A 120,864-nucleotide genomic window follows, 5' to 3' on the forward strand; every position below is an offset into this window, starting at 1 on the left:
TATTTTATTACTGTTATTTTATTTTGTAGTTAAGTCCATATATTATATAAAACTTAACAGGAAAAATGAACAAATTTATAAAATAAACTGAGGTGTCTGGATGAAAAAAACACAAGAGCTTTGCCTTCGTGTCTATAGATCTCTCGATATGTTGTTGGTCTTGCACTTTAGGTATCAAATAAAGATATCTAGCTTTAAACAAAAGTTGATATGCTGCAAGGTTAAGCAATAGTCTGACAATGGGCCATGACAGGTTTTCTAAATCTTATCCTGAAATATTGGCTATAACAAATGCTAATGTAACAAAATGCAAGCTTTTATCATCAGACAGCAAGAGGGAAGCTTCAATGAATGAATGCAACTTACCTCTAAGTCCTTTGAAAGGAGGTGAAAAAATAAATACTGTGTTTTACCAGTGTCCCCCCAAAGCATTACTCTAAGCATGCAGGAGGATGCTGTGACCAGCCACAATAGTAAGACCCAATCCAGAGGTAGGTTCAAGGCCAAGAGTAGGAGAGTGGTTGAAGAAATCCTCCTGGCACCAGTACCATTTCCTAGAATGCCCATTTGTGCTGGGGAATGAGTCTATCTATGGCCTATTTTTTTCTGAATGAAAAGAACATTCCCAATTTCAACCTTGCTGCAAAAGAGGCATTTTTGTACTTGCTATTAATAACAGCTAGGATACAGGATAAGGCTGACATAAAATTATTTAGCAAGCACATGCTAGCTATTCCAGTTGAAATCTACCGAACTGTAAAATCAAAGGAATAAAAGTTGAAGATGGAACTTGTTGTTCCTCAAGATGCAGGAACAGTCTTACAAAAAGAGGGATTAGGCACTCACTTAACTCTATATGGAGAACATCCTTCTCAGGCTAGATGGAAGATGAGGAAGAGCATTACCAAGGATCTGATCAGGCCATTTGGAGATTAAAAGGAGAGAGAAAACAGCATTTAGGAAGAAAGCTAATAGAAGAAATTCTTCTGGGTCTGGCTAGGTATGTGAATCTAAGGCAACTGCACCAAAGATACGCTACCCATTATGCCAGCATGAAGGTGGTGGCAAAATATCTCAAGACATGTTGAACCCAGGAAAATATATGAAAAATATGTTAAACAAGCAAATTAAAACCAAACCTCCAAGGGTAAAATCTCCTCAGATTTGAAATCCAAGATACTCACTTGCATCATTGATACTCTATGCATCATTAGAAAAAAATAAAAAGTAACAAATGTAAAGATTTGTTTTATTTCTACTGGGGTAAGGAGGAGGATAAATAGAACTGTTTTCCAATTTGCTCTCCACTGAATACACACATACCCACACGCATACATACACATACACACACCAAAAATACCCAAACAAAAAACAAAACAAAAAAAACAAGAATCAAAAACCAAAACACCCTCAAACCACCAATACTTCGTATTTTGACCAAAAGAATAGATCCTGGGAGGAAGTGCAAAATGCAAAATCAAATGACCGAAAAATGCTGAACAAACAGCATTATTAATATACAAAATATTTATATTACTGAACTAGTAACAGTTGATGTTCTCCATGTCTGTAAAACTTTGGAACCACATAGCTGATTTGTTAAATCTAGTCCATGCCAGCTTCCAAAAATCAGAAAAGATTTTAGTTAGCTTCATTCTTTGATGCCTCATCAAAATTTTCTACAAGATCTGGAAAAAAAAAAAAAGTAAATGAATTAAAGATTAAAAGTAAATAAATGAAAGAAAATAAGAGGTAAATGCAATTCCTAACTTCTAACCCCAATAAAAACAAAATTGTTGCTACTAGAATTAGCCTGAAAATACACAGGACAAGAGGGAAATAAGCTCGTGGCATTTCACTAATAATACTTCATTTATCTGGGGGAGGGTATAACTCAAGTGATAGAGTGCATGCTTAGCAATGCATGAGGTCCTGGGTTCAATCCCGACAACCTCCTCTAAAAATAAATAAATAAACCTAATTACCTCCTCCCAACAAAAAAGAAAACAAACAAAAAACTAAAAACCGAAACAAAACTTCATTTATCTATTTAAAACAGAAACCCTAAGGAAATATTAGTCCTTTTTTGCCTATGTAATCTACTAAGGTGAATAGCATTTTCCTATGTCAATCATAATTCTCACAGAAATGTTATAACAGTAACTGCAAATTTATAGTCACAGTGATTCCAATTTAATAAATGCAGACAGCAGAGCTTTGTGAGACAATTTCTGATTCTAAGTTCTAAATGGGAAGGCTTTTATTCTTTCATTAGATCATATCCACATCATTGTGAATCAACTTAAATTTACAAGCTCACCATCAACAAAAAACTGAAAAATCATCATGCAATAAATTAGAGAAAACAGTATGCTAAAAATCTTAAAACTAAAGAAATGTCACTTACCTGGAACATCATCATCCTCCTCATCAATGTCTTCTGGTTTTGGTGCTTTGCTATCCAACACTACAAAAAGTTTATGTTAAAATCAGTCATTGAGAATGAAGACCTTTACCAAAACTTACGTTTATCTTTTTTTCCTGTCTTATACATAGTTGTAGAAACAAATCTTACATAGTTGCTCAAGAAAAAGCTAAATATTGTCTAGTCTAATGCCATATGTTTATTTAATACTAAAATTAATAAAACTTTAACTTCATTAGATATACACTAAACATGTCTAGCAATTTCAATGGGCAGTGATGGTAAAATTTACATCAAAATGGAAAAATTCAGATGAGCTTAAGTTAAAAAAATTATAGCTAATTTATTCTCTAAATTCTATATTCTCAATATTCAAGATTTTTTCCATCTCTTCTGGTGTAAAGGTATTTAATTATGCAGTATGAGCAGCACTGAAAATAATAGGCTCTGAGTTTTAGAGATGACAAGACATATTTAAAACCAGGACTGCCCTGGACACTCAGAACTTAATGTTGCTGCATCTACTGTACAATCAACAGTATTAAACAAAAACAGAGTTCTGTGAATAACACTACCTTCTTATTGCCATTAGTGAGAAGTGAATACCAAATTAAGTTTATAAAATGTGGCTGCAGATCCTGGCACTTTCCTTTTAGGTAATTACCTCCCAATTCTCTATATTACTACCAAAATATATCCAAATATTTCAGTATTCTACACTGCGTAATTATTAAAGAAACAAACTCACAATTTTATGAAGCATACAAGTAACATGATAAAAAGTAAAATTTACGTATAGGCAAATACTTCCAGTATAAAATAAAACACCATTTAAATCATTAGGTTCTTTAATTAAGGTGGGGAGGGAAAGAGGCAATAAACTGAAATACCTACCTTGCCGAGGGAACTGTTCAGCTAACTTCCTAAGACTTGTTAAGCTGTCAGCACCAAGCTGACTTAATATTCCAGGAAGCATTTCTGTGATTGGTTTGGCTTCTGCATGGCCAGTAATTGCAAAGGTGTTAGCAGAAAGGGAAGCTTGGACTTTGGGATTGTTGAAATGAATAACTGTCCCATCATCTTTAATCATGTTCACCTGTATGATCATGGAAGAAAAATTTATTTCACATGTTTAGTACAACTAAAACAATATCTGTTTAAAAAACATTTTATCCAATTATTTTTTTAAACTTGCAACCCCAATGTAGTAATTATCTAAGCAGTGGATTTGGGTGGAAAAAATTCCAGCGACAAAGTAAAATGGTATAGATGGCACAAATTACTAGAATGGTCAAGAAATAGTCATTTTATTATAGAATCTAGATTTTAAATTCAAAGACTTCTACTATGAGAAAGAAGTTCATGCCCACATTAAAAAAAAAAAGGAATTATCAGCCAAGAATTGGCTTCTTAGTGAAATTACCCATTATCTTTTTCAGTTTACACTATCAAACTAAATCGGTAGGTATCATTTGGTGGGGTTAGCACCTTACTTGTGGGACAGGTTAAAGGGGTAATAATGTATGGTAAAAATAACCACTGAAAACCCATAAAGAACACTCAGAAATTTAATCAAGCAGCTGTTTCACTCCTTTGAATACTTAGTAAATTTACAAAAATTTTAATTTATTCTCATCATGTTAAGGATTTTGTCACTTACTCTAATTCTTACATTATAACTTCTCAACAATCTTTAATAACCCTTGTAAACAACAAAGAAGTTCTCCCACCCACTTGTTTGGCCACCTGGACATTTATCAATTACTAGGAAACCTTTAAAAGCATCCTCATATTCTTTCTCTAGCTTTTACCAATATGAATTGACAATTTCAGATTTAATTTCATCCACTGCCTGGGACTCACTGAAAAGGAAGTTTGAACATGCGAGCACTATTTAAGATGTTATTTTTCTCTCTCATTCTTTCTGTGTTTTAGTAGAGTTGAATTTGCATGTAAGTTAAATATGTAAATAATGTGATTCCACTATATAGTTGATTCCACTGGGTAAGTTACCTTGGTGGTAACATGCTTATTATATAAAAAGGTTAGGAGGGTTAACTCTTGGCTACTTTAGAAGCATTTCATGATCCATCCAAAAACTGCCCTTGTCACAATCAAGTAGAGATGCTGAGTGTTCTTCATGGTCAGTGGAAGTGGGCTTTTCTTCCTCAGAGGTGATCACCACCACTGATAGACAGCACCAGAAAGGAAGGGGAAGAAAGGGGCTTCTAAATTTCAGGCAAGACCTGGAACACAGAGAAAATAAAGGCAAATCCCCTAGAAAATTGTAACTAAACCCCACAAATAATTTTCCAAATTTTCTCTGACAAATACCACTACTTCAATTCTATACCCTTCCCTCTCTCAGTATTGTACTTAAGGTTCTATTAGGTATACTACACAAAGTAAGCATTCAATAATCCAGCTGTTCTGAACAAAAATCATCATAAGTTAAAATAATTTATATAATTTCAGAAAAAGATAAACTATGTAGTTCTGAAGATAATTATTGTTTAGGTAGAAATGTTTAATGGTAAAATGGCTGAAAATCCAGGAGAGGAATGGCTTGAGAGGTGGGGGTGACATAGTGGATATGCAATGGGATGTTGCTCCAGATCTATCATAGAATCACATAATTTTGTATGGGAAAAGAATAAAGATATGGTGGGACTATATTTTCTAAATCAAGACCAAATCACCTAATTTAATAAAGGACTTCTACAAAACTTCCAGGTGTGAAGAGAGTCTCAGATATTGGAATTTGATATATTTTTTATTTACAAACATTAAAGTCACAAGAGATTTGAAATCAATACTGTTCCAAAAAAGGCAGGCCATATATTTGTTGAACTTAGAGGTCTTCTAGTTCAAATCTCGTTAAAGAAATAAATACTAAAGATAAGAGCTCTTACTTGAGCAACATACCCAAGGAAAATAGCTGGTTACACGTGAATCTAGAACTTGAACCTGGGTTTCCCAACTTCATTTAGATTCCTTCCTACGATGTCATTCTCATTCTTTTTTTCAGTTTTTTTTTTCCCCTAATGGAGGGACTGGGGAACCAGGACCTTGTGCACGGTAAGCATGTGCTCCACCACTGAGCTGTACCCACCCCCCTCATTCTAATTCTTACAACACTTATTTGCTTATAGAAATTCAATTCTGTGGCCCCATAAAAGCTGTCAGGGAATTATTTACCTCAAAACATAGGCTAAATGGAGGAAGCAAAAGAAAAACAGCAGATACTATGAACAATATATATCTTACTGGCAACAAAATGAATAAGAGGCTAACACAGGGCCAAAAAGAATAAACAAGTTTATGAATTTTCCTTCTGTTCAAGCTTCTTTTCCAAAGACTAAATGTTAAGTCATATATCACATCCTGATGTAAGTCTTTGTAGTCTGAAATATGTTATTTGAGTTTAGTATGAAAAGCAATATGAATTGTATCTCAGACTGTGAAATAGAAATAAATTTATTAATGGTTGTTTCAAATAGGGTTGTATAAAAGATGTAGCTTCAAGAATAGAAAGGTCTAGAAATGGGTGGAGGGTTTAGTTAATTTTCGAATAGAGAGAATGAAATACTAGAAGTTAAAAAGTCCAGAATATTTTATTTCTATCTAACATTCCTTCCCCTCTACTGAGCAAATGACATGGTTATATAAAGCTCCTAGACACAGGCTATTAGAAACTATCAAAGGATTAATTGTTGGGCTGATCAAGATCAGTCAGACACTTCCCAACCCTTTTAGAGGCAAAAGAAGGGATAAGGAATTCATTAAATTCACATAGAAAACTATGCATTTCATATGAAGACTTCATTTCTTCCAGTAATTATACTGCTGTTTGGTCTACCTAAGTCATATACAATCTATATACAGTATAGAGACAAGGAACAGACAAATAAAGACTATTAAACTAGCTACTACACCAGCACTCAGGTTCCTTTTTCAATTGATCAAATATCCCCTTATCAAAATGTTTTTTCCACTTAACAGGTAGCTGAAGGTAAAGGATGCTTCTTGAGCTACAGAGGACAAGGCAGTCCTCCTGCAGATGCCCCTGTTCTTATTTTTTACTCTAACAATACTGGCATGTCTTGTAGTTACCAGAAAATACTCTGTCCTCTCTCCCATGCATAGTGCATTTACATATGCTGTTTTCACTGTTTAAAAGAACTTTTTTCTGCTTCTCCACATTGCAAGTTCCCATTTATCAAAGACTTGGGTCAGATGCTTCTCTGTTTTAAAACTTAAGGTGGTTTATGCACCTTCTGCACTTCATGGATACTACAATTAAACAGAATTATCTTGCAGTATAATTGTTTCCAATCTTTGACCTTACCATAAGGTGAACTCCTTGAGATCAGAGACCATTGCCTTACTAGACATAGTATTCCCCCAAGTATCAGCACATAATAGTCACTCTAATTTGCTGAATAATAAGACACCTCCTGTATAGTTTATTCTAAAATCATGGATGCTGTCTGACCTCAATTTCCCAAATGCTAGAGGGATCACCTTAAGGTTTAGAAAAAACACTAGCTGTGCCCCTAAGGAAGATGTCCAGAACCTTCTGGGCTATCTCTTTGGCCTGACTTTTCCTATCATTCTTACCTTGCAGAATCAGCCCGACTGCCCTGTAGAATTCAGGGCCACTTTACGTCATTCCTGGCAACTGCTGGGTGGCCGGATTATGCTACTATCAACACCTTAACAACCTCTGCCCTTGCTGGCCTTTGAATAGGGTGCATATCATTAACCACAGCAGCTTTCTATCTGGTAAATCTGATGCTTGCTTTGTTCCTACATAATAAGTTTTCATGGCTACATGAAGCTCACGATGTTACACTTGACTCCATAGCTCTTGTTGGTAACTGTCCTCTCAGTTTCAGAGAGGAGGTTTAAATTCTTCTGCTATGTGATTTTTTTTGTATCTAAGTCCCCACTAAGCCAGTCAGCTGAAGTTCATAATTGACAGTTGTCTTAAAATCAAGTTTAATTGCCACTCCTTCCTGTATGTAGTGGCACTTAAAATGTTCATCAGAAATTAATCTTTTATTGCCTTCTGCCTATATTTTAATGGGACTAAATAATAGACATGTTAAGAATAAAGCACATAAGTGTCTGGGTTTTGTGAGGCTAAGGGATGTCACATTTTGAGGCTTGTGGCCTTTGCACAGTCAGTATCTTTCACATTCAATCCTTCTAAGCTCAGCACCTGCTTATTTCTAAAGGCTAGTATGAAGCATAACTTACTATTGTTGATGTGAGTGAAAGCTAACAGCTGTCATTAGACTATCTGATATGCTGGAATTATTTTCTCTTGTGCTATGGTGGCAAGGGTCTGATGAGATGGATTCTCTACAGCTATGCTGTAGATACTGTAAAATGGCATACCCTCTCTGAAAAGCAATTTGGCAATATGGATGAAGAGTTCTAAAAATGTTCATGATCTTCCAGCCAGTAACTCCATTTCCAAGAATCTATCTGAAGGAAATCAGAGATGAAGATAAATATTTATGTATATAAAAGTCCAACATGTGACTCTTTTAGTATCAAAGCATTATAATGTATAATACATAAAATGTTAAATTATAGTATATTCATACTATATTTGGATTGATGATTAAGAAGAGGTTTTTTTAATGATATGAAACAATTTTTATAAAAAAATGCTACTTGGAAAAAGAAGGATTCTAAAAATTGTACATCTAGCTGTAGTCTCAGATACATAAATATATACACATATAAAGATGGGAAAGAAATACAAGACTAATAGTAGTTATTTCTGGATAGTGGAATTGAATGTTAATACCCTTTTCATGTTTTCGGTATACTCCTAACTTTCTATGATGGCAATGTATTTTTATGTTGGAGGGAAAGCTATTTTTAAAACAAAAGATGTTTATCAATAGACAAATGGATAAAACGCGCAATTACCTTTACAATGAAATATTATTTAGCTATAAAAGGAATGCCGTTCTGATACATGCTAAGTAAACATGGATGAACCTTGAAAACACCATGCTAAGTAAAGTAAGCCAGACATGAAAAGACAACTATTACATGATTCCACTTATATGAAATATTTACAACAGGCAAATCCAGAGAGACAGAAAGTAGGTTAGAGAGTATCAAGGGCTGGGGGAGAGGGAGATGGGGAATTATTGCTTAATGGGTATAGAGTTTCTATTTGGGATGATGAAAAATTTTGGAAATAATGGTAGTGGTTGCACAACACTGTGAGTGTAATTAATACCACTGAACTGTATAATTAAAAATGTGTAAAATGGTAAGTTTTATGTTTATTTTACTACAATTAAAAAATAGCAAAAAAAAAAAAAGCCAAAAAAGCATGAAATTAAAAGAAAGTAAGACTGCTGTGTAATAATAAGGTGAATGGGACATAGTGCTTCCCTTTTACTCTTTTGTACTCAGGAGTTGTCCACCCATTGGCATCTGAGGCTCTAGCTTAGCTGAAGGAAGAAGGTATCATGGTAAAGGTCAACCAATAACTTTAGGTTCTCCCTCTACACAAGTGGTTCAGGAAAAATAAGAACCAAGAAGAGGAAAATATAAACAGTAAAACTTATATGTACAATTACAAAATTTAAATTCCCAGCCCCTAGCTTTCTCCTGAGCTACAGCTCCCTATAGCTGACTTCTTTGCAGAACAATTACACCTAGAATAATCAATATCTCCTAAATGTAACAGGTTCCAAACATTCATCATGGGAGTCAGCATGCTGCAGACTATAAATGATGAATTAACATAGTTCTGCTGTCAAGATTCTTATAATCTGCTGCAGACAGACTACTTGGTTAAAACGTAATCATATCCCACAATATGAGGTTGTAATAATAAATGTATTATAGCAGAACAATTTAAGCTAAGAGCAGTGGAAATACAGAGAAAGCATTGATTAACGACCCCTGAAAAGACAGGGAAGGTTTCACATGGACAGAATTATACCTTAGTCAAGACAGAAGCTGTCCTCTGAATATAATACTAAAACTCAACAAAGCAACTAGACCAACTGAATCAGAGATTCAGATTTCTAGTGCCATTTCTTAGCAAATAAATCTGATACATCAATTGTCTCTGAGAAATAAAACAAATCCTATTACTGATAGATTTATGTTATCAGGAGAAGAAAGGTGACAACATGGTCACCATATTCAATGAGATTACCAAATAAGAAGCACATCCAAATATCTTTAAATGTCACAGAACGTAAGACATTTTCAGAAATTTAGTTCTGGATTACACTGTCAAAGTTCACTTACAAATTCATTCCTAAAACTTGGTTATTTACTTGGATTTTTTTTTTTTTTTTGTATGAAACAGTCTCTGACAGTCCTTGGCCCCTTGCTTTTTGATAGCTTTGGACTTCTACATTTTTGGTAACATGTAAAAGAAATCTATGTATGATTAAATTTATTACACCAAATCAACAAACTAATGAATACAGGAAAGATGAGAGAAGCCTGTTTTAATCCAAACAGTCCTTTAGTTTTTAAAGTTTCTGAAGAGGATGTAAATTAAACTTTAGGAGGGGGAAAAAAATCACCAATATTGACAACCTAGAAAGCAAGATTTGAATTTTACTTGACAAAAATGCATTCAATGAGTTTTTGAAACCCACCATTGATCTCCCTGCTCCAGCCCACTAAACCGAATACTTTCTACTGGTTTGATATTTTGAAGGTCAAAGTACAGAAAACATGGTAATATTATTTTTGTTTTACAACAATGTTGTAATGGTATCTTCTCTTCTCGAAAGTTTCTATCTGCTTTCCTCACACTGCCAAAAAACAAAAAAACAGTATGTTCCACAGATTAAGAACTTTGAAAAATGTTTAAAACATTCCAAATTAAAAATAACAAAATTGTAATGAATGTGTTTCTTCTATTTTAAGATATGTGTTTTCATATCAATGTTTCTGAAACTGCACACTTTCATGTATACATTTAATGCAGTAGTTTTTTTCCTCCAAGAAGTGGTTCTTAAACCAAGTGTGTCTCATCATTTTCTTTAAAAAAAAATTAATTTTAATTACAGTAACAAAAAACATGTTTGAGGCAAGCCAGATTATACATAGTATAGTAGATATCCCTAAACAAATTTTAGCCCTGCAAAGTGTTATATAAAGTACAAATATCTTGGTTCTCAAAAAACCAATTTTAGAAAAAGGGAAAAAAGAAAAAGAGTAAAATATTCAGAAATTTTACAGCTATTACTTTACATTGTTAATTCTCTTTATGCATATTTCTTCTGTACAACTAGCCTATGAGGGTTGGTAGATAACAAACACAGATACATATACACACACACAGACAAGCGGGTAGGGATGCAACAAGAGTGTGTACATGTCTATTATGGACTACTAATTTTCTGTGTGATGTTTTGGAGTTATGACTCCTCAAACAGAAATGCACTGGCAATAACAACAAAAAGGAATTAACAATATAGTTTAATAAAGACAATAATAAAAATTAAATACGCAGCATAATGGAGGCATATAGGAAAGGCATCTAACCCTTCTTTGCACAAATGTGTATGTGTGCTACCAGGAAGGCTTCTGCATTAAAACCTGAACCAGCAATGTGCTTGGAAATACTGATGGGATTTTTTTTATCCATAATGGTGTAATCATTGGTAGGTGCTCAATAATGCAGGATATAAGGCAGGAATTGTTCCTTTCTTTGGTGGGAGTTTGAGGGACTGGAGAGGAAGGAGGGGGCAGAAGGAGAGAAAAAGGTCAAGAGTGGGTATAAGTAAGTATGACTGAAAAAGATGAAAGCAGGATAAATTAATGAATAAAATGAACTCTGGTTTTAACACACCTTAATTCAAATCTGGAATCCAGCTCTCACTATGTGGTGATCTCGGGCAGGTACCTAACTCTCTAAGTCTCAGCTTTCTTACTGATAACCAACAACAACCAACTCAAAGGGATATTGTGAAGCTGAAATGTAATGATACATATTTGTTTATCTGTCTAGCTGTCTAATTAGTTTCCCTACTAGACTGTAAGCTCCAAAGAACAGAGACTATGAATAATATCTTATGCCTAGCAAAATGCTTGACACATAGTAGATGTTCACTACCATTAAATACTTATGACAATTTCAACTATAAAAATATCATCTCAGCACAGCATTATAACAAGTTTGATTATATTCTGAAGAGATCAAAGACTGCTAACTGAGTGGTTCCCTATTTCATTATAAACATTTGTAAATGTTTTATACCCTACCATTAAAAGCTACCCTACCATAGAGTTTATGAATTATATGAACCATAGAGTTTTCCAAATCTGAACAAAAACAAACATTTAGAAAAACATGCCCTTGTAGATATTACACAGTTAAATCTATACTTCAAGGAGGTGTAAATATCTTTTCCTCTCTCTAAAGAAGTGTTTTCAACAAAGGGTGATTTCAACCCAGAGGACATACAACAATGTCTGGAGACATTTTTGGTTGTCATAACTGGGGACCTAGTGGGTAGAATCCAGTGATGCTGTCAAACATCCTACAACGCACAGGACAGTTTCTACCACAAAGAATTATCTGGTTCAAAATGGCAATAATGTTGAGGCGGGGTGGGGAGTGAACCGAGTCAGACATTAGAAAGGCAGGCAAAGATATAAGACTGCCTGAACACTTAAACATAGGTTAGGTTTAATAATATAAGAGTTTATGTCCATTATTGCAACTTATTTTTCTTTAACAAGGTGTAATTTTTAAAGAGAGGCTTAGATTTGTTTTTTTCTCAAATATACCCCAGATGCGAACTTTCTGAAAATTATTTTAGGTCAATGAAAATATATAAAAGCTTTCAGTAGTTTAGGGGAAAAAGGCATTTAAAATGTTTAATTTCAAGACTTGCAAAAGTTCTAATCTTTATCAGAGTAAAAATACAGCTACATTAAGCTGAAAGGAAAAAAGATACATGTAGCTTACATTTCCTACTATTTTATCAGTACACTGATTTTGAAAATGCAAAGCAGATTGAAATGATGTGTTTATTCATTCATATATGCATGGTGGGAGGAACATGTGGCACTTTGCCATTTCATTGTCTTTTCTTTGGTACTCTGCTATTTCTTTATTAGTGATCCACACCTCCACACTGCTTCTGATCTATGTTGTACAGCACTTGTGCATTAATAATCTACTAAAAACTGTGAGGTGGTACCACATATAGTAACGATATAATGAAATCTAACTGATGGCAGTGAAAATTTAAACATTGGTTACTATCAGAATCATCAAGAAGTGGATCTAGATGGTAACAGATCACAAATAGTTGATGTTATTATAATTTTTCTTGAGTATCTTTTGAAATAACATCAATCTTTGGCTTCAGATTTGAGAAAAGTATTATCAAAATACAATAAAATAATTTTAAAATTTAATGAATTATTTTTGAAAGAGGTCTAATAAGATATCCAATTTATGTAAAGCCATTGCTAGAGCTTCTTGGCTGAAGTAATAATTTGAGACTTTGTAGAGTAGAAAAGTGCTCTTATGGGAAAAAAGTTCACTTTATTTTAAGAAATCTTGGGGTTTATTTCTGTATTATTAGATAAAAACTTATTTTACATTAAAATTCAAGAGCAGTTCTATAACTTTATCATATATGCAAATATTTTGAGTATGAAAAGTATAATGAATTCCTTAATTGTATACTAAAATCATTTTTTTGACAATCATCCAATTTCATACAATAAGCAAATTCAATAGCTACAGTCCTACACAAAGACAATACCAGATTCTTCTAAGCTGATATTTTACATTTGAAAGTGCAGATAATTATTTGTGAATGTGCTATTTGCCCACATAACTTAACAATTTACAAAGTGATCATACCTCTTCAATACCAGCTATATTATTCACAGCCAGCTTTTTTAGAGAACTCTGTAGTTTTTTGTCATCAGCTGTAGCTGTTCTATGTACCACCTTCTTCTTTCTGCGAGCTGTACCCTGAAAGGTATCCAAACAGAAGCGTCAGCATGCCATGCATCTAGCAACTGCAATCATGTCTTCCTCTCCACAATATTCTAACTAAAACCCACATAAGAAACTGCTGACTTAATAGTAATGATTAATAAGACTAGTTGTGATCATCAGCCTAACTCAGATTTTTAAGGTCAGTTTCTAGCCAATTTTCCTTATTCTTTCCAATATTCAGCCTTGATCTTTTAAAAAATTATGTTTCAAAAATTTTTTATAATAAAAAATATTTTACAACTTCAAGACAACTTAGTGTACTTTCAAACATTATAAGGCACGCTTTTTTAACAGTACCTGCTACCTTCTGACAAAGTCTACAGATACTCTGTAACTTTGAACACTAGGACATAATTAAGAATCAAATGCCTATTATGTGAGTGTTCTAGAGTCCTAGAACCCAGGAATGAAAAATACCAAGTTCTTACTTCAAGGAGTATACAGGACAGTGGGAAGGAAAAATCAATAAATTACAAACAAATTAGATCATTTCAAATAGGATAAGGGTATTAAGGAAAAACAAAACAAAACAAAACCAGAGTGGTAAGAATATCAGGTAGGGGCAAAGCAACACTTTATTAGAATGTTCAGGGAAGGCGCCTCTGGAGAAGTGACCCATATGAGCTGAGACCCATGGGAAGATCTAGGGTAAGAGTGACCCAAACAGAAACAAGAGTGAATCTGTGGTTTCTAGAGAAAACAGGCAGGATGGCTAGAGCAGAGTAAACAATGCGAAAGGAGGAGGAAAATGAAATCAGAAAGATCAGCAAGGTCCAGATCACATAACCTAAAATGCCACGGGCAGGAGCTGGGCTTCATTCCAATTGCAATAGGAAGCCATTGGACGGTGTTAAGCATGAGAATGACTTGATCTGATTTATGATGTTAAAAGATGACTGAGGTTGCTGTGGAAAATGAACTATAATGCGGTCAATCAGGAAGCTACTGTAGCAGTCCTGATGAGAGATGAGGTTGTGGCAGTGGAGATGGTGAGAGCTCAGACTGTCAGAAGAACCAACAGGACTTGCTGATGGATTGGATGTGAAATATGAGGAAAAAAGGAATCTAGATGTTTACAATTTTGACCTGAGAAAATAGGTTGAAAACTGGACTATTTACTGAGACATGAAAAGCTCATTTCTAAATGGATATTTTTAAACTCTGAAACACATTTTTCCATTTAAAAACTGTTTAAAATACTGGATTAAATTCCTGGGCCAAGTTACAAAAATCTAAACTAGAGCAGAGCTGAAACACTACCAAAAGCAGCCTATGTCTTGAGGGCTAAATCATTCTGAGACCTGGAGGAGTAAGGGGAAAGGAAAGGTTTCAATCTCTGGGTAGCTCTGGCAGTATTACTCAGGGAATCAGCCTTATAGAGGGTAGGCAGGAACCTCAGTCTTCAGCAGCTCTGGTGGGAGTGGAAGAGAGCTCTGTAGTAGCAGCAGAGGTTGTGATGAAATTCAGTTGCTGAAGGATGGACTAAGAGTGACTACTTACATACACGGTCACTTATTTGTGAAGTGTTCCTGACTCAGGGATAGCTCAATTGCTTACTGAATACTTCAACTCAAATGATCCTCAGGTACCTCAAAATAAACTGTTCTTTCTATATTTCCCAAGTTTTGTAGCTGGTGGTACCACCATTTCCCAGACTCTAAGACCAGAAATTTGGGGGTCATCCCAGACTCCTCTCTCTCTCCTTCACCCTCTATATTCTAATAGTCATTAAGTTGTGTCAAATCCAACCCCTAAATTTGTGTCTCACATACTACAGTAGCTTATTGTTTTCCTCTATGCCAAACTTCTCTTTCATTTTCCACAATGCCAGCAGCTACCTTTCTAAAATGACTGTTAACTAAAATGACTCTAAACTCTAGCTGTACCAAATTAAAGTAAGTCTTTCCACTAAGCACCATGTTATCTGAGCATCCTATGTGTCTCTGCATGTGTGCAAATGATAATTCCCCCTTCACCCAACCCACTTATCCTCACCCTTGTTCTTGTTTGTTATTCAAATCTCAGCTCAGTGATGACTTCCGTGTCTCTCCTAAGCAGGAGCACCTTGTACTTCATTTCACTGTTTACTATTCTGTAGTGTAATTGTGGGCATTTCTCTCTTCCAAGCTGAACTGTGTCAAGAGTGGGAAACCTTGACTTATTTACCTAATATGCACTTGGCCCATAGTAAAACTAGTTAAATAAATGAATACGCCAACCATCTGGTTTACGATGTGTAACAGTGAAGTGCTGTATCAAGCTCTTCCAGGTATATTCGATGGTGTTGAAATACCCTAGCTTTTGCACTGGTACATTACATTACACTTGATGCTACAATGTGACTAGTACTTTGGTTACATGAATGTGTTAATATGACTCCAGAGTCATACAACTATATCACTAGGACAGAAGGATAAAGTACTAGTTATTTCTTCTCTTTCCTCTCTCCTGTCCCCATCTCCAGGAGCTGTGGTAAATGAAACAGTGGGGCTGCTACAGTGTCCTCCCTAGCCCCTCCCCAGGTCTGAGGTAAGTACTGTTCTCGCTTTCCTCTTACAAAGATTGTATTGGGCAGAGGTAAGGGTAGACTATTCTCCTTGAACCTTCGGCAGAAGCTGAAGGGAATCAAAGCTTTCCAATTTTCAGAACTAGCTCTTTCTTAGGCTTCAAAGTACACAAAATAAGAATGCTTACGTTCATATTCACCAACACAGAAAAACAGGTAGGAATGTGGGAGGAAAATCTAGCAATGAACAAATGGACCATCAGCTTGAACACCTCCAGTTGTACACAGGAGTAGGGGTATCCCGTCAAGATAAGGCAACCTCACTATCTGGGATGCCCTGCAGGTGAGCCTAACATGATAGCAACTGTCATTTATTAAGTGTCTAGTCTGTTCCAAACACTTGTTAGGTGTTTTATACAAATTACTCTTACCTTTAGAAGCATTTTATGTAGGACCATTTCCATTTTGCAATGGGAAAATCTAAGCGTAACAAGGCTGGTTAACTTGTTCATGTCATATAACTACTAGATGTTAAGAGGCTTCAAGGTGGCTATTTCAATTGCACCATCAGAGAGAGAAGTCTTCTAGTTACCTATTTTTGATCTAGACAAGTTATTTTCAAATTGGAATGTGGTTTGATCTTGATTATTTAAAAAAGATTTTAGATTTTCAACAACCACAAATCCAAAATAGTAATGCTATCTGGTAATAATACATTCTCCTCTATCAATTTTTCTTATGCCACACTCACCTTGCCCCCTATCCGGACCTGAGCCTGAAGTTTGGCTAACTTTTCTTGATTCATGCTGTTGGTAAATCTAGGGGGGAAAAATAAATTTGTTAAAGTCACTGTTTTATTTATCAAAACAAAATAACTGAAAAAAAAACCAAAATAACTGTTTATACAACAGTACCTTCTGGCTCATTGAACCTGTATTATACATCACGACCATGATCATATTGTCTATATTTTTAAAAAATATTAATAACTTGTTCTAGCTTCATAAACCAGATATTAAAAGAACCAAAATTAAACAATACCAAGAGGAAGCTGAATACACAAACAGAAAATAGAAAGGGATTCAAAGTTACCTATTTGAAGATCTCTCCTTAAAAGCATGATTCAGTACTTTGACATTCAATAAAACCTAACCAATTATAAAACTTCTGTAGGCAAGCTGGTGTTTTTCCCCCAAAGATTTTTACCGCAGAGAGTTATTACCAAATTAGCACAACCTTTAAGTATACCTTTTTCTCCCAAATCACATTCTGTATTTCTTATCAACGATAAATAGAAGACAAATTTAAAAAAATAAAGAAAGAAAGAAAAGAAAAAGAAAGGAGAAAAAGCTGGACAAAGAAGAATCACGTCCTCTGTTCAAGGTCAGCTGGTATGTTAATAATAGGAAACGAGAACCAGATTTTCAGACATTCAGAGCTTTTGCAGCACTTTCCATAAACTTCATTCAGTACCTTGCATTGATACAGTATGTCGTACTTGTCAAGATATTCTTGCATACAAGTTTAACACCTCCCTGCACAATTTGACAAAAACCCACCTCTGCTACATTAATACTAAATTTGGGAAGGAGGGGAGGAGACTCTTAAAAATAAATTTTAAAGACAAATCTTGATTCTGAAAACTCTTAAGACCATTAGAAAGTTATGAATCCTAGTCTGGTCAGTGATATTCCTACCAAGGAAAAAAAAGTTCTTAAGTTTACAATGGGTCATAAAATTCCACACTATATAAACAAACAAAAGCCAATGTTAAAAGTCTTGTTTTACTTGTTCTGTGGATCAACAGATCGACAAATGATCAACAGATCACTGGAGAGGGAATAAAGGATAGGCTGTTATCAAAACTGTTTGGCCAATTCTGTAAACTCTTTATCATCATCATTCAGATGAAAAACAAGTGTTCTTCATTTCCGAGATGAAAGAGAATCAAAGATTATATAAGTACTAACCATTGTGTATTCTGACACTGTACTTACACACTAACCTGTATATCTCTCTGCTTTAAGGCCAAAGTCTAGTTCCCAAATAACATTTAGAATTTCTGGTTCCTCAATCTTTACTGAGCACTGTATCACAATGCTCAAGCAGCTAAAACACTTTTATAGGAGGAAGTGTGGTAAGAGTACAAAACCAGGAGGCTTAGGTGTGTGCCAATCTCAGTTCTGCCATAGACTTAAATCTGCTGATGTAAATCCCAATCTCTATACTCAATATCCATGGAAAAGGATCAATATTCACTTTTCTCAATGTAATGGAGCCAACGAAGGTGTTGTGAACTAACAAAGAGCTTAAGGAATTTTTTTTTTTTTTTTACAAAGAAAGGGGATAAGTGAAAATATTAGAACCAGACACACGGTGAAAATTTTGGGACTCCTCTGCATTTCAAAGTACAATTCTCAAGAGAAGAAATGAAAGAGAAGAGATGGAAAACAAGATAAAGAGTCCTGACTTATTTGAAACAAAGCAAGAACAATATTAACTCTATATCAATGCGTAGACAAGAAAGAACAGATTCCATCCCAGGTAATGAGGACAACAGAAAACTTGTTCCCAAGAAGTATCTCAGAAAAAAAGAATTTTAGGGAGGCTGGAAGCTCAACATTGGTAGGAGAGGAAGAAGGATAGTCCTTTGTCTACTAGCAGGTTGGAGTGTGTGGAATTCAAGTAGGAAAGTGGACTGACTCAGTCTATGAGAGAAGAGATGTCAAGCTCAGAATCTGGACTAGACCTCAAAGATCACCTGCTTTAACTCCCTGTTCCTCAATCAACCTTTACTGTATTGTACCCATTATTCCTGTCTTGTATGTGAGGCCATCACAAATACTTGCAAGCAGCAGGGTATAAATCATAAATAAATAGAACAACTCACCTCCCTTCGAATTTAATAGATTAGGAAATAAGGGCCCAAAAGGGAGAAGTAACTTCCTAAGGCCATGTGATTAGAGTTCTTCCTTGGAGATCCTAGGATCTTTTAGCCCTTTCCTCAAGGATTCAAGACAGTGTAAATAATGAGGTTATAATCAATATTTATTGAGTGCCTAAGATCCAAGTATTATGGTAGGCGCTTTCAAATATATCATGTTTACACAGAGATAAAATAATTTCCATCTTTAATCCTGACTTTTTATTATGTGGGGTTACTCTAAGAGAGGCACAGACTTTGGAATCAGAAGGATCAAGGTTCTAACTCTTCGGGCTTCAGAAAGGCATTTTACTTCCCTGAACTTGTATTCCTTCCGTATTAGAAAAAGTAACACTACGTACTTGACAGAGTTGATTTAAGAGTTAAGGATTAAGTTACCAAGCACAGGGTATGGCTCACAGCAGATACTCCAAAACTGGTAACTATTGTTACCACTCCCCAAGGGACAGATACGGGCTAGTGAAAGAACGTGGGAACGGAAGTTGAAACCGCCATTCACTAGGTGTGTAACACTGCCTGTCGGTCAATCAAGTTCCTGACAGCCTACTATGCATCAGGCCGTGGGATGGAGCTATACAGATGGGCAAGACAACGTCTCAGAGAGGGTGGCCGACTTGTAAACACGTACTGTCATTAGAAGGTGCAGAGCGCTGCAAGGGAATACGGTCTCCAGCGCTTGGGGGCGGGACTAACCTCAGTTTCCCTATCTGTAGAGTGGAAGGATCAAATGAGATGACAGCAGAGAGGGTGTATAAAGCTCAAAGCTCACAGCATTATTGTTGTGAATAATGAAGAGTAACAGGACATAGGTGGGGGACCACCTGCCTCCTGGGACTGAATCTGGGCGGCAACAGCGCGGGCCAGCTCGCCCCCACAGAAAGCGCTGGTGCTGGGGACCTTCCCTCAGGTGCCGACCCCCAGCTGCGCCGCCGGTAACCGACAGGCCAAGCCTCCGCCCCCACTCGGTGCGCCACGGCGGAAGTGGCAGCCCGAGCGGTCGGCGGGTGTCGGAAGAAGAGGGCGGGGGGAGACCGTGCGCAGCGGCCTATGGCCGTGGAGTGGCGGGACCGCCGGGGGTCTCACCTGAAGCAGGGAGGGTCCTCCAACACCAGCACGCGGCAAGAGCAAGATGGCTGCCTCAGTCGAGACAGAGAAAGACGAAGGCGGCCGCGGCGGCGGGAGTGGGACCCACGTGACACATCCGGCCCCGCCTCTCTCGCCAAAGCAGCCTATCCGGAGAGCACATAAACGAACTACGAAGCCCAGGCTGCTCTGCGCCTCCCAATAGAAAAGCGGCAGGTGCAGGTGGCCGCGCTGCTTTCTGGAGTTTGCAGTCTTCTGAGCGTTCCATTGTGTCCGTGCTTGCTGTTCGTAGGGACCCTAAGAAAAGGGCGGTGTGTATTTCTGTTTGGGTGTGTACTTTTGTCCGATGTCTTTCACTACGCATTTAAGACGCACTGTCAGACTCAATTAGTGCGGACTCACTAGTGTGGAGATTCAATTAGTCTCCACTCAGGAAAGACGGGAAAATTTGGCCTGTTTGTTATGCATCGGAGAGGAAAATTGAGGAGAAACACTTAACCCACAAAGTTTAAAAACAACAAAAACAGACTTAACCAGAAGAAGCTTTACATTTTAAGTGCCTGCAGTGACTTTTGTCCTGGCGCCCTTCAGGGTCAATTTTGCAATAAGAGATCCTAAGTTTGGTTTTCTCAGAGCTTGCATCAGTTGGTTGCATCATCCCTGAGTGGAATAATTGTGGTTACGAGGAAAAATAAGGTCCAGCGCTTCTTCTCCAGCGGGAAGGGGCATTCTTGCAAGCAGGAGACTATGCACCGCAGAACAGGGTTGCCGGGTCTCCTAGAGACCTGATCAGGAACCTAAGAATGAGATCCGGTTGTCTAGTCTATTTTTAATTTGCGAAGGGGGAAGGAGGGCCCAAAGCCAATGGGCAACTTGCCCAATGTTGGGATCGGCTGACTTCACGGATCAATAATTTGCATAGTGAATATTAAATGCCGTGGTTCTTGGGGGGAGGGGCTATCCTGCAGGCGGACGCAACCAGCAACGGTTCTCCCGAGCCTCCTCCCCACTCCCCATTATCTCGGCTCATCTTTTCCCTCTTGGTCCTCGGACTGAATGTCCAGAACCGAAGCAACTAGCGCTCGACAGCAACTCCTGAAATCTACGTGACCTGCACCTTTAAACTCACTCGGTCCCAAACCGGACCCCGGAGGCACCACCCACATCCGTCTAACATCACTTCCTTCGGGGTTAGGGAAAAAAAAAAAAATCTGGAAACGCGAGGGGTTGGGCTGAACTTCCCTTGGAGAACCGCGCGGACCTTCTGCTAGGACTCGGGCCCTGCTTCGGCTCAGCCCAGTGGCTCGGCGCACCTACCAACATGGAGCCGCGGCCTCGTCTTGGGGCCACCTGTTTGCTGGGCTTCAGTTTCCTGCTCCTCGTCACCTCTTCTGATCGACCTAATGGGCTTGGAAAGGGTCAGACCGCGTTCTTATCGCAATCTTTACTCATCCTGGGCCATATCCCAGTATAACCCTCTTCTTATCTAACAAGATCCCCTTCCCATTCTGTCCCTTTGGCCACCCTAGATTTCTTTTTATCCTCTCCAACTGCTCCTGGAGTTTGAGTAAGATTTCATCGGGTAGAAAGTAGCGAGTATGGGGAATGTTGGGATGGGGAAGTTGTACTTGAGGCCTCCCTAAATTCTTGGGTTGGAGTAAGGAATGGCCCTTATATTAGGAAAAACATGTTTAAGTGCAGCATACTGCTGGCACTTGGTAGATCCTCGGGCATAGTCACTTTCCCTCCTGGGAGAAATAGGGCCTTTGGGGACCTGCGTATTTAGACCTTTCTCTGGGTCTGAAGATTCCCCTCCTCACTTTTTCCTTGAAGAGCTAGTTTATTGCCTTCTTACCCTAGGGAGAACAGCTCCTGCACCCCAGGGAGGGATCACTGGTGCATAAGATAAGGCCTGATGAAGGGTCAAAGTTCTGATGGGTTTAGAGGGTCACCAACAGTTATCTTTGGTGTGGTTCAGTCAGTGTGTCTGAAGAAACTGATTTTTTTTTTTGAAGAGTGAAGGGATAGTGGTTATGAATGGAGAATACGAAGTGTGACCCCCCCCCATCCCATTACCTGTATCTTCATTGGAACTCAGGCTTTATGCTTTTCTAAGTGGGTGAGTGGTAGCATGCATTCCCCTCCCCTTCCATTTTTTGTACTGACTTTACTGTATGGAACGACTCTGCTGCAGTCCTGTTGTTTTTAATTGTATTTTGTCCTCTCCGTTTGCACATTTACTGATGGGTGATGAGATTGGGTAGACAATCAGTGTGCCTGAATGCATTCATTTTTTCATTCAGTAAATAATTTTTGATTACCTACCATATTCTACGTACTGTCCTAGGCACTAGGGATGTAGCAGTGGGCAGGACGGACAAGGTTCCTGCTCTCATGGAGATTATATGCAATTCAGAGAGACAGAGAGTGGAGACATGAACAAATTAATAAGCAAGCCAATTTCAGCTAGGGATGAGTGCGGGGAAGAAAATGAAACTGGTGGAGTAGAAAGGCTGAGGAAGGATGAGGGAGTGGCATTACTTGAACTAGGACGATCAGGGGAGGCTTCTCTGAGAAGGTGATATGTGGGTTTCCATCTTAGTGATGAAACTGCACAGTGAATTCTGGACCAGAATGTTTTAAATGCTGACAATCCCATTTTAAAACAGTGTAAAATTATAAGTACTGAGGGAGACAGAGAAATAAGAATGTTAGGAGTGTGGGTTTAGATTTGAGTTCTAATTTATTCTGCCACTAACCAGCTGAGAGACCAAGCATAAATTGCTAAACTCCTCAAAGCTCAGTTCCTCATCTGCAAAATGGGCATAATAACTACCTCACTCAACAAATAATATACCCTGTTCCAGTTAATGTGTTACATTTAGGCAATATCTTGGAGTCACATATTCAGTGTCTATTCCTTGTGAGACATTAAGCTCTGTGTGGTTGTTCCATTTACCACTGCTGTGAAGTAAACTGCCCTAAACTTTAGCAGTGTAAAGAAATCATTTTATTATGCTCACAGTTCTGTGGGCCAGGACATCAAACAAGGCACAGTGAGAAGGTGTGTCTCTTCATTCAAAGCCTGGGGCCTCAGCTGAGCTGGTTACTTCTCCATGTGGTCCTTGTTCATGGGCTAGTTGTGGGCTTCCTCACCCTGTGATGGCTGAATTCTAAGAGTGAGTGCCCCAAGAGAACAGGTGGAAATGCATTGCATTTTAATCATCTAGTGGTACAAGTCACTAGCATCACTTCCACTGTACTCTGTGGCATGTTTAAGGTAAGGGACATTAACCATCTCCCACAACTTCCCCATGGGAGGAATGTTGTCACACTGTAAAAAAGAGCATGTAAAATTGGCAAGTTGTTGCAACCACCTTTGGAAAGTATAGTCTGCCTCAGTAAGCTAGGACCATTTCTGTCTTATTATTCATATGCAGGAATATTTGTTGAAAGAAGAAAAGAATGGTACACATGATCATTGAGATCCCTGCTTTTTTTCAGCTTATACTCTGAAGACTGTCAAGACAAGTAAGCAGGCAATTACATGGCACTGTGCTAGGTACTGTGAGGAGGGAAATAGCAGGTAACTGTAGGAGCACATAGAAAGGCAACTGGAGACTTAAATGAAAAGACAAAAGGTATTTAATATTGTGTCCCAAATTTAGAAAGTATTTATTTAATGTTTATTATTATGTCCTCCCAAGGAAGAATACTTAATTGTTCCTGAAAGGAATTGCTTTTTCAGACTTTTTTTTTTTTTGTATTTCCTGGGTTTGGATTCTTGGGAAATAGATTACAACCCACCCACCTCACCTCCCAAAAAAGTGCTGCCAGAAGCAGTGATGAGTAAGATTTCTCCCCAGATGTTTAAGTAGCCCTTCTTTCTAGAAGATGGCCTGGTGGTTTGCAGAGAAGAGGGACTGAATAACTCTACTGTTTTCATTAAGAAGAGGAAGGTGTGGTGTGAGCATGGGATAGAAATCACGAGGCCTGGGTTTTAATCCTGGTCAGAATATACAGCCAGCTCTTGTCTTCCCTTGGTACCATTTATTAAGTGAGAGAATTGGACTAGAAATGACTCCTAAGAGTCCTTCCAGCTCTAACATTCTAGAGTTCTAAATTAATTTTGTTGTTCTCTGTGTGCTAAAAATTTGGAATATATCACCTGTGGGATGAAGTGTAATGATGAACCTTTACTGTACATTTGCTATGTTTCAGGAACTGTTCTGTGCCTTTTTCACATATTGACTGGTTAAATCCTCATAGAACCCTCTAAGATGGATAATGTTTTTTATCATCATCCCTATTTCACAGATGAAGAACCTAAAATGGGGCATGGGATTCACACAGCTCGTGAGTGGACAAGCTGAGATACAAATCCCAGGGCTTCTTCTCTCAACCAACATACACTCCTTTGAAGAAACTCCTTTGAAGACTATAAAGGAGAAGTGAGAAATTATCAGTGGGGGTGGTCATGTGCTTTCCTGCCTGAAACAGAAATTGATGACTCTGTCAAGTCTCCAGAATGAATTTTTGGCACTGACACAGGGAATATTTACCTTCCATCCTATGTCTTGTTCACATTTACAACAACCCTATGGGGTGGATATTTTTGTTAGTCGTTTTGCATCCGTGAAAACAGCAGGTGGCTGAACTAGGTCTGTTTGATGCAGATAGACTTTATTTAGCCACTGTGTTATTTTACCTCTCAGGTACAGCGACTTGTTTCAGACTTGGCTGCCAGTTCTGACACTTAACCTTTTGTTTTGTCAGCTGAGAGGGAGTGGATAATACTGTTCTGAAGTCCTTAGCTTACACTCGTGAAAACAATTTTAGCAGGAAAGGCTTGGGAATTCTGATGTAAATGCTGTGTTTGGAAATGGTCACTTTCCTTTCTTTCCCCGTCTTTTAATTAATGTTTTAGGGAAGGAACTGCTGACGTGGGAGCTTTTAGCTCACTTTGCAGATAGCTGGTGTAAATTAAGTGGCTGTGCATGTGACACTTTAGGAAATTGGACTGTCTTCAGATGTTCCACACTGGCTTGGATGTGAGTGTGGGTGGTACTGGGGAGTAAGTAGTAACAAGATAAACACTGTACGCATTTAAGTTATTTTTGAAGGGAAACAAAAGGATCAAGGTTTTCCAGATCTGAAGTCTGTGTTTTCGTTCTGCTTTGGTGAAGCCACATTCATTTATACATTTTTATCTTTGCTAGAGAGGCAGTGAAGTGCAGTGGATACTTAAACTAGAGGCTCTACGACACTTCCTAGGTTCTAATCCTAGCTCTGCTGTTTACTGGCACTGTCTGCTTCCATATCTGTAAAATGAGGACAATTTGAGTTTCTACCTCTTAAGTTTATTGTGAGGATTAAATAAGTTAATACATGTAAAAGAATGAGAAACAGTGCCTGGCATAGAATAAATGCTGTATGAGTGTTAGTCATTATTAATGTTGTTAACATTATTGTAATTATCACATGAATTAAGCAATCAAAAAATGACAATGGTGATTATTACTATTATGAAAAATTCCAATGCACTATTTAATATGAATTTCCAAAGAAATTTTGTACATGTAGTGAATCATTTCAGATTATACCTCTAGACTTACTCTAAGGGATAATGCAGGAGGGTAGCTAGGGAAATGTTGGGGCACTGGAAAAGCATTTTAATTAGGAATCAGAAGACTGAATTCTGGTTGTGGCTTCCTTTGTGGTTTTGAGTAGCCTCTTCCCTTTTCCAGACATTTGTAATATGAGAGAATTGGACTAACCTCCAACTTGGTACTATCCAACAAAGTACCACCGCACATATCACTCTTAAATTTTAAGTTAATTAAATTTAAATAAAGTAAAAAATTTGGCTCCTCTTGTTGCATTAGCCACATTTCAAGTACTCAAGAGCTAGTGGTAGGCTACCATGTTGAACAGTGCAGGTACAGAGCTTTTCCATCATTGGAGAAAGTTCAATTTGACAGCCCTGCCCTAGGGTCTCTCTTAGCAATAACATGGTATGACTGTAAGCTCTGACAACTAGTTTCTGAATAGCCCAGCTTTATGGACAATTTTTATTTTACCTGATATTAATCTAGCTTCCCTGACTTTCTTTTGGCTGACATTTGCCTGGGATATATTTTTCAGTCATTTTACTTTTGACTTTTACAAGTCATTCTCTTTTGGGTGCTCTTGTAAACATCATAGAGGTGGGTTTTTTTTTTTTAACCAAAATACAATAATTTCTATCTTTTAACTTTAACTGGCAAGTTTAGTTCACTTATGGTTGTGGTGATTATTGACAAATATTGAGTATTTGCTGGTTATCATTTTGTTTTATCTCTTTTATTAGTTTGGAAGTTGACCCTCTAGTTCTTTTCTTTTAGTGGTTACTTTTGAAATTTTGCTTGCATATTTATCAAAATCTACCAATGAAATCTTAACCCCCACCATGGTTAGTGAGCCTTAGAACATTTTAACTTCAGTCATTTCCTTTTTTCGTATAAGCAGTTGTTGGCCAGTGCTTTAGTTTTTCTCTTTTTTTTAACTCTACAAATTGAGCACTAAAATTTGTATACAGATAATATTTAGATTTATCTACATGTTTACCAGTTTACTTGCTCACTATTCCTTATTTCTTTTCTTGTTACTCATTTCCATCAGCTTTCAATAGCCTGTACTTTCCTCCATATTGGATAAACTTCCTTCCTTGATTCACAGCTCCCTCTAGCAACTGCCCCCGTACAGCAAAATTCTTGGAAAGAGTTGTTGATACTTGCTCTCTAATTCTTCCCCCAGGCTGTCTTGATCTTGTTCTAATCATATTTTCCTTCTCACTTCTCTATTGAAACTTGTCTTGTCAAGGTCAGCATTATTCTCCACTTGCTAAATCCAATGGTCATTTCTGATTTAATAGGAACTCATCCTTCTTGAAACACCTTGGAAACAACTTGGATTCTAGGATTCCATGCACTGCTGGTTTTCTGCTGATCTCACTGGCAGTTCCTTCTCACATCCTTGACTGATTCTTCTTTATCTCCCCTAACCTGGGGGTACTCCAGGGCTCTTGGACTCCCCTTCCGTCTATACTCACTCCCTTGCTGATCTCACTCTGTCTTAGGCTTTAAATAACATCCGCATGTTAATAACTGTCCCCTGAATTCCAGGCTCAGATATTCAGTTGTTTATTCAGCATCTCTACATGGATGTCTAGTGATCATCTCAAAATGAACATATCCAAATCCAAACTCTTAATGTTCCTTTCCAGAACTCTCTTCACTTACTCTCTTCCCCATCTCTGTTAATGACAACTCCATTCTTCCAGGCCAGAAACTTTAGTGTCATCCTTAACTTCTCTTGCCCTCCATCCAGAGCAAAATCCGTTTGACTTCACCTTCAAAATATGTCCAGAATCTGATAGCGTCTTCTTCCTCTACCACCACAGCTGGTCCAGACCACTATTATCTCATGCCTGGATTATTGCAATAACCATTTTCCTAGTCTCTTTTGCTTTCCCCGCCTCTATTAGTTTGCTAGGGCTGCAGTAACAAAGCTTACTGAGTGGCTTAGAAATTTAGTGTCTTACAGTTCTGAAGACTAGAAGTCTGAAATCAAGGTATTGGCAGTACGGGTTCCTTCTGAAGGCTAAGGGAAGGATCTGTGTCAGACCTCTCTCCTTATAGATGGCTGTGTTCTTTCTCACTGTGCATATGTCCACATTTCCTTCTTTTATATGGACACCAGTCATAACGGGTTAGGTCCCACGCTGATGGACTCATTTTAACTTGACTACCTCTGTAAAGACCTTATTTCCATATAAGGTCACAGATGAGGTACTGGGGTTAGGACTCCAACATATCTTTTTTTGAGGGACACAGTTCAACATAAAACATAGTCTGTTCAGCACAGAAACCAGAGCAATCCTGTTAAAACAAATCACATCATGTTTCTACTTTGTTCAAAACCCTCTAAGAGCCTAGTAAAAGCCAGAGTCTTATGGGGGCCTATCAAGCCCTGCATTGTCTGTGCCCTCCCTTGCTTCTTTGTCTTTTCCTCCTTCTGCATTGAAGGACAGCATTGCTTAGTGCTTAAAAGCAAGGATTCTGCACCTTGAGTGCATAGTTTCAACTTCCAGCTCTGATAATCACTAGCTGTGCGACCTTGGGGAAGTTACTTAAACTTTGTGCCTCAGTTTCCTCACCTGTAAAATGGAATTAGTAAGTACCTACCTCTAGGGTTGTTACAAGGATCAATATTGGTAAAGTATTTAGTATAGTATCTGGCATATTATATTAACAGCAAATACTTGTAGCAATTCTCCAGTCCCAGACACTGTTCTAAGCTCTTTCATTGTTGTTGTTGTTGTTATATTCATTCATTTGTTTTATTCTTTAGATTCCACATATAAGTGAAAACATACAGTATTTGCCTTTCTTTGCCTGACTTACCTCACTAAGCATAATACCCTCCAATGTTGTTGCAAATGGCAAAATTTATTTTTTATGGCTGAGTAATATTTCATTGTATACATATGCCATATCTTCTTTAAATTTTTTTTTAAATTTTAGGTTTATTTATTTCTTTTAATCGCAGTACTAGGGATTGAACCTAGGACCTTATGCATGCTAGGCACATGCTCTACCACTGAGCTATACCTTCCCCCCCATACCATATCTTCCTTATAGGGGGATAACCAACAAGGGCTTACTTATTCATTCATCTGTTGGTGGACACTTAGGTTGCTTGTGTATCTTGGCTATTATAAATAATGCTGCTGTAAACATTAGAGTGCGTATATCTTTTCAAACTAGTGTTTTTATTTTCTTCAGATATATACCCAGGAGTGGAATTGCTTTAGTAGTTTTTAATTTTTTGAGGAACCTCCATACAGTTTTCCATAGCGGCTGCACCAATTTACATTCTCACCAACAGTGTACAGGGTTCCCTTTTCTCCATGTCCTCACCAATATCTATTATTTGTTGTCTTTTTGGTGATAGCCATTCTGAAAGGTGTGAGGTGATATCTCATTGTGGTTTTGACTTATATGTCCCTGATGATTAGTGATACTGAGTATTTTTTCATGTGCCTGTTAGGTATCACCATGTCTTTAGAAAAATGTATGTTCAGATTGTCTGCCCATTTTTTGTTGGGTTATTTAGTTTTTTGATATTGAGCTGTAGGAGCTGATTATATAGTTTGTATGTTAACTCTTTATTGGCCATATCATTTACAAATATTTTTTCCCATTAGTAGGTTGTCTTTTCATTTTGTTGATGGTTTCCTTTGCTGTACAAAACCATTTAAGTTTAATTAGGTCCCAATTGTTTATGTTTGTTTTTGTTTCTTTTGCCTTAAGAGACAGATCCAAAAAAAAATTGCTACAATTTATGTCAAGGAGTGTTCTGCCTATGTTCTTTTTTAGCAGTTTTGTGGTTTCAGGTCTTCTATTTAGGTCTTTAATCCATTTTGAGTTTATTTTTTGTATATGTATGAGAAAGTGTTCTAATTTCATTCTTTTACATGAAGCTGTTCAGTTTTCCCAGCATTGCTTATTGAGGAAACTGCCTTTTCTCCATTCTATATTCTTGCCTCCTGCATCTTAGATTAACTGACCATAAGTGTGTGGGCCCTCTATTCTGTTCAGTTGATCTGTGTGTCTGTTTTTGTGCCAGTACCATACTGTTTTGATGACTGTATGCTTTGTAGTGTAGTCAGAAGCCAGGGGACGTGATACCTCCAGCTTTGTTCTTTTTTTCTCAAGATGGCTTTGGCAATTTGGGGTCTTTTGTGTGTTCTAAGGTCTTTAATGTATTAATTTACTTAATCTTCACAGCAGCCCAGCAAGGTAAGTGCTATTGTTATCCCCGCTTACAACTGAGGAGACTGAGGTTAAGTCAACTTGCCCAAAGTCACACAGCTAGTAAGCTACAGAACTAGAAGTCAAAGCCAGTGTGTCTAGGTCCAGAGTCTATGCTCTTTACCACTACATGATACAGATCAATAAATATTTATTTATTGGAATAATGAGTAGTGAATACCTAATGGTGGAAAAATGCCTCAGTTTATCTAAAAATGTCTATTTTGCTCTTGTTCCTGAAAGATAGTTTTGCTAGGCACATAATTCTGGGTTTCGAGATGTTTTCTTTCCGCATGTTGAAGATAACATTCTGCTGTCTTCTGATTTCTAGTTTGTTCCTATAAGTCTAATTATTGATCTTTTGATGGAAATACGTTATTTCTCTTTGAAATGCTTTTAAGATCTTAATATTTTTGTTGTTCTGCAGTTTCACTACAATTTAAGTGTGTGTGTGTTTTTGTCATTTGCTACAATTGTTGTACATTGTGTTTCTTAATAGCTGCAGATTCATTTTTTATCTCAGTTCTTGAAAATGCTGTCATTATCTCTTTTTTCCTTAAAAAATGAAAATGTATTTTAAGTAGGTATAATACATTAACATGGTTTAATACTTTAAAACGTATATTTTTCCTCCCACTCTTGTTTTTCAGTCACCCAGTGCCCTACCCCACTGATGTTATCTCTTCAAATATGTCCTTTTCCTTCAACTTTTCATTCTGAGATTCCAATTTTATATATACCAGTTTTTCTTATCTACCCGCTATCTCTTGGCCTCTCCTTCACAATTTCTGTCCCCTTGTCTCTCTGTGCTGCCTTCTGGATTACTTCTGATCGGTATTTTCACCTGTCTCTAATTTGCTGTTTTAACCTATCCATTGAATTTTTTTTAATTAGTAGAGTTTATTTTTGAGCAGTTTAAGGTCTGTAGAAAAATTGAGCAGAAAATGCAGAGTCCTCACCTCTTCACCTTCTCCCACCCGTTTCCCCTATTATGAACATCTTGCATTAATGTATTACATTTGTTACCATTGATAAGCCAGTACTGATACATTATTATTAACTAAAGTCCATGGTTTCTGTTAAGGTTCACTCTATGCTGTACATTCTATGGATTTTTTTTTCATTTTATGGATTTTGACAAAATGTATAGTGACATATACATTAGTTTGCTAGGGTTGCCTTAACATATACCACAGACTCAGCTAAACAACAAAGATACTTTCTCTCACAATTCTGGAGGCTAGAAGTCCAAGAGCAAGTAGTTGGCAGCATTGGTTTCTTCTTATAGTTGGCTCTCTTCTTTCTGTATCTTTGCGTGTTCTTTCCTCTATATGTGTCTGTGTCCTAATCTCTTTCAATATGACACCAATCATATTGAATTAGGGCCCACCCTATTGACCTCATTTTAACTCAGTTATCTCGTTATAGACCCTGTCTCCAAATAGAGTCACATTCTGAGGTACTGGGATTGAGACTTCAACCCATGGATTTGGTAAGGGAGACACATTCAGCCCATGACAACATATATCCGCCAGTACAGAATCATACAGAGTAGTTTCACTGGCATAAAAATTCTGTGTTCCACCTGTTTATCCCTCCCACCCCGATGTACCCCAGGTAACCATTGATCATTTTACAATCTCCGTAGTTTTGCCTTTTCCAGAACATCATATGGTTGGAATCCTGCATTATGTAGCCTTTTCAGATTGGCATCTTTCATTTAGCAATATGCATTTGAGGTTCCTCCATATTTTTGTGGTGTAATAGCCCTTTGTATCACTGAATATTCATTGATTTTGTATTTCAAGTTATATTTTAAGAAATTTCTACATGGTGCCTTTACAGATTTGTTCTCTATTTTGTGCATTGTTGCATGCCCATTTTTGTGATGGATGTCATGTGTTATTTCTTTAAATGTTTTTACATAGTTATTTTTGCATCATGTGGCTGATAATTCTAATATCTGAGGTCCTTAGGGGTCTAAATCTATTTGATGCTTCTGCTGACTCTTACTTGTGGTGACTTCTTATGTGTCTGGTGATCGGTGATTGTGAGCTCATAATGGTTTTTCATATCAGCTGTCCTGGAGACCTAAACGCAGGAATGTTTTCCTCTAGACAGGTTTGGCATTTGATTCATCTGGAAACCAAGGGTTACTAACTACTGACCTGGAATCACTTTAGTTTCTTTTGACAGCTGGGTTAAATGATTCTCAGGTTCATCTCCTCCATTTTGCTGCATTGTAATGAACATTTGCTTTTAGGTCAGCCTTGCTTTTGCCTGTTGCTCACGATTCCTCACCTGGTTTTAGCTTGCTTTGTGTTTGTGTCTATTATTTTGAGCCCAGTGAGTTCATTTTGAAAGTCCGTTTTATGTAGGATTTCATTGTTTTGTAGGTGGATATCCCTGCAGACTATCTTGTCAGGCATCCCTCCAAAGGAGGATTCAGTTGCCTGAGTTTAGGTTTTGACAGGTAGAATGATGGTGATCACATTAGGCACCTGTCAGTCCTCCTGGGCATCCTCCCAATTTCACTCTCACTTAATCACACACTCTTCCAGTTTGGACTTTGGGCCTTAGGCAAATGACATATTTTCTCTTGGCCAGTACTCCATGTGGTTGGGAGTGAAAAGTGATGATGGTTAATTTGGATACTGCCTCTGTGTGTAATCCGGGTGAGCTGTTTATTTCCCTGTGGTAATGCTGATGGAAATTTGAGCTTATTTCTGGGAAAGGCCTAGAAGATAGTATAGTAACTGAAAAGTCATAAAATTGAAGTTTAAATTCCAACTTAGCCACTTACCAGCTATGTGACATGGTATAGGTTATGTAACTTTTCTGAGCTTCAGAAGTCTCAGTTATAAAGAATAATAAAAGCTACTATTTACTGATCATTTATAATATGCTAAGCAGTGTGCTCAGTTTAATATATATATATATATCTTATTTAATATTCAGTAACAATTGCATGAGATATAGCTAGTATTATACCTATTTTAATGGAAGTTTAGAGAGGTTAAATAAGAGGGTTGTTGTTAAGGCCAAATTTAAATGAGATAATACATGTAGTGTGCCAGACACATATAAAGTGGTCAGTAAATAACCACATTATTATGATCACTAACATTTTCAAGATATAAAATTAAGTCACGCATGTGATATGGCCTAAATAAGATTCACTTGCTCAATACATACTTTATGGAGCACTTATGGCCACATGCAGTGCTAAATGCTAGGAAAACAGCAGGGAGTAAGACAGATAGGGTCCCAGTGCTTAGGGAAGTCCCTTTAGAGTGAGGGAGACAGAGACACATAAACATTTACAATTCAGCCTGGGAAGTGCTGTGATGGGGTAAGAATAGGGTGCTCTGGGAGTCAGGGAAGATTTACCAGAAGAAATGCCCTCTCAATTCATTCCTGAAAAATGAATTGGAGGCAAGGGTGGAAGAAAAAACAGTGATTATTATGAAAGCTGGAGGGGAGAAATTGCATACTGCAATTAAGAAATGAAAGTTTCGTGTGCAGGATTTTAGGAAAAGTCTGGAAAGTGAGCCTGGAGAGACAGCCAGGTGCTGTGTTCTGAAAGGCTTGGGAAACTCTGCTCTAAGAGTTTGACCTGTCTTTTATGGGTGTTGAAAAGCCTCTGAAAGGTTTTTTACCCAGCAGAGATGTGATTTTAAAAGATCACTCTGGCTAAAGTGTGGGGAACAATAACAAGAATAGCTTTAAATGTATTATCTAAAAATGTGTTATCTTAAAATCCTTACACTACCACTTGGAGGTATTGGTATTATCTTGATTTTATAGATGAAGAAATTGGGACTTGGAGAATTTACTTCATTCACAGAATTCACACATTTAATAGGAAGTGGAGTTACAACCCCTGTCTTTCTGACTCTAAAACTATATTGCTGTATTGTCTCCCAACTAGTAATGATTTGTTATGACCTGCTTTTTATGATTACTCTGTGGAAAATTCTCATTCATTCTTACAGTATTATTTGCATACTCCGTGTTAGTTTGCAAAGCAGTTCATAGACATTATTTAGTTTAATTTCCTTAAAAACTGTGAATTAGGTGATGTTATCTCTATTTTACAGGTATGAAAACAGGCTTGAGGTATGGGACTGTCCGTGCTCCCATACACCTAGAAAGCAGTAGAGTTGGGACTTGAACACTATGCTCTTGACAAAGGAAAGCCTTTTTTTCTGGGTATCTTGTGAACATGCCACTCTTCTTTCTTGGGTCTTTACCCTTTCTTCATGTGTGAATGTTTATAAGGCTCTTTCCTTCCAGGTTTTGGAGATCACATTCATTGGAGGACACTAGAAGATGGAAAGAAAGAAGCAGCTGCCAGGTACAAGATACGGTTTTGGGTTACTTATGATGGTAAAACACTTTCCAGCTATCAACTTAGCATTAATTTCAGGTGAAGGGTTATGCCAAGGCAGAGCAAGAATTGAGTAGTTGCCTGATAACAACAACAACAATAATAATACCAGCTAACACTTATTAAGTGCTTACTATGCACCAGACATTGAATTATGTGAATTAATTCATTTAATTCTCACAACTCTTTTGAGGTGGGTACTGTTGCACCTTCATTTTACAAGTGAGAAAATTAAGGCACAGAGCAGTTAAATAATTTGCCCAAGATTACATAGCTGGTTTAGTGGTGGAGCCAAGATCTAGACCCAGGCACTCTGGCTTCAGAGCCTACACTCAACCAATACACCATATTGCGTAATAGCCTCAAGTCGAATAGTCTTAAGTTCCAAGTGGGTTTAGTCTATGCATGGAAAACTGACACAAAGGAGGAGGAAAAGGCAGAGCAGGGGAGGAAAGGCTGAACATTGATCTAAGTGCTTTACATTCATTAATTTATTTAATCCTCACAACCTGTGATATTGGTTCAGCCCATGAAATAAGAACCATTGTTATTTTACAGGAGAGGAAGTTGACATACACAAGGGTTAAATAACTTGACAATAGTTTACACAGATAGTAAGTGGCAGAGCCAAGACTTGAATATTCTCTACTATACTGTACTAGAGAGATACAAAGACCCAATATATGTGCACTTACACATACTTGCACAGAAACACTCACACTCTGCACTTACCAAACTATAGTACTTGCTTTTGCTGGAACAGATCCTACAGCTTCATGGCTCTGAGTCTCACACCTTCTGCAGGAGTAGAGTTGCCAGATTTAGCAAATGAAAATAAAGGATGCCCAGTTAAATTTGAATTTCAAGTAAACAATAAGTAATTTAAAATATGCTACAAGCAATATGAGACATACTTCTTTTAAAAACATTTTTGTTGATATCTGAAATTCAAATTTAACTAGGCATCCTGTATTTTATCTAGCAACCTTACCCAGAAGAAAAATTCCTATTAGTTTTTCTAAATCAACTAAATCAACTAACTATGCCTAGATAAAGCCTTCAGCAATTTTCATGGGCACTTTGTGTTTCTCTTCTGTACTTGTACAACTCAACCTACCTCCGTCCTTAAAGAGTGTGTATTTTGCTTGTATGTGCTTGACCTTTCCCATTCAGACCCTTGATCTATGAGGGAATTGTTCTACGTTCATCTCTGAATCTCTCCAATCATGAAGATGTTGAATGATTGAAATGGTTATTGAATAGCTACTGAGAGTCACTGACTATAAGGAATGAAGAGGAACTAGCATTTGTGAATTGTCTTCTGTATGCTAAATATAGTGATGATTGTTCTGCAGTATTTAATACTCTTTAATGCCCCGTTGTAAATGGATGGATATAGTGTTTGGCCGTCAGGATATCACATTCTTCTGAGAACTGTTAACATTTGACATGAATAACTGATACCATTCTAAGCTCCATCTCCTTTCGAGAGAGCAGGACCCGGCTCTAGTTGGCTCGGAACTCCTATTTCCATAGCAACGAGAGGCCCTGTAAGAGTCAAGGGAGGCAGGAAGTGCAGCTTGCATTTCCGGTTTGCGTCGGAGACGTCCGTAACCCGGAAGTTGACGCGGCGCGGTTGCACATGGCTGCGCCCTGGGAGGATGCCGCTCGTGGTGTTTTGCGGGCTGCCGTACAGCGGCAAGAGTCGGCGCGCGGAGGAGCTCCGTGGGGCCCTGGCGGCCGAGGGCCGAGTGGTGCACGTGGTGGACGACGCGGCGGTGCTGGGCGCGGAGGACACGACAGTGTACGGCGATTCGGTCCGTGAGAAGGCCTTGCGTGGGGCCCTGCGAGCCGCCGTGGAGCGGCGCCTGAGTCGCCACGACGTGGTCATCCTCGACTCACTTAACTACATCAAGGGCTTCCGCTACGAACTATACTGCCTGGCGCGGGCGGCGCGCACCCCGCTCTGCCTGGTCTACTGCGTACGGCCAGGGGGTCTGAGCGAGGAACCGCGGGTGGCGGGCTCGGAGGAGAATCGGAACCGGAACGTCAGTGTGAGTTGGAGGCCGCGCGCTGAGGAGGGAGGGAGACCTCTGGAGGCAGGCACCGGTGCCTTCAGGGAACCGCGGCTAGTGGACTCCATAGGAAATGGGAGAACTCAGGCAGACGTACCTAAAGAACTGGTGCAGGAAGAAACTAGGGCGCCAGATTTTCCAGCTCTCATGACTCCGGAATTCGAGAAATCTGCAAAGCCTGTGTCGGGTGACTTTTACACTCCCGAACTTCTGGAGGCCCTAGCGCTGCGCTTCGAAGCTCCCGACTCTCGGAACCGCTGGGACCGACCCTTGTTCACCTTGGTGGGCTTAGAGGAGCCATTGCCCTTGGCAGAGATCAGGGCTGCGCTGTTTGAGAACCGGGCTCCTCCACCCCATCAATCTACACAGTCCCAGCCACTTGCCTCCGGCAATTTTCTGCACCAGTTGGACCAGATCACCAGCCAGGTGTTGGCAGGACTGATGGAAGCGCAGAAGAGCGCGGTACCCGGAGACTTGCTTAAGCTTCCTGGCACCACAGAGCACTTGCGGTTTACTCGGCCCTTGACCATGGCAGAACTGAGTCGCCTTCGTCGTCAGTTTATTTCCTACACCAAAATGCATCCCAACAATGAGAACCTGCCTCAACTGGCCAACATGTTTTTGCAGTATCTAAGCCAGAGCCTGCACTAACCAGATAGGTGGGGGAAAGCCATGCTCTTTGTGAAACCATCACACTCTGCTTCTCTGGGAAGAATAATCAGAGGGTCTGCAGAATATTTTGATGTGTGGCACTAGAGCTGTTGTGACTGCTTCACGCATACTTTGCTGAATGCCTCTGAGCCAGGCATTGAGTTTACAGCATAATGAAACTAGAGAGAACAGAGAAGTAGCTTGGAAGATCTTGGTAAATTTCTCCAGAGGATAGAGCTTTTTGAGTACTGTGCCTACTTTTTTTTGCTAGTCTCTATCCTGGGGCCTGGGGTCATAGACAGATCCACTGGTTTCTATCCTTGGGAATCTTTGGTTCTAGTGGAAATGAAAGACAAAAATCACTAGATTATTTCATCTAATAAAATCTTTTAGAAGAAGACAGTCTGCTGGCATCTCTTTCACTTATTGTAACTTTATGTTCTTTATGTAATTTACTTACTGTAACATTCTAGATACACATAAATCCTTGTTATGCATTCATCAAAAGTACTTTGATAGTGCTCAGTGAGAGTCTAGATGTTTTAGTTTTAACCTAGAGTGACTATATTATACTATGACAGCTTACATAATTAATTGTGCTTCATTCTGTTTTTCAAGACAAATAGCACTTTAAGCTTATCTTTTTTCTTTTTTTCATTAATTTCCTTAAACAAATGGTAGGTACCCACCTTACCAGTGCTTGTATTTTCCCAAGATAAATTAGATACAGTCTTTGCCCTTGAGAAATTAGTAGTTTTGATAAGTAAATAGGTGATTAGAGGATGAAAAGTGCTGGTGGTTAGAATGCTTTGAGGAGTAGGACTAACTAGCTGTTGAGAGAAGGTGGTTTGGGGAAGCCTTCACAGAGGAGTTTACATTTGAATTGTCACTCTAGAACAGGGGTCAGTAAAGGCCAAATAGCAAATCTTAGGCTTCGTGGGCCATGCAGTCTCTCTTGCAGCTGATCAGCTGTGCTGTGGTAGCACAGAAGCTGCCATAGACTAAGTATACAAATGAGTGAATGTGTTTTAATAAAACTAGGTACACTGACTGAATTACATGTAATTTTAACATATCACAAGGTACTATTCTTTAGATTTGTTTTCAACCATTTAAAAATGTAAAAAAAAAAAAACCCCAAACCCCCACATTTATGTATCACAGCCCTGTAGAAGCAGGCAGTACACTGGATTAGGCCTGCACACTAGTTTGCTGACCTCTGCTCCAGAAGGATAAATAGGAGATAGGAGGAAGCAATACATTCTAAATAGTGCTGTAAGTGCATGACCCTGTTAAAAGGATGGATTGCCTTGGTTGGTGATGTATTTCATGCTCATCAGTCTATCTGATTTCTGACATACAAGAATGGATTTCTGCATAAAATGGAGATTTGGAATAGGCAACTTCTGAGGCCTTTTCCATTCTTCATTATCTAATTCCAAGTTAGTTGGTTATCAGATTAGTATTATCATTATTATTATTATTATTATTATTATTATTATTATTATTATTATTATTATTATTATTATTATTATTATCATCATCTGATTTTGGAGTCAGACTTACGTGTTAGCTACTAAGTGGTAGAACCTATATTTTATGTGGCCAAATATTTAATCTCTTGAGAGTCAGTTTTCTCATTTTTATTATGAAACCATTAATGGCATCTACCTTCGGATTGTTGTGAGGATTTAAATCAGATTTTGTGTGTAAAGCACGTAGAACAATATAAAAATGTTTTAACACATTTTGGCTATTGTTATGGTTATCTAGATCCCACTTCTTAACCTAAGCTTGCCCTGCTCATCTGGTTTAAAAGCTTTTACAAGTATTAGAGGCACAAATCCATCCCAGATTTGTAGTAGGCCTATGATGAGATAGCTGAATAATTTAACACATATTAAATTAATTAATTTACGTATATTTAGAACAGTGCCTGGTACATAGTAAATGCTATATAAGATTTTGCTACTAATAATATGCTAGGTGTAGGGGATATAGAGACAGCTAAGAGTTCCTTCCTTAGGAACCTCTAAGTTTGGTGAAGAGAGATGGGTAAGTAATAGATACAGTTCAGTGTGATAAACGCTGTGATAGCATTATACAGTGCATGGTGATATGGGGGTTGGGTGATGGAGAAAGCCAATGGCTGCTTACATCAGACCCTTCTACAAGTTGGCATTTGAGCCTTGAGAGCTTAAGAGCTTCAGCTGGCCAAGACTGATTCAGGTGGACTATGTTGCTTATTGTTTTATAAAAGAAAAAGCGTTTTCCTCCCTGATTATAAAAATTACACTTAATTGTACCAAAATTGGAAAATACAGGAAAAGGTATAGTAAAATCCACAGTCCCATTCTCCAGAGATAACTTCAATTATGTTTTCATACATTTCTTTTTAAGCTCTTTTCTCTGTACATATTTGTATAATTAAAATTAAACTGTAGATAATAATCTTATACTCTAGCTTTTAACTTAACATTGTAATGAAAAACTATATTAACATTTCAATGATTATATAACCATAACATTTGGAAATGCTGTAATTTGTTTTCTTCTACAATCTTTTCTCCCTAGCTTTAAAGTCCAAATTTGCAGTATTTACTAGAATATCAGGACTTAGCAATAATTTTGTTATTATAGTCTACTATTATTGAATATTTAGGTTGTCTTAAAAGTTTTCCAATTGAAATTATACTACATGTATGCCTTTGTACAGTAGTCTTTGTCTTCTTGAGTTGGTCATTTTATTAGAATGCATTTCAAGAAGTGGAATTACTAGATTATAATGTCTTTGTTTTGTCTTTAAGTGGATTACCCCTGATGGTGATTATCCATAAGTCCTGGTGTGGAGCTTGCAAAGGTAGGTGCAGATGATCAAACCTCAGATGTGTTCTCAAATATTAACATTTAAACAATATTAGCACTGACTTTGGCTCAGCACTGCTTATTGCTTTAAGGAATACCAAAGAAATATATGATATAAATTCCCTGCCCTCAAATTTGCAATTATATTTGGGGGTTGGAGGGTGAGGCAATTAAAATACAGTTATGTAGAATGTGGAATTAAGTGCTGCAATAGTTGTATGGTCAGTTGTATATACAGTGAGAGACATGAGGCGTGGTAGGAAAGTCTTCCTGGAGGAGGTGGGAGCCAAATTATCTTACTTTGTAGCATGTATTCTCTCTGCTATACCACCCTGCCACTTAACAGTCAGATGTTTTTCTTTTATTTGGTATACAGTACTTAATAAAATCTGTTGGAAGAGGAGTATAAAATTAGTGTAAATCATTAGTGAAATAATATGTATACATTAGTGGTAGAGTATTGTTATTCTTTTGTCTTTATTACATTTATTTTTAAATAGATGTTGAAATATGTAAAAAAGCAAACAGTAATAATTTTTTCATTCATATGCTATTATCCATATTTTATAAATGAGATACCAACTTCAGAGAAATGAAGTCAGTCACTCAAAGATACATAGCTATGCAGGTAAAGTGGCAGAAGCAGGAACAGAATTCAGGTGTCCTGATTTCTGGGTCTTAATGTTAAAAAAAAAAAAAAGATTAGTTATAAGAATCAACTCAGCAAATTAGGGTTTGGATATGACAATGACGTTTTCTTCTGTTCCCAAATCTTTTTCTCCCCTCAGCTTTAAAGCCCAAATTTGCAGAATCTACAGAAATTTCTGAACTGTCCCATAATTTTGTTATGGTAAATCTTGAGGTAAGGCTTCCAGAGTTTCTCCTTTCTGCTATAATTTTAAGTCTGTACTGTTTTAGAATTAGCATCATTGATGGTGTAAAATCTTACTCAGCAGAGCTGGCCACTGGTAGGTATGTGTCTTTCTCTTGAACTCTAATACTAAGGCTTGTATCAGATACAGTAGAACGTCATCCAGCCCCCATTTGTGGGAGGGAGGAAGTAGAGGAAGAGATTAGATAAGATGACTAAACTTTAAGGTTCCTTCATTTTTAGTTTGTGATTATGACGTTTTTACATTTTCACATAGGTGAACTAAAGGTGTAGTTGTATATGCAGGCCACAACTCCATGCAAAATGTGATTCAGTTGAAACTGTACTCTGTGTGAGGCTTATATGTACAGCCTCCTTGTTTCTTCATTAGATATCCTTTATGTACTTCATACAGAGGTCTTGGAATCCCAAGTCAGAATATCAGGTCTTAGAGTTAGAGGGGAGTTTTAGGCCATTGGTACTATCCCTATTTTACAGATTGAGCATCTTAGGCTTAAAGGAGTTAGGTGATTTAGTCAGGATCATAGAGCCTAATAAGTGATAAGAATAGGTACTGCGACCTAGCTGTGCTGCCTTTTAGGCTGTGCTCTTCTAATGTGGGATGCTTGGAAGCTCTGTGATGATACTTCTAGCCCTAAGTTTGTGTAAAATGATGTTTGCTTAAGCACAGGGCTGGAAATCTTCTAAATATATTAACGGTTAACATTGAGGTACCTAAGGGATTGCTCATATAGCTTGTGGATAGTCTGAATGCTGACACACCTCACTGAAGGCAAAGACCTCATTTAACTTCTGAAATGGGAATCACACCATAAGTGACAAAATTACTATTGATTCTTATGTATCTGAACTCCTCACCACTTTCTATGGTAAGTTAGAATCACTACTCAAAGGAAACAGAAATGTGTCCTGTGAGCATTCTCCAACTTGAGAGATTTTTTTTTAAATGAACACTAATTGTGTGGGCATATCTCTTAGGAGGACTGTAACGTCACAATTGTAGCTAAAATGTCAGTCTCATCAATCCATACCTTCAAGAAGAATCGTGCAAATCAGTGATGGAGGCATTGGAAATCAGCAATGAACAAAACAGACAAAATTCTCGGCCCTCATTAAATTACATATGAAGAATTGAATATGGGGAGACAGACAAATAAGTAAAATAAAACATGTCAGATGGTGGTAAATGCTATGGCTAAAAATGAAGGCTGGAAGGGACAGTTTGCAATTTTAAAGAGATGGTTGGAGAAGAAGGTGACATTTGAACAAAGATTTGAAGCAGAAAAGGGAGTGAGCCATGTGGAAAATGGGGGAAGTGTGTCCAGGCAGAGGGTAAGAACAACAAAAGCCCAAGTAGGGAGCATGCCTGGCTGGTTTAATGACAGCAACAGCAAGCAAGTTAGTGGTTGAAAAAGACTGAGCAAGGGGTGGGACATGACGTTAGAGAAGTGCCCAGGGGCAGACCATGTAGGGCCTCTTAGGTCACTGCAAGGACTTGAGTGAGATTTTACCCTAAGTGAGAGGGGAACCGCTGAAAGGTTTTGAGGAGAGAGGGAACGTGATCTGAACTTAAGGTTTATACTTAATAGGATGAAGAGGAGCCCAAAGATGAAGATTTCAGCCCTGATGGGGGTTATATTCCACGAATCCTTTTCCTGGGTAAGGTGAAAGGTCTTAATCCAGGGATCTGTGATATGCAGGGAGAGAGAAATGAATCCAGGCACTGACTCCCCCTAGTGAAATGATACTGGGATGGCTAAAAACAAAAACAAGCAAAAACCAGTTTCAAGAAAGGATGGGGAGTTGTGAAGGTCAGAACTTCTGAACATCTGAACATTCTGAAGGAAAACTTTTCCCATTAATTAACTGCTTTTGTGAGCAACGGGACAATATTCATCCTTTCTCCATTCGGCAGTCATTTATGCATCAGCTTTCTGTCACAGACTGTGCTAGGCACTACAGGGATTGAGATAAGCCGCAGTTCCCACCCTTGACTCTATGGTAAGGCTGAGGCAATGGAATGCTATAAGCAGACAAATGTCTTCACAGAAAAAAATTTATAAAAGATATTTAGTGACCACTCATCTTTGCTCAGCATTCTGCTAGATTCTATAGGGGCTATAAATCAAAAGATAGGATCCCAGTATCATCAAGCAGAAAAGGAACATGCCAGGAAGAGGGAACAGCATATACCAAGGCAAGACGGGGTGTTGGGGGTAAGGGTTGGGTTGTGGTCAGGGAACTGCAAAGAATGACAGCAACATAAAACACAAGGGGTAGGGTGGTGAGATAATGGGCTGCAAAGATGGGCAGGTCTCGTTTTCCAGAAGGCCTATTGTACCACAGTGTTTGAAGCACCTCCCTGTTGTAATTATTGCAACCTCTGTGCTGTTTTGTCTATTACAGATCCCAGTGGCAAAGTACGTCCTGAAATCATCAATGAGAATGGAAACCCCAGCTACAAGTATTTCTACATCAGTGCTGAGCAAGGTATGGCTATGCTGAGAGAGGAGGGAGGGTTGCTGCTAGATTTAACTAGGATGAACCACATGCAAGGACTGTGATGGGAAACTTAATTCAGCATGTTAGCTGAGCATCTCCTGCATGACTAGGTTTTGCCTAGATCCTGGGTAGAATATAGGAAAAAGGTGAGACTGAGCCTCTTTCCTGGCTACTTACAATCCAGTTGGGAGCTAACTGACCCAGAGGAAACTGAAGAACTGAGGCTCACAGAGATAGTCACTTGCCCATTGTCTCACAGTTAATAAGTCACAGAGCCAGGATTTTGGCCCAGAACTTAGTTTTTTCCCACTGCACTAAAGCTATTCTTATAAGACTTCAAAGGAAGGGGAATGCTAACTGTTAGCTGATCAAGTCTAAAATATTTCATAGATAGTAAACTTTAACTGGACCTAGAAGAAGAAGAATTTGTCTCTATGGACAGATATGTGGAGGACATTTCAAGCTATGGAAGCAAGGGGTGTGTGTGTCGGGGGAGGGTAGCCCAACATGGAGAGTCCACAAGGCTGGATTGAGTCCTAAAGAACAAGACCTAGCCAGCAGAACACTCGAAAAATGTGTTCCACCCAGAGGGAACAGTGCCAGTACGAACATGTGAAGGAAGGTTGAAATCTTAAGTGAGTCATGCTTTTTTGTTCTGTAGTCCTTGAGCACAGTCATTCTAGAGGCAGAGGTTGAATTCATGCCACATACTGTCAGTTTTCCTTCTGATGTTCTCCCTGCCATCTATAAAAGAGGGTTGTTCACTAAGTTGCCATGTGTCTGTCCCCCATCGCCTTGCTACCAGGTTGTTGAGCATTTCATGTTTTGAGTCTTTATTTCTCTGAATAGGGAAAGGAGAGTCCTCTTCTTTCCATGGGTAAGGAGAATGTCATCATCTTACCCAAATGCAGATCACTGGAGGTTGGTATTCAAGGGAAATTTTCCACATGGAGAAGGCAGCTGAACTTTAGGTCCCCAACTCTTGACCCTTGAAATTCACCTTTGTTTTAGAATTTCATAAAGTTACCACTGCCATTTTGAACTGGCATCATCCTTTAACACTTTAGTCTAAATGTGGACACAGGACCCTTCCTGAATTCCCCATGGCTCAGCCAACATGAAACTGGGACATTCAAACTTGGCTTTACTAAAGGTTTAGGTAAAATAAAATGAATATAACACACTATACTACCTGCCTCTTATAGGCTTGCTTTCTGAGATCTAGGCTCTGGCTCAGTCTGACTCCTGGGTTGCTGTTGATGGGGAGCCTGTACCAAAACAGCTGCCCTCCCTGATGTCTAAATCCACAAAAGAGACGCCCCAAGACACACAGGAAGTTTCATCTCCCGTCTACCCAGGGCCTGCCTTCCAGGTTCTCCTTTGCCTGAGAACTTACTTCTTCCATATATAGTTGCTACTGCACATGACCACCTCCTTCAGTGAAGACAATCCTCCCTCCAAGCACGTGCACACACTCACATATCAGTGTGACCTGTAACCTCCACGGGTAGTGGAATAAATGCAACATCCATTTGGGGATGATAGGAAGATGTTTTCTATTCCCTTAGTGTCAGGTGAACATCCACAATCTGTGACAGTGGTTCAGCTCTAATCTTGGAGGGTAAGCCAAAGTAACTAACACTTTTGTAGGACTTCATAGTTTATAAAGCATGTGTATTATTCATTCTCGCATTCAATTTTTATAATCTGTGTGAATAAATCTATACCTTATTTATAGATTAGGAAACAAATTCAAGAGACCTTCCAGGGCTAAAATCCAGAACTAGATCTTAAATCCAGATCCTGTGCTCTTCTCATATTTCTCCTAAAATATGAAAATCTGTATTGGTTGTCAGATGTCAACTGTTTAAGACCTGCTTCATGCTTTTCCCCTCAACCTTTATTTCACAGTTGTTCAGGGGATGAAGGAAGCTCAGGAAAGGCTGACGGGTGATGCCTTCAGAGAGAAACATCTGGAAGACGAGTTGTAACATGAGTGTATCCCTTCTTTCATCAAAGTGATTATTCTCGAGGGAAAGCAGTACTGAAGGGAATATTGAGGAATCACTCAGAACAATTTAAACGGATCAGGAAACCTTGCTCCTGCCCACATGGGAAGGGGCCCTCTCACTGTGGAAGAGTTCTGCTGCCAGAAGCTGGTCTCCATGCCTGTGGATCCTGTCCCTTCTCACCTAAACGTCTCTTTGTCATTGAAGGTAAAGAATGACACCTTGTGACACAAAACTTGAGCCATTTGGAGGTGTACTCCTCACACTGCAGTATTTGAATCTTTCCATTTCCTCCTGCTTTACTCACCTTGGTGGTGAAAAGAAACCAGGAGCATCTTTTCTATAATGTTAAAATTGCACAAATAGCTTATCATTAAAAGACAATAAATGCTAAATGTAAATTAGTCATTTTGCCCCACCAAGGAGACCAGCCTATTTCTTCTCTTTTTCTCCTGGGAATAATCCTGGGTTTCTTCGTGAATCCCTGCAACTTCCTTCCTCTTCTCTGGCTTGCCTTCCCTGTTGGCACGCATGCGTGTGCAGCAATGGCTGGAAGCATGCTTTCCCCTGTTACTGTTGGAGAAACTCAAACTTTCAAGCCCTAGGTGGAGCCATTTTTGTCAAGTCGTCAACTGTATTTTTGTACTGGAATTAACAAAAAAGAAAAGAAAAGAAAAAAATATTAATTGTTCCACTAAACTTTAATAAAACTTTAAAAGGAAATGTGTTGTGCTGATCTTTTTGTTATTGGAGAATCAGGGGAGGGATGGAGATCACTTCAGGAAGAAAAGTAACCTTGAGGGCCTAGTCTAGGAGCTCTGTCTAGGACTCCTCCTGCCCCTGCACCTCCCAAGTTCTGACGGACATCAGAGTTCATCTCTTCTACTTTTTAAATATCCGAATTCCCTCCATCCTCACTAGCACTGTTTTGTACGGGCAGGCCTTTTCTATTTCCTAGACTAGTTGTTGCAACGGCCTTGTAGTCTTGCCTACTTGCCTCCATATTCTCTCCTGCAATCCATGCTCCTTCCCCTAGAGTCATCTTCCCAAAATGTAGATGTGACCACTCCCTTGCTTAAATCCTTTCCTGCCACCTTCAAAAAGTAACACTAACATTAAGAAACATTTGGGCCTCAGTATGTGCCAGGCACTCTTCTAAGTGCTTTATGTGTGTTATGCCATTTCATTTGTCTTTAGTCCTAACAGCCTTGTGAGAAAGGTGCTATTATCCCCATTTTATAGAAGAAGAATTTGAAATGTATGAGGAAACAAGGCACAGGATCAAGACAAGATCTTTACCTTTGCCTTTCAGGGAGCTTCTTCAATATCATTTATTCCCATTCATGTCTTTGCATTTTGTGTTGTGGTGACACCAAATTGTTTCAAGTTCCCTTCACAACATGCTTCCTTGTGCTTTTGTGTGTTTGGCTTTCTTCCTCTGCCTAAAACTTTTTACTCATTCTTTACATTTTGAGCCACCTCTTCCAGAGACTTCCCTGACTTTTCTCATGAGGATAAAATGCCCCTCCCCCAACACATCTGTCTTGACTCAGCACCATATTATCTTGTGGTTGCCCGTTTGCACATCTGTGGCGGTCATTGGGTGGCCGTGCTCTGCTAGGGCAGCGGCTGTTCCTCTGTCCTATGTACCAGGGTCACAAAACAATGTACTTTCAAGTGAATTGTGAAGCTCTATGGTAGGTTCTTTTCACTCATTCTCTTCAAGTCCCATTAATGATCCTATTGGGTAGATATTATTAGCCTCATTTTATGGAAAAGGAAACTTCCTAGAGGGAAGTGGTTTGCCCTCCGTACTAAGTACTGGCCACCCCTATCTTACTCCAAACTCATGCTTTTTTTCACCACACATAACATTACCTCTTCTATGTTCTAAAGTATGACTTGAAAAAGGAGTTTTCAATCTGGGGTACATGAAGACTTTACAAGAAATATATGAACACAAAAACTTCAGTGAATTGATATCCAGATCTTCATTCTCCCAAAAATGATTTCCCAGGATTCCTCGAAAAATTAAACAATTACTATATGATCCAGCAACTCTACTTCTGGGTATATATATATATATACCCAAAAGAATTGAATGCAGGGACTTGAATATAGATATTTGCACACCTATGTTCATAGGATGAAGTCTGTCTTAGCCATTTGGTAATATTGAATACTTTTCCCATAAATTGAATGAAAGACAAGTATTTGATTAAAATATACTAAGGGGGAGGATATAACTCTGGTAGAGCACATGCCTAGCATGCACAAGGTCCTGGGTTCAATCCCCAGTACCTCCATTACAAAATAAATAAACCCAATTACCTCCCCCTCAACAAAATTTTAAAAAATAAAAATAACTTTTAAAAAAAATTTAAAGGAAGAAAAATACACTTGAAGCACATGATAAATGCATTTTATCAAAGCATATTGTATTGGCAAAGATTTTCTTAGCCCTTTCTGAGGAATCTGGGTTATGCAATGTACCTCTAAGGCAAGCAAAAATGTCTGAGAGGTGGTTAATAAGTGTTTGATAAGTCTTTGTAGTATACTTTCCAGCAAATGAGAAAATAAATTACTCTAATGAATGGGTAACAAATTTTTCACAAGATAGGCGTTTTCTATATCTTCGCTTTCAACATGACTGAAGGAGGACCTAATTAAATCATTAACTGACATTTGGAAGTTTTGATGTTAGGTCACCTGTGATATTCTGGCATATAACTGAGTAAGAGTTCAAAGAGTTTGATGCTGTTGCAATAACAAAACTCCTTCTAGTCTCTTGTAATCATATAACAATTTCTTAGCACATATGTTTCCAAAAGCAGTAAGTAGTGTTAAGAAAAATTGTTCAAAACTTTTAATGTTACTGTACAGCATTGTTGTAAGAAGCCTGTACTGTTGTAACAAAGCATTACTGACTTTCTAAGAATGCAACTTAGTTTGATTTATTATTTACTATTAATAAATTACAGGCATTCTACAACTCTATGGAGTTAGATGTTAACTTATAGAAAACTAATAAGATGCAAATGATTTCTTTCCCAGGGAGAAGATAATCTCAAAATTTACAGCTTTAATGTCTTTAGGTCATTAGCCAGTTTTGTAGTGGATTTAGTATTCTTATTTCAGGGTCATTTGTCACTGACAATATACATGTATGTTTCTTATAGCCTCCTTTGAATTGGTTTAGTCACCTTGCTGTTTCATTCTAGCCATAAGTAATATTCTTCTCACAGGTACATGAATCACATTTTTAAAAAGTCATGTCACCAAGAGATGGCATTTTCAAGAAAATTTAACTTTTTATGTTTAATAATTATTAGTATTTGTAATGTTTGTTGTTTTGATTGACATGCTAATAATTCTTGTAACAATAACTGAATCTGGAAGAAAAAAATTAACACATGTTTTAGTTGAGGTTCCCCTAAAAGCAGGGCCTGAAATAAGGCCTGTAGGGGTAATACATTTTAGGAAGAGACTCTAGGGGACAGGAATGAGGGACTGGGGAGAGTGGATCACAGAAGGGAGAGCCAAAATAGGGTTTATTATTGACTGGCTACCCTACTGGTCAAGGGTTGCCCCAGAGGAGCTAATTTCCTGGAAGAACATAGACACAGAGGTGACAAAGAGCCATGGATGCAGAAAGCAAGAGATAAGGGAATGCAGTCATCTGGAAGTATCCTCAACCTCCAAATGCAGCTGGTTACCACAGCAACAGCCAAAGTAGGGGAAAGATCAAGAGATTTTTAAAGCAGGGTACACAAATTGTCTAATGTAACTTAGATTCTTATAGTCAAAGGAAATTTTGGCATTTTAATTTCAGTTAAATACATGTTTACTGTAGGGATGTATGGTATGGAGATCAATAGTCTTTTAAGCATATTAATGCATTACATTAGTTTATAAATCTGTGCACAGAGTGAAAGAAATTCAAGCTCAAGGAGAAAGAAGATGGTGTAAAATTTCCAACTGTTAAGAGCCTGTCCATGTATTAGTCTTCAGTGGATACTGTGGGTATAAGATTTCTGTGGTACTTAGGTTCTAGTGGATACACTTTTTACAGTGACATAACACCTTTTTCTAAATGTTATTGTTTACAGTACCCCAGAAACTGTGTCCTTTGCAGTTATTTAAGTGATGAAGCTTCCAGAAATCAACTAAAAGAGTCAAAGTGCATAGTTTTCAGGGGGAATATATTCGTCTTCATCCCTATCATCACCACCATGGTCTAAACCACCAGCATTTATCACCTAGACTTTTGCAGTGTAAGTTCCATCAGGGCAGGGCTTTTATCTATCTTGTTCACTTCTGTACCCTCAGCCTAATATGGAATCTGGCATGCGGTAGGCATTCAATAAATATTAACGAAGTGGCTAAATAAATGAATAGCTGTTTAGGTGATTTTCTTGCATCCATCCTTGCCCCTTCTCTAAATGTTCTCCACAGGGACTGCACTATTTATAATAGAATTCTGGTTATATGATTTCCCTGCTTGAAACTCTTCACAGCCTCTCCTCCATTACTCCCAGGATAAAGTCCAAAATCAATAATGTTGTTTAAATAGATGGTATAATTTGGATCCCATGTCTCTCTCCAGCTTCAGTACATGTTATTTTCTCATTCTATCACAAATTTGTTTTTCTCTCCATTTTCCAAAGTTCCTCATGGTATTTACACATGCTGTTCTCTCTGCTTGGAGTGTCCTTCCCCATTTTTTTGCCTAACTCGTTTTTCAAAAATCTCACCTAAATGATGCTTTGTGAAATCTTCCCTGATCATGGCACCAAAACTGCTTATTCTTTTATATCTCTCACTGCTTTTTTTTCAAGACAATGATCACAATGGTAATTAATTGATGTGGTTATTTGTGTAATGTCTGCCTTCCTCATCAGAGTGTAAGTTTTGTGAGAATGGCAACTGTATCTGTTTTACTTATCATTGTATTTCTAGTGCTCAGTACCTTCAGCCATGCCTGGTATACCATAAATGAATAATTGTTGAATTAAAGCACTGTTAATTTCCTAGGGCTGAACATTTTACTTTCACTATCTTGTACCAACGGCAAACCTAAAGCCCAGAAGTAGTAAAAGGAGGGAGTGATTATTCTCTCTAAGTAAGGATGAGATGGACAGTAGGACGAATAGGAAGGGACCTTCTCAATAAGGAGGAGTATTCAGGAAGGCACTCAATGTAGAAATAAAGGCCTGCCCAAAACCCTGAGGTAAAAACAGTTTCTCAGAACTATGTGTCATTCCATATGGCCAGAGAACAAGGACCAAGGAGATTGGTGGTGGGAAATAAATCTTGAGAGAAAAATATCTGGTTGAGTTTGTTAATGAGGTTGGATTTTATCCTACCACACAATAAACATCACTGAGTTTTCCAGTTCTTTCCTTTGTTTAGGTCTGCTTTTTCTCTTACTATCCATGGATATTTGGAAAAGTCATTTAACTTTGCTGACCTTCAGTTTCCTCTTGTTGATAGTTGATGAGAGACAAGAGATAGTGTATGGAAGGCCCTTCAGAAGATTTCTGGAATATGGTAGGTGCCTACAAAATCTCAGTTCCTTTCAGCCCCTATACTCAGGCTGATTTCAGCACCATGACGACTGGTCAGTTCTGAGAGGATGCAGTTCCCATTTAGAGCACAAGGGGGAGTATGGGACTGAACCTTTACAAAGAGTCGCAAGGCAGCCTTACAGCAGCCCTTTGCAAGCCCTCTAAAAAAGAAGAAATAGCTGTTTTTCCAAAATTAGAGAGCAACCTGACTTTTTTTTATAGATTCTAAGCAATTAGCAACTGTCCTTAAGTTCCCTAGACATGTGTTTGAAGGGAGAACTCATTGGCAAACATGATATACTTAGTTATAAGAGTTGTCAGATCCCTTAAAGCAGCTGTTACTGAATATCCTATCATGCACCCTCCAAAGTGATACATTATTGCTTTTAACTGAACTCTCTTAAGGAGCCAATGAAATATTTATCCTCCCCATTAACAGATGAGCAACCTGTGTGATCAAGAGAAGTTCAATCACATAACTAGCAAATGGTGAAAGTCGGATTGAACTTAGTTAGACCTCTCTGATTCCAAAGCTTATGTCCTTTTGATTACCTCACACTGGCTTACCTTGGAAAGCCTTGGAGTTCATTTTAATTGAAATCCCTTATTTAACAGAAATGGTTCAGAAAGAAAACTGGTCAGTCGTGAGTGATAACTGATGAGACCAAGGAGGGAATTTGTGTCCAGGATGGGCTCGTGGACACAAAGACCACTAGCCACAGACCATAGTTGAGCCCATGCCATGGCTGTGTAAACACTCTGCAAGAGGGGGAGGCTTTAGAGTTGGTCGTTTAGCCATAGTCTCACCCTAGGAGAATCTCCTGTCCTCTTTGCTGCTTAAGTGCCTCATCCCCAAAACGGGCTGACTCCTCCTCTTCCATCAGGTGTTAAATCAAACACCATTTGCTTAGAGAGGCTTTCATTCTCAAATAGCTCATCTCTCCTCGAGTCATTTTCCATCCCATCAACTTGTTGGCCTATTTCCTTAAATGTGCTCATCACCAACTGAAATTATCCTATAGATTTTGCTTCCTTATTTATTGTTTGAATCTCTTCCTAGGATTCATAACCTCCATATGATCAGGGATTCTCCTTGTGTAGTTCACATCTGTGTACTCTCTAGCCCGGAACACTGCTAAGTGTTGACACATAGTAGCAAATATTTGTGAAATGAATAAATGAATGATATAATGATGAAGACCTAGGAGCAGAGGGTGAAGGATACAAACAGGCAGATTTCAGTAAATTAGACGACTTTCCTAACAATAAGGGTTGTCCAAAAACAGAGCAGTCTACCTTCAAGGAGGTAGTCTGTCCTTCCTTGGAAGTGAGCACGGCAAGACTTTAGAAGGGGCTCCCATATTGGATTGGTGGAGAAGGACTGATTTGAGGTTCATTTGGCTCCTCAGTAAAATCTTAACTATGTTTTGAACTAAAACGCTGGCAACAGGATGCTGTCTAGTCATTGTCTGTGTTAAATTATGGACTGAGTATTCTCCATCTATTAACTAGGAAAAGAGAGACCCAGGGGTTGCGGGCGGTAGAGAGGAGGGGATTAATGGTGCTAGATTTGGCTTCTGGGCTCTGTGGGAGAGGCCTGACTGAGATGCTGATGGGCTTGCTTAAAACTGAATAAAATTAATGAAGACAATTATGAATAATCATTTCCATCTCAGTTTTATCACTGGGCTCTTGTTCTCCTTCTTTGGGACATCACACTCCTGTGGCTATTTCTCCTGTTCCCTTTCTCACAGGGAACAGCACCACCCAAGTGGGAAAGCTCTCCTAGTTGCCTCCACTTCCTTTTTCCCCATCTACATCCAATTAGTCACTAAATCTTGTCCTTTTCATCCCTTTAATGTCCCACTGCATCTCCCAGCTCAGGCTAATAATCTCTTTTGAAGTCACTGCACCAGCTTTCTCTCTGGCCTCCCTGTCCCCTGTATCTTGGGACCTCTGATCCGTCTTCCTTTGTACAGGCCGAGATCTTTCTAAAGCATAAATTTGGCCAAGTCTTCCCCCTGGAGAAAGCAGTGTAACAGCTCTACATTGTCCTGATCTATGAATTCATCATCCTCAGCATGGCCCCAGGCCTGGGCTGACCTCTGGCTCTGACTTAGCCTCCCAGCTCACTCATCACCTGCACTGTGCCCATTAGGTCTGTGCTTCTAGAGACTTACAGTCCCTGAAGTTCCCTGAAGCTTTCATATAATTTCATACCTTTGGGCCTTTGCTCCTACTGGTCCTCGCTTCCTTCTTGAGTTGAACTCTTACTTATCCTTGAAGGCTCAGCTTAAGTCTCAACTCTGCATCCCAGGACCTGCATCTCAGCATGGGGCCTTTCTAACTCTGAAGCTCTTCCCCATTGATGCATCCCACAGTGAGAAAACAGCTTTGTCTTGCTATTCACTAATGTGGCTGATTTTTGTCTTGGCTTTCCCTACTTTCAGTAGCTAAGAAATCATAGGCTACTTACTTCTTCCTCATATCCAAGATGAAATGAATCAGTTCCCATTTCATAGGTTTATTGTGAAAGTTATATGAGATAGGGAATGTGAGAAATCCTTTGTGAATATTTTTATGCTTGTTTATTCAGCAAGTGTGCCCTGACCCCTTCTAAGAATGATCCAGGAGGTACCATATTGGGTTGCAGTTCGGTCTATACCTTTGTGAACTCAGACCAGTGGATCTTACAGCCTGCTGTCCTGCAGCAGACACTGAGCGACTTGGGTTGGGTACCATTTGCTATCCACTCTGGTGTATAGCAGGTGCTCAGGAGATATTTACTTTGTGAGTAAGTGAGTGAATGAATGAGTGAGTGAATTGTATTCAAGGTAGAGGAGGAAACTGAGGTAAATGCATGGAGATGTTATGAAGCAAGTCACACTCTGGGAACCAAAAGTAGTTTAACACTGAATCTTAGGGCAAGATGGGGGAGTGTCCAGTAATGATGCTAGAGGGTAGCTGGGGCCAAACAAGAGGCCTTCTATGCATACCAAACAGATTTAAGCTAGGTTGGGAAGAGTCTTGTGCTGCAGTGTGGAGTGTGGATTACAAGAAAAGCGTGGAGGCTATCATGGGAGTAGGACCATGAGAAGGCTATGGCCATGCAGTGGAGAGTAAGGGATGGAATGGAGAGCCCTCGGAGGTAGCATGGACAGGCTTTGGTGAAGGGTTGGTAGGTTGGGCGAGGGAGAGGGAGGGGGGTGGGTGGGACCTGGGTTCTGACTATTCACATGTTGAATGCTTCCCCTGTGTGTGTGTGAGAGAGAGAGTGAGAGAGAGAGAGAGAGAGAGAGAGAGAGAGAGAGAGAGAGAGACAGAGAGAGAGAGACAGAGAGAGAGAAAGATTCTACCCCTGCTGACGGCATTTGGATCTGGAAGTGAAAATAAACCAATATAATTTGATTTGTTTTGTATTCTCTTGGGTGGTCACCTGCTGGTCAATAGGGAGGTAGCTACTGGGGGCACAAATGATACAGCCCAAATGTCAGATGTAGCCTCTTTGCCCCGTTAAGATCTAGATGCAATGAGCTTGAACCTCAAATTTCACATTTTATAACCCTTATAAGTTGGAAGACTTCCCAGAGATTTCTGCAAATTCCATGAGTACTTGTCCTCTCCTAGTCTCTGCCTCTAGTCTCCTTTTTCAACTCAGAAAAACAAAGCCCATTGCTCAATTTCCCTATTCACTCACCCTCACAACTCCCTTCTCTTAGAAAGCATACCTGAGTGTAATGGCCTTTATTGAAGGCTTGAGAGTCACAGAACATGATTACATTGTATGTGCAACAACTTTTCCCATTTAATGCATTCCAGAGCTGAAACACCCTTTGTCCACCTGTCACAGAAGGGTTTCTTCTGACCCTTTACCCATGTAGCACCTACCCTTACCCTGATTTTCTTACTCATCTTTTTCCTTTCCTCCTCCAGCTCTCCTTATCCCATCCACTTTGCCAAGTGAATTCCACATTCTTCTCCTTTTTTTTTCTTTTCTTTTTTTTTGCACAGAGCAAGTTAGTGTCTCCCTTCTCCTCTCACACTATGTATCCACACTCCTCAAGGTCCTCAGCGGGACAAAGGGACCTCTGTACATTAAGGTCTATCCTTCTCGGAGGGCAGCTGTGGTTAAAAATAGCACTTTTTCTATTATAATAACCACCGTGCTTCCTAATTATTGAGGGCTTACTATGTGCCTGACACTCTGTCAAGTGCTTTCTAGTAGCTATCTCATTTTTTTATTTGACCTTCACAACGTTATTGCTGTTTCTACAAATGAGGACGAGATGCATGTGTCAGAAAAATGAAATAATTTATGTATGCTCACACAGGAAGTAGGGGTACAGAACAAGGATTGAAAACCAAATCTGTCTGGCTCTGTGCTCTGTCCACTTAACTACATGGCCTTTCAGGAAAGAAGGAGAAAGTGATCAGAAGACCCGACTGAGGCAATGTAAACGCAATGCCATCTGTTCTCATATTGTTTCACAACTTTAAAAGGATATTATTATTTGTTATCTTATTATTCCTGTGAAGAATGAATAATCATTTTCATCACACCCATTTTGAAATGAGGGAATTAGGGTTTTGTGGAAGAAAGAGGGTGAGGATATTTGATTTCAAGAGCACAGAGGCACTAGTTCTGAGTGATTAAGAAGTTCAAGGTATGACCATGGGAGGTGACATGAGGAGGAGACCAAGAACTGAGGGACCAGGAAACTACATGGCTACTGAAAGCACCAGAAGGACGGCAGGACTGGGCTAATGAGGATGACCATGAGCCGGGAGCTGAAGTCTTCAGTGCATAAGGAACAGTTGGATGTCAGTAATGTCCTTGATGAGGCAGGGCAGAGGGTGGTATGGCTGGAGACCAAAGGAGAAGGAATTTTTGTACCAGGGTGGAAGTGGCATTGCTGACCCCACCTCCTGGTCTTGTGGATGTGCGGGGAGTGGGAAAGTGAGAAGCCTTCCTGCAGAGGGCTACGAGAGGAGTCATGGAGGAGGGTCAAGTTTCAGTAAAGGCAAAGTAACTCGAGTACTTCCTGAAGAGCAGAGGGTATAGGAGAGTTTGTTGACAAAGGAACAGAAATCTAGAGGGCACTGTGGAAAGGGCTACCAGGAGGTGGACAGTGGGAAGGTGAGGGAAAGGGAGGGAGTGGAGAAGCTCAGAATGATGAGCTGAGAGAGAAGTCAGACAACCAGAAGGGCTGTTGATTGGGTGGTTCCCCTGTCCAAAGAGACACACTGTAGATAAGGTCATAGTGGAACATGTGGTAAAAATTATTTTGGTATCTGACTCAGACCTCTAAGATGTGAGGTGGGGGAGGGGCGTGGGGAAGGATGATGATTCTAAACCAAAGCTGACAGCTGGCTCCTGGGACTTTAGGAAGACTTGAAGTCCAGGTCAGCAATGGGAGGGTGGGGTGCTTATTACTTCTTATTTCTGCTTTATCTGGCAGAGCAGGACTTCCGAATGAACGGGCAAGAACATTTTTCTCACTCCAGGCTACTGCTGGTAATGGGGAGCCATTGAAGTATTTTTGTTTTGTTTTGTTTCATCATGATTGATGGTAACATGGTGACGTTTAGAACAATCACTCAGGTTGCTAGTGTAGAGGACTGAGGAATGAAGCAAGGACTGGACTTAGTCCAGTCCAGGCAAGAAGTGATGAACCAGGGTGAGAGCATGGGAGACAGAGAGGAAGGGAAGGGATAGGATGTGTTAAGGAGGCTTTCTTACCAGACTGACAGGATGTAGCGCATGAAGAAGTGCATAGGGTAGGCAACAATGCCCAGGTTTCTGGCTTAGTTTCCACATGTAGACAGTCGTCCAGATTCTGCCTTTCTCCCTGGGCTTTTGTGAGAATGAAACGATACAGTGGACAGGAAAGTGCTTTGGAAATGGAAAAGCTAGAAACCCGTCACATCCACGTTGTCATCAAAGCTCTCTGCCACCCTAGTAAGTTCAGTCTATGGAACGAGACGTGAGAATTAAGATGAACCACGATAGTCACCCAGATATTGGGGAGCTTGTGGCCCCTAAGATACTCCGTATTCCCTATAGAAGATCCAAGCTGGGGGCGGGGCAAATACGGAGCCCGCCCCTGGGCGGGGCATGGGTGGGGCCTGGACGCGACAGTGGCCAAGCCCAGCTGCAGCGAGAACCTCAGCCCTAAGTCGCCGCTGTGGTGACCAGACCCGCCCTGACCCACCCCGCACCGCACCGCCTGGCTCCGCGAACCCGTTGCGCCTTCCGCCGCCCGCCGCCAGGTCCGGCCGTTCCGCGGCGCTTCCAGGGAGCGACCGCGCGTCTTTACCCGGAGTCCCAGGTAAGGGGCGCGTCCCGGCACCCCGCCCGGAGAGGACCTGGGACCGATTCCCGGCGCGGGGCTCTGGGGCCAGTGAGCGGGGGTTGAAAAGGAGCACTGGGCAGCGGAGAGGACGCCGAGGACAAGAAGCCAGGGGAGGCCACTAAGGAGAGGCTCCGCGGCAGTGAAGGGGCGCGTAGCCCGGGGAGGGGGCGCTGAGGGGGGTCTGCCCGGACCGTGAGGGCCGCCAGGCGGGCTTCGAGGGCAGAGGGCGGCGGGAGTGAGGGAGCTAAAAAGAGGGCGCCAGGGTTGGGGGAAAGGGTGAGCGGCCGCTGGAGCGCAGTGAGGGCTCGCTGAGGGGCGAACGCGGGGCGCTGGGGGCGGGGAAGATGGAAGGAGGGAGCTGAGAGGGGCAGTGCGGGAAGAGGCTACCCCGCGGCCGAGGGGCGGTGAACGGGGTGCGCAAGCGGGAGGACTGAGGGGAGCGAGGGCTGCGAAGGCGTGGAAGTGAGGAGCTAAGGGGGGTGGACTGGCCAGCGGGGGTCGTTTTTGAGCTGCCCAGGGGTGAGATGATGAGGGGAAGGGGCGCTGGGCAGGATGCTGGTCGGCGAGAAGGTAAAGTGTGCGTGGAGAGCTGAGAGGGAAAAGGATGGGAGTCGGAGCCCATCTGGGTGTAGGCAAGGGGAGTATCCTGAGTGGGGAAGAGGGGCGGGGCTTGGAGGTGGAAAGCTGGCGAGAAAGGGAAGGTGGGAGGCGGGGCTGGGTCTATCCGGACTGCAGAGAGGTGGGTGGGGAGCTGGTGGAGGGAGAGAGCCGGGGCCTTGGATACGGGCAGTGGACAGCTCAGTTATGTCCAGGGATGGTGGGTGGAGAGGAATAGAGCAGGGGGTCGGCAGCTGGGAGTGGAGTGACTGTCAGGGCACTTAGAGAGTTTGGGCTGGGTCAGGGTGTGGAGGAAGCCAGATGTGGGTGGTGGTGTGTGAGTGGAAAGATGATGGGGGCCCAGAGTGGAGTCCACCGGCATCCATGCACTAGCTGCGTCTGAGCTCCTCAGGAGGCTAAGGAGGGGGCACTGGCACTGGACCTTATTACACTGCCACCTAGGATCAGAGACAAGAAGAGAATCGTGGACAGACTAGTTCATCCCAGGTCGACTCTGTTCTGGAGTCCAAATGAGGGAAGAGACTTTAGGGAGGGCGAGGTGGCAGCCTCTGGAAGCTAATAGAGGTGTGGAGAGGGGTGGGAGAGGGACAGGGCCATTCATCCTAACTTCTTGGAATCTAGATGGAAAAAGGTGGGGGATGGTAAAAGGAGCTGAATGTGTGTGTGCACAGGTGGATGCCCACCTGTTCTGTGTCTGTAAAGAGAAGAAAACAATGGAAGTCCATGAAATGCCTTGTCTATGGTATTGAGAAGCCCTGGAGCTGTGTTGGCCAGAGCAAAAACATTTTACCAGAGGATGGTGGATCAGGGAAGACTTTCTGGTCATGAAGGATTTAGCTAGAAGCAGAGGAAAGTATGTTCCTATCAGAGGAAACAGTATGGAAGAAAGCAAAAATAGAAAATGATCTCCAGTCCAAGAAATAAATCTCCAGTTTCTTAAGGATTATGATATGAAGAGAGGCACCAGTAAACTTTGAGGACGTTTAAAAAGGTTTCCCCTCTAAGCTGGGACTCCTGTGGTTTCTCTTCATCTCCCCAGAGTATAGTACATGGCCTGGCACACAGTAGGCTGCTCAGTAAATGTTGATTGAATGAATAATTGAGCTGTGGTTGTGCTCTTGCCTCAGTGTCCTCATCCAAAGATGAGCAAGAATTGTTGTGAAAATCAAGTATGATAATATGGGTGAAAAGAGCTTCATAAACGGTAAAGCACTGTATAGAAGAGAGAGGCCACTGATGTCATTACACAAGTGTGCCTACAGTATGTCAGTGGTCACACCCACGGCTGTATCTTTCCAAACTGGAGAAGGAAGTGAACATTTATCAAGCATCTGTTGTATGCAAGATAGAGTGCACTGAAAACACCTGGTAGAGTGCCTGGTATTTAGTTGGTGCCAAATGGTATCTATTACAATATTGTTTCTGTGGCTCTAAGAGACCAGGAGAAACAGTGATGAGGCGGGCCAGGCTAGACTGGGCTGGTGGTGATTGATCGGTAGTGGGGAATGTTCTAAGGAAAGGTTGAATTAAAAGAGTTAGTAGAGTATGGCTTTAGGGAGGAGGTTGTATATTGTAGGGTGAGGTTCACATTGCCCAACTCCCTCCTTGTCCTCACTGATAAATGTTCCCAATAGGAAGATAGAATTACATTTATTGAGCACCTGCTATATGTCTATCTAGATGCTTTACCAACATTGACTATAATCTTCCCAACAATGCTTGTTTTACAAATGAGGAAACTGTATCTTAGTCATGTAAAATTTCTTGCAAGTTCTCACAGTTAATAAGTGACAGACCTGGAAATGAATCTAGTCTGTTTGATTTAGAACCCCAAGCTATTTCCACTATCCAGGATGACTTGGTAGAAGAAAATATGAAACACACAGACCAAAAAAATTTGAAAGGGGCTTATAAAGCACTCTCCCATATACTGGTTTTAACTCTTACAATAGTTTGCCTGGAAGTCATTTTATTAACTTATCTTATAGATAAGGAAATTGAGGCCCAGGCGTGATTTAAGATTACACAACTGCTGAGAGATCTGGGGCTCAGCCCAGGTCTCTCTGACTTAATCTTGTGCTCTTTCCATCCATTTACTTCACTACATATATTGAGTTGATCTCTTGCTGGATTTTAGGGCTCTCTTCTCTCCCTTCCTCTTTGCTGGCTAAAGTTGGTGTCTTCTTTAGGTGCTTATCAGACTGAAAGTGTTACTTGTTTTTCACATCAACCCTTGGAGGAGCCCTTTCCTTCTTTCCCCCAGCCTGGGACTAGAGATGACTTCCCTAATGGTCCCTGGGCCTTCATCTGCATTGTTAGTCATGAAGACAGTGAGCTACCCATCTCTATCATTTATGTGACTGTCAAAAAGAAAGGGGAGATTGGATTGATGCTTATCTTACAAATGCAGTTCTGCACACACCACCATGCCTGTCTACTCAGATCTGCCTCAGGCAGCTGCCTGCTGGGATGCTTTTTACCTCTCTTCCTGTCTTTGTGGCCCCTGCTTCTCTTCTGAGAAGATCCCCTTGGGGGCTTCCATCTGACCTGCCTTCCAACTGAACCTCTCGGCTTTCTGACTCCCCCTGTTCTCACACTAATTTCTGGGAAAGCTATGCTGTGTGCACATGAACAGAGGTTGACGGTATCATAATGGCAAGTGCTAGGAAAGAGATCTCAGGGTGCTGGGATGCTTCTTTACTCACCCTAAAATTATTGTAGTTTTATTTTCCCCAAGCCCAGTCCAATCTGGGAGTCATCAGATAACAGAAGTACTACCCATGATGCTCCAACTGACTTGTTGGCGTGACCGCTGACAAATCACTTTTCTTTGTGGAGCCTCAATTTTTGTGCCTGTAAGATGAAGGGGAGTGGGTCAGACCAGGAACTAAAACTATTTTCACTCTTGCCTCACTCCCTACTCTCTCACCTGTGGCAGACATAGCTAATAAAGGCAGGCACTTTCCTCACTAAGTCTACACAAGGCCACAGGTGTATTTTTTTCCACACAGTATTGGTTTGAAGCATACTTATATACATTTTCTTATTTAAAATGGACAGCAGCCTTCTGAGGTAGGTATATGATCATATCATAGATGAGGACACTGAGGTTTAGGTGACTTGTCCAAGTTCAAACATTGAGTTACTGAGAAGCTGGAATCAGGAGCGAGGCTTTTTTTTTTTTTTTTTTAATTTATTTTTAATTTATATTTTTTTGTCTTGAGGTGGTAAGTAAGTTTATTTATTTTTAGAGGGGTTACTGAACCGAGGACCTCATGCATGCTAAGCTTGTGCTCTACTGCTTGTGCTATACGCTCTTCCTATTTATTTGTTTTTAAAATTTTGTTGCGGGGGAGGTAATTAGGTTTCTTTCTTTATTTATTTAATGGAGGTACTGGAGATTGAACCCAGGATCTTGTGCATGCTAGGCATACCCTCCACCACTGAGCTGTACCCTCCCCTCCCCAGGCTTTTTGTTATGATAAATCTGCCTCTTCAAAACCCCTTCTAATTCCAGGAATCTAAGAGTGTAAACAGCTGCATCACAAAAATGAAGACCAATAATACAGCATTTACATGAATAGTCTAGCACATGACATATGCTTAATAAATGCTTATTGAAAGGTTAACATGCCTGTAAGGATTTATTCTAGGTTCACTGTTGACAGGGTGTAAGGATAGATAAAACTCAGCTGAATCCAGAAGGGGAGACAGACAGTTAATTGTAAAACAAGCTCAAATTACGGAGCCCAGATCAGGGAGAGAGGCAGTCGAACAAGGTTTGACTGCAGAAGTGAATTAAAGAAACCAGTGAATTAATATTTATCGAGTGCCTCCCATAGGTCAAGAAACCATATCAGACTATTTACATATGGTATCTGCTCACTCTATTGGTACCATAGCTTGGTGAAGTAGGTGGGGTATTTTCTCTATTTTAAGGTAAAAATGCTATGGCTTAGACAGGTAATATGACTTGCCCAAGAATTCAGCTGAGGAATAGACCAGGGATTTTGACCTTTCCTGTAATACTCATGGTACTAGGTCTAGTCTCAGCTGTTAGCTGTGAGGCCTGGGCAAATCCTCGTAATTTCTGCCCCTCGGTTCCCTTCTTGATCAAATGGGAATGATAATCTCTGTCCTTCCAATTTTAATCTCCCAGGTCTCTTTATTTAGAGGACAAAATAGGATAAATGAAATTGAGGTGAGGATCAATTCTCTGTTTCAGCAAAGTTATTCTTTGAGCAGGGGTTCCATTTCTAGGGATCTCTCCTAAGGAAATAAATAGGAAAGAGAACAAATTATGTAAAGAAATGGTCACTGCAACTTAATTTTTAATAACTAAGAACAGCAAAATAAATATACAACATTAAAGAATTGGTCATATGACACAACTATAGGATGGAATATAATGTAGTCAATTGAGATGATATTTATGAAGAATTTTAAAAGTATCAGTAAAATATTTATGATATAATGTTAAGTGAAAAGGAGCAGGATATAAAATGAAAATATGGTCTCAGCTATTAAAATATACATGGAGGATATAGACTAGAATGTGTGGCATGCTATCATTTATATATATATAATGTATATATATATACACACATATAAAGTATAAACAGACCTCTGTGCCTATATATGCAAAGACTATCTTTGAAGGATACATAAATTTTTTATGCTAAAAGTTAAGAAAATAATGCAAATTACAGGTGGTGATAAAGTAATACTTGCAAATAATAAAAATTTGAATAATTTTCAGTGTGTGTATTACTTTTTTTAAAAAAAACTAGATTACTGGTTTATTGTAAAGAGTGTAAAAGGATACAACTCAGGAACAGTCAGATGGAAGAGATGCTTTGGGCAGGGTTTGGGGAAAGGGGGTCTTGGGGCTTCCATGCCCTTTGTAGGTGTGCCACCCTCTGTGTGCTCACCAACCTGGAAGATCTCCCCACCCCTTTGGTTAGGGTTTTTTATGAAGACTTCATTACTGTCAGCATGATTGATGAAATCATTGGCTATTAGTTATCAAGTTAATCTCCAGCCCCTCTTCCAACCTCAGAGGTTAGGGGTGGTGCTGAAAGTTCCAACCCTCTAATCAGGTGGTTGGTTCCTCTGGCAGCCAGCACCCACACTGACGCTATCCTGGAGCCCCAGCCACCAGTTATCTCAGTAGCGTACAAGACACTTATCATCTGTACTTCCAAAGGTTTTAGGAGCTCTGCCTGGAACCAGGTACCCAGACCAAATACATATCTTTTATTATATCACAGTATCACAGTCCTCAATAAATGGCAACTGTTATATGGTTATTGTCACCATCATATCTCTCATAGGAAATAGCAAATGCTCAACAAATATTTGCTGGTAATCTTAAGGCCCAGGCAAATTATGATGTATTGCCTTTTAAATTAACAAACAATAAGATATAATTTCAAAATAAATGGCACTTTGTTGCATGAAAAAATAAAGGAGGAAATATACTTCAAATGTTAATGGCAGTTTCTGAGTGGACGGGATGTCTGGTAATTTAAAATTTTCTTTTTTACACTTGTGTTTTTTCTTAACTTTTTATAATGAATATATACTTGCAAAAAAATTTTCTCTTGTCAACAAAGATGACTAGCAGCAGAATGGAAGATGGCGCGAGGTCGTCGTGATTGCTTCCCTTGTTTTAGACAGAAAAAACCATAATTCCTCTGAGTTGCCAATTCTTGACATAGATTCTGAATCTTGTACCATGAGAAACTGAAAAATCAGGGCTATGAGACCATTTGAACAGGCCATTGCTCCCCTCCAATCTTACCTTCTTCTTCCATGTAAATGCTGTCTCAGTATCTCAGTGTCCTGGGCCTGTTCCACACCTGCCTAGTGAGCCTTGTCATGGGACAGATTGATAGAGGATTGGGGCCGTGGGTCTCAGATAAAGGCTTGAGAGCTGAGAGAAAAGAGAAAGAAGAGAGGCCACTGGTGGCTAGTGGTGGCATATTTAAGGAAGTATCCTTAAAGGCTGCTAATAATCTCACATATGTCTTGGACTTTCTTTAAGAGAGCTTTTAACCTTCTGCATTTGTCAGTTTCTTGTCTTTACAGCTCACCTGAGAGGCCCAGAGAGACAAATCCATTAGTCTCACTCTCTTTTCCTTTGAGGAAAAAAACCAGTAGTTCCTAAAGAGGGTGACACTCTGGATGTTATCGCACGTTAGGACTGTCCTCCCACCCTCCTCTGAATGCTCACCCAGCCCACCGGACTCCCCACTGCTGAGCAGAAGGAGTGATTGCAGGTGGAGAAGCAGAGCACTTGAGCTAGTAAGATGTCGATGAAGCAGCAAAATAAAATAAAACGAAAAAGCACATAAGACATCGGGGCCAAGTGCTTAATAATGGCGTTCAGATCCAAGGCATTCTAGGAAAGGAGAGTATGGTGATAGGTCTGAGAGGGCTGGGGTCTCAGGGAAGGTCTGGCACATCATAAACACTTGCTGAATGACTCAATGAGCAAATGAGTAAATAAATAAAGGATTTAGGCTTTGAAGGATTTGGAATAATAATGACTTATGTTCATACCTGTGTGGGATTTACCAGCTTCTTAAGGTCTTACTCCTTGTTATCTCATTTAAGTCCTGTAACAGCCCTGTGAGTAAAGTAGGCCAGAGATTGTTCTCCCCATTTTCCAGATGATGTGATTGGGCCACAGAGTGGTGATGTGACTTTCATGAATTCAGCACACATTTGCTAAGTGCTGATTATATACTAGGAGTTGTGCTAGAAGCTAGAGATGCAGAAATGAAGTACGTTGTCTCAGATGCTTGATCTAAAGGGGGAGCTGGAATAGTCAACAGCTCTGAAATGATGCACGTGCTGTTAGAGTGTTCTGGGAACACAGGGGCAGGAGTACATGCTTCTGCCCTACACAGGGGAGGTGAGACTTCATTTGCATCTACAAGGTTGAATAGGAGTTTATTAGGAGGAGAAGAGTGTTGTAGGCAGAAAGAAAGAAACATATCTAAAGGGACACAGGCAAGAAATAACATGGCATATTTGGAGTAAAGTGTAATTTGGTATAAAAGTAGCACAGGTTGGTAGGGAGAAGTCTTAGGGGAAGATAAAGTTTAGAGCATTTTTTCTTTGGTTAGTTGGTTCTTTGTCAAGTTGAGCAGTTTGGGCTTGATCTTTAGAGCTATGGGAGCCATAAAAGTTTTCCAGACAGGGGAATGATAGCCCTGTACTGGGCCTTTCCTGGAATGTTCAAGTTTCTGCTGTTTTGGCCCTCCCCCCCCCCCCCCCCGCCTCAAAACTCAGCTTAGGAGCTGCCTTCTACAGAAGACTTTCCCTGACCACCATGCCTCCAGAATGGGTTAGATGCTGCTTGTGGGCTTCCTCAGCCAAGACTTCCCTCTTATTGATGGCTTCGTTACTCTGTATTTACGGGCTTTTTAACTCTAATCTTTGGCTACTCTGAGGTCAGACACCATGTCTAATTCATATTTGTATTCCCCATGCCCAGCACAGGGTTTGACCTAGAACAACATGCTCAGTAAATATTTGCTGAAGGAATGAATGGGAGGAGCTGGGTTCCACCCCAATCCTAAGACAACATTTGGGGCAGGTGCAGTGATGGGGTGATTCTGAGTAGTGTGTGTTTCCTCGGTGATGCTGAGGTGGGGAGTGAGTGTGTGAATGGTGGTGTGACCATTCAAAGATAGGCACTGGAGGTGTTTTCCCAAGTGACCACAGGTTTTCCCTGCAGATGGCTTCAGTGACTGATGGTAAAGCTGGAGTCAAAGATGCTTCTGATCAGAATTTTGACTACATGTTCAAGCTGCTCATCATCGGCAACAGCAGTGTTGGCAAAACTTCCTTCCTCTTCCGCTATGCTGATGATACCTTCACCCCGGCCTTCGTCAGCACCGTGGGCATTGACTTTAAGGTGAAGACAGTCTACCGCCATGAGAAGCGAGTGAAGCTGCAGATTTGGGTGAGTCCTGGGCATCTTGGGCAGGATTGTCCCGAGAGGTGACTCGTTTGCTAGTACAAGGGCTGGGAGGTGGGGCCAGTTTAGAACTTCTGAGTCTTATGACAGTAGGCACTGGTGCTTTGTAGATCTGGCCCCTGGACTGCCCCTTGCTGGTTTTATACAAGTTTGCTCTCCTTTAGGGGCTTAGTTGCTTCTGCTGCTTAACTGTCCAAGAGGCTATATCTTGGCTTATACAGATGAGTGAGCAAGAATCTGGGCTTTGGAGTTACTTACCTGGATTCAAATTCTAGATCTGCCATTTACTACTCATGGAATCTTGATTAAATTACTTAACCTCTCTGGTCCACACTTTCGTCTTTGGGGATTATTATAGCATCTACATCTTGGGGCTGTTGGGTGCTTAGCATAGTTCCTGGAACATAATAAATGCACAATAAATTTTAGCTACTGTATTTATAATCTGTTGCTGTGTAATCACTTCACAACTTGGTGGCTTAAACAACAATAATAATTCATTAACACACATTTCTATGGATCAAACATTTGGGAGTGGCTCGGTTTCTGGCGTGTTTCTATGACGTTGCTGCCAGATGTTGGCTTGGGTTGCAGTCATCTGAAGGCTTGAGTGGGCCTGGAGGATTCCCTCCCAAGATGGTGTACTCATATATATGTCTGATACTGGCTGTTAGCAGGAGTCTTCCTTCCTTCTGTGTGACTCTCTCAACAGAGATTCTTAAGTGTCTTCATGCCATGACCGCTAGCTTCCCCCAGGGGCAGAGATCCAAGAAACCAAACAGGAAGTGGCAGTATCTCTTATTCTTAGCCTTACAGTATTCTATTAGTCATTGATTCAATGTAAGAGGAAGCTACACAAGAGTACAAATCCTGGGAGGTGAGGATCCTTGGGGACCTTCTTGGAAACTGACCACCCCAGCTATTATTATTGGTGTTTACCAGGGATACTAATAAAATACATACATATTTGAGATAATATAGGAACATGTAGATCATATACTGTTCAGTAATGAATTAGCAGTGGGATTGAACATTTTGAAAATTTGTGATTTAAAGTATTCAAAACATGTATTATTTATTATCAATCCATTCAACACTAATACATTGTGCATATATGTTATTAGTATAGTCTATATACAGTACTTTTTTTCTTACAAATTATTTCCATGTATTAGTATTATCTCACAGTTACCCTCGTGAGACAGATATTCAGGAAGTAATTAACCTCCCTTAGGTTGACCACACAGCTACAAAGTGAAATTCCAGTTTAGATCTTCTGCTTCCAAATATGTGCTCTTTTCTCTACCTGTGTGTGTTAGGTCTTATAGAGCCCATATTTCCACTTGAGATCATGTTAAGCATTAATTTATATAGAGATAAAAGTTCATTTTTTTAATTTAGTCTCTATTATAAGCATTGAGGAATCATAAATTGTAAAAATTCAAGAAGCTATGCAGACCATTTAGTTCATTGGTTCTAGAAGTGTGGTCTCCAGATCAGCGGCAACAGTATCACCTGGGGAATTTGAAATACATGTTCTCAGCTTCCTTCTCAGACCCACTGAATCAAGAACTCTGGAGTATGGCCCAACAATCTGTGTTATAAGAAGCCTGCCAGGTGGTTTTGACGTAGGCTAAAATTGAAGAACCACTGATTTAGTTTAACTACCTCCTGGTGAGAATCAATAAGCATTTATTAAGTGCCTGTTATGTGCTGAGTACTTCCATTTGTATAATCTGACATCTTCCTTGCAGCCAATGCATAGAGGGGGTTGAAAGCAAGGGATATTTGGGGCACAGTGAGCAACACGGTGAAACTGGAGCAAGGCTGTGAAAGAGCAGGGAGGGGTTGCTGAGAGAGAAATCTGCTGGAGAGGCCGCTTAGGGGTCATGGAGACCTTGTACAACAAATAGAAGATTCTTGACATGGGCCAGAGGGTACATGCCTGATTATTTCTTAGGGAATTGGAGAAACTACTAGGGTTCAATCCTATCCATGAATATGAAATAAATGTTTACTAATATTTGCTATATGGATTGACATGGATGCCTTCATTTGATCTCCACATTAGATGGTCACATATCCTACACTTGAAAAATCTTCAGGTGGGAGGAAACATTCTGCCCTTCTAGTGGGTTGGCAGTAGTGGCTCCCTCACTCTTTTATTCACTTTCAGCCCACTGTGAGCTTTTGCTGCTTTCCTGTGCTTAGTTAAGTGAATTTATTGATTATATTACATAATTTTCACTAAATGAACCTCATGATGTGTATGTGGCTTTAAAAGAGTCTTGCAAAGAAACCTCTGATTGAAAACTATACTAATTATAGTGAGCCCAAGTAATCTGTCCTCACTTGCTGTTTCTCTGACACCTAGCACAAGTTCATTGTCAGTCATATTTCGAGGGAAAATCAATGACAATCTAATTAGATCTGATCTAGTCAATCACATTACTTTTGCTAAAAAAAAAAAAAATTAGCAAAGGGTTTTCTTTGTGCATGTGTGCATATATGCTTTTTTGTAGCAAAACTTCTTTTAAAAAAAATCTGTACTGTTCATAAATGCATTAAAATGTAAAAATTTAAATATTTACATCATTTTAATGTATTTAATATCTTTTGTGTACAGAAGTATCTATATAATCTAAGTAAATATACAAATATTGTGAGTGCTATGCCTACATTTTTCTTACAGGCGTATAAATTTGGAGGCCACTACCATAGACATTGGGGAGCCGTAGGTGGGTTTTAACAAAGTCAGATTTTCATTTTAGAAAAAATTTCTGGCTTCAGTCTAGGGGGTAGGTGGATGTGAGGGAAAACAAGTGTATTTGTCTGCTCAGGCTACCATAATAAAAAAAAAAAGCACAAATTAGATGGCTTAAAACAACAGAAACTTATTTTCTCACAATTCTGGAAAGTGAAAGTCGAAGATCAAGGTGCCAGCAGGATTGATGTCTGGTGAGAGCTCTCCCCTTGGGTTGCAGCCTTCTTGCCGCGTGCTCACATGGCCTTTCCTTAGTGCTTACACGTGGAGAGTGAGCTGGCTCTCTGGAGTCTCCTCTTACAAGGACACTAACCCTGTCAGATCAGGGCCCCACCCTATGACCTCAGTTAACCTTAATGACTTCCTTCCAGTCTCCATCTCCAAATATAACCACCCTGGGGGTTAGGGCTTCAACATTTGGATTTTGGGAAGACACAAACATTTGGTACATAACACTGAGACAATGACAAAGTGACATAAGGGATGAAAATGAGGAGAGAGATTTAGGACTAGAATTTACAGAATTTGATGACCAACTAATTGTATATGGAGAGGAAAGAACACATCTCTTCTAATACATATATCTTTTCACACATATTTACTTCTGTAAAAGTTTTGTGATTTTAAGTTGTGTGAGCTTTGGTAAGTCACTTCACTTCTATATATAGGTAATATCCTGAACTGCAAATATCTCACAAGTTTGTGGAGGTGGGGGCTATGTGGGATAACATGTTATTGTGCCTGGCACATATTAGGAATACAATAAATGTTAGGTCTATCCTTCCTCTGCTCCGGATCCACATGCAAAGTGTTCCTTCCCAAGATTTCCCACCAGTGGTTCCAAAAGTGCTAAAACGGCATCCAAGGATTCACTAGCACCGTATGAAGTGTTCAGTTAAATTTCTCAAGCTCATTTCATCTCTCCCAGGGGATTTCAGAAAGCCATTGTCAGGGTGGAAGGTGGAAAGGGAAGAAGAGGAAGTTATGAGCATCGCTGAGCAGGACCATTCATAAAAGGGGTTTCTATCATCTCTGGGAGATGATGAGGGTATTGGTAGTGTCTTGTTCCCTGGGGTCCCTCAACACTAGATCCCTGAGAGCTCCCCTCTGTTTCCTGAGAGGTTAATTATTATGAAATAATTTTACTGGGGAGGTGGAGGGAGGGGAGAAGTCTCATTAATAGAGAGCAAGAGCACGCACTGGTGGGGAGGGAGGGAGACTTAGTTACTCCACAGCAACAGACCTGACTGGAGGCCACTTACTGCTTAGGCGCTGGTTGCCAGGCAACCCCTGGAGACCTGTGGGAAGAGAAGAGCGGGAGAAGGCCTTCCACTCCCTCCATGTGGGGCCCATCGCAGGGGCTGCTGGGTCTGGTGCTGGCCAAGGGAAGAATCTGGGGGTCTGTGGGAGGATTAAACTGACCCAGGACTCCAGTCCTGGGTCCCAGTCCTGGCTTCGCCCTGTAGTGCAGTCATGATCTGGAGTAACCTTTCTCCTCCATGGGCCTATTTCTCCAACTGTCAAGTGGAGAAAATAATCCTTGCTCTTCTTGCTTCATGGTGATGTTGTGAAGATCCGGTGAGAACATGGAAAGGAAAGCCTAATCAGCGGGACTATGGATGTTGCCAGCCATGTGAATTCTCCTTGTATGAAGAGTTTACTTCTTTTATGACCCAGGGAGGTAGTTATCTTTTTAAAGAATAGGTGGTTGAGCCTAGAGACGTCAAGTTACCTGTGCAGAGCCAAACAGTAGACTTCATTCTTTCATTCATTCAATAGACATTTGTCTGGTGCTCACACTATGCCAGGCATTGTGCTATCTGTGGGGAAACACTCTCCCTGGTCTCCTGGAGTTTGCACTATAGTGGGGGAGATAAATAGACACCAAGTACGTGAGTGGAAAATATTTAATTTCATCTGTGGAAAGGGCCCTGCAGGAAAAAAAAATAGACTTGTTTCGAACTCAAGCACTGGAATTCAGAGCTCAGGAACCACTGAGCTGTGACTTAGGTCTCATCCCTGGGCTTGCAGCTGGGATTCAGGCTCAATTCTATTCACAATTTAAAAGGCTGATGGCCTTCTGCACACCAGCTCACTCCAGGCCTGGTCTTTGTCAGGGGACATGGTGGCAGGGGCCTCCATTGTGGAAGGACAGAGTGTCCTCCTTCTTACTCCCACCAGTGGGGCTTTTTTTGTGACCTGCTTGTCAAGAAGACTTTATAGATAGGAGTGTCTCATGTGTCTGGGGTTACTTGTGTAAAGACGGGGGAATGGACTGGCTGTCCTATCATTTATCTATCAAGAGTTCAAGAACCCTGAGTTTTGTGAAGGATTTAGAGGCCACAGTTCTCCCTCCTGGACTTGTCCTGGTATTGCTGTTCTCCATCCTCTTTCTTTCTCTGCAGCTTTCTGCTCTGAAACCCTCAGTCACTATAATGCTATGCGTATTCACTCTTCTACTTGTTTTATTGTGTTGGTGATGATTTTAAAAAGACAATGTGCATAAAGCATCAGTATAATCCTTGACATGGAGTACACACTAAACAAAAATAGTTTTTATTAAAGTTCTAGGGAGATCAAGAAATGATACTCATTTTCTTCCCCGCTTAACTCTGTAACCATTTGAGAGATAGATGCAATAGAGAGATGGGAAGTAATGTGACAACCTTCTTACTGATAAAAGCTAGGATGAAGCACATGGCCCAAGTCTTCAGGAAGGTGGAGCTTGCTAATACTTCACTCTGGAATCAGGTAGACGAAGAGACCCAAGCACAGGCTGACATGAGTGGCTAGCTACAATTAGCTCCTACAACATGCACCCAGGGTCAAAGTCCGTGTGGTCCAGGCTTACTAATGCTTAAAGCCTAGAACATCCCATCCAAGTCTATAGTAGAAGCTTCTCTCTCCATGGACAATCTTCTTCATGGAGGGGGAAAGGAGGGTCCCTTCTCCAACAGTTCTTTTTATAATTGAAGAAATAGAAGTGAGCATTATCTCCAAAGAGAGGTTAGGCACAATAATGAAATCTGGGGAAAATAGGAGGAGTCTTAAGAGATTTCCTGGAAATCCTAAATTCCACAGTGGTGAGAGTGACTCCTTGCATAACTAGGAGCTGAGAACAATAAGACCAGGGTGAGACGGGCTGTTGGGCAGTTGGCTAGATTCACTCACTTTCCAACTACCTTATTCCCACATAGCTGCCTCAGTGAAATTTAGGTTACCACATGGTTTTGGAATCACTTATAAATATTAAAACTGGTGAATATTAAATCTGAGAATGTCAAAGACCTGTTATCTTAGGACCAATAATATACAATAAAATGTGATGGAGCTTAGGCATGTGGCAAAAGGCCATACCAGAAGCCCAGACTAAGGATTGTGGCTCTTGAGCGGTCATTTAACAAATATTTACTGTTCTAGACAACAGGGATAGAGAAATTAACATGAATATGATATATTCTCTGCTCTCCAGGAACTAGTGAGACTGAATTTACCTCTGAGCTCCAAAAGGGAAATAAAATGAGTAGCATAGTTCTCTTATTCTGTTAAGGGAAACAAACCAGGACACCAAGAGAGGTTGACTTTCCCCTCAAATTTAAGAATATATAATAATGGATTATGATACCAAGACTGGACAGCTGTCTAATGGGCATCTCTATTTGTTTCCTATTGCTGCCTTAAAACAGCACGTATTTATCATCCTAGAGATCTGAAGATCAGAAGTTCAAAATCGGTGTCACTGGGTTAAAAATTAAGGTGTTGGCAGATCTGTGTTCCTTCTGGAGAGAATCCATTAAGTTGTCTTTGCCAGCTTCTAGCGGCTACCTTCATGCCTTTGCTCGGCGCCCCTTGCTCCATCTTCAAAGCCAGCAGTGTAACATCTTTCCACCTCATTCTGTCTCTGACCTTCCTGCCTTTCTATTATAAGGACCCATATGACTACCTTGGGCTCACCTGAATGATCCAGGATAAGATTCCCATCTCCAACCTTAATTTAATCACACTTGCAAAGTCCCTTTTGCCATGCAAGATAACATATTCACAGGTCTGGGGATTAAGACATGGATATCTTTGGGGGACCATTATTCTGACTGCCACAGCATCTATTAATAACATGGGAAAGATCTAATATGAATTCCCCCTATTTTTCAAAGCTCTAATTCAAGTTCTCTCTTCTCTGATGACAGCCCCCTCTGCTAACTCCTTGAAAACAGGTACTGTCTGTGTTTTAGGTTCAGACTTTCTGCTGAGAATGCTTGTCATCTTGTTAGGTGCCAACAAGACTATGAGCTTGGAGCTTATTACATCTCAGTGTCATTTTGGACATGGGAGATTGTAGTCCAGAGAGAGACAGGACTTTACTAAGGGGTAATTCCAGTGCTCCTCCCACCATCTTCAGGAAGGTGATATCTGGTCACCAGAGCATCATGGGGACCTGCAGAGAGACCAAGTCAGCACAGAAGAGGCTGGAGGCTGAACAGGGGCACTAGGGCTCTGACAGGTCCCTGTGGCTCCAGAAATATGGAGACACTTGCTGAGTACAACATCCTGTACTTAGCTCTTATGATAATCAGAATTGATTTTTCTAGGCAGCAAGTTTCCTGGTGTGGCTGCAGAGACATGTTGATACTTTCATCTTCCCAAAGCTGGTAGGAACCAGCTGCTAGGGAGGTTTAATCTGATTTTTAAAATCACAACAAAGACTATGGGAAGTCAAATCAGAATTGCAGGCATAGTCCGCCTTTGTAATTTGCAAATGAATGAACAGCAATCCTGATTGGTTATTCAAGGGGCTTCTGCGCTTTTGGGCCACCACTGCCTTCCCTCCACCTAAACTGGTGTGGAAGAAAAAGAAATGACCTATAATGAATTTGCACATTCATTCATTCAATAAACATGTGTCTCGTACGTATTACATGCCAGATACTGTCATAATAGGGCAAATAAACAGCTCCAATACAATATAAATGATATAAAGGGATGGAGAAAGTGCTGTAGGAACACAGGGAAAGGAGATGCTATCTCTGCCTAGGAGAATTACTTTAGGCTTCACAAAGGAGGGGATATCTGAACTGGGTTGTAGCAAATGAGGAAGAATTTTTCAAGTTAATGTTGTGGAAGATCTTTACAAGCAGAAGAAAAGACATTTGCAAAATCAGGATAGCTTTCAAAGACCCATTAATGTGCCTGGCGGTGGTAGGCTCTACAGAGACTGGTGAGGCAAAATCCCTGCCTCTAAGGGAGCACTCAGGATAGTAAGAGAGATATAACATGTACACAAATAGCGTTGATGCTACAGATATGAATGATGCCTTGAGAGGTACAGAAAGTTTTGAGGGAGTTCAGAGAGGAAGTGCTCCCTCTAAGCTTGAGAGCATCAGAGAAGGCTCCATGGAGGATGTAGCTTTATGTTAGTGAAAGTTGGCTCTGCAGATAATAATGTCCTCAGAGGCACAGCCCTTTATCTCATTCATCCAGCTCTGCAGTCCAGGCTGATCTCAGTTTTTGCAGCATGTGGTCAGGAGCACAGCCTTTGGAGCAAGCCAGATCTGTGCTCCAAACCCACTTCTGCCCCTGTCACCTCCTTCAAGTCCCATTACATCCTTGTACTTCACTTTCTTCTTTCTAAAATAAGAATAAGTTTAGTAACCACCACATAGTGTTGAGAGAATGAAAAAAGATAATGCTTAGTCTAGTAGCTGGTACATAGTAAATGATCCTTAATTGGTAAACTTTATTATTATTAACTCTGTTGCTCTCAAGGGTTGATTTGTGGCAACCAGGAGTCTGAATGTGATCTGAGCTAGACTCTGCATCCTTTTTAGGAATTGATGAACATTTACCTGAATTCTTTCTCTGAGTCTTGAGCTGGGTTTATAGTGGTTGGTGGCTGATCCCTTTGGCAGAGCCCTGCCCCAGATGGCACATGCAATACAACTGGGGAGAGAAAACAATTCAGAAAGCCGTAAAGAGCTAAAACGTGTGGTGCTGAGTGAGTGCAATGGAATGCTGGGAAGAAAGAGTTCAGTATTGGGTAGAGTGGGTAAGAAAGGCCTCTGGGAGGGAGGTGGGGGACATTGCAGGGTGAGGAAAGGGAAGGGTGTAATAGAGATATTCCAAGCAAGGGGGGCGACATGTGCTGAGATGGGGGCCAGACATTAAGTGGTAGGTGAGCTGTCATGTACTTTGTGTGATGTTCTTTCTCTGAGGTGACTGGATTCAGTCCATATCTTCCAGCCACAGCCCCTGCCTCTGCTCCATACCCCATATGCTGTAGCCATTCCAACCACAACAAAATTCTATGTTTGTTCATTTATTTACCTATTCATTCAGTAATATTTACATTTTATGGACCAAGCATATTCTAGGTGCTACAGACACAACAATAAAAGTAACAAACAGCATCCCCTGTCCCACATTCCCCTAGATTTAAGGGGGAAGACTGCGATAAATAAATAAAATACACAGCATGTTCTATGATGATGAGCACTCTGGGGGAAAATATAGCAGGACAAGGGGGATAGAGTAGGAGGGCTGTTTGTAAGTTTGATCAGAGTGGTCAGGGTGAACTTCACTGAACAGGGCACTTTTCAGTAAAATCCTGAAAGAGGTGTGGGAGATTTGGAGGAAGAGAATCCCAGGCAGAACGAAATGCAAGTGCAGAAGCCCTAGGGCAGGGGTATGCTTGACATACTCCACAAACAGGAGGAGGCCAGTGGGGCTGGAGCAGGACAGTGGTCAGAGACAGGCTGGAGTTAGTGGGAGGATGAGACTGTGTAGGGCCTTGGAGGTCTTTGCAAAGACTTTGGTTTTTTTGTTTTTTTTTTAAACCCAAAAGTATAATTGATACACAAAAACTATACATTTTGTGTGTGTGTGTGTGTAAACAGAGACTTTTATTAGAGAGCAAAAGTTAGTAGACTACACCTTTGAGAACTGAAGGCAGGCCAACCTGAGACAAAAATCAAAACTATACATATTTAATGTATATAATTTGATGGGTTTGGATATATGCAAATACTCGTGAAACCATTACCACAATCAAGATAATAGACATATTCATCAACTCCAGAAGTTTCCTTGTGTCCCCTCACCTCCCTCCCCTTTTTTCCAGTGGTAAGAACAAGTCACATGAAATTTACCCTCTTAACAAAATTTTAAGTACAGAATACAGTATTAACTATCGTCAGTATGTTGTATAGTGGATCTCTAGAACTTGTTCATCTTGCATAACCAAAACTTTATACCAATTGAACAACTCCTCACTTCCCCTCTGCCCAGCCCCTGGAGACCACTGTTCTGTTGTCTGCTTTTATGAATTTGATTATTTTGGAGAGCTCATAAAAATAGAAGCAAGCAGTATTTGCCCTTCTGTGATTAGTTTATTTCACTTAGGATCATGTCTCCCAAGTTCATCCATATTGTTACAAATGGCAGCTTTCCCTTCTTTTTTAAGGCTCATCTATCAGTGAGCATTTGGGTTGTTTCCATATCTTGGCAATTGTGAATAATGCTTCAGTGAACATAGGATTGCAGATGTCTCTTTTGAGGTCCTTATTTCAGTTCTTTTGGGTACCTCTAAGTGGAATTGCTGAATCATATGGTAGTTCTGGACTTGAACAGACATTTCTCCAAAGAAACATCCAAAGGGCCAACAGATATGAAAAAATGCTCTGCGTCACTGATCATCAAGGAAATGCAAATCAAAACCATGAGCTACTTCCTCACACATGTCGGATGGCTATTATATATTAAAAAAAAAAAAAAAAGCTAAGTGTTGGCGAAGACATAGAGAAATTGGAACCCTTGTATACCACTGGTGGGAATGTAAAATGGTGCAGCCAGTCTGAAAAACAGTATGGAATTTCCTCAAAAATGTTTTTGAAGGCTTTGGGTTTTATTCAGGATGAGATGAGTTCTGAGCAATGGAATTACTTGATCTGACATATTTTTTAAATTGATCTTTATTTTTGCTAATTTTAGATTTATAGAAAATTTGCAGTGATAGTACAGAGATTTCCAATATATCCTTCACTCAGTTTCCCTAATATTAACATCTTATGTAACCATGGTAGATTTGTCAAAACTGTGAAATTAAAATTGGTACAGTATTATTAACTAAACTATAGATTTTATCTGGATTTCACTAAGTTTTCAACTAATGTCCTTTTACTGTTTCAGGATCTAGTCCATGTGGCACTTAATAATATTTTAAAAATTGAGATATAATTCATATATCATAAAATTCAACCTGTTAAAAGTATACAGTTCAGTGATTTTTAGTATTCATAAAATTGTGCAACCATCACTACCAATTCCAGAATGTTTTAGTGTCTTAACATTTTAATATTTAACAGGATTGCTTTGAGGCAGAATTATGTCTGTTTCAAGAATAAATTCTGACAAAGGTCAGAAGCTGGGAAGATCACTTAGGATTTGTAATAATGCAGGCCAGGAATGGTGGCTTGAAGTAGGGAGGTAGCCATGGTGGCAGTGTAAGCGGTCAGATTCTGTGCATGAATTGAAAATATTATTGACAGGATTTGCTGATGAACTATGTGTGGGGAGAGAAGGAAAGGGAGGAGTCAAGGATGATTCTGAATATTTGGGCTGAGCAACAAGAAGGTTGAAGATGCCTCTGACTGAGATACGGAAGACTCCAGGGAGAGCAGGATTTGGGGAGGTAACTGGGGACTGAGTTCTGGTTATGTTAAATTTGAGATGCCTATTAGATAACCAAGTGGAGACATAGAATAGGCTGTTGGATAAATGAGTCTGCAGTTCAGGATAGAGGCCCTGGCTGGAGATATAAATTAGCAAGCTATTAGCATATGGGTGGTATTTAAAGTCATGAAGCCAAACAAGATCAACAAGGGAAGGAGTGAAGACAGAAAAAAAAGTTCTAAGGACTGAGACCAGATACATTCTAACACTAAGATGTTGGGAAGATGAGGAAGAATCACAAAGGAGACTGAAAAAGAGCAACTGAAAAGGAAAATTGTGGTGTCTTTTGCAGCCAGAGTTTTCTGGAGGGAGAAGAGATCACCTGTGTCCAGTGCTGCTGCTCTGTCGTGAATATGGGGACTGAGAATTAACCCCTTGATTTAGCAGCAGGAAATTCACTGGAACCTTGATAAGTGTTGCTTTGGTGGAGTAGTGGGGATTAAAACCTAATAAGAGTAGGAGAAGTGAAACTGGAGATACCAGTGTACATAGCATTTTCAAGGATTTTTACTCTTGGGGAAAGGGAACAAATGAGTGGTAGCTGAAGGTGAAGGGGGAACTGAGTCAGAAGAGGTTTTTGGTTTCTGATTTTTAAGGTGGGAGAAGCAGCAGTGTGTTTATGTGCTGGTAGAACAATCCAATAGAGATCAAAAAACCAAGCAACCAACAAAGAAACAAAAACATAAAACTGACGCTATGGGAGAGAGAGGAGAATTGCTGGGCCAGTATTCTTGAGCTGGTAAAAGGGGATGGGATCACCAGCAAGGCGTGAACCCTTGCTAGGATGCTAGGAGCACAGACAGTGTCAATCAACATTAACATGGCAGAGTGCAGAAAGAATGGGCACAAGTGCAATGGGGGGCTACATGTGCTGGTGGGAGTTCTTTTGGATACAATTTTTGGTGAAGGAGGAAGCAAGGTCATCAGCTGAGAGTGAGGTTGGGGGGGGCCCCAGGTGATTCAAGATAGAGGAGAATGTCATCTAGAAGTTGGGAGAGTGAATAGACTAGGGAAATGTAATTTGATTGCTGATCAGCATTAAGGCACCACTTGCAATTAGTGATCATAAATTTAGGTCCATGAATTCATGAATTTGAAGCATAGTTGTGTGTTTTTCTCCACCCACATTTTGCTCTGTGGAGGCAGGCATAGAATTGGCAGAGAGTTGACTTTAATGAAAGTATTGTTTTGCTGAATAAGTGTGACAAAGCAACAGAGGGCCGAGGGAGTCAGGGGTGTTTGCAGGGAAGCCACTGACATTAACTGCCTGTGTATTCAAGCTGGGCTGAGAACGAGGTGATGACATAAGGACAGTGAAAAGATGGTAGAGGCTGAAGACTGAAGACTGGGAATCTGGAAGGAATGAGCTAGAAAGATTGTAGTGTTCTGAAAGTGGGAAGCTTGAAATTACTATTGGTACCAAAAAGGGACAGGGCATGAGTGTGAGAGTGAGTGGCTGGGTCAGGGTAGAGATCAGCATCACTGGAGGAGAAGAATTTGAGGGAATGAGAATCCAAGATGTTTCATAATCCAAGAATACTGGAGAGATTCGCAGGGAAGCAGGAGCTGTAGAGGGATGAGTAGGTGGCATAATCTCACGATGTGAGATCCATGGCTGGAGGGCGTTTTATTTTGGGGAGGAAGAGAATGATCTGCAAGCAGAGGTGAAAAGCAGCAACATGTATCCCACCTGCTGGCCCAAAGATTCAAAGATGGTGAGAGAGGAAGCAACCATCAATTCGGGGGCCCTGGGAGGAGCCGTGTCCTCAAGGACAGCCAGGATTCAGTCACAGCAAGGAGGTGAAGAGAACACCCAGACCAGAGCCTGAGGAAAATGAGAATTTTCTGAGGACCAACTGTGGGTTTCAGAAGGCCGAGGGAGTGGAGAAGATAAGTTTAGAAAAGATGGTGTACGATGCTGTGTGGGAATCAGAGTCCAGGGATCAGGGATGGCCTGGGAGACTTGGGCTTCTGGCTGTGACTGACATGAACAATGATAACGCAGACAGATGGCACCGAGGCAGACAGTGTTGTGTGGGGGCCGTCTGGGGAGGGACAGGGCCTTGCTTCCTCTTGATCACTGCTTTTAGAGGCCCAGTGGCTGGCAGAGCTGCCACTCTAAGAATGCCTCCTTCCCAGTTTCACACATCAGTAATTATTGTGGCAATAAACAGCAACTACCACTTATGTAAAATATCCTCACCTGTAAAATGGGGCTAACCATAACCTCCTGCAGGGTTGGTTGCGCTGACAGTGGCCCTGGCTAATGGCTAATGGCCAGGACTGTGCTCAGTGCTTTTAGCAACTCATGTCATCCTCACAACAACCCTGTGAGCTTGGTACTATTATTATCTTCATTTTATAGATAAGTAAACTGAAGTCCAGAGATGTTAGGTAGCTTCCTCAAGTTCACAGAAATAGTAACTGGTAGAGTCCAGATTTTAATCGAGGTCTCTCTGATTTTGAAGCTGATATACGCCCTCTGCTCTGTACCCCTACTTTCCTTGTAATAGCTTCACATAGGTAAGGACCTGGGTGCTTAGAAAGCACTCGAGGGGTGGTGAAAATGATGTTAAGAGTTATAACTTACTGGGCAGCAACTATATATTGTACAAGTACTTTACATGCCTTTAAAAAAGATCATCACAACTATGGTGCACAGAACAGATGGGAAAACTAAGACTCAGAAGTTAAGGAACCACCAAATATTACCAAAATTAGTAAATGGCACAATGGGGATTCAAAGTCAGGGCTGTTCGCCAGAACCTGTGTTCTTTTTACAGCCAACTGCCTTCCCCGTTCTTCCCATTGCCTCGTGACACCCCAGGGACCTCACAGGTGGTTCAGAGCCAGTGTCACAGCTGAAATTTGGAGCTGTGTCTCCAAGGAAACACTCTAAGAAAGGGATGGGTTGTCTGTTTCAAACTGCCTCCTGTTAGCTTTCTAGCTCCCCTCCCTTTCTATCAGCCCTCCTCTCTCTCCACCTGCTACACCTTCACGTGTGATTTAAATGGGCATCCAAGGTTGGACAGCACTGATATGCAGGTGTGTAATTAAGTGACTTGGCCTCACAGTGCTCTGTGAGGAGCTGCTGCAGGTTCTGACACAGGGTGAGAGGAGGGTTGGGGACTTCATTAGTTCAGCTGTGGCAGAAGTAGAATGAAAACATGATATCTGAACCTCTGTTTCCTCAGCTGTAAAATAGAAATAATATTAATGGCTACTTCCTAGTAGTGCAGTAAAGATTAAATGAGGCAATATAAGGAAAGGACCTAGCATGGTGCCTATAACGTAGCGGGTTCTCGATAAACTTGCCCACAGTTGCACAGTGAGTGGTAGAGCAGGGTAAGTTCATAAGTATTCTATTGTCCTATATTGTTGTGACTGATCTTGGTTACTGCCATTTTTAAGGTTGGAGCCATGGGGATCACAGGGTAGGGCTCACTGAGAAATTAGATATAAGCCATGGACCTTTTACCCTCATTTTCAATGGAGGATGGAGAGAACAGCATTGCTCTGCCCCTAAAAATGTCCAGTTAACCTTCGAAGGCAGTGAATAGGCTGAAAACCACTGAGTATATATTTTATATGAATGAGTTATATGGATTGTGAATTACATCTCAATAAAGCTGTTATTTACAAAAAAACAAAACAAGCAAAAAAAAAAAACTTCGAAGGCAGGAGATTCTCCTAGCTTGCTTGGGTCCTGCCTGACATGTTGCTAAGGGCAAGGGCAGGAGTCGGGGAGGCCATTCAGCTGAGGATTTATAATTCCTTGCTTCTGCAGACTCCCCCTTCCCCGACGCCACTGCTCAATACCGTTGCCCCACACCTTGGGTTGCCAGGTGACAGCTGGAAACTCTTATCCTCTCTGTATTCCTGTGCTTCTCACCTTCCGCTGTGAAGTCTGTCGACTCTGTGTTAATGACGCGGAGGCTCTGAGCTCAGGCCCAGGGATGGAGGGGAAGGGAGGGGAGATGATGGGTGGTCAAGTTCAAGGGGATGTCTGTGCTCCTTCTCTAGAGGACCCCAACCACTGCTCCCAGCTTAAACTGAGGGTTCTCCTTTATTCGTCTCAGTTCTTGTCCTACTCATCCAACTGTTTATAAGAACTCTCAATTCTAGCTCCCAGATTTCTCTTGAATACATCCCCTCCTCAGTTCTGTTCTGTAAACATTTGTCTGGGGCGAACTGTGAACCTGGCTCTCCCTCTGCACCTTTCCTACCTCAGATTCTTGCTATCTCCCCCTTAAATTGTAGCAGCAGCCAAATGGATCTCCCTGCCCTCAGTCTTGCTTCCTCCATATGCTCTGTGATCACTGTCACTCCACTACTTAAAACTCAGGGAGGGCTGTCCATCCATACTCGGTAAATTCCTTTGCCTGGTATTCCAGTTCCATCTTCAGTCACTCCCCCTTCAGACAGTCCACACTCCACCCATGTGTTCTCCAAACCCACAATCCAAACACAGGATGCACTTAAAAAAAAACAATCCTAATTTTTTTTACAATAGCTTTAGTTTTATAGAGAATTTGCAGATATAGTATAGAGAGTTCCCATTTGCCCCACACTCAATTTCCCCTATTAACTCCTTGTATTAACATGATACATTTGTGCTACTTAACCAATATTGATACCTCATTATTAGCTGACATCCATAGCTTATTCAGATTTCCTTAGTTTTTACCTAATATCCTCTTTCTGTTCCAGGATACCGTATTGCATTCAACTGTCATGTCTCCTTAGGTTCTCCTGGCGGTAAGAGTTAGGATGCAACTGTTTGCTTCTTGCTTCCCCTTCTCCCTAGGGATTACCCTTCCCTATTTTCCACCAGCAAACTTCTCCATTTGATTTTAAAGACTTAGTTCAAGTAAGCCTCCTCTGGGAAACCTTTCCTGACCCACCCCTCTCTGAGTCTGGATTAAGGGCCCCTCCTTTACTTCCCACACTTACCAGCTGTATTGCAAATGTCTGGAACTTGTCTTTCTTTCTCTCAGATTGCAAGCTCCCTGAGGTCAAGGGCCAGGTCCGATACTTGTCTACAGTTGCATCACATAGCACATGGCCTGGCATTCTACTGAGTAAGCGTTCAGTAGAGGCTGGCAAAATGAAAGTGAGTGCTCAGGCTGTACTTTCTGCCTCTCAAAGTCAAGCCAGCATTCCCCCTGCACCTGCTATATATGACCCTTCTCTTGGCTCCCAGTCAAGTTTTGCCTCCCCCAGGAACCTGGCCAGTTCTGCCCCTCAAGGGCTAGGAGACCTGGGGTTTCTCTCGGGTTAGCCTGTCTGTGGAATGGACATGCTGCTTTCTTACCTGCTTTCCTGTCAGAGCCAGGTGGACACCAGTTCAGTCTTCTGGTACATCTGTGATCTCATTTGATCCCAAGAGGAGGTCTTGTCATTCTCATTATATACACAAGGACACTGAGGCCCAAATAGGCAAACTGTTTGTACTTTACCAGAAGTCTCACAGCTGGATTATATGAGACTTGAACCCAAGCTTTCATGACTCACCTCTAAGCCTGGACCAGACAATCTCTGCATATAAAAATTGAGACCTAACCACAAGCAACAATTAAGTGCTGTTGGGGAGCCATCCCAGTACATTCCAGCCTCCTCTGCAGGGCCTGTTTAATACAGGGCTCCAGGCTGAACCCATAGCGCCATAAGCTAGCTAAACTTTTCAGCTTCCTCAAATAGGATTTGAGGGGAAAGAGATAAGGGAAGCAAGCGTGAATAGAGGAAATCACAGGTGATTCTAAGGTTGGACATGGTGTCTAGGCCCCCGTGAGGTGCCATTTTGTGGGGAGAGACAATATTCTCTCTGGATGCCTTTCTCCCCGACCGGCGTGTTGCTGTGTCAACTGATTGAACCCAGGGCTGGCTGGAAACTTACCACCAGCAGAGGCATAATTAGCCCTTTAATTTCCTTCTAGCGGAAGTTTGCTCAGGCAGTTTGCTCAGGCAGTTACCAGCCCTGCTTTCTTGGGCTCCTTCCTTTCCTACACCTCCAGCTCTCCGGGAATCGAAGGTCTGTCCTGGATGTGGCACCAGGAAAACAGCAGATTATCAAGAGCAAACTGTAAATTAAAATGATTATGACTAATGTTTATACAGAACTTTACAGCTGCCCAAGCACTGTCACACCACTTATCTCATTTTATCCTCCCAACATTCTGAGAAAAAGGTATTCATTTTGCAGCTAATGAATTGGCTCAGAAAACCAGATAACTGGTTTAAGGTCACAGGCCGGAAAGTGGCAGAGCTGGAATTCGAACTCATATGTACTTGACCCCCAAATCTGTACTCCTACCACTGCCCCTCACAGTACCCACTTGTTAAATGCTTCCTATGTTTAATTAAATGACATCTAAGTGTGGAAGGGACTCTAAAATTAAGGGGATAATGAGAATGAGAATTTTAAGTGGCTTCTTGGAGGAGGTGGAAAAGAAATGGATGCCAAGGTATAGAACTTTAAAATATATGCATTTTTTTGTCTTGTTCCCAAAGGGATTTAAAGTAGCAGAGAAAGATTAGACAGATTTTTTTAAATTTATTTTTTACAGTTTGGTTCTGAGTCTAGACTGATTTTTTCTTTTTAAAAAATTTTTTTGAACAGCGATTTATTTATTTAATTAGGGTTTTTTTTTTTTTTTTTTTTTGAGGACGGAGGTAATTAGGTTTATTTACATTTTTATTTTTAGAGGAGGTAGTAGGGATTGAACCCAGGACCTCATGCATATTAAGCGTGCGCTCTACCACTTGAGCTATACCCTCTCCCCTCTAGACTGATTTTTCTCTCCAGGTATGCTGCTCCAAATTACCTCCCAGTAATTCAGTCAATCCTAAAAAACAAAAAACAAAAAACAAAATAAGGAGAGTTTATAGTCTGGAGGAGGAAACAAACCCTGTAGCAATTCATACATTATTTCATTAAAGAGAGGATAGAAAAGTGCTTAGGAAGGCTGTGAGGTCACATTGTCTGGTTCAGATCTTTATCCAACTGTATGACCTAAGGCAAGTATTTGACCTCCAAGTCTCAGTAACTTCATCTGTAAAATGGGTACTATAATGGAACCTATCTCAGAAAGTTGTAAGAATTATCAAAGTGCCCAGCACACTCTAAGTCTCAACAAAGGGCAGTCAGTCATCAATGGTGCCTGTGGGTAATGAGGGAAATGTGAATCATAGAGGAGGAAGCATTTGAGCTGAATTCTGAGTGGTAAGTAGTGACTGGTTCAGCAGGGTGGAGGATCAGGCTGTTCCAGGCAAAGGGACCAGCATGAGAAAAGCACAAAGATTTTGAGGAACGCAATGTTTGGGACCTGGGGAATGGCCCTGGATGGTTAGAACCTAAGGAGAAAGAATGGGAGGCATGGCATGAGCTTAAAACAAATTGTTTGAAAAAACAGGCATAAATGTAGCATTTCAGCATCCCGGAAGGCAGTATAGCATAAGGGTTAAACTCCTAGCTCCAACATTTGCTAACATGGGCAAGTGCCTCAGTTTCTTTGTCCTACCTGCATCAAAGAGCTGATTGTGAGGACTGATGCTTTCATGCATAAAAAAATACTTGTCAGTGCCCGACACTCTATAAATATTCAACTCATGTTAGCAATTACTATTAGTACTGTTTACCCTGACTTCTTAGAGCTAGAAGGGGCCCTAAAAATCACCTAGTCTAATATCCTTATTTTAAAGATGGAAAACCCAAGGCCCAGAGTGGGGGATAGTCATAAGCCCATGAAGCAAGTTAAATCATTAGAATTGAATCATACCCAGGCCTCCTGACTCCTGGCCTGTACCATGTGGCTCCCTTTCTATTGTTAGGCTGCCTCTGATAGGTTCCCTGCTCTGTCTTCAAATGATTGTCTCCCCTCCTTTGTAAATAAATTTTGAGGCATTTGCTGTGTGGAGCTGAGTGTTTATCCTATTTTTAGAACACTCTGGCACCTGTATGCAAATGATCCTTAGGGGACTTGTCTGCTATGGTGACTCAAGCCAAGTCCCAAAGGAAAGCAGCTATGAGGCCAAAGGGAAAGCACAGCCCAAGGCATGATGGAAATCCTGGGCCATGTTTCTAGTTAAGTCCCAGAAGTCCTAGGGAGTTCATGCTAACCTATTACCTGCCTTGTATATGTTAACTCCTTGTGTCTCTTTTTGGAAATGAGTTCATAAGTAGGTCCCCGGTCCAGGCTTCAACTCAGGGTTTTGGACCTAAGAATATCCTGTCAGAAGGTGCCATGCAACCCAGGCCTGTGGATATTCACATCTATTTAGCTATACTGCTGGCTCAGATTCTGGGGAAATATTTCTTACTATCAGGAAAATGGAAGTAATGTGGGAGATTAGAGAGAGAAAAACTATCAGACAACCTGATGGTTCTGCCTTGCCAAGCTGGAGAGAAGGAGGGGCAAGCAAAGCCTTGAACATGTCTCCCATAAAGATTGGTGTCCCCTGGCCCTTGGCATAAGCAGCAGTGTCCCATCCTCAAAGGCCTCACCATTTAGCACACACTTACTGAATGTCCTCTAGGCAACAGGCCCTAGGGTGGGTGCCACTAAATCCCTCAGTAGCACCCTATTCTCTTCTGGGCATTGTCCAAATGCCTGGCTTGGCGTTCAAGACCTCCATGAGCTAGCCCCAGTTTCACTTCCTATTCCAAGTACCTTGTTTCAGAAATTTAAAATGCTATCAATTGTAAGATACATCCTTATTTCAGAGATGCCAAAATGTGAAAAAAATGGGCATTTTAGAATCCATATAATACTGTATTTTACACTCTGGTGAAAGTGGAACTGCTTGTACTCTCCCCAGATGCCATGCTGTTTTAGGCCTCACCATTTTTTTTTTCCTTTTTAGCTGTTTATAATGGAAAATTTCAAACACACACTCAAGTAGGGAGACTAAACAGTACTTGAACACCACTATCCATTTTCTGCAACAATGATCAACTCATGGTTTGACCTCCATGTTTTTCCCATATTTACTTCTCCTTGAACTATTAATAATAATGACAACTGCCAGTTATCATTATGGGTTTAGTTTTTCTTAATTATAAAAGTAATATATGCTCATTAAAAAATACTTTGTTGGGGGGAAGGTATAGCTCATTGGCAGAGCGTGTGCTTAGCATGCACAAGGTCCTGGGTTCAATCCCCAGTATCTCCATTAAAAATAAATTTAAAAATAAACCTAATTACCCCCCCACCAAATTTTTTAAAAAATACTTTGAAATTATATCCAAGCATAAAGAAGAAAATATTATTGACATTTTGGTTTATTTCTTTCCAGTTTCTTTTATATGAACTTTTAACATAGTTGAGGTCATAATGTCTATTCAATTTTATATCCTGCCTTTTTTAATGTAACATTTTGATGTAAGTACAGCTAATATTGTTAGAAAATCTTTATGAATATGTTTCTAATGACTTCATTATGTTTTATAGGGAAGATGTACCATATCTATTTATTAATTCATTTATTCAGCAGTATTTATTGTATTTACTGTATTTTGGGCACTCTAGTGGTTAAATAATGAGGCACAATCTCTGGCCTCTCAAAGCTTAGTTGGTCCTCATTATTTGAACATTTAACTACTTTTCAATTTGGAGTTGTTATGAAACACGTTGCAGTGATCAGTAATCATCCTTGTGTCTAAAACTTTTCCTAGGTTTAAGATCATTTCCTTTAGGTAGATTTTCATTAGTGAAATTTCTGTTTTGCTCTACCTTTGCCAGCATCGAATATTATCTTAGTTTAAGTTTAGCTAATTTAATAGGTTAAAAATGGTATCTCATTGTTTCAAACTGCATTTCTCTTATTGCTTATTACATAATCATCTATATATTTATTAACCATTTGTTTTCTGCATACTGTCTGACAAGGGTCCTATTTTTATCACCAGCAATTTCTTAGTACAAGGCCTGACTCCCATTTCCTTTTATTTGCTATGACCTGGGGATACATTAAGTGTAATCTTGTTTCAAGCTTCTCTTTTTCCTCCTGCCCTCTCCCACCTCACTTCTTCCCTCACCTCTTCCTGTCTTGAAGGGGAGTTGGATGAGTCACCTCAAACTCAAACCGAAGGGTACAGCAGGTGGCAAATTAAGCGAAGTCCCAGAGAGGCCTCTCAGCATCCTCTGAATGGTGCTGATGTCAACTAGGAGGCAAAAAGACTGAAGAGGAAATGGGTTGGCAGCTCTGATGCTAAATTTGTCCATGCCAAAGCATGGGGAGTTAGGGATGTTGGTTCATTCAGCAGGCATCTTTAAAATACCTGCTCTGTGCCCAGATCTGTGTTGGGTACTGATTAGCACTTATTATCTGTAGAAGACACAAATGAAATAGGTTATACTTAATAGTCAACTGTGTACATGTCTAAGACTTTCAGACTAAGCAGAGATGTCCAGCAGACAGTTGGCAATTTGTGTCTAAAACTCGAAAATAAGCAGCTCAGGTGGGGATAAAGAGCCCCAAGAGTAGGAGACAGAGCAGGACCAAAAGGACATGCAGGGAAAGCACTGGAAAAGCGAGGTTTCATAGAAGCTGAGGGGGTTTGAGAAGAGTGTGTGGTTTGGGGCATGTCATCTTTGTTATACAAGGCAACAGAGAGATCATATCCTCCACCCTTCTCTCATTCACTCATTCCTTTGTTTCGTTATTTTTGGAATACCTACCAGGTGCCTGCCATTGCTCTTGGCATTGCTGAGGGTACAGAAATGAAGGCACAGCTCCTAACCCCTAGTCCGGATGAAGAGCTATAGATGGAGTGGAAACAAACCCCTGATGTAGGTGCTATGATCCGTTCATTCAAAAATACTTACTGAACAACTAAGATATGCCAGATATACTGAGTATCAGTGAAAGGAACTCAGTTATCTGTGTGAAGTTATCTGCGTGAAGTAAAATATAGTGCTTGTGTCTTAGTGGAAATCATGGAAATCAATCATATCTGTGAGAGATTTGAGGTTTTGTGTAAGACCAATGCCAAAAATAAGAATCTGGGGTGTTCATCTCTCTGGGCCTGGGTTTTCCATCTGAAAAAGGAGGGAGTTGACCCCATATGTACCTATCATAGGATCTGTCCCATGTGAGGTAGCTTCCCTGCTAGACTGGGAACTCTGAGGGCAGGGATCACATGGATCTTATTCACTGGCATAGTGGAGGCTCAGTAAATATTTGTGGAATTGATTACTCTCACAAGGGCTTTCTAGCTCTAATATTCTGTGCTATCAATAAAATAAAGTGCCAAGTACAGCCTGTGGAGGCCCAGAAAAAATGATGATGAATTTTGATGCTGGATCCCAGAGAACCTCCCAGAATAAATGCCCTTTGACCTAGACCTCAAAGGTTACATAGGATTACAGTGGGTAGGGAAGTGCTTTAGAATACCCAGTCCTGGATTCCAGTGACATCTTTCTTGCCCTTAAGGATCTTCCGGTTACTACCTGTGTACCTTTGGATTCCAGTCTTCTCACCTGTAAATCAATAGTGACAATAATAGATGGTGTGCTAGAAAGAACACTGGATGTGGAGTCAGAATATTTGGGTCTGAATCCCAGTCTAGGCAAAATAAGTAGCTATGTGACCTTGGGAGTGTCACTTTACCTCTCTGGGTCTCAGTTTCCCTACCTGAGAAAATAAAACAATCAGACTAAATGAGCTCTAATATTGGTTTCTATTGGCTATAAAAAGTCTGCATCCCAGGGTCATTGTTAGGATCCAATGAGATGATACAACAAAAATGCTTGTAAACTATAGGGTGCTAAGTGTGGTCTATTCTACTGAGGACAGATGGGTGTAAGACAAAACCAGCTCCAAGGGATCACTCTTTCCTTTCCTCAGTTTTCTGCTTCTCTTTGGCTCCACTGAACCTCCCTGAAAAGCTGTCTCAGGGAGTGGAGGTCGCTGGGGGGGTGGTATTGCTCAGTGGTAGAGCATATGCTTAGCATGCACAAGATCCTGGGTTCAATCCCCAGTACCTCCATTAAAAATAAATAAATAAACCTAATTACCTCCCCCAACCAAAAAAAAAAAAAAAAAAAGCTCTCCCTCTGGTTTCCTCCCATTCCCTTGGGAAACAATGTCTCAGCTCCCAGCTGCTGCAACATACAAAGGTCTTGGAGCTTGGCAGCTCTGGGTCAGAGGCTGGAGAAGTGTGGGGAGAGCCAGCCTGGAAGCTCTATTTACCTATCTTCCTGGTGCTCATCATCCCCACCACCTAAACCTGCCCTGGAGGGAATGAATTAAAGAGATAGGAGGGAGGAATTTGGCTGGGGGAGCTAGTGTATAACAGGGCAAGATTCAGGGATGCAGGACCCAGAGATAACTTTTTACTAGTTGTGTGACCTTGTTAGCAGGTAGAGGGACCCCTAAATTAGGAAGCCCACCAAAGAGTGTGTCCTTAACGCCAACTGTGAAAGAATTTGCGTAGAAGCAGAGGGACAAAGTGAACAGCTGCTTTATTGCTCTTGAAGAGGAAATGGGAAGAAAGTGCTTGAGCAGGGAGAAGGGAAGACAAGCATTCTGGACAGGTGGACTTTTATGAGAGGCTTCTGCCACCATGTCCTCCTTCCAGGTGTGCTGGAGCCAATTGCCTTTCTTTTCAGTCTCTATACAGGCTTTTCCAGTTGTTGTCATGGTAATCGTCAACTGTCATGGTGCTGCAGGGTGTGTCATTTGGCATGCTAATACATTACAATAAGCATATAATGAGCTCATGGTCCACTGGAAGTCAAATCCTCCTCCAACTTGGGCTCCATTGGTTTTAACCAGTTCTTGTTTCTTTTCCTGAGACTTAGGTAAGAGTAATTGGTTTCTATTCGAGTGAGGGGCAGGGGTATGATCCTGAGGGCAACAGCCTTAGTAACCCAGCTGCACTATTGTTTCTTGATTGTTCCTCCCTTGTTTCTGCATTCCTTCACTTGCCTGATTAGCAACTGTTTGAATCTTCCCTTTGGAACTCGAGGAAGATCGAGGAGGCTGAATGAAGCCTATTTCCTACAAACAAGAAACGGGGAACATAGAAAGATTTGTACCAGGGAGGACTGCCACAGGGTCCTGCTCAATATCAACCTCTTAAATCTGTCTCTGCGCTGGGCCTCCCCTTTTGTCTATAACTTGGAAAGAAATCAGAAAAAGGTGACCCGTTTCTCACAGATGCTTTGCCAACCAGTTCTGAGGTTCTAAATGAGTCTTCTCTCCTCAGCACATAGTCAGCTCTTGAGTTTCATTCACCAGCATTCTTATTAAATGCCTACTATGTGCCAGGTGCTATAATTGCGGGTCTGGGATTTAGCTAAATATAAGATTGGGTCTCAAGGCACTCATGATCTGAAAGAGGAGACAGATGAATGAACCAGTAACTATAATAAATGTGATGTGTGCAATGATATACTGCCAAACCATAGAAGGGCAGAGAAAGAAGTTACTTTGGGGAGAGAAGGTCAGGGAAAGCTTCAGAAGATGTGACCGTGAATAAGGTGAATTATAAAAGAGAAGGGGATACCAGACAAATATCAGCATATCAGCATCAGACCAGCCCAGGGGTATGAAGGAGTAGTGTGTGGTAAACCACAAATGGTTAGGCAGAGCTGGAGCTCATTGGTTCAGTGGAGGAATGAGAGGGAAGAAATGGGAAGGGAAGCCTGCACTAGATCCTGGAGGGCATGTGTTCTGAGATGCTTGGACTCCATCGTGTGGGCTCTGGGAAGCCAGTGAAGGGGTTTAGACTGAGAGAGAGAGAGAGATGAGATTTGGATTTTAGAAAGACCTGTCTGACATTCAGCGTGCTCTATTGAAAATGTTGCAGTCACCTCCAAAATTCACCCTTTCAACAGGTATTTATTGGAAATCTCCCCCACCCTATGTGCCAGTGCTGTGCCAGGCACTGAAGACACAATGGTAAGCAAAACCAGACATTCTGTTCTTGTGGCACTTGCATTTTGGCAAGGGAGATGGACTTCAATCAAATAATTACACAAATAAATAGAAAATTACAGTGGGGATGGGTGCTACAAAGGAGAGGTGCATGGTGCCAGGAGAGCCTGTAATAGGAACATCTGACTTTGCCAGAATGGTCAGGGCAGCTTCTCTGCTGAGCTGAGCTCCAAAGGAAGAGTGTTGCCTCAAGGAGAGGTGCTAGAAGGATGTATGGGAATGGGCATCTCCTGCTTCAGAATCAAACAGAAACTGTGGACTTCAAGCAGGTGTGGTGTAGTATTCAACTTTTTTTTTCAGGACCTAGCCAACACTTCCCACCAAATCAGTGCCCACTGAAGATCTGAAAGAAAAGAAAGGAGAAGGAAGAAAACTCTTTCGGCATTTTAAATATCTGAAGATAGCAGTACTATTCCCCAGAGCACTAAACATCTTCCTACAGTTGCTCATCCCATGATACAGTTTCGAGTCCCCTCACTGTTCTGGTCTTTTTGCTTAATTGTCAAGGTCCCTGTGACAGGTGATTTAAAACATCAGAGATGTAGTCCTGTGCCAGGAGCACTGGTCTCTTGGAGCCAGAAGACCTGGTCTTATTTAAGTCTCTTTTCATCGTTCACCTCTTTGAATCTCAAGTGTCTTTTTCGTGGAGTGGAGATTTTGATTCTTACAGGATCTCTCTGGGAATTAACTGAGATAATAAGAAAAAAACATTTGTAACCTCTAAGAGCTAAACAAACATAGGACTTAAATATTTGGAGGACTGCCACATGAGTGAAAAATTAGATTTACTCTTTGTGCCTCCAGAGAACAGAATTAAATCAATGGATAGAAGTTGCCACAGATTTCAGCTCAAGGGAAGGAAGAAGTGTTCTAATAATCAGAACTATCAGTGGAGTAGCTGCCTTTTGAGGCGGTAGGCATCCCACATTGGGGACACTCAATGCAAGTATGCTGTGGAAGGAATTCCTTTTTTAAGCGAGAGGGTGGGTTGAATAACTTCTAAGTTTTACTTTTAATTTTAGAGCTCAACAATCTGATAGTCAAGACGAGTTGCTGGGAGAGGGCATATGTGGCAGAGAGAGTAGCATGAACAGACATATGGAGCAGAAATGAGTATGGCATGTGTGGGTGACAATGAGGAAACTCTAGAAAGAAATGATGGGTCTGTGTTGGATCAATGATTCAGTGGAAGACAGAGAAGATAATTAACATTGGTTGAGCGCCTGTGTGCCAGACACATGTGATTCCATTTAAGCTTTGTGGGTGATTTCCAGCCTTACTCTCTGGTGGAGGGGAGACTGTTGGCACTAGGAAGCCTTAGACATGGTTGGAGGACCTCCCATGTGGGAGGCTGCGGAGTGGGCTGGGTCCTGTCCTGGGGGTCAGCGAGGGATTAAGAATACACAGTCTGGTTAGGCTGTAGGCTGTGCTGAAAATATACAGGCTTTGGTCAAAGGACAGAATTTGAATCCTGATTCCGCTTCCTTATAGCTTGTAACTCTAGCAATTTATTTAACCTCTGTGACTCTTCATTAATGCATATATAAAATGAGGTCTTAAATTCGTCCTGCTTCAGGCTGACTTACAAATAAGAGAAATTATGTAGAGCAAAGTGCATCCCGGGAAGAGCACAGGCTTTGGAATCAGACAGACCTAGGTTTGAATGTCAGTCTGCCATGAACTGGTTGCAAGATCTTAGACAAGTCATTTGACTTTTTCTCATCTGTAAGTAGAAATATCAGCATTTCAAGGCTGTTTTGAAAATTAAGTAAAATAGGAAAAGTGCTTAGCGTAGTGCCTGGCACATACCAGTTTTATTTTGTTAGTACAGATTGTAAGATCCCATATGTACATAACTTATCTAAGTGCCTGGCACATAGTAGGTGTTCAGTTGATGTTATGTCCCTTCTCTGGCCCCCGTAGACACAGTGTCTGCCACACTGACAGGGCTGCCAGAGGCTGGGGTGGTGGCTTGCGCACCCAGATGTCCACTCTGGCATGATGCTGTCTGCCCATTTGAAGAGCTCAAGGAATGTCTGCTTCGTGGAAGTGAATTGATTGCTCTTGATGACATGGTCTCCTTCCTCAAGTAGCCAGTGAGTCATGCCTCTTTTTCTCTCCTCCTTCCTGTCTCCTCTTTGGTTCTATTTCTGACTCTCATCAGTGGGAGGGGAATCAATGTTCGTCAAAGTGATTTTTAAAAATAAAAGAGAGAGGGAGGTTCAGGAGCAATTCTCTGGGCTACTTTCCACTGAGCACAGGATAGTGAGAGCTGGATTGTTGCCTCCAACTTCGCTTTTCTTTAGGTGAAATAACAATAACAGCAGTATCGGCAGCAGCTGCTCTGAGCTTTACTGAGTGCCGACCATGCACCTGGCACTGTGCCACCCTCCACCAGTGCATTATCTCTGATCCTCATACAACCACTTCAGGGCTGGTATTATTATCACCACTTTACTGATGAGGAAATTAAGGCTCAGAAAAGTTAAATAATAATGAAATAATAGGGGTGTGGTGGAGGGATACATTGGGAGTTCCAGATTTGTAGATACTAACTGCTATATATAAAATAGAGAAGCAACAAGGTCCTCCTATATAGCACAGGGAATTATATTCAACATCCTGTAATAGCACATAAAGAAAAAGAGTATGAAAAGGAAAATATATATATATGTATAACTGAATCACTATGCTGTATACCAGAAATAAACACAACATTGTAAACTGACTATACTTCATTTTTTAAAAATGAAAATGATAAATACTCCTACACTGAGTGCATATTATGAGTCAGACATTTAAAAAACATCTTATTTAATTACACCCTACAAAGTAGGCATTATTGTTTCCATTCCAGTCATGAGGAAACTGAGCCTTAGAGAAATTAAAAAAAAAAAATACAACCAAGCTGTCCAAAATCACACTGTTGCTGAGTGGCAGAGCTGGGAGTCAGACCAAAGGCTGCTCAACTTTTAACTCATCCATTCCCTTTCTGTCTGGCCATTCTCTGCTCTCTGAGGGAAGTGTCATATTGAGACCCTGGGTGGAGGCATCCCTGGTCAGGTTTGAATGAGAGGGAAGTGGCACATGGCCTGAGACTCATTCACTCCAGCTGGGCAAGCCCTGGGAAGCTGGCCCTGCTCCTGAGCTGACTGTGGAGGGACAAAAATAATGCCTAAATGGCACTAACTCTGTGTTGGGAACTGTTCCAAGCATTTTAGATATAACTTTCTTAGTATTCACAATGACTTTGTGAATATGAATGGTTATTATTCCTATTTTATAGATGAAGAAATGGAGTCCCCAAAAAGTAAATTGTCCCAGTCTCAGGAGGGGATTACACAAGAGCATGAATACCAGGAGATGGCAATCATTAGGCGTCATTTTAGAGGCTGCCTACCATCTCCACATAGTTAGTAAGTGGTAGAACAAGGGTTTACATCCAGAAGTCTAACTCCAGAGACTGTGCTCTAACCTCAAACTATATGGCCCTTCTGTTTAACAAGGGGCCATTGAATCCCTACTGTGTGCATAGCCCTGTGCTAGGCACTGAGAGTACAGAGGTGAACCTGATTCCATGTCCCAGCTCATTTATTATTCGTATAGATTTCCAACTAATTGGGCCTCAATTAGGTGACAGGATTCTTCGTCAAAGAGCTGGGGCACAGGGCCAGGCTCCAGGCAGAGATGGGAGACTAGAAACTCTCACAGAGAAATGGTATAATGCAGGCAGAGTGAGAAGAGTTGAGATCTGCTGGCAGCGCAGTTGCTCAGAAATCCTGCTTGTGCCTCTAGGTCACCAGTCTCGACAGGTGGCTTAACTAAACCCTCAGGTCAAGATTAAGGGTCTGAGCTTAGAGATTGGCAGGAAGAGTCTCATCTGTGGTGTTGGCTCTGAGATGCTCAGGAAGCAGAGTTAAGAGCATGGGAGGTAGACCAAATTCTGCTGCAATGTTTCATAGGTACACCTGCCCACCAAGCTTTTGTGTACATATGGCAGAGAGTGAATATTACTCTAACATTAGTCCTAAGATTCCAGTGTTAGATGTTTAATCATTCACTCACTCATCTGTCTCTTCATTCATTCATTCACCCATTCACAAGCTGGATAAAATTCTATTTGCCAGAACTCTCAGGGAGAAGTACTCTATGTGGTCAGAAGGAATATTCTGATACGCTGCCTGAAGTGAAGAGTGAGACACCCAAAAACCATGCTCAACAAATAGGAGATGGTGATTCATATGCTCTCCAAGGATGGTGGTTATGTTAAATGCAGATTTTGTTTTGCTGAGTAATGTGTGCAAGTCTAGGCCAGAGCTGAATTGCTGAGACATGAAGAAGCTGAGCTCTGCCAGAAACATAACTGTTATCTTTGATTTCTCATCTCTTCATCTCTCAATCTGTCACCATGCCCTGTAATTCATCTTTTAAATACCTCTTGAGTCTGTTTCTACTCCAACCCCATTGATACCACTAGTTCAGATCCTTACTGGCTCTCACCTGAACCACTGCAAAGATCTTCTAACCAGCATTCTTGCTTCCCATCCCTTTTCCCTCTAGTCCATTCTCCACATCACAGTTAGAGTGATCTTTCTAAAGTTCAGATTGAATTGCATTAATCCCCTGCCTCAAAATCTTTGATCCTAAAAGATCAAGTTCATACTCCACACCATGACCTTCAGAGTTCTTTCTAGCTTCCTTGCCTACCCGTTTCCCACCATTCCATTAGTTCTTCTGGAGTAATCATTGGTAAAAACTCTTTCTTCTGCCAAAATACCTTTCCTTCACTTCTTTATTTAGAAGTTCTTCTTTAGGGAAATCTCTGTTGTCTTCCTTCTATTGCCAAGTGAGCACATCTTTAGATAATGGTCCTGGACTCGGTACAGATTACACCCATGGTACTGGTTATACCATGTACCACATTTCCTGTTCTCCTCCTGGGTATATTATAAGATTGTGGCTTTCTTGGGTGTGGGCATGTGATGTGCTTTGGCTAGTGAAATGGGAAAAGTGGAAGAGCCAACACGTGACTCACACACTTCCTTTCCCTCTGGTATCTGCTCTGTCAGTCTTTATCCTGGAATAAGGAGACAAAAAGCAGAGCACCCAGCCAACCCTTGATGGATACATAATAATAGTGAAAAATAAAATCTTTTGTTTAAGCTGCTGAGATTTGGAGGTTGCTTATTGGTGAATAACCCAGTATATCCTAACTGGTACACTATTTCTGCTTTGACATCTCTCATAACTACCCCAAACCACCATGTTTCTACCTTACTTGACTTATGAAATACACTTATGCCACTTGTCTGGTACTGATGATGTACTACCACATATTGCTAATTATCAGTTCGATAGTATGTCTTAGCCACCTCTATACTTTTACTGAGGCTTCCTGAGGGCAGGGATGGTGCTTGTTCCATTTTTGTATCACTCAAAGTGTGGTTCATGGCTAAGGCAGTATACTGCAGTTGGGCCAAGAGTCAGACAGACTTGTTTTGAATCCCAGTTCTTACACTTAATGGGCAGTATTTATGACCCTCAGTTTTCTCATGTGTATAATAGGGGTAATAATATGTACCCTACAGGGTTTGTCTAAAGTTTGTAGATAACAGGTGCAATATGTGTCCAAATCATGGCAGACTACATTGTCCCATTATTTATTTTTAACATTATAGATGGTGTTCAGTAAACGCTTGTGGATAAATCTTTCATTGATTGAGGTGTAATGGTATGTGCATTGGACTTGGAATCAGAAGTCTTAGATTTAAGGCATAACTTTTGTCATCAGCTTTGTGACCTTGGAAAAGTCACATACCTTTTCTTCATTTTTCCATTCCCAAGTACAAAATGTAAATACTGATACCTTTGTCAAAGAGATTTTTAAAAATTTAAATGAGATAATACATGAAGAAATGTTTTATATGTGCTCAAGTTATCACACATCTAAAACTGTAATGATATAGAGAAGACTGGTTGGTCCCTCACATGAGGACCGTGTGGACACTTGTGAAGCATCCTTGTGTACTCTAGTAACAGTCAGTTGTTGGGCTTGTCTTAGCTTGCTTACATGTCTGTTTTTTCAACTAGACTGTTAGCTGTTTGAGACAAAGAATTGCCTTAGTCATTATTTATTAGTAAAAATATGTATTTGTTTCTCTTCATCTAAGTCACACATGCTTATCATAGAGAAAATAAAAATTCCAGAAGAAAATTAAAATCTTGGTAATTTCTATCTCTCATACAGAGATAATCACTATTAACCTTTTGATGTGTTTCTTTCCAGTTTTCTTTTCTGCATATATAGTTATGAAACTGTCATTATATGACATATACAAGTGTTGATCCTTTATATTAAATATTCTTATATAAATAAACACATTTAAAAATTTTGTATGTCAACCATTCTCCTATTGTTGAACGTATAAGTCAGTGATACTTTTTCACTGTCTAAGTAAAGTTGTAAGAAACACTTTTGTGCATAAATATTTGTCTGATTTTCCATTTTTGTAGAAAAAGTTTTAGAAGGAAAAATTTCTGGGTCAAAGGTACAAATATTCTTAATGCTCTTGGGACTTTCAAATTGATTTCCAGAAAGACTGAACCAAGCAAGTTCCGCTCCCACAAGCAAAGTATGAGGTTGCACATCTTGCTACAGCCTCATCTATGATGATAATTATAATTAAAAATAAGCTTAAGATCTTTTTTGTGAGAAAGAATATGAAAATGAATATATGTATATTCATGCATGACTGAAGCATTGTGCTGTACACCAGAAATTGATACATTATAAATGGAGTATACCTCAAAAAAAAAACCCCCACCTTTTTAATATAATAATTATCCACTTACATTTCTTCTGTGAATTGTTCTTTCCTCCTGCTCATTTTTCTATTGGGATTTTAATTATTTTCTTATTAATTTCCATGAGGTCTTAAAAACCATTTTATTCTGGTCACCAAGTACAATGCAAGACACGTAATAGATGCTCCCTAAATATACTTTGAATTATTAGTTCATTGTCCTGGGGACTTTTGAGGAACAAAAGCAGACTTTCTAGGAGACTGACTCCTTCCTTTTCCCACCCAGGACACTGCTGGGCAGGAGCGGTACAGGACCATCACCACAGCCTATTACCGCGGGGCCATGGGCTTCATTCTGATGTATGACATCACCAATGAGGAGTCTTTCAATGCTGTCCAAGACTGGTATGAGATTCATTCATCCATCCATTCATTAAATTGTTCATGAAAACCTAGCCTGTGCTAGGCCCCGTGCTATGTGCTAGGGAAGCCCACACGAATCAGACATGGATCCTGTCTTCAGAAAGTTCACAGATGAGAGGAGAGGACAGATCAGTGAGCGGGCAATGAAAATATCATGTGACAGGCGCAGGGATGAACAGCGCACCAGGGCTGTGGGAACCCAGCGGAGGCTCCGACCCAGCTTAGGGAGTCAGGGAAAGTGTCCTGGAATTGCTGACCCACATGCTGCATTTTGTAAGATGAAGGGGATTAGCCAGAGGGACAAATGGATAAAACTGTTACAGAAAAAGAGTACAGATGTTCAAAGGCGAGAAGGTGGGTGAGAGGATAAGAGCAGAGGTCATTAAGGATTTCGTATGCTGGGGTAAGGAATTTGGATTTTATCCCATAAGTAATGACATTTGGACAGGGAACAAACAGGTTCAGATTAGTGTTTTAGAAAGGTCATTTTGGACATTGTACTAACTGAAGCCACATTTTGCTTCCCTATAAAGTTTGTCCCTGGGCTGGGCAGTGGGGTCCAAGTTCATAAAGGTCCAATATACAGTAGAAATCAGCACAGTTCCCCAGAGGTACAACGTCTGAGCAACTTAAATCTTTCTTCCTGGAGCATCACTCACAGAGAGAAGGGAGCAGGAAGGGAAGGACCCAATGCCCCTAATCAGTGGAACGGATGAGGATGGGGGAAGAGGGAGCATCTGTGCCTGGCTGCTCTTCACAAGCAGAGAGGCTGAGCTGGCCGGGCATACAGCAGCAGCGCTGGCCAGTGCCAAGCTGGTCTCCTGTTCTTTTTTGCCCATGGCTGCCCTTTGAAGATTTCCCTTTCTCCCAAGGAACAGTTACCATGACTATGTGAAGTGCTGTTGGTGTCTTGGAACCCTGAGCTCAGAGCGACCTTGCAGGCTGCCTGCCCTACCCTCCAGTTCTGAACAGCAGTGGAGGGTGCTGACCAAGTGAGCATCTGTCACTCAGACATTCCTCAGCCTCTTGGTCATTCTCCTCCTCTGTCCTTCCCCTGCCTTTTTAACAACCCCTTCTCACCACCTTCCCTTTTTCTCCTTTCCTTCTTCTTTTTCCTCTTTCTCTCTCTTTATACCTCTTTTTCATCCTGCTTTTCTCCTTTCTTATTTCCTTTCTTCCTTCCAGTCGTGGTTTTTCTCTCCTCCTCCCTTCTCCCTCCCTCTCCATCTTTTCCCCTCACCTCTCACCATGAAGTGATTAGCTCTTTAAGTGTCTGCCCACTGCTCATTCCCTGTTGGCCTTGATCTCCTTCCCTTTCTCCATCTGTCCCTGTTCATCCTGCCTCAGGAACACAGTGATTTTTAACACCTGGTGATGATTGCTCCAAGAATAACCTAAGTCACTAATCTGGGAGCTGAGAGTGGATGGTGGTGGGAGGAGGGAGGAAGATGACAGAAGAGCAGTGTGGGAGACATGGGGCGTTGGCTCCAGGTACCTTCCTTGAAGCTGAAGACCGAGTGTCTATCTTTCCCAAGCCCTGATCTTTGAGTTTTGCCTCTGAGAAACACAGTCCTAGTCTAGCCCCTACCTGCCATGTAAGCCCCAGTGCCCAGCTCGGAACCTGACTCTCTGTTGGCCCACAACAAATAGTGGTTGAGTGAATTCCACCCTTTGGGGGAATGGCTTTTCACCCTTAAGGAGAAGGTTGGTGGTGAAATCAGCTTTAGGAGCAGGGTTGGTAATAAGTCCAGGTTGCAGTTAGGGTTAAGTTACAGTGAGTGTCAGCATCAGGAGAGGGTCAGGTTTTATTTAGATCTGCTTCAGGATTAACCACTTGCTGGCTTGTTCCTTCCGAAGATGTTCACTGACAATTTCTTTTTTCTGTGCCCTGTGCTGGGGGCTGGAACCTCAAAGATGAATAAGCCTGTTCCTGCCCTCAAGGAGAGACAGATGAATTTAGCCAAATGTGACAGGTGCTACGGCAAACGGGCAGGGGAAAAAGATGAGGGAATCGTTTCTACTTGATGAGGGGACTGGGGACAGAGTTAGGCCCACCCCACAAAAAAGTGTCTCTTTGATATGAAGGTCTGATTTTATTCCCTCTGTTTAAAAGTTTGCTCTTCATTATAGAATGTTCACTTTCAAAACTTTGAAAAGCAGAGAAAAGTATTTTTTAAACATTTCATAATCATCCTGCTTGAAGGAAACCACTGCTGACATCTTGGTTTCTACAAATAATCATAATCTAAGGCCCAGTGAAGATTTATGAATCACAGAGGAGGAGGGAGAGGCTGGTTGGGCCTGGCGAAGCCGGAGAAGCCTCCCCCGAGCAACTGTGGGATCAGCCCTGGGCCTGGAAGATGAGTCAGGGTGGGGAAGGGATTTCCAGTAGAAGCAAAGGCACGAGCCATGGGAGAGCATTTAAGGGATGGGTGAGAACGTTTGTGAAGTGGGAGGAAAGGTAGTGAGACTGGAGAGAAGCATGTGAACGGTCTTGAATGTCTAACTGAGGAATCTAGACTTCATTACATAGTTAGTCCAGGGGCCACAGAAGGCTTTAAGGAAAGGATGTGTTGTGGTCAGATAGGTATTTTGGAAAGAGCCCTCTGCCCAGTGACGAGAGGGATGGGGAGACGCATTAGAGGAAGACTCCAGATAGCTGGGTGACGTACAACCAGGGCGTAGAGGTCAGCATCCATGACAGCAAGCAGGAGCAGAGGTCTGACTGTCTGTCCCAGGCTGAATTAGTTGACAGTAACTTGGGAGTTACTAGTCTTGTTGAAGGGGCTTCCCCCAGCTTTGCAGGATCCTTTCCAGTCTAGGAGGGCGTCATGAACACAGTCCTCTCTCTGTCTCTCTTTAGGGCAACTCAGATCAAGACCTACTCCTGGGACAATGCGCAGGTCATCCTGGTGGGGAACAAGTGTGACATGGAGGAAGAGAGGGTTGTTCCCACCGAGAAGGGCCGACTCCTCGCAGAGCAGCTTGGTATGTGCACGACACGTGTGTGTGTGCTTGTTTGTGCACACACACGTGTGCACGGGAGTGGGACAATCAGAGAGAGCAAGTGTGTGTTTGTATTTGTGATGTTAAGGTTGTGCTGTGATTATGAATTATGTGCATATGTGCTCTGTGTGCGTGGTTTTATATTTGTGTGATGTACATATTGCTTTATGCTACTGAATTCTAGATAATTCATTATTTATGATATATGCATATTTTGGTACATTGAACATATAAATAAAATTTCAACTTATGAAAATTTTTTACCAGTTCCTTCCACAAAGGATTTGAAGTATCTTATAAAAATCATCATGGTACATCAATAAAGAAATAAATAAGTGAGATAATTGGAGCAAAGGGAAAGCAAGGGTAGGAGAAAATAAAAGAGGCCAGAGGTGAGATAAAATGTTTTGTAAGTTTTGGGGTGTGTGCAAGAGTTGGGCCAACATATTGGCTTTGAGCTTCTTAGCAACCGTTGCAAAGAGGGAAACATAATCAAGTTACTTGGTTCTGGGATGGTCCTTAAGATAAAGACCAACCCATAATTCCAAAGAAGCACTGCTGTTCACTAGCAACTATAGAGCAGACTATATGCTGAATCTGACAATGTCCTTAGTATCAAACATCCTTATAGCAACTACCACACTGAACATCGTAGGCTGTGTCTTTCAGTTTCTCTCTGTGTAAACTGATGCTTTGTCACCAAAATATAATCACAATAAAAGTAATTGTACGGAGAGATGAGACAATGTGGTTTCACCATGCAGCTAGCTCAGTGATGCTTTGATTTTTTCCAAGGTTAAAGCACCTTGATCCTTGTGCTCCATTGAGACCTAGGAGCCTCAGGTGTGTCTCAGTGGCCCCACAGCAGGACACCTACCTACACTTGCTTGTAACATCAGCTTTTCTTTCTTTTTTTGTTTTTCCTCTTCTTTTCTATATTGGGGTTCAATGTAGGATCACCTTAGGGAAGTCTTCCTCTAGAAGAATGAGTGTACTCCTTAGCTTTTAGCCAGTCCCCCTAAGTATTTCCCACAACCTAGGTTGTTGTAAGTTTTGAGGAGTAGGGAGTTTAAAGTTACATTCTCTGCCAGTATCTGAAGTACAGATATGTGGGCTGGTAGGTGGGTAAACTGTGTAACATACAAGTGTGAATTGTGTGTTGTACATATTTATGTTCTGTGTATTGGGAGTAGCTGTATAAGAGGGTATCCTATGCATCTTTCTCCCCTCTCCTATTCTCCAGGGTGGCCTGGAATAGAAATTAGCAAACTGTAGGTGCTTAATAAATAGAGAGGTTGGGTGAATTGGCTCTTGCCAGAGGTTCTCAGGGACCAGAACGTGCTTCCACCCATTCCCATTGCTCACGGAACAGTAAGCATGTGGTGAAGCCCACATGTGGGTGACCTCAGGCTATCTCTTTATGCCTTCAAGCTGCTGTCCCCAGGACTCCCAGCACTCTTCCTGGACCAACTATGCCCCATCTGTTTGGAATGCTTTTTCTACTCGCCTACCCTCATGCAGCTATTGAACCCCTACTCACATTTCAAAACAGCTCATGCTTAGCTCATCTTCTGTGAAACCTTTTCTGTACTCCTCTAGTTCTTTACTTTGTGCTCCCCCCAACTTAATGTACCCCATACATGCAAAAGTCATAGTACCCATCACACTTGTTTGTAACTTGTTTCCTTGTTTGTCTCCCAAAAGCTCCATGAGGACAGGAAATGAATCTTGTTTCTCTTTACACCCACAGTGCCTGGCAGATGGCCTGGCATTGAGTAAACATTGCAAAAGTGTTTTGATTAAAATTTTATGATGTCAAGAATTTGGCTACTTCATTTTACTTCAATCCAATTATGGCTTCCTGACCTCCTATTCTATGCCAAGTACTGTGTGTTGAACAAGGGTTATGTTCCCTGCTCTGAGACAGGCACAATGATACGCTAAGTGATCAGTGTTGTGATAGAGGGAGATGCCAGGCATGTGGGAGCACAGAGGAGACACCTATTCAGTTGGGATCAGAGAACATGATACTCACACTTGGGTCTTGAAGACAAGTAGGAAGAGACAAGTGAAGAAGAAAGATAAAAATATTCAAGGCAGGGGGAATAACACTAACAAAGGCAAGGAACAAAACTGTGTTTAGGGAACCATAATTCATTGGATTGTGTGAGTCTAGAGTAGTGTTTCCAAAGAGAGAGACTCATGTTGCTGGAAGTGTGCAAGATGCTTTTATGTATATATTTTGATGTGTATTGGAAAAAAATATAATCAGCATTTCAAGTCCTTAAAGTTAAATAAGTTTTTAAAAAGTGAGTTAATTTTATATTAGGAAAAAATATAGCCAGCATGCCAAGCCCTTATGACTAAGATTTTTAAAAGGCAAGTTAGTTAAACATTTATTGGGTGTTTACCATGTGCCAGGCACTATTCTAAATGTTTTAAAGTATTGCTCACTTAATTTTTTCTTTTCTTTTCTTTTTAACATTTTTTATTGATGTATAATCATTTTACAATGTGTCAAATTCCAGTGTAGAGCACAATTTTTCAGTTATACTTGAACATATATATAATTCGTTGTCACATTTTTTTCTCTGTGAGCTACCATAAGATTTTGTATATATTTCCCTGTGCTACACAGTATAATCTTGTTTATCTATTCCCCTCTAGAACCTGATAAGATATGTACTTTTCTTATACCCAAGTTGTTCTTTAACAGATAAGAAAACTGAGGCACAGAGAAGTTGACTAACTTGCTTAAGGTCACACAGCTAATACCAGGTAGAGTGAGAATTTGAACTCAAGCAGTAGTCTGGCTGCAGAGCCTTTGCTCCTAACCACTTAACCTCACTATACAGCAAGTGTGGTAATAATAGCTGTTGTATATTGAGTCAGGCACTATATGAAATGCTTTGCATTAATTATCTCATTTAATTCAGATTATAACCCTCCAAGGTGGGTCATGTCCAATACCCTGAAAAATGAGGTCCAGAGAGGTTAAAAAACTTACTCAAGTTTACGTAGTTGGAAAGTGGTGGAGTCAGTATAATTTTCTAATATAAATTTCTGATTTATGTAGAAAAACAGATGGAAGTGAGGCTAATTCTTAGTACAGGGTTCAGGGAGGCACTTGAAGAAGGCTTTAATGAACTGATTAGATTTGGGTAGGTCAGGGTAACCCATCTCAGTCCTGCATAACTTCTGGAGATTTCCTCTATTGCTTAATAGAACTTGTCTATTTGCATCTGTCTCTTCTCGCTAGACCTCGGTAGCAGCAGGGGTTATATTTGGTTCTTTTCATTATCTCAACTCCCAGCATAGCGTAGATATTCATTGATTCATACATTTATTCACTTATTCATTGGTAAGTATTTATTGAGCACATACTCTGAGCCAGGTTCTGTCTGGCACTTGGGATATAAGGGTGAACAAAATAGTTATGATCATTACTATCATGGAGCTAATGGATAAAGAGACATTAAACAAATAATTATACAAATAAATACGTAATTAAAAATTTGTGAATGAGTGAATTTGTGGTATCTGAATTATATCTCAATAAAGCTGTTAAAAAATTGTGATAAGTACTCCAGGAATTAGAACTCTTGTTATAGCAAGTGATAAAATCCCAAATCAAACTAGCTTTAATTAAAAAAATAGAATTTATTACCTCATGTCAACTGGGAAGCTCACTAGAACCAGGACTCAACTGAACTCTCTATTTCTCAGCTTTGTTTGTCCCTTCAGCCACCTTCTGTAGCCAGACTCTGAATGGGGAGTAAGACAGATGATGGTGGCTCCAAATTCACATCTTCCAATTTCTGCAGAAAGAGCATTCTCGCCCCTAACCACCACATATCAATCTCAGGGAAGGCGATGACTGGCCACCTGGGAGTCTCCTGCCTATCCCAGTGGCTGGGGGAGCCAAGTATTGTAACCCATAGTCCCAACACGATTGTTTAAAGTAGCACTTCCATAAAGGAAGGAATGGTGGACAGATAAAAGTAACATAAGTCCACCACAAGGGCTATGAAGAAAGTCAAGAAAAGAGACCTAATTTTAGACTGGAGAGTCAAGATCTGAGAAAGTAACACTTAAGCTGAGAACTAAAGGATGAGAAAAGTATTAGTTAGGCAAAGACTGGGGGAGGGAGTTGTTGGGAAAGGGAGTGTTCTACATCAAGAATAGCCCTCATGTGGCTTAGAGCTTGAAACACTCACGAGATTGGAAGAAGGCCATGTCGCAGAGACTAAATAACCAAGGGGAGAGTAGTGTGAGATGAGTGTGGAGAGGTAGGCAGGGGCCAGGTCGTGCAGGATCTTGCAGGCTGTGTCAAGAATTTTGCAAGAAAAACAAAAACAAAAAGAATTTTGCAAGGATGTGGTCAGATCTGGAAGAGGATGTTCAGCCTTTCTCACCCTCTGCTATGCCAGCTATTAAGTTTCAGTCATCTGTTTGCCAGTGCAGTAGGGCCATTCTCTGCTTTATGGGATTGCTCTTCGAGACTCTCTTTCTTTTAGCATTTCTCAGCTTTCTCAGCCAAGACTATTGATATGGCCAGCAACTAGCGTTTATTAAAGCTTTGAGTAGCAGCAGGCCTTCTATATCCTCAAAGTTTCTGGGACATGGGTGAGGCCGTAGTTTTTCTCAAAAGCTTGCCACTGTTTCTCTTCAACATTCCATCCTCAGTCACAATGTTACTGAGATTTCTTAGATTATAACCCAAATCAGGAGCTTAAATAATAAAGGTTTATTTTTCACTCACATTACATGCCAGCTACAAGTCAGCTGCAAGCCTGTTCCATGTGTCTTCTTACTCTGGGATCCAATTTGGGATGCCTAAACCACACAAAGGGCTCTCAAAGCTTCTGTTGGGACTTGGAATGCCCACGTCAATTGGCCAAAGCAAGTTGCATGATCAAATCTGTTGCTGATGGAGAGGGAAAATATATTCTTCCCACAAGGAGGCACTGCAAGCCACTTGGCGTTTGGTGGGGTTATAAAATCTTCTACAGGGAGAGCGCTGAATGATCTGCCACAATCACTAAACATGTGATGGATCCTGGAAATAGAGGTAAATGAATTCCCTGCCCTCAAGATGCTCATTTAACAAGGAAACAAAATAGTAGAGAGGTAATTTCGGTATCTTTTGGGTAGAGGGCCATGTCAGTCCTTAGTCTGTTTGCTATCGTTCTTCACCCTTCTCCTGCTCTGTCTCTCTCTTGAACGTATCCCTTGAGGGGAGGAATAACTCAAGTGGTAGAGCACGTGCTTAGCAAGCATGAGGTCCCGGGTTCAATCCCCAGTACCTCCTCTAAGAATAATAAATCTAATTACCTCCCCCCTACCTAAAAAAAAAAAAAAAAAACAGAACTAATTCCTTGAACGTATCCCTACCCCCAGATGTTGACCTTGGCTGACTGTGTTTCCTGGGCTCCTGTGACAGTGGCTTCTGATTGGGTTTAGCCAAGAAGAGACATTGGCAAGTGATTGAAAATGGGGAAAGGGAAAAATCCTGTGTCTGTGTCTCCCCCATCCCTTGACTGGCTGCTCCAGTAGAGGCTACTCCTCTTCTCTGATTCCTGCTCCCATAGTTCTAACTTCCTTTGGCCCCAGTAATAGGTTTTGTTTTTTTTTTCTGTTGATAATATCTGGGTTTCCTCACTATTCTATTTGGCCTCTTTTTTCTTCTATCACCTATATAACCAATTCCCTCTGGTTTAAATGTGAAGAATAGTTCCTGTTTTCCTGTTGGAATCTGGCTGAAACAATTCTGTAAGTCACCATGGACATCCGGGAAGAGTTACACTGTTTATTCTGAGTTGTGGAGATGGGGTGGAAAGAGAAAGGGAAGGCTCTCTGGAATCAGTGATTCCACAGGTGAGTAAAGAAGATGAGTAGGATTAGGAGGAGAGAGCAACAGCATGAGCAAGGCACCAAATAAAAAGGTGTTGATATTTCTGGAGCATAGTGTGAGCCAGGAAGATGAGGCTGGGGAAGTAGACAGGCTGAGCCATGCAGGATCTTGGATGTTAAGCCAATGAGGCTGGGTGTTGCATTAATCAGAACTCTTTCAGTTCCAATGACACAAATCCAAGTCAAAATAGCTCGAGTTATAAGGACAGGTGCATAGAAGAAGCAAATGGAAGAGACAGTTCCTAGAAATGAGATGAGTAAGAAACTAAGAGCCAGGGGTGTTGGATAGATTGTTCACATGAAACCCAAAGTTTCTGAGAATGAGTGCAAGCCTCAGTGGAAAGGAAGACAGCAAATCCCTTGCCAAAATCATCAGTGACCAGAAGGGCTGGTGTTGAAGATGACACTAGTTGCAGATGAGGACATTTCAGAGCAGGACAGAGAAAGGATTTGAATGTAAAAGTAGAGGAGAAATGTTTTGTTAGCAGTGTCAGGATGAGGAGAGGTGAACTTAGTTAGCTGTGCGTTTCTGAATAGAATTCTGAGATCAAATTCAGAAGCAGGCAGTGTGGACACAGTAGGGGGCTGTGACAGCTGTCTTTGGACAGAATAGGTAAACACGAGCATTGGAAGGTGAGAACCATCTCAGATTCAGTTAAAGTATTGATCCCTATTACAGAGAGCAGAAATCCCATTGATCTGAAGCCAGTCTGCGGCCAGTCTGATTAATTGGTTGTCATCTTCCAGACCACACTAGAGTCTCAGTTTCTGAGATTCCTTACTAATGAACCTGAGGGAAATGTTACCATCTGGGGCTACTAATGAAGAGTCTTCGAGGAGTCTGACAGTAATTGGGTGGAGGTGCATGTTGGCTTGTTCCGCTAGTAAGAGAGGCCCTTGAGCTGGCTAGGGCCACGAGCTGGTTACCTGAGTCAGAGTTCTCATACCTTGGGTGCCTTTGAGATAACAGTGACGACATCTCCCTGGCATGACGTACGAGCTGAGTTCTCCATGTTTGGCCACTTCCTGTCTCTCCTCTCACCACTCTGAGCTTTCTGCTCTAATGATAACAAACTGCTATGGTCATTCTGGGATTTACCAAGGCTGTTTTTCACCTTCTTATATGTGTTCATGCTGTTCCTCTGCCTGGTGTGCTACACATGCACATGCTCACACAAACACTCACAGCCACATGTCTTTCTCTAGCTGATATCTGCTTAGGAATCAGCTTCCTTGGCCCTCAGGCTCAGGCACCTTCTATTTGCCATGATGATTCCCTCACTCCCCACCCTTCCAGCATTTATCACTCTAATATTGTCAATGTGTCTATCTCCCACACTAGACTAGGAGTTCCTCAAGGGTAAGAACTGTGTGTGTCCCACATGGGGTTTATTATGCTTGTTGAGCTGATCTCTCATGACCCTCAATGTCCACAGCCTCCGTGTTCATTCCCACCTACTTTATCCATCTATTCATTCAATTAACACCAGGCACCTACTCCTCTGGCTGGTGCTGGAGCTCAGAAGAATGACACGGTCCCTGCCTGGGGAGCTCCTTGTCAGATGGACTTCCACCATTCAGGGTAACACATGCTATGGCAGAGGGAGGCATGGAGGAGAATGAAGAAGCTGTATCTAAGCTGAGTCCTGAAGAATGAGAATTTAGTTAGATGAGGAGTTTTGCTCAGTTCTGGCCTTAAAGTCTCTCATCCACTAACTTTTGGAATCCTCTACCCCTGTCCCCTTGCCATTCTCTCCCTCCATTGCATTCTTGCACAGCCCCTGGTTTGCTCTACCTGTGTTATAGTATGTTCTGTCACTGTCCCAACTGAGAGCGAGAAAAGGAGGCATAATGGGATAGAGCCCTGGCTTATGCCCCATCCCTAAGCCTCGATTTCCCTGTCTGTAAATTACAAATGATAACCCTTGCCTCACTCCCCTCCACCCCCACCTCATAAAGTTAAAATTGTATTAAAATTGTATTTGTGAACTGTTAAGGACTATGCACATGTGCGAGACTGGCACTCTGATTACTGTGTCTTTTCTCCACAATTTGATTTGATCTTCCCTTGTCCCTGGCACTCAGTGCAAGACCTGGCACAAAGTCAGTGTTCATTAAAGACCTGGCTTATTGATTGACCCTGAATGATGAAGAAAAAGAGGCTTTCCCCTAAGGCCCTGGGGAACATTGGTGGTGCAAGGAAGCTAGGACTCAGGTGGGCTGGGAACATAAGGGAAAGGGTTTGCCACATATTCCATATGTCAATCACTTCACATGCTTTTGTGCATTTAATTCTTATTACCATACTATGTAATAGTCATCCCATTCTGCAGATAAAGTAACAGAGGCTGGGAGAGATCAGTCAATTTGCCTGATGTCCCACAGCTAGTAGCTGACAGAGACTGCATTCAAACCCAGGCTGTCTGACTCCTGTGCCTCTTCCCACTGCCCCCTTGTGCCACAGTCCATGTCCTCCACTCAGTGCCAATTCCTCAGAAGGGATTTGTGCCCCTGGCCTTAGCCTGTGTCCCCATCTTCATCCAAACTGATGGTTTATGCCTATTTACTTCTTTACCTGTTTGCCCCTTTCCCAGGCAAGCAACATAGTCCGCCCTCTTCCCCAAACACTCTCACTTGTAATAAGCCAGTCAAAGGCCAGAGAGTCCATTTTTATGACATTCATTAAAGAAAAGCTACATGCTGGAGGGTCTCTAAAGCCAACTGGGCTTCTATGGCCTAAGGATAATGAGCCAGCAGCTGCCTCCTTCACATGTCCTCAATAGCAGACACTTCTGCACTTTGCCTTTCTCAGATGGAGAAATGGGCCATGGGATGGGCTGTCAACCAGAGGTCGGCTGGCAGGAATTGTGAGTGCCTTCAAGCCAGGAGGGTGGGGGAAGAGGAGCCTTGTTTGTACCTGGGGGCTTTAGCCCTCTCTGTGGACAGTGGGGTAATAGGGAGAAGGGGAGTGGAGGAAAGAGACCCCTTCCTTTGTGGGAGAAGATGATAAAAGAGGGAGAAAGGGATGAAGAGGAGGTGAGAGGAGCAGATGAAACAAAAAGAGCAGGAAGAAACTATCATTATAACAGGCAACTTTCTTACAGAAATGTACCCATCGCCTCGCTGAATCCTCCAACCGTTCTCAGCAGAAAGACGCTGTTATTACTCCTATTTGACAAACAAGGAGTCCGCGACTCAGAGAGGTTAAGTGATTCAGAAAGGTGAATGACATGCCCAGATTCAGACACTGGGGTAGTCAGATAAAAGCAAAGGAGGCCAAAGAGACTTGCAAAGGAAGAAAAAAGATATAATGGCAGCGGCGGGGAGGGGGCTGAGGAAAATGAAAGGGAGAAAGAGGAAGAAATGGTAGGCAGGGCTGTATCCCATGGACGTGGGAGCCAGCCAAACCCAGATCTAAATGCAGTTTCCACAGCCACGTGACCTTGTATGAGTTGTGTAATCTCTTGGAACCTTCATTTTTCTCATTCATAAATTGGAGAGGATTATATTCACCCCACAAGCTGTTGTGAGGGTTAAGTAAGACAATATTTGTAAAGCTCCTAGCATAGCATCTGGCTTATAGTAGGAGCTCAATAAATAGGGAGCCCAAGAAGTATGAGGAACATACAGGAAAAAGAAGGAACTAAAGTAAAGAAAGGGAAGAGACACACTTTAGAGGAGAATTAAAGTTGGACTCAGAAGGAAGGTGGACAGACAAAAGAGGAGGCAGTAGGCTGGGGCAGGGACGTGATGGAGAAGTCGGCTTATGCTTCTAAGGGCTGCCACCAACCTGGCCAGGACTCCTCAGTTGGGAAGCAGCTGCTTTGTCTGAATCAGGAGGGTCTTTCTTGTCTCCTGGGACAGCCAATTTCTGTTCATTGTCACAGAAAGGATCTTTAAGGATCTCAAGGTGCAAAACAAGTAAGAATGTCTCACGCTTCAGACGCCGTTTTTCCCAGGCCAGTTGTTGGTTTTGTGTGGGGAGGGAGAGATCCAGGGTAATTCTTGGGAATTCAGGGAGGAGGAACCCCACTGAGTGGAGATGAGCCAGTGTGTCTGTGGGTGGAAAGAGCAAATGAAGCTTTGTTTATTCAGCATGGATCTTGGGGTACCTTCCAGAGCCCAGACTAGAGCTGGCCAGTCTGGGGAGAGTGGGAGGTAGGGGAAAAAGGAGGGAAAGCCCTGGTCAAAAAGGGCAAAGCTTGGACTTCTCATACCGGTGACAGCAAGTCAGTTTATTTCTCTGAGCCACAGTGTCAGGATTAGTGAAATGGAGCTGGAGCAGGTCTGCCTGGACCCTCCTTCCCCTGGGGGTGACATGAGGATCAGAAGAGATAATGGGTGTGATCCATGCTCTAGAAACTGAAGTGCTGTGTACACATAGTGAAGTATTCACTCTTTCAGAACACCTAATTACCGCCCCACTGCCCAGCCCTGGGTCAGGCACAGGGCTGTACACTTTACAATGCATTATCGTGTTTAATCCTTGAAATAATTCTATGAGATAGGTAAAATTATCCCAATTTATAAACCAGGGAATTGATTCATAAAGAAAATAGGTGGCTTGCCGGGGCTTATAACACTAGTCAATGATAGAGCCAGGATCTATCTGACTTGAAAACCAAAACAAAGCAAAAAAACAGTGCAGGTAATCCCTGCCCTGTACTGTCTCCTTGCAGCAGAATCCTTTGGAATTGGGCCTCCTTGCTTCACTCCTGAGCACTGGCTGTATTAATCCAGAATATTTTGGCCAGGGGGCGTTGAAGGGAAGGGAAAAATCTTTACTGGAATCTCTCTTCTACCCTCAGGGTTTGACTTCTTTGAAGCCAGCGCCAAGGAGAACATCAGTGTTAGGCAGGCCTTCGAGCGCCTGGTGGATGCCATTTGCGACAAGATGTCGGATACCCTGGACACGGACCCCTCTGTGCTGGGCACCTCCAAGAACACCCGCCTCTCCGACACCCCGCCGCTGCTGCAGCAGAACTGCTCGTGCTAAGCAAGGCCCACCTCCCTGACCTCCCTTCATTGCGGCCCCACACCCACCCTGCTTCCCTGTTACTCTGCCCACCCGCAGCCTAGTTGCTGCTGCTCTTTGCCTGCAGCGGAGGTGGAAGCACCGCCCCGGGATTCTCTGCTGACGGCCCCACTTACAGACACTCAGCACTAGACTAACAGCCAGGTCACAACGTGAGTGGAGATTCGTTTTACAAAAGGAGACTCCACTCTACCAAAGGGATTCACTACTGGCACCTAGAAAGGCGAGTCTCTTTTCTGCCTTTAAAATAAAATTTCCTCCATTGACCAAAATTTGACACCCGCACACACACTTTTCAGGGCCTGGCCAACTGTTTAAAATGAGACCCACCCATATCGCCAATTCATTTAAAGAAGACCTCTCGATACCAACGTGCTTGTTTCCTATCAGGCTCCCTAGGGGCCTTCTTCTCACCACTAGTCAAGCCTTGTCTCTCGAAGCCCTCGCCTGTTACCACGGATGCCCACAGGGCCTGGGGCAGTTGCTGTGGTGACAGACCAGAGCTAATCTCCAGAGAGCTCAGATTCTAAATGATGCTGAAGGAGCAAAGGCTGAGTCAGAAACACATTTAAAATAAAAAGATTATCCCCTGAAAAATATCAAAGATTCCTGCTGTCTAAAAGAGCGAGTGAGCTCAAGGAAGACAAAGAGAAAAAAGGAGAAACACAGGCACGATAAAGAAACAGGTCACAAATTTCTGATTTTGCTGCTTTCCAGCTGGTTCTTAACTGTGGGAACTCCATGCCATAGGTCATCGGTTCTTAGACTCCAGGAATCTGAAAAATTTACAATTGGTGGGGTCCCAAATTTTACCAAGTCTCACTAGTCAATTCCAATCTTCATATTTCTGACATGTGGCTGTCAAGCCTCACAGCCAAATCTCTTTCTTCTAAAGCTTACTTTCTAGGCAGGGATGGGAGCTCATTTTCCACATACATCTTTGGGCAGCTCTCAAAATCAGAAAATTTTCCTTTCTTTAAGCTGAAATCTGCCTCCTGGAAATTCTTCTTCCTTTTCCCACCCCACTGTGCCAGCTTTGCTGTCAGAGACTTCACAGTCTCTGCCCTTCTGCCCTGTGACACCTTAGATGGTTTGAGAACAGAGATCATGACCCCTGGAATCTGCCCTTTCTCTAAGTCAAATAGTTCTAATCCCACCTGCCATTCTTCATAGGGTCTTTTCTTTCATGAACCCATCTTTCACTCACTCCTAAGTAATCCAACTGGGAAATACAATTCAAAGCAGAATAAATCTAAGGGGGCATGACCCTGAAAAAATTGGGAAATGTGAACTCAGAGGTCCCAAGCCTAATTTCATTCTCCTGGGAGTGAAACCTTAGTTTCTACCAAAGCAAATGTGAAACCACTTCTGGTGGAAGGCACTAAACTAAACACCCAAAGAAAGCAAAAGACAAAAAGACCCTCTGATACCAGAAACAAGCTGAATGCATTAGCTCATGATTCTAGCTTGTTTGGATACAGGCACATGTTTGGTTTTTAACTGAAATAATGACATGGAGCTAGCAATGATTCCTGGAACTCTTTCCTCCCAGCCCTGGCTCGAATCCCCAGCTTCCCCCTGCACTAACATGCCACTTCAAAAGTCAGTGGGGGAGGAAGGAGAGTCCCAGGTTTTCTCTCCATTTCAATGCAGCTCACTGTCCTAGTAAAGTGCGTCAACAATCAACAGGTCCAACGACTACATAATGGGAGCCTTCAGAGTCAGCTCTATGGAGATGTTGCCTTCTTTGGTGCAGTGCGGAGGACGGAGCTTCGCGCTTGGAATCAGGAAACTCAGACTCTGCCCTTAAGTCAGTTGTGACTATGGACCAGTTACTCCCCATGACTGAGTCTTGATTTTCCACTTATAAAATGAGCAGAGGGGGTGAGGTGCAGGAGGGAGGCTATTTGGGTAATCTTTTAGGTCCCTTCTGGCACTAATAACTGAGACATTTTTTCACCCTCATCATTTCAGTTGATCTGCAAAATAAACTCAAGAAGAGGATTATCACCCCAATATCATCGTAGCGAACACAGACATCATGCTTACTCAGTACCAGGCATTGTTCCCAGCACTTTACACATATTAACTCATTTATCTTTCCAACATCTTTGTGAGGGTGGCACTATGATCATCCTCATTTAAAGACATGGAAAGGAAGGAACAAAGAGGTTCTCTAGTTTGCCTAAGATCACCTAATGAGTAGATGGTAGAGCTGGAGTTCAAACCTAGTCAGTAGGCTCCAGGGTCTGTGCTCTTCACTACATTCTGTACCACATCTCTTATGGATAAACTGTGATCCAAAAAGGTTGAGACTTGGCCAAGATCACACAACTAGTGAGTGTTAGAGTCACTATAGCATTCAATCCCAGGCCATCAGCTTCCACGTCCACTGGAGAAAAGACTGTAAGTCTCCAATCTGTTAATAAATTGATCAACTATTCAGACTAATCTGAGGTGACGGGTGTCTAATGCTTCTGGGAAGGAGTTTCTGAGGCAACCAGGTGCCACGGGCCTGAGCAAAAATTTCCCAGTATTTCTCGGGCCCAAGTGCTGGCTTTCCCTGTACCTGCCTCTGTCAGGCAATTCTTACCTAAGCTCACAAGCGGTGCTTGAAGGAGCAACGTCCCTGCATCAGCAATGGGGCGTCATGGGGGTATAAGTTAATTAAGTTTTCTGACCATGGAAGAATGTGGTCCCTTCCCAGGCAGTGGTTCCAGGTGTGTTTTTACACTGTAAAGTCCCATATATGTCAGGGATAATGACTATTTTTCTGGGCAGTAACACCCATCTATCTCAGTACTAGGATTTCAGACCAAGCCCCTTATGACCTCTGGATATTTTAGTACATATATCCAATAATCTTTTCTCTACTACTGAGTATTCAGGCAAAGATTGAAATTTTTACTTAAAAATTCTTTAAAACTTAAGAGCCATTTCAAGGAAATAAGCATCTTCACAACAGATGGAATCAAAAGTTAAATATAATAGTGGTGAACTCTTCTACTGGGCAGCAAGCAGGCTTGCTTGTTAGATGGCAATTCCCCAGTCCTGCTCTGCGACCTCATTTCTGCTGAGTGGAAGGCAGCAGCTTCCAGCTGATTGCTGTGAATGTTCATCAATCATGGTAATAGTGCAATTAGCCACCAAGGTTCAAGCTGCATAATATGTGTTAGTGGCAACTCATCCCAGTTTTCATCTTGCTTAACAATCCAAATAAAAGGCAATTTAGAAAAAAAAAAAACTCTTGACCTCTAAAAAGGCAAAAGTAGGCCAAAAGTGCAACACAGTATTGTGACTATTTACAGAATCTGTTTTAAATGCATGTGTATTTGTAAATACAAAGTGATTCCTGACTTATTACTATCTCCTCCATCTGTAGCATTATTAACTACTAGGAGCAGCAATGGGGTAGAGTGTACTGAATGGTCACAGATTCATTACATATTAGATCTGGAAGGGAACTTAGAGAAAATCTTTTCCAAAAGGAAAGTTGAATTCCAGGGAGACGGAAGAAATTTCCTAAGGTCATTTTGAGAGTAGATTAGTGATGGAACCAGGACTAGGTTCTGGATCACCTCTAGGAAGCAATTCACCTATTCTGTATCTAATATGGTTCTGGCACTATTGAACACTGAGTAAATATATGTGAGAGCAAATAATCCCTGCCTGCAGGTACCTACAGTCTAATGGAGGTGCTGTTTCGGAAATATTATTATCCCAACTTGGCAGGCAAGGAAACATAGCCTTGAAAAAGTTAACATGCCTAAGTCGCTCACTGTATCAGTTGAACTCTCCTGTCCGACTCCTGCTCTTTCAATATTCTTCTTCAGATTGTGTATTTGGGGTGTTGATAGTGACAGACTTCCAAGGATTGTCAGAATTAATTAAACAGCTTCATTTGGGACATTGGTTTTAAAATTGTTTTGTGACTGCATCCTTGTAAGGGCCACAGAATGAAATGAACATTCCCCAGACCTGACCTTCCCACTTCACACTGCCTGCTCCTGCCCCAAAGCTCCTTGCTTAGGTACCAAGTTTCCAACAGTGTCTTGAGGAATGTTAATTTTTAAAATAATTTTTAATTTTTTTCCTTCCAGTTTTATTAAGATATAACTGACATACAGTGCAGCACTGTATACATTCTTTTTGTGTGTGGGGGGTAGGTAATTAGGTTTTATTTATTTTTTTAATGGCAGTATTGGGGATTGAACCCAGGACCTCATGCTTGCTAAGCAAATACTCTACCACTGAGCTATACCCGCCTCCTTTGAGAAATGTTTATTTAAGTATGTTTACCAACTGTTTGGTGTAAGTAGAAGGAATTATAGCAATGAGTGTCCTGGGATCTCACTGATTTCAGATTCCCCATCCCATACCTACACCTGATTACCTATACAGCTAGAGAATCAAGCAACAGCCTATGACTGGGAGTGCCTATGAGATAGGCCTGTTAGGTAGTTTAGATAGAAATGAGCACTGGGCAGGGGGAGAGGAAGGGGAAAGAACAACCCAGAAAATGGCAGTGTGTCTGCATTCAGGGAAAGGGACTCCAGAAATTTTTACTTTCTTCAAATGAGGGCCAGTAAAAGAAGCCAGTTAAAATCAAAGCGCTGCAGCTGCGCATGGGAGGGGGACCTGGTATAACTTGCCCCAATGAACCTGCCCAAAAGGGGATGGGCGTGCCAGAGCGCAGGGAACCTGAGTTGTCAATCAATCACAAAACCAGTGTATAAAAACAGTAAAAGCAAAGGAACAGCACCATTTTTCCTCTCTTGGATTGGTCTGCTCCCAATTCTCGGGAGTATAACAGAGGTAATTGTTATTTCCCTTCTCCCGGTAACAGGCCCACTGGATACAAATGTTGTTAAGTGATGTTTTTGAAGGCCTGGATCCCTTACATGAAGTAGGCAAAATTCAAATTTATTCATTCAACAAACTAGTGTCTAATATGTGCCCAGATACAATCGATGGCAAATTAGATACAATCCTTGCCTTCATGAAGCTTATAGTCTAATAGCTTGCAGTTTAGTCTAGACATTGTGAAATAATCACCCAATACAATTACAAAGTGCTCTGAAGGAACGATCTCATCATTCTATGAGAACACAAAACTGGGAAACTAGAATCACCTTTGTGGAGCTGTTTCAGGGGCCTGAGGGAGACTCCACTGCCCCCAAATACCTCCAGTACCCATTGACCATTGCTTTACATTTCTCAGTGAAGCTTTCTTCTTTTAGTTCAGACTGTTGATGGCTGATTAAACACAAATCCTCCAAAAAGAATAAAGGTTAGAGAAAGAGTATCTGTACCTGTGAAACATCTTTAGATTCCTGGTTCAGAGTTAGTTGTCCTCTGAGGGACACAACAAACCATTCTAAAATTTAGTGACTTAAAACCACAAACATTCATTATTATTCATGATTCTATACATTGGTTGGGTAGTTTCTCTGGCTAAAGCTAGATGGTCTAGAATGGCTTCATTCACACGTCTGTGGTCCCAGCTGATGTGACTATGGTGGGTGAGGTCTCTCTCCATATTCTTATTCTCCAGAAGGCTGCCCAGACTTGCTCACCTGGTGGTTGAAGTTTTCCAATGCAGAAGCACTTTCCAAGCTTCTGTTTGTATCACGTTTGCTAATATCTAAATAACTAACCCAAGTCAAATGGCCACACCTAATATAAAGAGTAGAGAAATAGATGCCATCTCCTGATAGGAGGAGCTGTAAAATATTGTGGCCATGTTTCAGTCCACCAAAGGAAGCAACCCTAAGTATCTGAAACCAAGTCTAGTAGATTTCCCTGGGTCCTAAAGCCTGATTCTGAAGATAATCTCGAAGAGAAGTGTCACAATGGCTTACAGCAGGGCAGTCTCATCATTTGTCTAGTTGTCCAAAGGGTCTAATCAAGACATAGCTCATGGAGTTTTGATGCTTGCTTAATAGCTTATCTGGTTACTTCTTAGCTACCCTCTGAGGGATGAGTTTGGCTTCTTATTGCATAGGATTCACTGTAATAATGGTTGGGATTCCCCTTTGAAGTTCCTGGCTGGATTCAGTATATGCAGAAGAGATGGCTAAAAGGACAGTTGGGCCTTCTGCTCTAGCTATACTTCCTTCCTTCAAGACCTCGTCTAGTCCATATGCTTTAGATGCCATATCTTTGGTAATAACATGTATATACAAGTGCCTACTAGACATCTCCATGTCTCAAACTTAACACGGCCACATTGGAACTCTTGATTCTTCTACAACTTTAACTCCAGTCTTCACAGAAATCTCAGTATCATTCTTAATTCTCTGCTTTTCTTTCTCTTCATGTTCACACTTAATCCAACAACAAGTCTTATGACTCTACTTCTAAAATCTATCTCAAGTCTGCCAACTTTTCTCCATTTCTATTGCCATGACCTTGGTCCAGGCCACCATTGTTTCTCCCCTACCTACGAGGTACCACAGGGCTCATAACTAGTTTTCCTGCTCCACACTTGCTCACCTACAGTCTATCTTCCACAGAACAGCAATCTTTTAAATATATAAATGAATGAGCAGCTCAGTAGCACTAAAGTTTACTTCAATACCACACATGAAAAGAATCTAGAGACTTCCATTATTATTCATAATTATTATTTTATCAATTCTGTTTCTAGCCCTGAATCTGTCCCTCACTTGCTGTGGGACCTCTGGTAAATCATTACTTTTAATGGCCAGCTCCCCTCATTTCTTCTGGAAATAGCAACCTCTTCTTTTGTAGTACTACTAATTCTTCATCTAAACCAGGTAATTCTAGTGAGGACTGTCAGTAAAGGGTGCATGTGATCAAGTGGTGCCAATCAGAATCCTTCCTAGGACACTGATTGATTTTTTTTCTGACTGATTTTTTTTTCTTCTTCTTTTTTTTAATTGGGGGGGGGGTGGTTATTAGGTTTATTTATTTTTAATGATTTTTTTTAATTTAGGGGGGATATTTATTTATTTTTAATGGCAGTACTGGGATTGAACCCAGGACCTCGTGCATGCTAAGCACGCACTCTATCCCTGAGCTATACGCTCCCCTAGAATTTTCTTTTTTTTTGTAACTGAAGCGATTTTCTTTCCTTTTGACTGGCAAATACATGAGGATGTCTGCTGTAAGACTGACGGCCTAACCTCAACCCAGGTATAGAATGCCAGTCTGTTGTAAGAGGGAACATGCTCATCATGCAGAGAGAAGCACAGACATAAGATGACATAATGGGTCCTGTGGCTTTCCTGGCCTTGAGTCCGGCTTCTTGAGGTTTGGCTGGTCACCTTTTTCTTTGATTCTGTTAGACAGCTCACTATATGTTTCTAATAAAACCTCCATTTAGCTTTGCTCATTGAAGTTAGGTTCTTATCACCTGCAACGAAAATATATTCTTTCCTCTTTGGTTCTCAGTTTTCTCACTGCTCCAAATTTTTAAACTCTGAGTCTTCAGAAAATCCCATTTCTATGGACTTTCTGATCAAGACTTTGTATAATCTGAAACAAAGCCTACTCTCTTCACTATTTTTACTTCTTATACCTGAATGGATGAGGAAGAGGAATTTTGCAGGGTAAAAAGCAGTTCTTCATGAGCCCTGATGACAGTGCAGGCAAAGGTTCTTATGACTAGGTGACTGGTCCACACAGGATCTGGCTTCCCAGGTACTGAGAAACTACACAAAACACCTAACCCCACTGCCACTAGTCCTCCACATCTGTTCTTATTTCACTGCCAACTTGGTGACACCCACATCTTGAAAGAATATCACTGAATGGACTGAATTGTGTGGCATATGCTTTTGCTTTCTTCTCTTCTGTCATTTTGAAGTAGCCAAACAGCAATACCCAAGTAGGAAGTCTCTTGAAGGGAGATCTGATTAACAGGGTTTCCTTTGCTTGATGTAAATCATGCAATAGAAATGCAAGGTAAGTCAGCAAGTGTCTGGGGGTGTGATTAGGATTCCCAGCTCCCTTCAGAGCCTAGAGCATCTCTTCTAGGGGTTTACCAATGGACTGGGATAAAGCTAACAAGCTCTGCAGCCTTAGTGAAGTCACTCCCCATCTCTGGGCTTCAGGAACTTACACCAGATGGTTTCTGCTGGCCCTCTTGGCACTAAGGCGCTGTGATTTTATGCCCATTTTCTATAAGAGCTGCAAGTGGCAAACAGGCTTTTGGCAGGAATCCTTTCACTATGAAAGCCTCTTTTCTCCTTAGGTACAATGCAAACACCCAAGGCTATGTGACACCCCCCTTATCACTCAGCCAGGCTTGTGGGGCTGGTTTCTGAGGCTGTCAGAAAACATTTAGCAATTAGTGCATCTGGATGGTCCATGACTATCTTCTGGTCTGTCTCAGGCCAGAGGGTCCTAAAGGGCAACAAGAGAAAGAAAGAGGAGAAACAGAAATCTCTGAGCTGACTTATTAAGAATGGAGAACAGACCCATGCATTTGAGAAAAGACATTGGGGCAGCCATGTTTAAGAGGCATAAATGCATTCCAGT

At 41.1% G+C, this 120,864-nt stretch overlaps 4 protein-coding genes across 5 annotated transcripts; 3 read left to right on the forward strand and 1 right to left on the reverse strand.

Annotated features, from left to right (window-relative positions):
- Positions 1 to 1,232: 1,232 nt before the first annotated feature.
- BTF3L4 (basic transcription factor 3 like 4) lies at positions 1,233 to 20,077 on the reverse strand. 2 transcript variants are annotated; one of them, XM_074376498.1, is made up of 6 exons: positions 19,985 to 20,077; positions 16,709 to 16,775; positions 13,311 to 13,424; positions 3,320 to 3,521; positions 2,408 to 2,467; positions 1,233 to 1,688 (listed from the first exon to the last, which is right to left on the reverse strand). In XM_074376498.1, exons 2-6 carry the CDS (start codon positions 16,760 to 16,762, stop codon positions 1,642 to 1,644), a joined length of 477 nt encoding a protein of 158 aa, XP_074232599.1. In that variant the 5' UTR covers positions 16,763 to 16,775; positions 19,985 to 20,077; the 3' UTR covers positions 1,233 to 1,641. The 2 variants fall into 2 exon arrangements, with proteins under 2 accessions (XP_074232599.1, XP_045370267.1); XM_045514311.2 differs by lacking the exons at positions 16,709 to 16,775; positions 19,985 to 20,077 and adding an exon at positions 4,439 to 4,671.
- Positions 20,078 to 21,173: 1,096 nt separating this feature from the next.
- TXNDC12 (thioredoxin domain containing 12) lies at positions 21,174 to 45,945 on the forward strand. The gene is made up of 7 exons (XM_010951799.3): positions 21,174 to 21,402; positions 34,135 to 34,195; positions 39,762 to 39,814; positions 40,608 to 40,681; positions 42,301 to 42,370; positions 43,118 to 43,201; positions 45,125 to 45,945. The coding sequence occupies exons 1-7, from the start codon at positions 21,306 to 21,308 to the stop codon at positions 45,202 to 45,204; spliced, it is 519 nt and encodes a 172-aa protein (XP_010950101.1). The 5' UTR covers positions 21,174 to 21,305; the 3' UTR covers positions 45,205 to 45,945.
- Positions 21,324 to 37,356, forward strand: KTI12 (KTI12 chromatin associated homolog). The gene is made up of 3 exons (XM_045514310.2): positions 21,324 to 21,402; positions 34,135 to 34,195; positions 35,402 to 37,356. The coding sequence occupies exon 3, from the start codon at positions 35,890 to 35,892 to the stop codon at positions 36,952 to 36,954; it is 1,065 nt and encodes a 354-aa protein (XP_045370266.1). The 5' UTR covers positions 21,324 to 21,402; positions 34,135 to 34,195; positions 35,402 to 35,889; the 3' UTR covers positions 36,955 to 37,356.
- An 11,003-nt stretch (positions 45,946 to 56,948) lies between the features above and the next one.
- RAB3B (RAB3B, member RAS oncogene family) lies at positions 56,949 to 114,810 on the forward strand. The gene is made up of 5 exons (XM_010951805.3): positions 56,949 to 57,118; positions 65,508 to 65,735; positions 98,269 to 98,387; positions 101,269 to 101,393; positions 112,133 to 114,810. The coding sequence occupies exons 2-5, from the start codon at positions 65,508 to 65,510 to the stop codon at positions 112,318 to 112,320; spliced, it is 660 nt and encodes a 219-aa protein (XP_010950107.1). The 5' UTR covers positions 56,949 to 57,118; the 3' UTR covers positions 112,321 to 114,810.
- Positions 114,811 to 120,864: the final 6,054 nt, after the last annotated feature.

Source organism: Camelus bactrianus, chromosome 13 (assembly GCF_048773025.1).
Source record: "Camelus bactrianus isolate YW-2024 breed Bactrian camel chromosome 13, ASM4877302v1, whole genome shotgun sequence".
NCBI lineage: Eukaryota > Metazoa > Chordata > Mammalia > Artiodactyla > Camelidae > Camelus > Camelus bactrianus.

What these genes read in the sequence shown, in the direction of transcription:
- RAB3B (XM_010951805.3), top strand. Translation starts at nt 65,508, where the DNA reads ATGGCTTCAGTGACTGATGGTAAAGCTGGAGTCAAAGATGCTTCTGAT. An exon ending in GAGTGAAGCTGCAGATTTGG is followed by an intron (nt 65,736 to 98,268) that starts GTGAGTCCTGGG and finishes TTTCCCACCCAG; the next exon opens with GACACTGCTGGGCAGGAGCG. An exon ending in ACTCCTCGCAGAGCAGCTTG is followed by an intron (nt 101,394 to 112,132) that starts GTATGTGCACGA and finishes TTCTACCCTCAG; the next exon opens with GGTTTGACTTCTTTGAAGCC.
- BTF3L4 (XM_074376498.1), bottom strand. Translation starts at nt 16,762, where the DNA reads ATGAATCAAGAAAAGTTAGCCAAACTTCAGGCTCAGGTCCGGATAGGG. An exon ending in TGAACAGTTCCCTCGGCAAG is followed by an intron (nt 2,468 to 3,319) that starts GTAGGTATTTCA and finishes AACTTTTTGTAG; the next exon opens with TGTTGGATAGCAAAGCACCA. An exon ending in GGAGGATGATGATGTTCCAG is followed by an intron (nt 1,689 to 2,407) that starts GTAAGTGACATT and finishes TTTTTTTTCCAG; the next exon opens with ATCTTGTAGAAAATTTTGAT.
- KTI12 (XM_045514310.2), top strand. Translation starts at nt 35,890, where the DNA reads ATGCCGCTCGTGGTGTTTTGCGGGCTGCCGTACAGCGGCAAGAGTCGG.
- TXNDC12 (XM_010951799.3), top strand. Translation starts at nt 21,306, where the DNA reads ATGGAGCCGCGGCCTCGTCTTGGGGCCACCTGTTTGCTGGGCTTCAGT. An exon ending in ACCTAATGGGCTTGGAAAGG is followed by an intron (nt 21,403 to 34,134) that starts GTCAGACCGCGT and finishes CTTTCCTTCCAG; the next exon opens with GTTTTGGAGATCACATTCAT. An exon ending in AAGAAAGAAGCAGCTGCCAG is followed by an intron (nt 34,196 to 39,761) that starts GTACAAGATACG and finishes TTTGTCTTTAAG; the next exon opens with TGGATTACCCCTGATGGTGA.